The sequence below is a fragment of the Alosa pseudoharengus genome, unplaced genomic scaffold, assembly GCF_046254945.1.
Source record: "Alosa pseudoharengus isolate Yale_2024_CS ecotype anadromous, Long Island Sound unplaced genomic scaffold, YU_APseudo_1.1 YU_APseudo_1.1_scf_4, whole genome shotgun sequence".
Lineage (NCBI taxonomy): Eukaryota > Metazoa > Chordata > Actinopteri > Clupeiformes > Clupeidae > Alosa > Alosa pseudoharengus.
Window position 1 is genome coordinate 18,146,027 of NW_027468774.1, and position 142,936 is coordinate 18,288,962.

General features: G+C 43.4%; 9 protein-coding genes across 12 annotated transcripts; 3 read left to right on the plus strand and 6 right to left on the minus strand.

Annotated features, from left to right (window-relative positions):
- Positions 1-24,127: 24,127 nt before the first annotated feature.
- timm29 (translocase of inner mitochondrial membrane 29) lies at positions 24,128-26,130 on the minus strand. Its single transcript, XM_076266799.1, has 2 exons — positions 25,915-26,130; positions 24,128-25,543 (listed from the first exon to the last, which is right to left on the minus strand). The coding sequence occupies exons 1-2, from the start codon at positions 26,024-26,026 to the stop codon at positions 24,864-24,866; spliced, it is 792 nt and encodes a 263-aa protein (XP_076122914.1). The 5' UTR covers positions 26,027-26,130; the 3' UTR covers positions 24,128-24,863.
- Positions 26,131-26,442: 312 nt separating this feature from the next.
- Positions 26,443-29,547, plus strand: yipf2 (Yip1 domain family, member 2). Its single transcript, XM_076265101.1, has 9 exons — positions 26,443-26,720; positions 27,078-27,144; positions 27,254-27,399; positions 27,585-27,665; positions 27,755-27,842; positions 27,964-28,080; positions 28,267-28,433; positions 28,745-28,927; positions 29,101-29,547. The coding sequence occupies exons 2-9, from the start codon at positions 27,114-27,116 to the stop codon at positions 29,182-29,184; spliced, it is 897 nt and encodes a 298-aa protein (XP_076121216.1). The 5' UTR covers positions 26,443-26,720; positions 27,078-27,113; the 3' UTR covers positions 29,185-29,547.
- A 108-nt stretch (positions 29,548-29,655) lies between these two features.
- On the minus strand, positions 29,656-46,659 carry carm1 (coactivator-associated arginine methyltransferase 1). 3 transcript variants are annotated; one of them, XM_076265099.1, is made up of 16 exons: positions 46,455-46,659; positions 44,323-44,445; positions 43,784-43,890; positions 43,440-43,544; positions 43,003-43,113; positions 42,367-42,544; positions 40,329-40,419; positions 39,329-39,410; positions 38,118-38,203; positions 37,738-37,827; positions 36,279-36,416; positions 36,041-36,130; positions 35,165-35,277; positions 33,997-34,074; positions 33,685-33,753; positions 29,656-31,842 (listed from the first exon to the last, which is right to left on the minus strand). In XM_076265099.1, exons 1-16 carry the CDS (start codon positions 46,633-46,635, stop codon positions 31,703-31,705), a joined length of 1,782 nt encoding a protein of 593 aa, XP_076121214.1. In that variant the 5' UTR covers positions 46,636-46,659; the 3' UTR covers positions 29,656-31,702. The 3 variants fall into 3 exon arrangements, with proteins under 3 accessions (XP_076121214.1, XP_076121213.1, XP_076121215.1); XM_076265098.1 differs by having other exon boundaries at positions 44,323-44,448; positions 46,455-46,658; XM_076265100.1 differs by lacking the exon at positions 33,685-33,753 and having other exon boundaries at positions 44,323-44,448.
- Positions 46,660-48,086: 1,427 nt separating this feature from the next.
- LOC143101848 (guanine nucleotide-binding protein G(I)/G(S)/G(O) subunit gamma-5) lies at positions 48,087-50,786 on the minus strand. 2 transcript variants are annotated; one of them, XM_076265106.1, is made up of 3 exons: positions 50,419-50,786; positions 49,381-49,507; positions 48,087-48,718 (listed from the first exon to the last, which is right to left on the minus strand). In XM_076265106.1, the coding sequence occupies exons 1-2, from the start codon at positions 50,506-50,508 to the stop codon at positions 49,382-49,384; spliced, it is 216 nt and encodes a 71-aa protein (XP_076121221.1). In that variant the 5' UTR covers positions 50,509-50,786; the 3' UTR covers positions 48,087-48,718; position 49,381. The 2 variants fall into 2 exon arrangements, with proteins under 2 accessions (XP_076121221.1, XP_076121220.1); XM_076265105.1 differs by having other exon boundaries at positions 48,087-48,783.
- A 523-nt stretch (positions 50,787-51,309) lies between these two features.
- Positions 51,310-54,344, plus strand: clpp (caseinolytic mitochondrial matrix peptidase proteolytic subunit). The gene is made up of 7 exons (XM_076265104.1): positions 51,310-51,398; positions 51,845-51,946; positions 52,065-52,136; positions 52,253-52,349; positions 52,464-52,651; positions 52,753-52,858; positions 53,624-54,344. Exons 1-7 carry the CDS (start codon positions 51,387-51,389, stop codon positions 53,848-53,850), a joined length of 804 nt encoding a protein of 267 aa, XP_076121219.1. The 5' UTR covers positions 51,310-51,386; the 3' UTR covers positions 53,851-54,344.
- Positions 54,345-54,433: 89 nt separating this feature from the next.
- On the minus strand, positions 54,434-60,074 carry aldh3b1 (aldehyde dehydrogenase 3 family, member B1). Its single transcript, XM_076265102.1, has 10 exons — positions 59,946-60,074; positions 58,872-59,056; positions 58,657-58,767; positions 58,166-58,286; positions 56,912-56,997; positions 56,740-56,821; positions 56,176-56,568; positions 55,517-55,683; positions 55,236-55,335; positions 54,434-55,027 (listed from the first exon to the last, which is right to left on the minus strand). Exons 2-10 carry the CDS (start codon positions 59,031-59,033, stop codon positions 54,837-54,839), a joined length of 1,413 nt encoding a protein of 470 aa, XP_076121217.1. The 5' UTR covers positions 59,034-59,056; positions 59,946-60,074; the 3' UTR covers positions 54,434-54,836.
- Positions 60,075-60,659: 585 nt separating this feature from the next.
- mylk5 (myosin, light chain kinase 5) lies at positions 60,660-81,871 on the minus strand. The gene is made up of 15 exons (XM_076265107.1): positions 81,311-81,871; positions 68,729-68,947; positions 68,521-68,556; positions 67,099-67,226; positions 66,721-66,874; positions 65,972-66,280; positions 65,568-65,664; positions 65,190-65,393; positions 64,391-64,608; positions 64,012-64,135; positions 63,492-63,644; positions 62,049-62,169; positions 61,587-61,671; positions 61,344-61,466; positions 60,660-61,189 (listed from the first exon to the last, which is right to left on the minus strand). The coding sequence occupies exons 1-15, from the start codon at positions 81,432-81,434 to the stop codon at positions 60,969-60,971; spliced, it is 2,316 nt and encodes a 771-aa protein (XP_076121222.1). The 5' UTR covers positions 81,435-81,871; the 3' UTR covers positions 60,660-60,968.
- An 18,817-nt stretch (positions 81,872-100,688) lies between these two features.
- On the plus strand, positions 100,689-106,523 carry moto (minamoto). Its single transcript, XM_076266636.1, has 7 exons — positions 100,689-100,694; positions 101,196-101,315; positions 101,808-101,944; positions 102,800-104,486; positions 105,693-105,827; positions 105,988-106,183; positions 106,357-106,523. The coding sequence occupies exons 1-7, from the start codon at positions 100,689-100,691 to the stop codon at positions 106,521-106,523; spliced, it is 2,448 nt and encodes an 815-aa protein (XP_076122751.1).
- Positions 106,524-107,595: 1,072 nt separating this feature from the next.
- On the minus strand, positions 107,596-111,580 carry ccdc43 (coiled-coil domain containing 43). Its single transcript, XM_076265108.1, has 5 exons — positions 111,399-111,580; positions 110,559-110,652; positions 110,259-110,394; positions 109,661-109,710; positions 107,596-109,535 (listed from the first exon to the last, which is right to left on the minus strand). Exons 1-5 carry the CDS (start codon positions 111,570-111,572, stop codon positions 109,348-109,350), a joined length of 642 nt encoding a protein of 213 aa, XP_076121223.1. The 5' UTR covers positions 111,573-111,580; the 3' UTR covers positions 107,596-109,347.
- Between the last annotated feature and the right edge of the window lie 31,356 nt (positions 111,581-142,936).

Here is a 142,936-nt window from a genome sequence, read left to right on the forward strand (position 1 = left end):
TACATTTCTCACTGTGCATCATGAAACAACGTAGCAAAGGCTTCTGCAATATCTTAATAATAATAAAAAAGGAACTATCAAAATTGAATGAGAGCAAAACATTCCAATACATAGCACTCATGTAGGACTGTCCTATGACATCTGGGAAGTTGCATCAAAAACTGCCCATTGTAAAATTATGGACCGTATGGCATGCCCACTTGAATCAGGTTTTAGTGTCCACACTGGTAATGATGCTTGTGTATATCATGTATAATTTAATATCTAGGTTCAATAAAAGTCTTAAAATGTATACATCCCTAAGGTGATGGTCTGTGGTCTGTGATCAACCAGCAGGGGCTGCAATAATAACACCAGAGAGGGTTTTAGTTGGGTATGGGGTCATGACAAGCAACACGATGGGCGGATCGGTTGCTGGATTAGCTCTTATACCCTGGCGAGGGCTGATCAGGTGACTCACACAGGCCGGGGGAGAGCAGGGTAGAGCTGGGGAGGGCTCACTCGAGCTGACCTATACTCAGAGGAGGAGACACGTTGATGACCTGCTGGGTGAATAACAAGACCTCGTGAGGTGGAGTGCCATCTGCATTTGTTTTCCTGTTGAGAATAGGTGGTTTGTATTTGCTAACTAGAGAGCATTACTTCCTGAAGTCATTTTTTATTACTTGATGTCACTTCATTTAGATTTTTTAAACATATTTGGCTCTGAACAAAAGCTTTTTAGCCCAGCTGTAATGGCTTTTTTATTATTATTACTGTACATACTGGTGAGGATGAATTGTATTTTAATTGTTCTGTAAAATCTAATCTATCAAATTGAATTAGCTTTTTATTACGCTATGGTACAAAGACACAGTGTAGCTCAACTGTTAATTATGGTCTTGATAGTATTATCATGAAGCCATTTCATTTTTTGAACATTTATTTAATCTTCTCCTTTGTAATGCGAGTCTGTTGTACCATTATTTTACTTCAGTATTAAGTTATTATAGTCCTTGGAAATGACATTACCCAGTGACATGCATAGAATTATGTTTGCATTCAGTATTAAACATATTTTTTAAAAAGCTAAGTTGCTTAGGGGAAAAAAAATATCTTTCAGCAGAGACAACAGACAAGGTACTAAAGGCAGTGTACACAAGATAAAGTCCTTGATGTTACAACATGCCAAGTCTCACAAACAAACACAGGAAACAGCTACAGACCTGACACTGGATCTTCTCATGTCAGCCTCTTGGCCACTGGATTTCGGAGCTACAACCTGACAAGACAAAATCACAAGCCACATTTTGTGACACTGACACAAAATGATTTCTACATTTTATTTATTTATTTATTTATTTAAGGTTTATTTAGACATGGACAGTGCACATTAATAAACATTAAAAGAAAAATGTAAATGCGCCAGAATTAGCCAAAATGGCTATTTTGCATCTGTTGTCCATGGGCCGATGTTAACAGGCCAGATGTGCCTAAAAGAAACTCTACACACATCATTGCAGACCTAAAATGAAACTTTACACATAAGACGTATTATAAACATATTACAAACAAATGAAAATAAGCTTAACCTACCATAATAAAATGAAGGAAAGAAAAGAAAAGAAAAGACAGCATGGGGCAGTTTTATCAGGAACCTGATAAAACTGACAAGCAGAGTCATTAGCGGTGTGATATTGTGTTTGTTTTGTTCAATGTTGACAGGTCTGGTTGCTGATTAACCACTCCTTTAGATTGGATTTAAATATATAATATGTTTTCATGTCTCTAATAGGATGGTATTGTGTTCCACTCATGTGCAGCTTTAATAGAAAATGCAGATTGGCCAAAACTACTTTTTCTCTTACTGCACTACGTGTGGGTCTGTAAGTGGGTGGATTTGTTTTTACAAACTGATTTAAAACTGAAGGAGCCAATCCATTAATAATCTTGTACTGTGTGACACCTTTCTTCTTGAAGTCCAAGAGCATTTAAGCTGTGGCACTGCAGCGGTTACATTCTCCTCCAATTTTAAGGTTGTAAAATTGACAGACACATTCAACCCTCCAATGGACTCACCAAAGGAATGGGGAGGGAGTCCAGTACCAGCCAGTGTTCGGTCACTTTGTGGGGCTGCAGTCCCCCAAGAGGCTCTCGCACCCTCACCTGCAGGTCCAGGTATCCTCCTGTGGCCTTTCTCCTGTTCATCACCTGCCGACAACAGAAGTATACACAGCTACCAAATCCATTGAATAACATTTGGCCTAAAACTAGACAGAGACGGTGCCGTTTCTTTCAGGCGCTTCACAACATGGAACTCACATTACAAGTTTCAATCGGTTGCGATAACTGTGTTCACACTGTACTATGCTGTACTGTAGACAGCCGACAAAACAATCCAGCATGCTAGACATTCAATCAGATTAGACTGGAAATGGAACGTTGTTTTTTACGTCTTCTACTCAGGCATCATGAGTCTGCTCGAACTGCACAGCATATCGAATGGAAAATCTGCCCGATTCTAAAATGCAATTTTGGCCCGATTGGGGTTCAACTGGACAGTGCCGAATATGGCTAGCGATACTGAGAACACTGATGGTCAGTTCTACACTAAATGGCAACCAGGAACAACTCTACTGTGTTGCTGTCACCTCTATGATTTGTCGAATTTCACATTGGGTGTCTAAGGAGTCCAGCTTCAGCTGACCACTGCCCACCACTTTATCAGTCTTGAAAAGACCCCTGCAGAAATGGGAGTAGGATACTCACAAACATGCACACAAGCATGGACATAAGCATATACTCAAATACACACTTACACAAAGTAAGACAGGCACTCACTCCTTTTGAAGGATCTCAAATTTGATGCCTTTAGACTGTATCACTCTCTTGAAGGCACGATGATCTTTTTTCATAAAGAGCTTGAAATGTTCATTAAAGACTAAAGGGTCAATTAGAGTCACGTTAAAAGACTTAAATATGTTAAAGCAGGCAAATACCACAACAATGTTTTATATCAAGTTTATATACTCCCACTGATAGTAAATATACACCTGGATTAACTGAGTCTTTAACAGGCCGTGTTTGATTCTTTTGAGCTTCTTCCTAGAGAAAAGAATATACAGTACATTTTAAACAATTTCACTCTCATTACTGGTATATAATCCTGTTGTCTTTATCCTAAATATGTTCTTACCAAACTTGGGAACTGAAACTCAAAGTGTACACTTGTGTCTAAATGAGCTGAAACAAGGATGAGAAAACAATGATGAAACATTTTTGAAATTGTATGAACACTCGCACATATCTACAAATGACTCGTTTTATTCATACCTGTAACAGCTGGGAGGTTAATGCCCTTTACGATGATCAGCTCCAACTCATTGCCAGTAAGATCAGGGTTAATCCTGGACAAGGATTATAACATTAACACAGTAGTGTGCAAAATGGTGTTTTTGTTTCAAGGTCTCAGTAGCATACAGACAACACACACACATTCACTAACAACAGAAAAAGAAAAAATAATTAAAAGTATATAATATAAAAACACTAAGCAATAAGGACAGTAGAAGATAAATAATATACTAAATATACTAAAATAAAAATTATACTAACTAACACTCAATCTACTGTAAATCAATTGTAAAAACAGTATCCACATAGTGGTGATTAATCAATCAAGAGGCGCTTGCAATGACTGAGGCAGGGACTGAGTCTGTGATTCTCTGTGCATAGTAAGGTAAGGTAAGGTGCTCTGTGTGAGTGTCATGGTGATAGTGCAATGGTGATAGTGGTCATGGTGATAGTGCAAATGAGTAAGTCCAACAGTGCAAGAATAGAGTCTATATATCTATATATATAACTATTTTAAGAAAAGGTATAAGTGTGGCCACAGTTCGGCTATGGCATGGAGGGAGGGGTTATGCATATGTGCTAATGTGCTAATATAGCACGCAAACAGTGGGGCAGAAAGACAGTGGTAAAACGTGGCTAGTGGACAGACAGTATCCAAACATGGAGGAGGTGAAGAGGCAGACAGACTATGCAGAGAAGTCTTATCTCTTCTCTTCCCTTAAGTGAAGCATTGAACGGTTCAATGGCCCTGGGGACAAATTACTTCCTCCGTCTGTCTGTTGTGCAAGGCAGTGAGCGAAGTCTCCAGCTGATCAGGCTCTTCTGCTTAACAATAGTGCTGTGGAGTGGGTGACACTCATTGTCCAAGATGTTGATCAGTTTGTTCAGGGTCCTTTTATCAGATATTGAAGTGATGCACTCCAGTTCAGCTCCCACTACAGAGCCAGCTTTCCTTACCAGCCTGTCAATTCGCCCCGCATCCTTCTTCTTTGTGCTTCCTCCCCAGCATACCACTGCATAGAAGAGGACGCTGGCAACAACAGACTGGTAGAACATCCTGAGGAGCTTGCTGCACACATTGAAGGAAGGACCGCAGCCTCCTCAGGAAGTACAGCCTGCTCTGCCCTTTCTTGTAGAGTGCGTCAGTGTTGGCTGACCAGTCCAGTTTATTGTCCAGGTGGAGACCCAGATACTTGTAGGTGCTTACCACCTCCACATTGACCCCATCAATGGGGACTGGTAGCAGAGTGGGCTTAGACCTGCGGAAATCCACCACCATCTCCTTGGTCTTTGAAGTGTTGAGTTGAAGATGATTGAGTTTGCACCATTGCACAAAGTCCTCCACCAGGCTCCTGTACTCCTTCTCCTGCCCGTTCCTGATACACCCCACAATTGCAGTATCGTCAGAAAACTTCTGCATGTGGCATGACTCGGTGTTGTAGCAGAAGTCAGATGTGTACAGGGTGAACAGGACTGGAGAAAGCACAGTTACCTGTGGCTCTCCGGTGCTGCTGATCACAGTGTCAGAGAGACAGTTCTTCAGTCTGACGAACTGTGGTCGCTCGGTCAGGTAATCTGTAATCCAGGTTACCAGGTGAGCGTCCACACCCATGTGCAAGAGCTTGTCTCCCAGTCTGAGGGGTTGGATGGTGTTAAAAGCACTTGAGAAATCAAAGAACATGATTCACACAGCACTTTTCCCCTTGTCTAGGTGAGAATATGTCCTTTGTAGAAGATAAGTGATGGCATCGTCCACGCCCACTTTCTCCTGGTATGCAAACTATAACAGGTCTAGTGCATGGCGTACCTGGGGTCTGAGCATACCTAAAACCAGTCGCTCCATTGTTTTCATCACATGTGATGTAAGAGCGACAGGTCTGTAGTCATTAAGCTCACTAGGGTGTGGCTTCTTAGGGACAGGGGTGAGACATGATGTCTTCCACAGTGTTGGGACTTGTCCAAGGCGTAGGCTCAAATTGAAGATGTGCTTCAGTGGCTCCCTCAATTCAGTCCACTTCTATGCTTATATACTCTTCTGTAGAGAATATCTGTACCCAGCCCAGAGAAGCATCTCACTCATTTAATTATATTTGCTCATGTGAAGTGAATTAATGCAAACTTATGGAATTCAGGATGTTCTGAGTTGAAAAAGGTTTGATATCTTGACCCTAACTATTCCTCACCCCATACTAGTGAGGTACAGTGCTATACTCACTTAAATGTGCTGATGATGCACTCCTCTGTGTGGTATTTAGGTACAGCATATCCTCTTCTCTGGGATTCCCTGAGTATTTCAGCGTGCTGCGCACTCGTTTCTGCAAGTTCCTCAAACCTAGAATGGTTGGATACAACAAACAATGGATAAAACATACAAAGCATATGAAACATACATAATAATAAAATAACACAAAGGCCAACTGCACTGTTTGGTGATATGTATTGTATGTTAAGCTAGTCTGCAAATCACACTGTGAGTTAATCACCTGGTGGTTTCCTCAATGTTACTCATGTGACTGAACTGCTGGCAGTAGGAAAGACATCTCTGTGGAGATAAGCAGCACGTAGGAAATTTGTGGCAGAGAAGAGGACCATGAAATAGCAGAAAGTTATAAATGATTTAGTTATTGAAAACTTGATCATGATCATGATCAAGTGCTGAAAGTCAAGGCTAGTTAAGGTATTAGATCAGTTTGCCAGCTGAACTGAAGTTAGAAGAAAGAGCAAAAAAGAGGCTTGTTGAAAAAACTATAGACCCTGTCAACAAGAAAAACAAAAACAATGCTTGAACGTTCTATTTTGTTGCCAATCTACTTCCGCTAAGATAACATATGGAATGTTAAAACGAAAGCCTTGTGGGAACAACTATGATGCTGATAATGGAACTCTCTTGAAACGGTCTATTAGGCTTATTCGATCTACGTAATAATCAGGTAATAACGTTCGCAGCGGCCATTTTGTTGATATAGAAAATGCATAGGTGGGTCTATTTAATGCAGCTGTCAATTGACAAGCGCGACAGCACCGGTATGATCGCTGTAGGCTATTTATTTATTTGTACAAAATTTAACGTGATGGTAGGCCTATGTTGTGCAATTTAACGTGATGGTAGGCCTATGTTGTGCAATAGGCCTAGGCTACAGTGCAGGCCGTTCTAACAACAGCAATACAGGCCGTTCTAACAGCAAATAGCCCTAGATTCACCCACTGTCAGAAAGCCTACCTGTCAACTTTTTTCCAGGTGTCTTCCTGTTTTAATATTTTCCCGTAAAATATCCCATATTTTATTACTTTCATAACATTAGCCCCATCGGACTTGGTCTCTTTACTGTTGTCCTGTACCCCCTGCCCTTGCAGCGAAAATATGTTTTTAAAGCATCGTTTTGCTTGAGAGTGATCAGAACAGTGTGGGAGAGAGCACGATTTGATGACAATCTCATTAGACCTAGCTTAGCTTCACACCTCGTTTAATTAGTGCAGCAGTTTTGTAGTCCTACGACTTCTTGCTCTCAGCAGAGGGATAGCAACAGAAAGACGAATGTTGAAATTCCCCTGTATTTTGGGTGAGTAACCCGGAAAATCTCCCTTATTTTCGTTGCTCAATGTTGACATGGTCAGAAAACGAGAAGAGAATGAGACTGAGAAGTAGTCAGCGCAGGAGAGACTTGGCTACATATGATAAATAGCCTAGGCTAAACTTACAGCCAACTCTTCACATCGCCATTATTATATTTGTATTATTAATACTATATTATATTGTCCTCTGTGGGCTTAAGTTAAATACGTTTTAGACAGCGCAGACAGCTGCCCCTATGCAATGCGGAGACATCAGCAGTAGCCTGATGTAGTCGCCTACCATAGATTACCTTTGGACATAATTGCATTTCCATAGCATTGCTAGGTAGGCAATGTTAGCCAACGTTTACAGTAGCCTAAAGGCTAATATATTTATTCATGATGCGCCCTTTTCAGCTTGTCTTAGTGGCACGGCAAGTGGCAAATAGTAGGAACAAACTCAGCGGAGAAAGATATCAGTAGATACTTCTGATTTGTAATGTGTTTTGTTCACTTGGATTTTGGAAATGTTACAGAGAATATGTTAGCCCTTTCTGCCAGACATGTAGTTGCATCATAGATCCTCCTGTAGAAGTTATCAGACAAAAACGATCACTGGCTAACCCACTTTAAACTACTTTAGCAAAGTCCTTGGCTGCAGGTTGTGAGCAACAGGCAAACGCAAGATACAATTGCAGTCCAATGAGATGCAACTTTATTCTCTGCGATCATGGCAATGTTAGACGATGTCGTTGGTGGAACAAATATAAGTTCGCCGACCTTGACTCAGGCGACTTGAACGCTTGTCCCCTTCAGCTGCGACGTGTGCCGATGTATGAACAAGACAGTTAGGCTAAAAATGAATATCGGGGTAATTTACAGTTGACAATAATGACGGATCTTTACTTAATGCTATTAGATATGGGTCCATACGTTTATTTACTTATATTGACGAGATGAAGCCGTTAGGCTACTGTGCTCTGCTCAGCTCAAATCTACGCGCTACAGGCGATTGTCACATAGAATATAGCCTATAGAACTGGAATGTCATATCAACAATATGGCCGCGGCGGTGTTTGCGAATAAGCCCTATAGGCAATGTTATTTGTTAGAGAAGAAAGACCTGTTGTTGTTGCAAAAAGAGATCTATCAGGTGTGTGTAGCTGTCTTCAGTCTGAGGTAGCACAGGTAAGACAGTGGGCAGACACGACCTGATTTTCACCGGTCCACATGGAGGGTTTGGCTCCTGGCCTCAGAAAAGAACAGAGAGAGAGAGAGTGAGATTGAGGGTCTGACTAAACAGAAAGCAGATGTCCAAACACAGAATCTAGGCTTTTTGTAGGAACAAAATTTAAGTCCACTCTATTCATCCACTCAAACATATGTTATGATTGAATGTATATTACAGGTGTACAGGTGTTTCGTACCCAGCAGGCCTGAGGAGTGGCGTAGTTCTCCTCACCAGTAGTGTCATGACTCAGCAGTGGAGACTCATCCTCAGCACCAGACTGCTGACCGACTGAGAGAGACATGGAGAAGAAACAGGTCTGAAAAGGTCTCAACACAATATGATGAAGCCTTGCAGCAACATTTTTGACCCAACAGTCTGACTGAGGGAACTCACACACACACACACACATCAGTTTCTCTTCATTGGAGTCCTTAACAGGTCTCTCAGTTGGGGGTCTATGAGTCTGAACTGTAAGGAACAGCTTCCACCTTTCAACTATCCATGAGGGTCGACAGAAGAGAAAAAGGGAGAGAGAAAGATAAGAGCGAGAGAGAGACAAAGAGAGAGAGAGAGAGATAGAGAGAGAGGAAGAGAAGTAAAAAGGAGAGCATAAGGGCGCTCACATCACTGCGTTAATCTATTCCAGATTTGGCCAGAGAGGAAATTAGAAGCTGTTGATTAGCATGCTGCTGCCTCCGCTCATTAGCTCCTCTCGCCTTAGCCCTTCCACGCCACCCCCCCCCCCCCCCCCCCCCCAGCCCCTCCAGCCCTCAAAGTCCACTGGAGCAACCATGAAAGGCCCGCCAACAACTCTATCCCACTTCAAACGACCCCGCTCTCTCCCCCTCGGCTCCAAAGTCTCCTGACCCTTTGATAGCGCCATCCTTAATTTGGACTGCCGTGGGTGCTGCGGAGAAACGCTCTGATGAAGCCGTCTGCCCCAGGCTCACTGTGTGCCTAACGATACCCCTCTGAGGTAGCTGTCGCACGTCTCATTTGGAGGGAGATTATACTGACAGCAGCAATAATGTCACACTGAGGTGTAGGGAGGATGGGGGAGCTCAGGTGTCATGGCATACTTTGACCAGGAGGGGGCGGCAGGGATCTTATTTCTGGAAGTTCTCCTTCTTTTAAAGCCTCTACTATGGACTCCAGTTTCTGCAAAGGGGAATGGGGGGAAGGAGTGAAAGGGAAAGAGAGAAAGAGAGAGGCCAGACAAACCATTAACTTGACTTATGACCTTCATTATTGACTTTATTATTTTGCATGCTACTACAGTCATCCATCAGAGAGGCTAGTGTCTGGCTCGGCCGGGACGTGTTGGTGATGTAAGGAGGAGGACCACTCGCGTTGAAAGAGCCCTCTAAATTTACAGTGCTGACCTAGATCGCTCCTCAGTGCCCCCGGCATACATAGACGTGCAGAGCAGAGCACAGCACACTATCCAGCTGATGCTCTGAAGTGTGTTTGTGTGTGTGTTGGTTCTGTCGGTGGCAGTCTGTGTGTGTGAGTATGTGTTTGTATAGGTGTGTGTGTGTTTCCATTATTCACATTGACACACAGGTGCTACCTTGGCTGTCAGGTAGTAATGCTTGGCCAACTCCATGTCCCCTGTTTGTTTGGCTTGGAGGGCAGCCAATTTGTACTCCTTTAGTCTGCTCCACACCAGAGGGGTGGACTCTGTATGTTGATCAAAATAAAGGCACACACAAATATATGCCCACAGAGAGAGAGAGAGAGAGAGAGAGAGAGAAAGAGAGAGAATAAACACTTGGTCATTTTGTGGTGTAAATCAAAAATATGTCTCACAATTCTCTTACAAACTGAATTTATCCAAAACAGTAAAACAAGACCACCATTGCAAAAAAGCTTCAGGGAACATCATTAACTGAATCATGAATCCATTAACACTAATAAGAAACCATAATTCCATTATATTAACCAGAGTAGTCTTCACACCTCACAAATCACACTCGGCCTCTGTGACCCAAGCAAGCGGATGAGATCAATAGGTAATTCACTTGCTGCCTTTGTAAATGTGCAATCCATAGATAGCCATAAATCAACACTGACAGAAGGATATCACATTCACTGCTGGAAGCCCTGATAAGTTGCATTAGAAATGCCAGGGCACAGATGACATTGATCATTACTGTAAGGTTACTGTAAAGTAACCACTGATGCATATGTTCTACTGAAACCTCAGTTTTGCAATTATTATTCGTAATGGTGAAATCATTCTAATTCTAATAGTGTCAATACTCAATAGTGTGTTTGTAATACAGTTAAAAATAGCCACATACAGTACACAGGCTATTCTAAAGTCAGTGAATGTCTGTGGTAAATGGAAAGTCACACCTGTATCTGTAGTGTTTGATAAAGTCGGGTCATCAGTGGAGGAGAGCATCCCAGGAAAGCTTCCATATTTTTCCTCTATAACTGGTTGCACTTTCTGACAAGCAGATGGTTTGCTGGGTGTAACTACAACAGGAGGTGGGATTTCTGTCTCACTGACCGGATGTCCTCTTCTTGCAGACTCCAGCATGGCCTCTAAGGTCTAAAGAGGAAAATGACTGCATGTACTGAATGCCCTTGCAGGCCAGTGGTGGCATTACAGCAATTCTCATGCATTTTGAATGCAATGAATCAACATGAGGTAAAATCACGGCAGCATATATATATCACACTGACAGTTCCTTGGCCTGTCCACTCACTCATACCACATAACCATCTTCAGATGGTCTCTACACACTGCACAGCCAACTCTGAGGGATACCGCCATATCTCGCACCTTCAATCCCCTCCTGTATCTGCGTGTTCTGGCCACTGCTTTGGCTGAGCTTGCTTGCCGAATGGCGGCGCGGTACATGCCAATCCGTCCGACGAGGAGCACCTCTAGTCCCTGAGAGCTAGTGGAAGGTTCCTTGGTGGAGTGAGGTGGAGTGTTTGGCTCTGTCTGGTCGGTGAAGTTTTCTGCTCCATCCTCATTTAGGAGCTCATTTAATTCTGCCTGCGGACAGTGTGAGACGGAACATTTGGATTTCATGCAGAATTAAAAAAAAAAAAAACATACCCGAGATATATTCCATATAGAACATGTCTCTAGTAGGAATCTGGCCCTGATGTGGAGTGGATGTGCAAGTACCATACCGGATCAGGTCCAGAACATTGCCAAAGTATATATACTTTTCTGCTGCTGCAGCACATTTTAAAGGCAATCTCTGCCCACCACTGAAACTATGTTCCCCTTGCCGATTAATTAACAGATTAATCTTGGTCTACTATACTGACAAAACAAAGGCATGTTAAGTGTAAGTAGGTTGGTCAACACACAAGCTTTGGTCCTGATAACTAATGTGTTGGCAAGATTACCAGAAGATCTGTGTCAGACTCCAGACCCTCCTCGTCTTCACCATCTCCATGGTTGTCCTCTTCCGCTAGTATCACCTTCATACAGAGCAATGCTAATCTTTCTGGATCTAAAAGCAGATGGTAGGTAGGCTATATCTTCACATGAATTGCCAAAATCGAATGCCAATTACACTCAAATTATATTAAGTATCATAAAGCATAAGCAATAAACGTTGTGCTCATTATGGGCTAATATGCCTTTATCCCTAATTTAGACATCTTATTGAACATCATTTTGGCCTACGTGTTCTAGCATCATTTCCTCCTGTTGATTGACCCTCAGAGATATCAGGGGGCTGTTCCTCCATCTTCCATCTGTCTCTCAGCTTACAAAGGACAAAAATACTGTGAACAAACCGTAATGTATTAAGCTTTAGTTTGAATTATCTTGTTCATTTTCGTCAATTCCATTTTTGATATTCACAAAACTGAACCTGTTGTAGCCTATCGAGTAGTGCTAGCCTTCCAGACAAGACAAATAACCCTAGAGGCATTCAAGCTAACACTAGCTGTGCTACAAAGTAAAAGACAGCTAAAATACACTTGTCATGTTAAATCCGTGGAATACAGTGGTTTTGAAAAGTGCTATTATAATCGATAAAAGATCGCAGACATTACCTACCGTAGGAGGGAAGCATTCATCCAAATATGAAGGACCATAACATGTGATTGACTTCCTGTTGTATGTGTCTCCATTGGCAACCAGACACCTGTGTATGAGGTCATCAGGTGGCTAAAACCTGCTGTAAGCAATAGCAAAGATCCTTAATATTTATCAACCGTCTCTGGCAATAGTTTAGCCTGGTGCATATTATACATGAGAATTGGCTTTATTTTTCTGTATTAATACACATGTTAATGGGATACTGAGAGTAGACATCATATTTTAGTAATACACAAGAGTCTGAATATGTCAGCTTGCACTGAATAATGCTAAAACTAACTTTAAACCTCAGAAAAAAATACAGTGCTCAGTGTGTGCTTGCTCTCCTCTCCCCCCCCCCTCTCTCTTTTTCTCTCTCCTCTTGAGATTATATGCTTGATGCTGAAAGTCAAGATCTGTAATTTAGTGGACAATGTTGTGTTCCTTCCCTGCTGTGCACTCTCAGCCCATGCAGTATATCCTACATTGTTTTTGTTCTGGTGACCTTAGCTGGTGCTTGCAGCGAGATGACTTATGATTGTGTGTTGCTGACTGCTCCTCACACACTGTATTGGGCTGTGTTGCAAGGCTTGCGTACATGCAGACAGGGGGTGGCTGGAGGAAGACTGTTCATCACTAAGGTCACAGACTACTGCTGAGGTAACCGGCTTCCTACTCTTTCTCTCTCACTCTCTCTCTTTCTCTCTCTCTCTCTCTCTCACTCACTCACTACACACACACACACCGACCACACACACACACACACACACACAGTCAGACACACATTTGGGGCAATCAGTGACCTCTGTTGAAGTTAATTGTTTTTCTCTGGATTCATCCAGACTGTGTTTGTGGGCCTCAGCTTTATGAACGCAAGCCACATTGTAAATACCTCTCACTGTGCTTTCAAAACATTCTACTTTTTACAAATACTCTGATAAACCCTGCGCCTTTTTTTCCACTCCGTCCCCCGGACGCCTGTCTTTCATGTGGTTCCCAGTCACTCCCATTTCTGTCTGTTTTTTGGGCTCTTTAGTCGCCACGCAGAGTTCAAGGAATGGTTCTAATTTTAGGGGACCCCCCACCCGTTGAAACATGTTTCTATATGGGGTGGCATTCGGGATTAGCGGCGAGAATTCACAGGGGGCTCGAATTCCAATTGGGAAGCTACGGCGCTGCTGCTGCTGCCCTCCCTCAGTGGTTCACCATCCCAGCTGGCCCAGAGCCCAAGTCCGAGTGGCAAACAAGGGACAGGACCGCACACTCTTATTGTTTTTCCTGCAAGAGAAAAAGACATTGTTCTCCTGACATCAATACAGTGTGGTAATTTGTGTAGACTCTGGATTCTGACATCCTGGAGGTTTTGATTATTGGGAGGGAGGAGGGGAATCACTGAGAATACGATGATGGCGAGGGAAAAATGTATGAATTCAGAAAGAAAGAGAGAGAAAGAAAGAGACTGAAGAAAGAGTGAGTAAGACAGAGAAAGAGAAGAGATGTCTGTTCATTCCCATCCATATCTTTCAAACATCTATATGATCTGAAGCATCCCTCAGAGGGCCAGGGTCAGGTCGTGCACAGTACAGGGCTGGTGTCTTTGTTGAGACTTTTGTTGGTATTAATATGGATGAGCGTGATAGCAGCAGTAGAGTGGGACTCCACCGCGTTTTGATCCTCCCCTGCTCACTCATTACACCCCCCCCCCCCCCATGCAAAAAAAAAACACCCACCACAGCAGCCCCGGCTTCAACCCCAGGCACCCTCTCCTTCACCCAGTCTGACTCGCAGCCAAACCACATCACAGACAGAGGGAGATGTGGCAGGGAGACTCCCAGAAGAGATGGCGTTATAGAGAGAGGAGTGTGAGAGAGAGAGAGAGAGGGAGAGAGAGAGAGAGGTCGAAAGGGAAGGGGGTTGATACGAAGAGACAAGTCAAAGGGAAGGAAGTGTGCAGGGAACACAGGACTGAGGTAGAGAGGGAAAAGGATACGAGGACAGGGAATAGAAAAGAGAATAGATGATAAGAGATATTGTGTTGGTGGGGCAGGGCTGAGGGGAGGGGGGGCAGGTATGGACTTTCAGCTGCAGATGTGGAATCCCATAAAGTGTGTTCTGAGAGACATGCCTTGTGACAGAGATGAAGAGAGGGAAGGAAGACAGAGAGAGAGAGATCTGAGAGCTGCGCGGGTGAACAGGAGCTGTGGATTGCCTCACGTCTCCACTGTTTTATGAGTTGGCCGGTGCGGCAGAGACATGCTGATGTCAGAGTCTCAGTCCCGGACTCTCTCACTCCCCTATCTCTCTCTCTCTCTCTCTCTCCCTGCATCTCTTCCTGACTTTCTCTGTTGTGTCTCCCCGTCTCACCCTACCCTCCCTCCCAGCGTTAATTACAGAGTCGTCTTCAATCAAAAGGTCCTGCATCCTTAGCCCCTGTTGCACCATCCATCTCCCTCAGCTTATTTTTGCGGATCCAATCAGGTCAATGTGATTACTGGACGTGTCCTAATTGTCTTATGACCGCAGTGACCGCCTGGAATTGAGGGGGACGGAGGGTAATGAACTGGGTCAGAAAAGGCCTGATCTTAGGTCCCATGAGTGGACAGGACAACTTCTCATAGCCTCAGATTATCATCTTGCCCAGGGACCCTGACCATGTGTCATCAGGTCATAAGCAGGGCTGGAATTTCACGGCAGCCACGTCGTTGCCCCTTGCGTTGGCCGTGATGCCCCTTTGGAAATCGGAGGCTCACAGGCCACTGTGGCCTTGGTGTCCACTTCTTTCATCTGCATTCTGCTTTGTGTCCGACTAATAGCGATTTTAATTTGTAGCCTATGGCCTGTCAAAATAATCTTAGCATTCACAACGCAAATTAATTTAGCCTCTGATGCAGTGGAGATAGGGACAGAGCACAGCAAGTCCAACATTCAGCAGCCAGAAGTCAAGGCAAGAAATGTAGATTAGGTAGCTTTGGGAAGCAATAGTCAAATGTCAGCTGACTTTGATCCATTTCCTTGGGTTGCTGTAGTGAAGCTTTCTGTGACTTGATAATGTGTTGATAACAGATAGATAGATAGATAGATAGATAGATACTTTATTGATCCCCAGGGGAAATTCAAGGTCTCAGCAGCATACAGACAACACAAACACATTCTTTAACAGCAGAAAGAGTAATTAAAGTATATCATATAAAAACACAACTAAGCAATAAGGACAGTAGAAGATAAAGAATATGCTAAATATACTAAAATACAAATTATACTTACTAACACTTAATCTAAATCAATTCTAAAAACAGTATCCACATAGTGGTGATTAATCAATCAGAGGTGCTTGCAATGACTGAGGCAGGGACTGAGCCTGTGATTCTCTGTGCATAGTAAGGTATGGTAAGGTGCTCTAAGGTGCTCTGTGTGAATGAGTGTCATGGTGGTAGTGCAATGGTGATAGTGGTCATGGTGATAGTGCAAATGAGTAAGTCCAACAGTGCAACAATGCAGAAATAAAGTAAAGTAAAGTCTATATATCTATATATTTAACTATTTAAAGAAAATGTATAAGTGTGGCCACAGTTCGGCTGTGGCATGGAGGGGGGGGGGTTATGCATATGTGCTAATGTGCTAATATAGCACGCAAACAGTGAGGCATAAAGACAGTGGAATAAGTGGCTAGTGGACAGACAGTATCCAAACATGTAGGGGGTGAAGAGGCAGACAGACTATGCAGAGAAGTCTATCTCTCCTCTTCCCTTAAGTGAGGCATTGAACAGTTAAATGGCCCTGGGGAAAAATTACTTTCTCAGTCTGTCAGTTGTGCAAGGCAGTGAGCGAAGTCTCCAGCTGATCAGGCTCTTCTGCTTAACAACATATGTTCATTTATCCGCGATTCTCTCACATTAATCCAAGGAGGAATTCATTAAACACTACCTTGGCATAGTGTAATGTTATGACGAGATAGCCTTGCCTAACGCTAGAGTTAAAAACAAATTAGTTTGCCATAACAGGCCAAATAGAAAATAAATGTTAGATATAGCCTAGATATCTGTAAATATTAAAATCAGATGATTTACAGTTCTATGTAATATGTCATGTTTCATGTTTTAGTAATGTTTCATTGATGCAGGTCTACTGCTGTAAATAGGCTAAATACTACTTTGATCATTTTTATAGCCTACTGTATAGTTAACTTTGGCCTTGGTGCCCTGACGTGTGGCCTTTGGCCAAATATGCCCAACCGAAGGCCAAGTGGCCATAAGTATATATGAAGATTTATGAATTTTGTTCATGGTTTTATCCTCTCCCCCCTAACATGGCCCTTGCAGATTAGGAGCTTGTGACAGGATACAATGCCAGGTTATTTTTCTTGTGCTGTGGGAACAGCCTTGTCATTGCCCTAGAACACTGGTTCATTCACTGGAGCACCCTCTCAGTGTTCTCCAACACTCACTCCGGCTGGAGGGGGCTCCTCCGGCCACTCAGGGGCCTCCTTGAGCGCGTCTCCTAATTGGCGATGACATTCATGCCCACTGAGTTGCTCGCTTCGAGTGGGGTTGGGGGTGGGGGTGTCCATCAGGTTGTTTTGTTGGCGGGGAGAGCAGCCGTGCTCTTTCTTGTAGAATTGTCGTTCCTGTTCCTATTGCAACTTTAGTCTCTCTTGCTACAGATACACACACACATACACACACACACATACACACACACACACACACACACACACACACACACACACACACACACACAGAGTGATTGCCTAAAGCAGGACACACACTGTTGTGTAGTATTTAAAATCTTCCTCCCCTCTGTCTCTTCAGCTCAGACAGGGCAACAAGACAGAACTATTCTGGTGCTAACCCCCCAGTCCCCCTTGTGTTTACTGGTTACATCTTAAAGTGCCAGTGCCATGCCAAATACAAATTAAAAAACAGAATGAAAAACAAGAACACAGATGTCTGCTGAACATTCCAACATTTTAATTTCTTTACACTTGCAGTAGCACCACAATCACAGACAGGTAACTGCAGCCCTCAATCTCCCTCCAGTAAACACATCCATTATTTCACCATCAGCAGAGGTGTGTGTGTGGTGTGTGTGTGTGTGTGTATGTGCGTGCGTGCGTGAGGACCGAGCAGACAGCGTGATTACGGGTGGCCACGGTGTTCATTCATTGTTCGGCGAGTCAAGCCATTTCAGGGGGAAAAAAACCCACCGACAGCAATGAATGTGAATCGGGACCTTGTGCCGCGAGAGTGGACGGAGCGTGCCGTCTCTCGCTTCGCTGATCCCCTCTGATGAAATTAAGCACCCTCCGGTCGCCGTCTGCACCCCGGGTGGGGGTGGGGTATGGGCGGAAACAGCGGCAGCCGCGGAATGAGTTCATGCATGCAAACACGTGTCATGTGAGGCAACATCTCCATCCGCAAGACCCCCGAGATGTACTAAGGGCCCCTCTGATATGAAGACCTCTGTAATGCATTTGATGTTTTTGCATGTCTCTTTAATCAGGTGATGATTCCTTGGCCAGAGGTGGTGGTCAGGGCGAGTCAGCCAGACAGACAGACGAGTGTGCTCAAGAGGCAGGGTACACTCAACACTCGATGGTTTCTCTGAGTCATAAACTCACCGACAGCGTTGAATGTTCACTGAGACTCTGGCATGGGCTTGACATCACAATGTAAACAAACAAACACTCACATACAAATACACACTCTGATACACACAGACATATGCACGCCAAAGCACGACAATTCAAGGATGTTTACCCAATGTGTGTAATCAAAGGATTAACAATGTTAAATGATACATTATACACCTGACAGCACACAAGCACACAGACACAAACACACACACAAACACACAGACACACAAACACACACACACACACACACACACACACACACACGCATCAATTACACATCACTACACTCAAACAAACAAGCAAAAAAAATGGAAATCATGACTCATTTGTGGTCAGTGCTGAGCTGACCCAGTCATCGCTTAATGTCGTCCTCCGCGTGTGTCTTTGTGTGTGTGTGGACAGAGAGGAAGAGTTAGCGCAAGAGAGAGGGCGGGAGGGAGGGAGTGGCAGCCCAGAGAGTGGAGCAGCCTTGGCTAGCATGTTGAGTGGGGCCCTGGGCTTAGCGTGAGGTATAGCATAACCTCTATTATCTGATGGTGGGGGGAGGGGATGGAGAGAGAGGGTCTGAGCGGGAATGGTAAAGAAGAGTGGAAGGATAAGGAGATGGGGGGGGGGACAGAGAAAAATGGGGAAGAGAGGGGGAGGGATCAGGGGAGGAGTAGAGGTGGATTGCATGTCTGGGCAGCAGTGTGCATGAGTGTGCTTGCATGCATATGTGTGTGTTTGCGTGTGTGTGTGTGTGTGTTTGGGGGTGGGGTGGGGTTGTCGGTGATCGATTCCAGGCTCAGCATTTCCAGACAGCCTAAATGGCAAAGGTCAAAGGGGCTCATTTCCTATGAAAGAGTGGCTGTCTGTTCACACCGCTTGCCTGTCAGTGCGTCTGGCCGTTGGTGGGCCTGCCGATGTCTCTGAGTTCAGTGTAACCCCCAACAATCACACAAACATGTCCACACACATACACACACACACACGCAAACACATCCCTCAGAGGGCACGAAAACATGCATCATTCAACCAAGACACACATCAGAAAGGAAATGACCTGCAAAGACCCTACTTCAGCTTCTGCGAGCCGTACTGCTAACAAACACACATGGCTGTCGCACCTCTGGCCTGCTCTCTTACTTCAGATGAGACATGAGGCAGAGTTTGCTTCCTGCTCAGTGTGTAAGTCACTTCTGAGTCACCGAGAAACATCCCACACCTCATATTCAATTGTTATATTGAGATGCGTGCTGCAGATAGGTGCTTTCTTCGTAGCCATACAGCACCACATCTCTAAGACATTGGAATGACTCAACTAGACCAAAGTCTCTGCATGGAGGTCTATAGCGGCTCTGAGGTTTTTGGTGGAAGCGGACAAATGTAATATCCTGAGTAGACCATATTTGTCCAGCCGTTGCAGTGGTTGCAATGTCTGCTGAGGTGCGGAATAGAGGGGGAAGGGTCCTTTTTGAGGAAGAATGAGGCCACTATGACAGACCCCTCCCCCACCTGGGACTTGAACTCGTGACCCTCCGGTGAATGAGTTCAAGGGAGACACAGTCATTACTGGGTGCCTAGACTCTGTGTATGTGGGTGTTTATGTGTGATCTTGAAGTAACAAAGTAACTAAGTAATGAATACTAGTAATAAGTAATTCTGTGCAAGAGTACTACAATACTAGTGATAAGTCATTCTGTGTACCACCATACATCATCTTAGATATTTAAACAGTTCATCATTAAGATGTACTTCGTAAATGTGGTTAATTTTTGCAAGTGGATTCAGACTAGCTATAGCAAGCACCGAAGGATTTCATGATGCCTTGACCCATACTGGTGTCAATCCAATACAGATGTGTGTGTTGTTTAAGATGGAGGTATTGATGAAGCTGTTGGTGGTAATGTGAATGTTGATCGCCCATCCCCCCTGTCTGGGTTAGCTGGTCTATGTCTACCTGAACCAGACTAGATCAATACTTTAATCCAATTGCCATTCACATCCTTTGGGATTGATACCCCTATGGTCACTCACACATATGGAGCCCACAATGTATACACACACACACACACTGAATTGATTAACCACACATGCAAACATGCTTTAACCACATAAAACATAAAAAAGTACATTTACATGAATATCTATTCTGGCATCTGAAGATATTTTTTTTATTTATTATTTATTTTCCCCCATCAAAATGTTGCAGCCAAGGTGTTACTAGCCTGTAAACCGAGCCAAAATGCATGGGTCACATGTGCCTTACTGAGTTATATCACATTAGGATTTCATGCAGGCATGTCCAGCCATATTAACAGCACTTATCACAAATGTCAAAGCAAATCAGGGTCTGGTGATAAAAAAAAGAAATATTCTCTCAGTGCTGCCATCTGTTTGGCTACAAAGATGATGATGCTGCTTTCACACAACATGTCAACATGCACAAGCAAGGAATTTCACTTTGGGTGAAATGCACTTACCTCGAGTCCGCTGGCTCCGGTTGGGAAATCTAAGATGCCTACACCCAGTCTGGCTGTCTCCCAGCCTCCCGGCCCCTTCTATACATCGAGTTCTGTTCCTCCAGCCGCCTGCATTCCTCCACCCCTGTCTATCCCTCCCTCCCGCTTCCCTTCCTCTCTTCTACTCCACCATCCTTTCTTTCTTCTATTTTAAAACTGCCCCCCACTCTCTGTCGCCTCATCTTTCACTTCACTTGTATTTCAGAATCTCACCTCTTGTGCTCTCTCTCTCTCTCTCTCTCTGCTTGTCTCTCTGTGCAAGTCTTCTCTTTTTCGGCTCCTCGATCTCTTGATCTCTCTGTGTCTCCGAAGCCTTCCTCTCGCTGCTGTAAACTTAACTGCAGACAGTCTGGTGTTTCCGTGCGTGTGTGTGTGTGCGCGTTGTCTGTCTCTGTGTGTGTGTGTGTGCGTGCGTGCGTGAGGGAGAGAGGGAGTGGGGAGTGCAAACCAGGACACACAGGCTGTGTCAGTTTGAATGAAAATTGTGAACGCTCTGCTTCTCCCTCCTCCCCCTCTCTCTTTCTTCCGTTCTCTCTGCCTCTCTCTCCCTCGCTCTCTCGGCATCCTCCCCTACCCCCTCCTCCGGCAACCTCGCCTGTCCCTGCCCCTCCCTCTTTCTCCCTTGCTCTCTCTCTCTCTCTCTCTCTCTCGCTCTCTCTCTCTCTCTCTCTCTCGCGCTCGCTCTTTCTGTCCACCGCCCGGCTTCTCAGCTCCCCCACCTTCAAACATTTTCACACTCAGACAGACATTTATATTTATATACACGTCTCCCCCTTTTCATCAATCTCTTTCTATCTCTCTCTCTCTCATACACACATACACACACACACACACACACACACACACACACACACACACACACACACACAAACATGCCTAGATAAGTGTTTGCCAGACAGTTAACCCTTTGGTTCCTTTATGTCACTTCCATCTGCATATTTTACTCATCCCAGTCTGCTATTTTAAACCAATGAGATCCTTTCACCTCTAGTGCAATGTTAATGTAGGTGTGTTTTATGTTAGTTTTCCATTGTTGATTTTTCTACAAATGGATGATATTCCAGTTTTCTAAATAACAAGGGGAGCTGTTTATAGACAGAACCGCATACTTGGGCTTTCATTAACTTTAAAGAATGTGGACTTTGAAGATGTTGTTACTTGGTCTTTATTGTGTTAAGAGTAAAATCTAATTTAATTTCTCTTTATAGGTTTTTTTGTGTTGTTTTTGTGGTTTGTGTGTGCTCCCTTTCATCTCATGCCTATGATGGACACATTTTATTATTTACATTTGAAAAATGAGCCCTCTTACTTCTTTAGATCAAACAATAAACGTTGTTTTGATTCAACAGAACGGTGGCAGTCCATTAATCCAAGCTTTCCCTCCCCTCCTCCCAGTCCCCTCTCAGTCCCCCTCCACACTCCTCCTCCATCCCCTCCTTAGTTACATATTGATCAGAAAATATGTGCGGTGCTAGCCAAGCTGTGGTCACTGAGGTCAGACCGGTGGCCAGACATCCCCCCCTTCCCCCATTCCCTTTTTCTACTCCAACCCCCTCCACCTCTTCGCCATCTCCCTTCAGTCAACAAGCCAGACTGACCACCAAGAGTCCACACCAGCGAGCCTCTGCTTGCACAAGGGGCTGACATTGACCAGAGATCCATTTGACAGATAGAGTGACTGTCAATAGTCGATGGAGAGGAGGAGAGAGGACAGGGAAGAGCGAGACCAGCAGGGTCGATGGAGGCCACGCTGGAATTGATGTGAGGAAGCACGTAGTGGTAGGACAGGAGAGGAGAGTGGGTGGAGGGAGGTGAAGGGGTGCAAGAGATGGATAGTCATAAAATATGAGCATTTGAAGTGATTTTCTTTGTATTTTTCATTCGCTTTCGACAGGCATACCAATAAAGAAAGAAAGCATCACAAACTGCCTCTCTATGGCCTTAGTATATCTTTTCCAGCAGCTATAGGCTCACAGCCTCAACTGAAGAAAATACCATAACCATGTAAACCAGGCCAAGAGAACAACCACGACATTTTCAGGAAAGAATGCAAAATGCTAACCAATGCTATTACTCAAGGCAAACAAAAGCATTTAAAAGGCAAACATTTAGCATAAAGCCAGGAGGTAGAAAGGTGAGGTGCTTAAAGAGTCATAAACAGCAGCAGTTGGAAGGCCTAGCCCAGCATGGTTAAGTGGGCATTAAATGTGTGTGTGTGTGTGTGTGTGTGTGTTTGTTTGTTTGTGAGGAGAAGGGAAGCGTGTTGAGTCGGCCATGCGCCATGCCTCCCCACAGACAGACAGGCAGCCGCAGCAGTCCATCAGCGCATTATGGAAATGGAGTCTCATTAGACATCGCTGCCTGTGGAGGTGCTGACCACTTCGCCACGTCTTGCCTGAGTGAGCTAAAGTCCAGCAACGATGACTGACATCAGGATAGAGGAGAGACACAAACTCCATGAATTAGACAGTAATGCATTAAAATGCATCAAACTCAATGATCGCAATTGGCAAAAGCATTTTAGGGCATTTCCTTCTCTCTTAGGGCAGTTCTTCTTTAGCCTCGTGGTCAGAAAGTTCTGCTACCATGGTATGGGCCCAACCCATCACTTTAATAAGTGACACATGATATTTCAAACAAGTGGTTCGTAAAAGGACGTTAATGACATCACCGGCTCACCTTTGACCCCATTAGGGCAGGCCTCAGTCTCCTCTCTAGCTCGGACCGGAGTTGGATTACGAGCTCGAGGGGCAGCGCAGCCCTAGAGGTCTCGTGCACCCAGTGACCAGCTCTCTGGAGACCAACAGGGTGGACAAGGAGAGACACGGGGGCCATTTTTATCATGTGGGCTTAGTGCAGGCGCACGAGTACTGTGGCTGCTAAGAATAGGAGTTCAGCTCAATTGTCAGCTTTGGTGTCGATCATTTATTCATGCAGTTCATAAATAGCAAACTAATATCCCCTCTATAAATACATTGAACTGGCAAGGAGATATTCCTTTGATTCCTGGTTAGCGCATAGATATCAAGGAGGGAAGTTGTCACTTAAACTGAAGAATACACTGTCACTATCCCCGTGCATGATTCATGACTTTGTGAATGTAGTGTGGAGCAGTGTAGAACAGAACTCAACAGTAGTGCGTGTGTGAAAGGGTTTTAAGCTCCGAGGTTCAGAGTATGCGGGCAGGCTCAGTGACGGAATGGTCACAGTGCTCTTCCCCCCTCCCTACTGACCCGAGTCTTTCCCGGGATGGACGCTGCCTGATCAGGATGAATGATCCTCTCCCAGCAATGAGATACCCATCAGATACGAGAGCCCTGCATGGCTTTGCCTTTCTGAAAGCCTCTGGATCAATACCTGGCCTCTCTGAGCTGCCCAGCACAGAGAGAGAGAGAGGGGGGGGGGGGCAGAGAGGTAGACGTGCGAGAGATTAATCTGAGGCAGGAGGATTTCTCCTGAAAATGAATTAAAGCTCTGCAATGACACAGGAGGTCAGTCAAAGGCAGCCTGATTAGATGAGTAATTAACCTGAGCCTTAAAGAGAACGCACAGGCCGGCCATTCAACTTTTCAGGTGGAAATAAACCAGCTTTTATTCCCCAGCAAGATTTCACCAGCCAGGATGTCTGAACAAAATGTCTAAAAGACATCCAACTCATAATAAAGGGACTGGATGTAACCATAGATAAAAGATTGTGGACTTTGTGTGCAAAACGTGATGCATCCATTTCCCAAGAAATATTATGAGAAGTAGTTGAATTATGTTATTTTGGATAAATGTAATAAATTAACTGAAAAAAGAAACCAAGTAAGAGGCATATTAAATCTCGTTTAAGCCAGTATTTAATTCAGGCAGTTAAGATCCATTGATAAAAGTCACATGGAAGACTTGTAGTCATACTGTGAGGGGCACTGTGAGGTCAAAATCATATCAATTATCATACTTCATTTAAAGATGGTGAAACATTTGATAAACAACATGATCCTCAACAAACTGCCTGACATATGTCATAGAATTCTGGAATACAGAAACATTGTAAAATTCTGCTTTTTGTGAGATACTTTATTGGGTTCCTCCAATTGCAACTCTTACACCAGCATCTCCTCCTCTCCTCATTTTAGAGAAAGGGTACATTACAGCTACCATCTGCTTTCTTGACCCATAGAATTAATCTGACATCGACTGGTAGCTAGCAAAACTGTTGAAGCTGCACAGCAGAAGTTGACATTTTTGTAAATGACAGAAGAAACCGAAATCCCATTACAAGGACTGTTATGACACATCATAATATGGAAAATGTCAGGTAATGAAATATAGTCAGTATTTTGCTTTGCGCTCACATTTCCACATTTTCTGCTGACAGACTGCATGTTAAGAATATTCTTCCATATTGCCCTATAGGTTATTTGAAGTCTCTCTCTCTCTCTCAATATGAGGATGAGCACATTTTTGGCTTTGAGTAAACTCTTCACATTTGCCCTCATGTTAGTCTGTAAAATTAGTCAGCAGGTGAGTCAACAGATAGCATTTCCTCCTCGGTGCATCCTCTGGGGGACAGATTTATGTCTGAGCCTGTTCCTGAGTCAGTCCCACGGCCTCACTCTGGGTCCCCTCCACTCCCTCCTCGGCAGCCCTCAGCCTCTCCCGCTCCTCCTCGTCCTCCTGCATGGCGATGGGCTTCCAGGAGTCCTTGTGCATCTGCTCGTTGAGCTCCGTCACCTGTGGCGCCGGTGGCACCGTGGCAAAGAGCGCCGGCGGCAGGTGACGGAACTCCTCGTCGTTCACGTCATAGTCCTTCATCTTGTTGTCCAGCACCCACCAGCGGCCAGCGAAACCCACGTCCAGCATCCGGTCGGGCAGCTCACGCCAGGGCACTGATAACGCCGAGCAGCGCGCCTCGTACAAGCTGGAGTCTGGGTCGTAGTCAGCCCTGTAGGTCAGTGATGCCACTCCCAGGCTGACATGGCGCAGGCAGCCCTGGTTTTGGAGCTTGACCAGCTTCTGCATGTGGCCGTCTGACACACCATTGCGAATCCACGGCGAGAGGAGGCCCAGTTGGTTGGTCATCTCCTTCAGGCTGGTCTCAAAGGAGCCCTCCTCAGGGTTTGTGTAGAAGCAGGCCCAGGCTCCCCCCAGAAGGCTGAGGTAGACCCCAGATTTGATGGGACGCTCCCAGGCTCCCACCACTGACTCACGGATGGCTTCCTTGTAGTCGCCAAACAGGCTGCTGCACCACACACCTGACAAAAGGCAAAGGCCTGTTATCTTCTGAACACTTGTGATACATAGCTACAGCTCAGCAAATTAACGAGAATTTGCCACAGGTACTGAAAATATAGACACAGCTTAACAATGACCTACAGCTAGCTGTCTGTAGTTGATGGATCTTGATCGCCAAAACATATTGCCTAAATACTGAGGATAACATAAAAAACTCCTAAACAGAACATATAAATATTACATTAAGTGGTTTCCTTCACTTTTATACGTTACGTTATTTCACTTGAGTCTTAATGGCATGCGAGCTAAATGGCATCCAACAGAACTCAAAGACAGAACCATGATAGCATTACGAGGAGGAAATTAGCCATTTATGACCGTTCATTCTTACCTACACGGCTGTTCCGTAACCGTTGCCATCGTGTGCCTTTCGTTGGTGCTGCTGCTGCTGCTTCTGATACAGTTGATGAGCACCATCTCCTGAACACCAACGAGGCAGCCATACTCGAATCACACACGACCTTCGGGTTCCAAGTGGAGAAACCCGGAAGAAATATCTAATGTGTAGCGAGACGTCTTCTGCCGTGGTCACCTTCACTCTACCCTCACATTATTTCAATGCCCACAAATGTAACACGAGAGCCAAAATGGCGTATCTGTCTGCAACGTCGTATATTATTGTACCGATGCAGAAACACAACTGGTATTGAAAGTTCCGGTTAAAGGGTTAACTAAACAAATGTAAATAACAAGCCCTGAATATTGCACACATAAATAACATATTCATAAATATTAACCAATTTCGTGTATATGTAATGGTTAAAAGAAAGTCAACAAGTTAATCGCATCATTCTCAAAATAATTCTCAAACGTTCCGCATGTCGCATGACCACGTGACCACTTTATCAGCTAGCAGGAACTACTCCACACAGGGCTGACGTGGAGTGTATCCTGACAGCATCGCGTGAATAGTGAATAGTGAATACTCTCACAGCAATGATTGTCATTTCACGTACAGAAACGATTTAGTGAGTCGTGGTCTTTTCCTCAATATTCCTTGTCAAGTAACAACTCACTTCAGAGGATAACCGAGGCAGACAAGTTGTATTTCCTAGTAGCTGGCTGGTCAGGCTATCTATCATCAAGTCAGTAGAACTTAATTTTGCATCAAGTTCCCAGACACTGGCTACTGCTCAGGTGAGTATGGCAGGTTCACAGACACACGGAATCATGTAATCTTGATCCTGAATAAGCTGATTATGTTTGAATGAGCAAGGTTAATGTTAAACGAACACATTAATTTGATGTTAGCTTGTTAGCTAGCTGGTATGACGGGGTTGCGTCCAACGGCAACTATCTTAATGTAGGATTCCGAGTCGTTTGGTTGCAAATAAACAATCTGTTTTTAGTATTAATAATATTAATATCAGTCAGTACAAGATGGCATTACGAGCAGCCTTTTGAACAGCATAGGCAGCAGATTTGTGGCGAACAAACATTCTGTCACATTAGGTAAAAATAAATATCGACCTAATAGTATGTTCTTAATTTTAGGTCTCGCATGAGGATTGAAGATTTACCCTTGTAATCATGGCAAGTCCTGACGACTTAACGTTTCAAGGTAGGTTTTCACTGCAGCTGTGTCTGAACTTCATATCATACCTTCCTTCCACCACAAGTGTTCTGGTCATCTTAATCTTTGTGGTCCCTTCATTTCTTCCTGTCTGCAGAATTCGAGGAGGCTGCAGACCTACTGTCAGCAGACCCTGGGGCCTCTACCCTCAGCGTGTCCACCTCAAGTGGCACAACAGCTGGGGCCCAGGACATTAAAGTAGACCTGTCTGAGGATGAAGACAACCATCAGGAGAGCTCAGGGGTGAGCGAACCCACTGAATGGGTGATACTGGCTTTACTTGGGCCATTTGAAACGCTATACTGCTTCATCGCTTGACCGGGAAACAATGGATTGTTAGGGGTTCATGGACATAAGTGGCCACACCTAGTTTTGCAACATGGGTTGTCATGTGTCAATATGGTATTTGTCTTGGCTTCACTTTGCAGCTACTAGGTGAGGAGAAACAAACCAGTGGTTTTTGGACATTTGAATACTACCAGTCATTCTTCAATATAGACACAATGCAGGTATGAACTGCATCTCTCCATATATACATTTTATGATATTGGGCACCCCACTTCTGCACACTAATTCACTTTGTCTGCTTGATACACAGGTGGTGGATAGGATCAGAGGATCTGTGATGCCTTTGCCTGGACGAAATTTTATAAGGCATCACATCCGAAACAATCCAGATTTATATGGTAGGAAAAAATGATTGGCAATGTTAATATACTTCTTAACACATCCACCATTACAGTCTTGTTCATGTAGACAGGATTTAAAGAGGGTCTCTGCTAATTATACTGTGCCCATTATTTGTAGGACCCTTCTGGATCTGCGTGACACTGGTGTTCTCAGTGGCCATCAGTGGGAATCTTTCTACCTTTCTTGCCCAGCAGGGTGACCAGAAGTATCACTACAGGCCCCAGTTCCACAGAGGTGAGCGCCTCAGGATGTGTTGCGGGTTACCATCTGGGGTGGCCAAATCTACTCGGTGAAAAGAGACTGTGAACCTTGCTTTTCAAGTTAAAACATAGACAGGGTGGATTGTCTTACCGCTAAAGCCCATCATGTGCATAATTTCTAAAATTTCATTTTTAACATTTTCTTTTTGTGTGCTTTCAGTGACAATAGCAGCAGTTGTGGTGTTCCTCTATGCATGGCTTGTGCCTCTGGGTGTCTGGGGTTTCCTGACCTGGCGGAAGGGCAATGAGCGCCAGACCAGTGGGTATTCCTTCCTGGAGACAGTGTGTGTCTATGGATACTCCCTATTTATCTTCATCCCCACCTCGGTAAGTGGAGGCACTCAGAAGTTTGATATAGCAGTACCAACATCCACAAAGTACCCTATGTTTGTTAAGTCAATTGTCATATTCTAAGAAATTGTCATGTTCATATCATAGTTCTTAATATAGATGTAGCTATTTAGGTCTAGTGCAGAGAAATCTAAAATCTTATGGAATGATGACTTTATGGAGACTCCTTCCTTTTCCAAGACAAGACATCATGCCACAATGACCGTTTGAGATCATCCACGTGTTTCATACATTATTTGACTTTTGCAGGACAGATATGTTACAAATTTGCCTTTTCTTTATCAAAGATATTATGGAGTATACCTTTTGAGTGGGTACAGTGGACTCTCATTCTAATCGCCATGGTAATCTCTGGCTCAGTACTAGTCCTCACGTTTTGGCCTGTTGTCCGTGACGACACCAAGGCGGCTGCTTTTGCCACAGTGGCATGCATAGTAGTGCTCCATGCACTGCTGGCTATTGGTTGCAAGGTAAGTTTTGCCTACAACTTTTAGGTAGACAATTATCAAACATCTTAAATGTGAAGATTAAAACTACATGTGCCTAACAACTATGCCTTGATTTGAAAATATGAGAGTGCCAGTTGTACTTGTGTAGTTGGGATGTCTCCCCCTGAAACACACCTTATTCCTCTTTCCCTCAGCTCTATTTCTTTGAAACAGCTTTGGAAATGAAGCCCATTCCGACTCCAGGCCATGCTGTCACGAATACCAGCAAAATTAACTAAGACAGTAGTTGAGTGGTGTACGTCTTAGGCTGCTTTCTTGGAGATTGAGATGGGGCAGTGGTTTTGGGGGGGGGGGGGGGGGGTCTGAATTAATTTGTATCAAAACAAATCCTCTATTTTTGCACTTGTGCAGCAAATAAATCCAGATGTAATGGATGAATGTTTGATATGGATTAGGGTTGTGTTAGCTGTGTTATGGTTAATTCCCAATTTCCTCATCCCCTCAACCTCCCCCCTAGGTTTACTAATTATGGAATGAGAACACTTATTTATTTGTACTTTACTGTGTCGCTTTTTATTTTCCAGTTTTGACTTGGGAATGTCCCTGGTATGTAAATAAACAGTCATTCCACTAAAATTGATATCAATTGTTACATTTTTCGTCCACTGTTTTATGCATGTTTTGGAGTACTGAGCCAATCAATACTTCTGTTCAAACTAAAAAAAGTATGAGCCATGAGGATAATAGAATGTGGTGTATCCAGTAGAAATTGGTGACATTTTATTGACCTAATTCAGTTATTCTTGTACGATAGCAGTCAGACTTCACTTGCTGTTGAGATGGGAGGGGGAAAGTTCTGCAAGCCCTAGAGGCCCTCCTGGGCTTTTTCCAGGGAAATGCACATGGCATTAGAACAAGTGGACTTGTTGCCTGCAGCCTGTGATCACTACCATCCTTATCTCCCTGAGATAAGCTTGAATTATACAAACAAAAAATACTGGTCTAGTAAGACTGCACAGACTGTGTATGGGACTCCTCCCACAACATTTAATTTGCTCTTTTTTTCCTTTTCTTTTTATCGTTTGTTGCTTCTTGTGAAAGAAAAACAAAAATAAACAAAAAAGTAAACAAACAACAAAAAAGTAAACAAACAAAAAAAAAGTTAACTCTACAAACTAACAGACGTTACTGTTTTTTTCTGTTTACCTCCAAGAAGGTGCTAAATCAAAACAAACTGAAAATGTGACTGGAAGCAATGCATACACATTTCTGATCTCTGAGAGGGCCTTCACGTACCCATGGGGACGACGACAAGGTGTTGGGCTTCAGTTGTGAGAGCCAGATGCAGATCTGAGGGGACATGATGAAATGGGAGTAAGGGTAAGGGGCAGACTTCTCACCGTGTTGCCAGAAGTCTCCCAATACACAACATCATGGAGTCAGTGTGGGGTTGTAAACTCAGATTCTGCTGCTCAAGCGATGTATCTTTCAATTTGTCCTCTTCCCAGATACAATGTATGTACAGATCACCGTTTACCCACATGTCTGCTTTCCCGTTGTTCACTCCGGCATACCCCCCAATCTGTCCACCCCACTGGGTGCGTCTGACTGTTCATTCCCCTCAGTGCAATCCCAATAGGTTGTGACGGGTCCCACGACCAGGGCAAGGAAGTGAATCTTCTCTGCTGTGGCATCCAAAAAGCACAGTTGGCAAAAAGAGTTAATCATAAAGAAAATCCATGATGGTTTGGTTGAGATTGAGAGGGTGGGGGGGAGGTTGATAATAGCCATTTTATATAGCCTTGCAGTCTCTCCACTAGGAACACCAAGTCTACACGGGACAACCATAACTGCACTACTGTAAAACTAACAGACCTTGGAGTGGCAATGGAGTCTGGACTATCTGAAGGTTCTACCAACTAGTTAGTTTTTTTTCTCTGTCAAAGACGGGTTAAAAAATGCTTCGGAGGGCATCTGGCTACCTGATGAAGGTTATTACACTAGTGTACATGCGTCTATGGCCCGCGGTGAAGACAAAATCTTTCTGAGACTAGAGAAACGGAGAGTAGAGTTCATGCCAAGATGAGCAGGCTCTCGGTGAGACCGTGGTGCTTATTGTGGCCAAGCTCACACAGACACAGAGAGAGAGAGAGAGAGAGAGAGAGTGTGTGTGTGAAGGGAGGATGCAAAGCCAACTGCACAATGTGTAGTGACCGACGACTCCCAGTCAAACGGCAAACTCCATGCTCAGAGGTGAGGAGCTCTCCTTTGAGACTAGTTTCCACGTTCTCTTCTTTGCTACTACAGTCCGTTGACATGTGTGCATATGTGCGTGATTCTGTGTGTGTGTGTGTGTGTGTGTGTGTGTGTGTGTGTGTGTTTGTGTGTGCTGCATCTGAGAAGCATAAAAAAGGTGGGCTGGTCCAGTGGGACTGGCGTCCTCACCTGCCTGTGTGGTTCTCCAGTCTTTGAGTCTCTGTTCAGCTTTGTGCTCATCAGCGCTGCCACCCTGTGGCTGAACTGGGAATACATTTTATGTTTGTTTTAGCAGCTGCTGCGGGATGAGAGGATTGACGGCGGCAGTGGCCCACTGTCAGGCTCGCTGAAAATGGTGCTACTGTAGTAGAGGACGGATATGTAACGAGAAAGAGAGAGAGAGAGAGAGAAAGAAAGAAAGCAAGAAAGAGAGAGAGAGACTGATAGAAGAGATGATGGAGCACAAAGACGGCAGCACTGGTTTTGGTTTTCTGGATTTGGTTGTGGTCAGTTTTGGGAGGCTCGACATGCAGGGGGCCCTTAGCTCCCATAGTGCATGGTGTTGCTAGGGATCGCCATGGGAGACGCCATGGAGATGGCCGGCCCACCCATTGTGAACTGGTTGGTGATGGGATAGTAAGAGCTGCTGCTGCTGGGACCCTGCTGGCCAGTGGAGGCTCCTGAAAGAGAAAGGGTTAAATTGAGGTCAGCCTATGGGTGTGCCTTTTCTCCACCGACCATGATTCACATATACACATCTGACCGGGATAACCCCACAGTATTACAAACATGACTTGGAATTCCATGGCTACAACCCCAAATCAGAAGAAGTTGGGATGTTGTGTAAATGCAAATAAAAACAGAATGTGATAATCTGCCAATATAGTGAAACCATATTTACCTGCAAAGAGGACATAGACAACATATCAAATGTTGAAAATAACAAATTTGACTATTTCATGGGAAATAGGTTAATTTCGAATTTCATACCAGCAGCATGTTTCAAAAAAAGTTTGGACGGGGGCAACAAAATGCTGAGAAAGTTGTGTAATAAAGACAACAAACTAATGAATATTTACAACCAATTAGGATAACTGGCACCATGATTTGGTATAAAAAGAGCATCACAGAGATATTGGATTGCCGTGGTCTTTTGGACCTCAGATGACGCTGCATTAAAACCAGACATGTTTCTGTAAAGAAAATCATTGTCTGGACTCAGGAAAACATCCAGTAACTACTTTCTATGAGCACAGTTTGATACTCAATTCACAAATGCTAGTGTAAACTTTACCATGCAAAAGAATAAATTGTATTTAAACATGGTACAGAAATGCCATGTCTGGGCCTGAGCCCATTTAAACTGAAGTAAAATGTAAAAAGGTCCTGTGGTTAGACCAATCAAAATTTGAAATTATTTATGGAAATCATGGACTCCTCTGGGCTAAAAAGGAGAGGGACTATCCAACTATTCAACTTATCCAACTTGTTATATATAGTGTTCAGTTCAACACCCAGCATCAATGACTGTGTGGAGGTGAAGCATTAGTGCCTATGGCATGGGCATCTTGCACATCTGGCAAGGCACAATTAATTCTGAATCATGTACACAGGTTTTGAACAGCATATACGGCCATCCAGACCATGTATTTTCCACGCAAATATTTCAAAATTAAAAAAAAAAAAATTGCCAAAATCAATTCCGCACATATTTAAACAGTATTTCTCCAGGTGCTAAAATGGCCTGTCTGCCTTCCAGACCTGTCTAATTGGGTGTATCATGGAATGGAAAACATGATCAAGAAGACCCCAGACTGAGCAGCTGAAATCCTATATCAGGCTAGAATGGATTAACATTTAATTCTCAAAACTCAAAATGAATATACAGTATATTTTCCATGAAATAGTCAAATTGTCATTTTCAACATTTCAACATTTGTTGTCTATGTCCTTTTTGCGGCTATATGGGTTTACGAGATGTACAGACCACCACATTCTTTTTTTTTAATTTGCATTTTACACGTCACAACTTTTTCTGATTTGGGGCTGTACATCCACACTATTTCGTTTTTGTTTGAATCCAAAACACTTTTGATATGTCTCTGCCCCCCTCATCTACACTGACTGTCATTTTCGAGCTCCTGAAACGGAACAAATTGTAAACGCCGCTTGCCCTATTTTTGTGTGATAACTCTAGCTTTGCGTTTTATTGGGGACAGGAAAATCCGCAAATCTGCATGAATTGTGTGAATAGTCATGCGATCTGTGTTTCAGGTGTCCAGTGTAGCCAAGGTTTCCGGAATTGCGAATGTACGTCTTGACGAAGATTGTATTGGTTTTAAATGGTGTTTTTTAAAAACGAAAAGGGAGTAGTGTGGATGTAGCCTATGGATAACCCTAGTGTGTTGAAGTGAAGGAAAGGTAACTGGAATGTACAGTACTTGTGGGAGGTATAGTAGTTTTATTTGTTTGGTTTTAAGTGGACTATCATTAGTAAAGTCTCTAAAAATAGACAAACGTACCCTGAACTATTCCTGTGCTCATGATTGAGCCCATTCTGGAGTGTGTGTGGTTCACTATGCCGGTATTCACTAGATTAGAGAGGAAGGGAGACACACAGAACGCACAGATAGAGATACAAAGTAAATCGACAACAGAACAGGAAAACACATCACATTAGGGACATGCACAAGATTGGTGTAGTATAGCATTATGTTTTGATTACATCTGACTTTCAGATGAACACTTACTATTCCCTCTCCCACTTAATTTGTGTACAGTGCTTAACAAATCAGTTAGTGTGAGGGTGAATAAGTGTGTGTGTGTGTGTGTACCAAGGGGGATGAGGTTGTTGTGGGAGACCGTGGAACCACTGCCGATGACTGTGCTCAGGTCATAGGCTGCAGGCATCCCTGTGAGGAGGAGAGGAGAGGAGAGAAGAGGTGTGGGGGAGGGGGCAGGAGACCGTTAAAAAGAGCCCACTACACTCATCACAGCCCATTTGCAGGTGGCCATATAATATAACCTGGCATGGCCATAGATATTTCGCGCCTGCCTCCTACTCCGACCAAATAAAGACACGCTCTAATTAAGTTTTGGCACAGTTGCCACGGGTGATGTGCAGCTTACAAATGTCTAAGCCCAATTAACTTGAGCTCAATTAATTTATATAATTACTGTTACACTGCACGCTAAAAAACACATGGCAGATTTATCTCTAACCCCCCCCCCCATGAAACAAACCAGGGAATGAAAGACATTTACTTTCCACCACATATAATTAGGTATACTACTAATGGCTGCATTGTACCACAGGGGAATTCATATGCATGTCAGGGAGAGGAAAAAACATCCTGACTGCAAATCTTTTTTGTATGAGTAAGTCATGATTCGGAAAACTACTGGATGAAGAGACAAGTGTAAAGGCAAGCGGCATCTGACACAGAAGGACCACTGTCCGTCTGTCTGTCCAGGCCACATCAGAGGGTGGTCTTAAGATGATCTCTGGCCAGATGTTAGAGGTGTGCCAGCTGCATACATAATCCTCAATCCTCTCAAACAACTGCCAGTAATCCACGCATGTCCAACACACCACAGACATGACAAAATTCAGCTGGACAACATTGTTGTCAATTGATTCAGGGCAGAGCACATAGTATACCTCATTTAACCTGCAATATTGCACATGGGTAAGATTATAATTTGAGCAGATTCATATCAAGATGTTGGTGAACCTTGTTGTGAACCAATGTGTGCTGTTGTACATAGCCAATGATGGACATGAATGCATAACAATAGTTTTCCTGTAGCTGTCTAACAACCCATTATTAAAGATGGGAGGCAGCTGATAGCTTTTGGGAAAATGGAAGCTCATTTCTGCCAATTCTCCAAATGTGAATTGAATAGGGCGAAATCACATCTGGACATGATCTGATCTGAGGGCCGCCTGTCGGGTGGGGTGTGCACAGGGCCAGTGTGAGAATAAGCGATGCGAGTGTGTACCGGACACAGCCATGCCCTGGCTCACGCTGTAGGCTCCCCCTGTGTTCCACATGTTCTCAGAGGGGGAGGTGTAGTGGGAGCCCGGAGGGGGGGCTGGGGCGGTGCCTGTATACCTGCCAAAAGAAAAAAAAGAAAAAACACATAAGAGCAATTCCATGGAAAATTAAATTTTTTGTAACATCCATAACGCCAATAAAATGTGATGGTATGGTATGATGTGAATGATTACATGAAATTTGAGCATTTGCTATTTTTGGCTGAAGAATGTAAATGAGAAAAAAAATGCACAAAAAAATGAATCATTCACATCATACAAATGCCAAGGCATTTCACTGGCGTTATGGATGTGACAAAAAGTCAATTTTCTGTGGAATTGCCCATAAACATAAACCCTCAAAGATGGCCCCCTTTCAGAACCCCACACATATATACAGAGATCCCCTTTAAAAATACACACTCCAAAAAATATCTAACACACACACACACACACACACACACACTTTCTAGCCATCATCACCCTCCAACATCGGCTAAAGGCCCAATCACACCAAGAACGATAACGATAGCTATAAATAAATATCGTTCTTGTTAATATGAATGACGATGTTCACACATAAACTATAACGATAACGACATGAAGAACGATATCGTTGGGGATCACTTTCAGAGCGATTTTCAGAACGATAAAAAGCTAATAGCCAATCAGAACCCATTGAATTTTAACAGTCACATTCATTAACACAAGGAGAGACTTTGTTTATCGTTGTTCAGTGTGAACACTTTTATCGTTATGGTTATCGTTATCGTTCTTGGTGTGAATAGGCCTTAAGACAAAGAAAAAAAAAAGACTGGGCAAGGCATTGTGTACTCACTCACCGGAAGAAGGGGTTCTTCAGGTCCAGCAGGTTGCTGGACTTAGAGCCTGTCTGGTCCACTTGTGCCACAATGCTGATGTCATAGCTCTGTCTGTGGGCACACCGGAGAGGAACAAAGTTAGGTAAACATCAGCCAGCCTCTCCCAATCTCCCCCCCCTATACAAACACACTGAATGATGAGGAATGCTTAATCTGGGAGGCCTGTAATACCCCTCGTGGCTGCACCAGGTCACCTCACCTCTTGTTTGCCACGAGCATGGCAGTGCCCGACATGGTGTCTCCAGCCTTGGCAAAGAGCGGTGACTGCAGCAGGCAGCGCACCTGGTACCAGTGGGTGAGTGGCTCCGTCGGGGCGGTGGACAGCCATACGGTCATCCTGAGAAAGACGGCATGAGGGGAAAGGGGTCAGTGCGTTTAGATTTTAAGACATTGAACAGATGCTTTTATAGACAACAACTTACAAATGAGGCATAGCGCTAGCAAATGACCAGTCAAGAGAAAGAGCATTAGGGGCAAATCATTTGCACAAACTGAAATCTAAATAGTTGCCAAACAATGCAGAGATGCAGCAACTCTAACTTTCGTATAAATTCGTAACACAGTAATATAGAACGTAATGCGGTCAAGGTCAACTGTGCGTTTTAGTAGGCACATTTTAAATGAATTGAGGTACATAAGAAGGTCTGGACTTTTAAGCAACTGCTTGGATACTAAAAGTGTATAGCCTGGCTAACGCCAAACCTCATCTCATTGAGATGGGGTCTGGGAAATACATGTTCATTTTCTCGTCTTAGAAATGTGGTTTACAAATGCCCAAAGCCGTTTATTGGGCGCTACGAATGTCTATCAAATGCGTCTTTACGTAGCTCATAACCGCTTCGGTGTGTCATCATCTTGCTGTCCCCCCTCCGTCTTGTGATTGTTTTCACCTCAACGAAGGAACCAAAGTCCATGGAATCCAGGCTGCCTAGCAGCGTAAATAAAATTGTGCGCGTAAGGCAGCATGGGAAACCCCAGGCTAAGGAGTGTATGGGGATAAGCAGCTTATTCTGCCACTGCAGCATTATGGAGGCAAAAAGCTCCACTTGACTGGCAGAATGTAGTGAGCAAGATGGACCAAATCAAAGATAATGAACAGTACAAAGCAAAACAAATAACCATATCAATGTTCAGCAATGGAGAGTTCAACACGTTCAAAGCATCCAGTGCTCTGACCTCGGCCCCATCCAAACCAGTCACCGAAGTTACCTCCATCTATCTCAAATAAAAGCCCGTTAGCCCGATGTCTAACGGAGAACAGATGACCTCCATCTTTCCTCACCTCCCCCTCCTCTATTTCAATCCACTGCTCTGAGTCTCTCCTGAAGGACAGTTGGCTTTTATGAGTCCCTGAGTATGTTGCCTATGACACGCGCCGCTGCTCTTTATCGACCCAACTCTCAGCTGCAGCAGCAGGAGCAAGAGCAGCAGCCACTGTCTCAATGTCACCCAGGTAGAGAACACTGGTGGGCTCTCTCAGGTCCATAGAGGGGGAAAAAAGTGTGGGGAAAGTATTTTGACAAAAAAAGTGCCCAAATGTAAAGCTTCAAGGACAATCTGTTACTGTTAAAAATACTTCCAAAAAACAGGACTACACAGCCAGCTGTTAGTTCATGTCAGTGTGGGACACCTTGCGCAGATGGGAGAGAGTAACTTACACAGATCCCACGAACGCCACGTCGAACCAGAAGGCCAGCCCGTGGACCAAGCCAGAGTGGAGCATGTGGAATTTGAAGGGGATCTCGATCCTGACAAAGAGTGAAAACATTTAATTTCAAGATTCAGAACGCTATTCCAGGACACACAATTAAAAAGATCGTCGTCATAACATTCTTGGCAGAAAGACAGGATTCTGATCAGGATGTAGAGAATTTCTTTTATCAAAAATTACAATCTCTTCACAATGATACCATATGGTGTTTCTGATACATTCTAGAACTTTTGTTTCATGCAATATTTGAGTATTGTAGGAAAACAAAAGAAGTGTGCACAAAACTGTTAAATGTTAAATATATCTCAAGCAGATGTAGACACATACTTGTATAAATCTTCCTCTTTAGTCTCCAGGAAGTTGACCGTGTATTTCACAGACTTTGCCATGAGGATCCTGATGTCAAAGGTGTCCTTATATGTGTGTAGAGACAGAGAGAGAAAGAGAGAAGAATTAACCAACATCTTTATGTACGACAGTCAGTCAGTCACATCTTGATTTCTATTACTATACATGCAACACCTTTCTAGCTCACACATATAATCCTGTGGGCTCTGTTTCTGAACTGAATCTGAATGGTACCATGTTGGACCACCTGTCTGGAGCAGGCCCACCATCTCACAGGGGCTCAGCTCACGCTCAAAGAGGTCCAGAGGGGGTCTGGCCACTGCAGGCACTAAAACAGCACCCGTCAGAGAAAGACCACTGTTACAGCTTATTACTGTCCCAGCAGTGGAACACAGACACGGGCAAGAGACAGGCCCCTGCTTCTGACTACTGCTGGAGGAGAACACGCACGCACGCACGCACATACATGTCAAACTGTCACAGAATCCAACACCTCAGCTGGTGTGAATGAGCAGATCATGCATAAATCCTGAGACACACTAACACTCCCCGCAGGGCTTTCGGATGACAAATGTCCTTCTCAACAGACTGCTCCCTCCCTCACACACGGAGGGTGAGCAAATCTCACGGAGTGAGAAAGAAGAGAGTGCGGGGTGAAAATGAGGCACTGTGGATACAAGATGCGCTCCACTGTGGTGCGCGCTAAACGAGTGCAGACTGCACTGCTGGTGCTGACAGCAGCACACAAAAATTTAAACAGAGTACAAGTGGACACACCCACATCCACCTTACCTGACTTTCACAAAAATACGCAAACAACTTAGGCACTGTCGGGAAAAGCAAGTACATTTTGTGACTTTCTCAACACCAACTCACTCACGCCTACACAGACTAAATTTACTTTTTCTCAAACACCCACTTTCAACATGCTGACTGTTCTCCTCCCATCCCACACATCCACAAACACACCTACAGGAAGTGTCCTTATGTGAGCCCTCCCCCTCCCCCATACAAACCCCACACACAGTTCCCCTGAATCCCAATCCCCAGCGACCACCAAATGTACCCTGGCAATGGTTTTTTATTACAAACAAAAGGAGACAGAGCAAGAGAGAACAAAGAAAGACAGGCAGAGAAAGGAGGGGGGGGGGGTTAAGCTGTGATAGTGCTCCTCCATCTCTTGTTCTTACCACAATGGGCTGGCGGAAGTACTCATCCACAGCAGCTCCTCTAAGTGCTGAGAGATCCACGCCGTGGAAGGATGGCTGGTACCTGACAACAGGAAGCAAGGGATCATGGAAGGAATAAATGACTGGCAGAACAAACCCATAAGTAAGAGAGTCAGTGAGGACTCTTTTAATGACAGGAGAACCATCACTTAATAAACTTAATAAAATAACCTTGAGGCCAGCCTCTTATTTCTTCCTTTCCATCCTTCATGTCCCAACCACTAATCCTCCTTCCATTCATGTGTGTGTGTCACTGCACAGTAGTACTAAGGACAAGTGTGTGCTAAATTAGTAAATGTCAGTGTTCATGGAATCCTCTCTCTCTCTCTCTAAAAGTGGCTGAATCCCAAAGTGAGTCCTGAGAACTAAGGGGGAAGCTACACCAGGCGCGTAACTGAAGCGTTCCGTTCGCGATGCGTCTGCTGCAACAATTAGCTTCCACTATAATCAATGGAAGTAGCTACACCAGACGTGATAGCAGCGCGTACGTTCGGAAAAAAAAACGACCAATCTTCTGAAATAGATTTTACACGACTTTACGCACTCACATGTCGTTGTTTACCTTTGTAATTTCCGGTTTTCCCTATGGTTTCCACAGTAAACATCAAAACACTTTGAACTGTGGGTAATTCCGTTTGGTGAAGTCTGCACTGATGCAGATTCATGGAAAAGGCTTGGTAAGTGCCAGTAAGTGTGTACTCAAACCCTCACGCCCTTTGAAATGCGACATTGGGACAGCCCTAATAACCCCTTACGAATTTCGCGAGAACGCGCAGCAAAGTCTGTGTGTCCGGACTTGGGATTGGGCCAGTGTCTTGCTAAATTAGTACATGTACCTGTAAATGGACTCCCTGTGACTCTGCTTTCTCTCTGAGCCTCTCAGCTCTTCCCATCTCTCCCTTCAAAGCCCCTTTGTCACCACACACACACACACACACACACGCCCAGGCCTGGGCCTCACCAGAAATTGGCCTTGGTGAACTGCTCCATGTACAGCTGCTCATCTGTGAAGGGTGCCAAGTGCACATCACCAATGGTTGGGAACATTTTACCTGAGCATGTGTGAGAAAAAGATGGAAATACTGGTGAATTTTATGGACATAAAATAAGGACATGCTCCTAGCTCTCAGCTCTGACAGTGGTGAAGGCAGGGGCGGACTGGGATCAAAAATCGGCCCTGGCATATTTGGCCCAAGTGGCCCTCAAATCGGTCGGGCACACCTAATTAAATACAAAATCTTTGCATTACCCTTGAATATGCATATATTTTCAACTGTCATGGAGCACTGAAAGTGATGTAGGCCTCATTGGTTATTTCTCTGACTGATCAGAGGTAGGCATGGAGCATATGATATATTCAAATAGGCTAACAAGCAATTATTAAAGAAGAGTTTCTGCTTGAATTCAAAGTATCATTTTAAATTATTCAATGGGCTACAACTGACAGCAGCACCAAAAATTACTGAAGCCTATGTGTAAAGAGTTAAATTACCCAGATTGTCTTAGACATTAATGTAATTTATACCAGTTATCACTGTAGGACAACTGAAACAACACAAAATAAACAGGGCTGTTGCTGGTAATATTTTATTCCTGTAGGCTATACTACCTACCATTGCTGGTACATTTTGGAACAGTACAGCTACATGAACTAATTATCTTTAGTGTCTTCCAGTAGCCTATGTATAGGTTATATATACTGTAGCTTAGTTGGCTTGTGCATGACGTGACGTTTTGTAACCTACATTTCTGTCAGTCTACAGTCTTTTAGCCCATCTTTACCATGATAACCCTTCCAAGATAGAACCCTTCTCTACTTTGAGGTACCAACCACCACTCATGCCATCGATATCGAATTTTGGGCGTCTGACGGAAACTGATCAATCTGACCAACAATTAACGTCGATTTGACACTATTTTGCTGTCCGGGTTTGCAAATCATTCATTTAGAAAATTTAAGTTGCGCTATTTGTTATTATAATCACAGCACGGCCTTACTATGTTATAGGCTACCATATCATTACATTATCGCAATTTATAAGTCATCATAATCATCATAGTCAGCATGGCATGTCACAGCCTACCTGCTCCACCACAGAGTTCTTATCATGTAGCCTCAACTAGGCTCGCACTCTCCACCTGCTCACTGTCCCTTGCTCTGTATGCTTGTTTACATCCTCGTTCAAACTCAACGAACTTCAACATGTTGCTGACATATGTTAGCCTACTTGCAATATTGTATTTTTGAAGCTTCTACATTGGTGATAATTTTGCACAATTGTCACTTCCGGCACCCGCCGCAATTTCATGTAGGCAACTTCGATTAACTTTTGACGCGCTCACAGAATCCTGGCTCTGAGCCAAAATGGGAGGGGGCCTGACGTGAGCTGTTATTGGATCAGTCCAGTGTCAATATTGAAATGTAACCAATGGGCCGCTGATTGTCCTTCCTTTGGGCCGATTGTTGGCCAAAATAATTAAATTATATATATATACAGCCTATTCTATCGGCCCAAAAGGTGCGTCGGCCCACCGGGAAAATGCCCCGTATGCCAGATGGCCAGTCCGCCCATGGGTGAAGGGACAAAGGATCTTGACCATATCCCACACAACTGCCCACTCTCACGTTACTTAGCTAATGCAGACCCTGTAACTCTCAACCAAACAACAATGGTGTTGCTGGTTGTCTGAGGCGACAAGCTCAAAGATGATGAGCTCTAGCTGAAGTGCGTGATAGACATGGCAAGTGAGCTTGGCTGCAATGACTCTCCATTTGCTTTCCTTTCTTTCTCCAGTCAACAAAAAAAATCTCCTCATCGCTACTTTCTTTTTTTAGAATTCTTTTTATTGTGCTTTTGTTCTTCTCACTGCTGGGCTTTGAGCTATGTTGTGACAGCTTTGTTAGAAGGCATGCACAGCAGCTTGAGAGACCAACCCTCGGCCATCAAAAGTTTCAGCAATTATCTCCTCTCTCCTCCTCCACCTCTTTGGTGACTCACCGTTGCTTTTGAGGAACTTCTTGGCGTGCAGGTAGCTCTCCAGCATGCGTTCGTTAAAGAGCATGTAGCCCATGGGCTCCGAGATGATTATATCTACCTGCTCCGGCAGGCTCACCTCCTCCACCTTCCCAGGGATCACCACCACCCGGTCGTTCAGCCGGTTACTGTTCACTAGGACCTGCAACAGGAAATCACTCTTAGTAACTCAACTCGTACGCACCGAATGGCACTGCTAAAGTGACTACTAACAACATTTTAACTAAACTAAAAACGATGGCACTTGGCACGTGTCTACATGGATGGTTCCTATGTGTGAGGCCAAAGTTCACAAAGACATTCATTTCAAATTGTGTAGTATGAATTTAGGGTACAGTACATCACCAATTAAAAAAACAAAACAATAAAAAAAACAATGTGAATGTACACTTAAATGCAACCAGTAACCCACATTTTTCAATCACTTAGAATTATTTATTTTCTTGGTCATGGATGCAGAAGGTATTTGCTAGGGCCATTGCAAAGCGGTCATATTTGTCTTTCTTATTGCCCCTTTGATAACCCTGATATAAAATCAACAATGGACTCCAAACATGCAAGCGTGCTTTGCAACCTGCAGCAGGACAGTGCTGCCTTTACCTCTGCATGCTGGGCCATGGTGCTAGCCTCCACTGCGTACACCTTCCTCGCTCCTGCCTGGGCAGCAAAGAAGGAGAGGATCCCAGACCCGCAGCCCACATCCAACACCACCTGACAGAAACAGACATGGGTGGTGGTATGTGATAGTAAATAAACATTTTGTCAGTAAATAAACATTTTGCCAGTAAATAAACACTTTGCAAGAGTTTAGAAAGCTATTTTCCAGGGAAGATTATAAATGTGTAAGAAAACATTAAACAAATATAGTCACTGTCAGGGTTAATCTTGGCTAATAATATCATAGACGTATAATGAAGGCAATCAACAACAGCACATCCCTACTCCTAATAAGGCCATTAACAACATTTTCATGACAAAACAGTCATATGATGCTGAACACAAGCCTGAATTGAGAACAGCTAGAAAAGCTCTGGTACCTTGTCCTTGAAGTCTGTGTGATTCTGAAGAATTGCCCGCTGGTATGTTCCAGTTCTAACATAGTCCTGCATCATGTTCTGCTGCTGGGAGAGGTAGCCATAGAACTGGAGCACAAGGAAAATCAGAGTCAGTGCCACTGTTTACCGTCATTATACATCTATACAGACATCCATCATGTCGTTGAAGCGTCAGTGAGTGCGGTCAATTCTGTATTCTTAAAACTGTACGACAAATGCATTTACTAAAGCTTTAGAAATCCATTACCGAGGCCACTGAACAGTAAAATGCAGCACCTTAGTGTGTGTGTGTGTGTGTGTGTGTGTGTTTGCCATAGTATACCAACCTGGAAATACTGTACAGCAGAGGATTCCTCTGTCCTGTCGCTGAAGACTGACTGCTCGCCTCTGTGTCCACGGCAGTTCTTCAGGATGTTGTAGAAGGACGAGAACTCTGCAGGGAGGGAGAGGGAACAGGGACGCCATGGACAAACAAGCCATCAGAGAATAGAGTGAGCTCATGGACTATTTCAAAAGCCACAGAACAATCAAGAAATGCAGTTCAAAGCTGCCATCCTTCTCCAAATAGATTGGCAACTGGTTTAAAGTTCTTATGTCTTTGGACATACAAAAAGGCCATCCTCCCTCAATTTATTCACTAATCTAATCAGTTTAGTACAGGCCATAACAATGAATATAACACAGTTAAAATGTTCTACTCGGCATACAGTAGCTGACTTACATAGGGAGGAAAGAGCTGTGTGATCCAACCACACTGCATTCACCACAGAAAGCAGCATCAGTCAGTTACCAGTTATATCGGTCTGTCAATGTTTGTCATATAGTCCTCAATATAGTCAAAATGCTCCCTGGTGGCCTCACGTACCTGTTTGGGATGGGAACTGAAGCAGTACACTGTTGCACCCGAGGGTGACAATGAAGGACTGCTTGCCCACGCGGCTGCATTCTGTGTCCTGGGAGATGGAGCATTTGAACACGCAGGTCTCTTCTGCTGTGAAAAGTGGGGAGATAGGTGGACGTGTCAGACACATCGCTATAGAAGCTATGGTGAAACTCAGCCAACCCAACAATGACATAAGTAAGCTCTCTAAGGTTCTACATAGTCTTTACTGGACCCAGAGGAACACATGAACCAACTCCCAGCTTGATGTCATTCTCAAGGAGAAAAAAAAGCATGTTTATTAGAAAGATCCATGTGTAGTCCTGGTATCTTCACCTCCTTCACCTGCCCAGTCACCAGAGTTAGTATCTATGCACGGGCATGAAAGACAAATTCTGTCTTGCGTTGCGCAAAGATGAGACATATAAAGTGATAATTTACAACTGAATCAACCTAAGGTTATACTCAATAGGAGTCCACAAAGCAAACAAGCCTGGGTCAGAAATCCTTAATTTCAAACAGACTTGGTTTTGCACAGTGTAAGGTGGTTATCTATTCCTCCTTCGGCTCCAACATTGGGACACGCCTGCCTGTTCCAAATGCAACAGCTGCTTGTTTATGTAACAGAGTTTGTAAGAAAATGAGAAGATTAAATTAAATATTAATGTGCAAACTCCTCTCCGCAATTCTGGATGGATTCAGGATGAAGCACTTAATTTCTTATTCTGCACTGTGAGAAGTGTAAAGACTGCATGTTTTAAAATATTTAGTCATTGCTCTCTAGTGCTTGCTCTTAAAATTCCCCCCAGACCTTATCTACTAGAGGCGCTCCAGCCAAAAGTAGGATTCAGTTGAAAAGTCCACAGGGGACAAAAAGCAAATAGCCTACTCTTTTATAATCGGATTGCCTCATTGGTCACGTTGAAAGTACAGACAACGTACCATAAAACACAAACAATGAGACAGCGTTGGCGGTACAGTTGTGTACATGAATGAGGTTGTTTCCATCATAGATATCCATGACGGCAACACTGGCAGGCTAGGATAGCACGCAAGAGTAGTCATAAACAATGTTCTCACGCCACAATAAATCAAGTTTGGGTAGCATTATTTAGCCTAGTTAAAATTGCACTGGTCGGAGGAGCATCACTGCGCCGTGCCATCCGACACAAAAGCAGCCTACCACTGAAGGAGCTAAAGTGATGGGAGGCGGGCGCCCTGCCATTGTTAGTAGAAGAACAAAGATGAATACATAAGTAGCTAGTTATTAGCACAGTGGCAAGGTTTTCACAATATATATATTTTTAATTATACTCTTAATTCTAGTGGGCATACAGAAAGATGGCACGAGCGAGTTCTGCTTAGCGCCAGCGTAAATCAACTGTACGCAATACAAATAAAAACATTACCCTAACTAAGAAGCCAAAACAACTAGGCTAGCCCTAATCCAGGGGAAGAACAAAAGATAATCACTAAAATGACACATTTGTAGCAAAGCTTCCTTCAGTTCCATGTTAAACGTCACCAGCTGGAAAACGTCTGGAAAATGTTACACGCTAAGCAGAGGTACTGGCGAGCCTGTGATAACGTTATATTGAAGAAGCATGTATTGTATGGTTAGCTGATGTTGCCAACTGGGGTAGGTAGCAGAAAACCTATGACATAAAACAGTCCTCTGAAAAGGCCCGAGTGTTACATGTAACAAACCAAATAACGTGAACATTAGCTTACTTTGACCACTTTCTCCTGATCTGGAGGGAAACAAGTTAGCAAGATAGTTAGCACGCTAGCTGGCTATGTTACCTGAGGCCGCTCATAACCTGGTGTTACAATCAAAGACGGCATGGTGTATCGATGATTATGAATAACTATGTAGCCTTTGGTTTACTACAGATATGATCCTTTCAGCAACCCGCTGCTGAAGCATTTTGCAAATTACGTGAAGTCCAGACCAATTGTTTGATTTGCGGTGTCTGGTTTTGGAGAATACGAGCTCCTTCGCTAACTCACTCTATAGACATGCACACATGTAGTTACAATTACAGCGGAGTGATGAATAGCGTTAGTGTAAAGCCTCCAGGCCCGTGGGGGCTTTGTGTAAGGATTAAATTGCTTACTGTTGGAGAGGTTTATCAGGGCCGCATCCTGGGTGGTTTTCACCTCCAGCCGTAGAGGTTGCTGTTCTGAATGCCGCTGTATGTCGCCGTTTGCGTCTCCGACAGAGAGGAGCCGCACGCCGGGGAATACGGACACCGCCATCTTCGATCTAGAGGAGAGACAGCTCGCAGCAGCGCACATCCAATCGCTCGAACCGCACTTGGACGCATTCACTCAACAGAAAAAGGAGGCCCAACTCTCGAACTCCACTGTGCGGTGATTTTATGGAACTGCAATCGGTCTCACGACATCGCCCGTCTTAAGAATCGGAAATCTATTTTTTTGTAGATGGACAAGGGAATTTCGGTAGCCTTAGCCTATGCACTATTGAAGATATCGAGTTCGTGTTGTGATGTATGCCATGGAAGCTTAGGCCTATTATATACCTCACAAGCACAAGGCGTAGTGCAAGACGTATACAGGGCTGAATCTGACATTTAGGCTGATACACCAAGGTAGTCTAATGGAATGGTGTAACACTTTTCCACAATGCACGCGAATCTTATCAGTTGAGTTGAAAATACCAACAAACGTCCTGCTATTCTATTTTACTTCGGCTACTGTTTCATGAACTCATATGGTATGTCCTGCGGGTTTTAACAGCATACTATTAACCTACGCTGTAACAGGCTGAAGGAGTATAAGTATAAGTATACTCTTTTGATCCCGTGAGGGAAATTTGGTCTCTGCATTTATCCCAATCCGTGAATTAGCGAAACACACAGCACACAGTGTACACACAGTGAGGTGAAGCACACACTATTCCCGGGCGCAGTGAGCTGCCTGCATCAACAGCGGCGCTCGGGGTCGGGGAGCAGTGAGGGGTTAGGTGCCTTGCTCAGGGGCACTTCAGCCGCGCCTACTGGTCGGGGTTCGAACCGGCAACCCTCCGGTTACAGGTCCGAAGTGCCAGTAGCCCACGGCTGCCCTGAGTGTTGGCGCATGCATTTGTTCTCCCCTGTCACAAATGACCTAGCTTGTTAGGCCCTTCGACTTCATTTTGGTCAATCAATTCCCAGCAAAGCACATGGCTGTCATTGCTGGCTGTAGTGATCATCCCAAATTATTGATGTCAGATGATCATAATTTTCTCTGAAGACAAACAAGTAGGCTATAGGCCTACATGTTGAGCTGATTACAGAAAGTGACTACAAACAGAATAAAAAGAGATCAGTTTGGTTTCATTATGACAAATGATCAGATGGCATTGCATCTTCCAATGTATGACGTGTTACACATCAAAAAAAAAAATCTCTTCCTTCTTGAGCTTCAATTTGCATCAACATCTTTTCCTGATACTGTCCACGGAACCAACAAAGACTATGGGTTCATCACAAACCATTTCCTCTTTGCTTTGTAGCTGTAAACACCCTCCTCCTATATAGTCAGCTCTGTTGGATTATAGGCTGGCATTGCCAGATGACCTCACTGCCTGTCACTAACCATCTGTGGCACTGGAATCATATACTGGAATATTTTTTTTAACACAATCACTGCAACATAGTCAGAGCTGATTGGTTGCGCAAGGCCTGCATATAATTAGCCCTGTGACTCATAGACTGATAAATGTAATGGGACTAAGGGACACAGGACAAGAAGAATGATACTTTATTCTCAAGTGTCTGACAATCTGCCTCAACTCCTTTGCACAATTGGCACAATCTTCTCAGTACAAATAGTCAGTTTTTTGTGTGCAATTTCCCACTCCATATATTTGATGCTTGTGCAAAAGTTTAACAGAATTATGTGAAATGACAGATAAACACAATTAGCACAGAAGATATAAAAATCATACCTCTAGTATCAAGAGGGTGCTTGCATGGAAAAAGATAGGAATTCTCTGGGCAAGGCTGCCCTTCTACACTGCTCTTGATGAAAATACAAGAACCAAACCTTAACAATGCACATAAAGTATCATGACAGTGTGATGTGAAACATTTTACTGCAGCAAACTTAGTTTTAAAAAAACAACAACAACAAATGTAACATGACAAAAGCATAAAAGTGGAACTTAATCATGACAATAATAATATCGTCTTAACATAGATGGTACAGAGTGGAGTGACTATACAGTGGTGTCTCAAGAGTATAGATGGTCCCACATTATCACTTTCTTCATGTGGTGTCTCAAGAGTAGAGATGGCCCCACATTACCACTTTCTTCATGTGTTGTCTCAAGAGTAGAGATGCCCCCACATTCACTTTCTTTATGGATTTTCCAAATCTTCCAGCATTGGGTGAGAGTGGGGAGAGAGGCGTGGGGGAGCGGAAGGGTAATCAGAAACATTTCTATAAGAGATATTCATAAGAGTGCATATTATAGCATTTATAAAGTACGTCTAGGCTATATTTTCAGCATATTTATCAGAAAAAGCAAAGAAATAACCTTAGTCTGTATAAGAGTGCTTAAGGAGGTAGGTGAACTAATTGCTGCATTCTTCAAGCAAAACCATTGAAAAGCATGTAAATATGTACATAAACATATTCACATTATTTTCCTTAAGATAAATCAAACTGAGGAAAATCTTTAGTTTTCTGTCTTCTGTTTGATAACCATTCATTTTTATCATCCTGTATTTCTCGTAAATGCAATGTTTTGCTTTCCATCTGCAACAAAATCAGATCAAACAATTGTTTCAGGATTCTAGGGGGGGGGGGGGGGGGGTTGCTAAGCAACATGACGTCACTAACCAGTGCCCATCACACATTAGATCTCTCAGTGAGCATGAGGAGTTTGTTCAGGGTTATTACTTGTCTGTCCTGTGCATTGTAGTCAACAAGTCTTGAGGGGAGTCGGAGCTCTTTGGACACAATCAGTGGCTGCAGCTGTCTAGTTGATGGCTGATTATTCATTCATTAGGCCTACATGTCACATACAAAACTTACCTCAGAAAAGAGCGCAGGACTTTGGAGGGCGAAATGGGTTGTCGCTAGACGGAACTCCCATCAGTAGAGGGTCTTTATGTGCATTTTGCAGACAGAAAGTCTTCAAGTCGGCAGCAGCCTGTGATACCTACACAGTATACATAAGTGAGGATGGCGCTGACAAGCCTCATGATAAAAAAAATTAATCATATTAAATAGGCCTATTACTTGATACTATTGAAACAAAACACATGGTGGCCTACATAACATTCCATTTATAACAAATGTTTAATAATTATGGAGAGGAAAGAAATGTGAGAAAAATACAAGATGAGGCCTTGAAGCAAAAACATAAAAACAAGCAAAGCATTGATTGTAGCCTACAGAATTCCTGACAAAAAGTTCATCACGTCGGTTGGATTTAGGTCGTGCGACGGTCCACTAATCTGGACTATTTCAGAGAGGCTTCAGCCAACAATTGCCCCACTGTCATGAGGCTACAATCAACAAAGAGCACCACTGTGATGCCATGGGGGAACACCCAGATGTGCATCTTCATTTCTCAATCTAAGCGGATACACCGGGCAAGTATGCAAACATAATGTACGAATGTTGAACAAAAGTATTGCCCAAATTCAAAAAGCCGAGAGGGGGAAAAGGTGCACTTGAGCGTACAACCAGGCGAACACTATTTTTGCCAAGGCTGCGCTATTTCGCTCTTCAGTGTAGCCTATACATTTAATAGCCTAGGCTACTTATTCTGAATGTCTACATCGGTAAAGAAAATATAATTGCTTCGAGAGTGACATCCTTTTTCAATTAGCCTACCATAACTACATGCTTGGAAATAACTTTATCGACCCATGTCAATTCTAATGGGGAAAATAAATGTATCATTTACTTGGTGGACTAGCGTTCACATAGGCACGAGACGTTAGGTTTACCTCGTTACAGACCAAAGGACGATGCATCACTATCAAAGTTTCTTGACAAGTCACACCCTGATCAGAGAAAATCAACTTTCCAAGTCAAAGTATCTTTCTTTAAGCGTAGGCCTACCTTGATCCTGCGGACGCTGGCTTCCAGCCGTAGTTGTTTGACGGCTTTTTGCGCTGTAACCAAATTGCTGTTCGCGCTGTTGTTTGACATGACTGCGTCTGTTTAGGAGAGTGGTCTGCAGATAGGCAGTCCTCACTCATTAAAATGCATTGAACTCTGCGGCGCCCCCTCTTTTTCCCCACCGCATTTTGACCGATAGTCGTAGAACCTCCTCGACCTCCTTAGAAGCCCCACATAGCCATAAAAAAAAGGGAAGGGAAGGGAAGGGGAGGGGGGGGGCTAAATCAATCATAAGCTAAAATAAACGTGTAGCGTAGGCCTAAATTACGTAGCCAAAGTAAATCGAATGCTACACCCCAGTCCAGAAGCTACCCAAATGCACCGATGCGGGTTAAAATTATACTACAAGCACAAACAAGCAGTCCTGGAGTTTAGGTTATACAAACCCAAAAGGATACAATATCACTTTGCTTTATCACAGATTGACATGGCCTGCCTGCCCTAGGCTATGGCATCATCCGGTTGAACAATTCCCATCGAAATCTGATCTTCAAAAAGATCAAGCCTCTCATTCGAAATGTCACTAATTTTGGTCATGTGGATTGTATAACTGCTCACGAGTGACCTCGTTTGCCCTAATTAAATGGTGTGGCTCTTCCCAGAATTTGTGAGATCTTGCGAATGATTTGACAATATACTTTTCACGTCGATAGGCCTAGACTTTCATACAGAGTTGTCATGTTTTATCATATAAAAACTCGGCATAGCTCCTGAACAATTGTATCGGTCAAAGCGTAACTTTATTTGCAAGTCAAGCTTACCTGAATGGATGGCTTCAAGTTTATTATCCGTCACCGCCATCTAGTGGTAGATTCATGGGATAGAGGCTGGAAGGTCAAACTGGTATTACATCCGGTTCATTCGGGGTCGTCCAGAAGGATTCTCATTCCACACTACAGGAGTTTACGATGTTGATACGAGTAAGTTAGTTTTGATTAACTGTATGGCTGAAATAATTTAGATGACACCGAAAATAAGACGGTTTGAACTGTGCAGAGTAGAAGGAGTTCAAGCCAGTAATAACGTTGCAATGCTTGATGCTTGCAGTGATGGGGAGGCTTGTATAACTCCTGGCGTTAGCTAACCTATGTCAGGTAACGTTAACGTTACCTAACTTAGCAATGTTAAGGTTTTGTATCTGACCAACTAAACGGAAAACTGGAAAGTAAGCCAAATTAACGGCTAAAAACGAAACGGTGTTGAATACTTGCCAGCTTGAGATGCCTGCCATAATGACAATCTAGATTAGACAGACTATGAGACTCGGCATACTATTGAACATTATGCAGCCTAATTTGTCGACACGTGTACGTTGGATTGATTTCATTTGCTTATTGTCTGTAACGCCTTGTTATTGTTGTCATAGAGAGTATTGCAGTTGGGCTTGTCTGCTGCGAAAGGAAGTCGAATTATTCATCACAGTGCGCCATGGAGAAGTCCTCTTATACCAATTGTAGTTGAACAGACGGTAAGACTCGCCCGCGGACTAGTGGTCTGCCACAATGTCATGTCATTGTGCTGTAGTTAGTAATAATACATTTTGACGTTCACATTGTGATTATATTACTGTGCATATTCACGCATAGGGCCGAGGAGAACGCGCCTATGACATCTACTCTCGCTTGTTAAGAGAGAGAATTATCTGTGTTATGGGTCCAGTAAGTCTCTCCATCTTAATTGATTAAACAGTATCACTTTCTCAGACTTGCCATATGTGTAAGCGTACTCACAAATTGAAAGTATCTGTTTTGTGTCTCTCCCCCACCCCTATCAGATTGATGACTCTGTAGCCAGTCTTGTCATTGCCCAGTTGCTATTCCTTCAGTCAGAGAGCAACAACAAACCCATCCACATGTACATCAACAGCCCTGGTGAGTGAGGAAATCAGCTATTTTCTGTCATTGTCGTGTCTGGTTGAGAAACGTTGGTAGTTTCTATTAAGTTCTCCCTCTGACCTTATTGCATTGGTACTCTTTCACCCGTAGGTGGCGTGGTCACATCAGGCCTGGCAATATACGACACCATGCAGTATATCCTGAACCCCATCTCCACCTGGTGTGTGGGCCAGGCTGCCAGCATGGGCAGCTTACTTTTGGCAGCAGGCACAAATGGCATGAGGCATTCACTCCCAAATGCCCGCATTATGGTGCACCAGCCATCAGGAGGGGCAAGGGTGAGAGCTGGGGGCACATTGGGCAGTTGAGGAGGTGGTAGGGGTGGGTAGTTTATAACTGTACTATATGCTGTGTTTAATACTGTTAAAATGTGTTTTAGGGTCAGGCCACAGATATTGCCATTCAAGCAGAGGAGATTCTTAAACTGAAGAGACAGATCAACAACATTTACAGCAAACACACTGGACAGCTACTGGAAACAATAGGTAGGTTCAACCTCTGAAACATTTTTTGCAGTTAAAAGTTGTTGAGGGTTTACTATATTTTCTGTCAATAAATTAAATAAATTAGAAAGGAATAACACTGATGGAGCAGTTCTGTAAAAACAACCTTTGTCAGAAAATATTTGGATGATCCGTGTGATGGTGGTCTCTAACATTTACATTAAAAGCCTTTTTGAATTCACATTGTCTTATAGACCCGTTTGTGGCAATTGGTTTTGGTATGATGCCAGTGTTGATTTTGGCCCTTTCCGGAACTAATCCCTACCCACTCCCCCTCGATTACCAAGTGAACTCGAGTGGGAAGCACCCTCGCAGCTAAATTAAGTTCCCTTGATTAGCGCGTAGGGTTTATAATACCACACTCAGCTTTGGGACAAACTTCCCTCTTCCTAGTGGAAGCTGGTTGTCACGGAACCATGGAATTGTTTACAGGCATGGCCTACAGACGCGGAAGTAACATTTTGAAACATCCTCCATGACGTGCCACATTAATTGACACACACCCTCAATAAGTGACCACCGGTATTTACTCGGTGTTGGAGAGTTTATAACACACTACTGGTTTCAGATGGCCCTTAATATGGCGGACCCTCAGTGAACGCGCAAACGAAGTGTAAGTGGCAAGGGAGAGGGCAAAGTAACTAGTTTCGGAAAAGGCCGTTGTCTCATTGAGCTCAACTGTTTTTGTCTCTCGCCATTTAGTCTGTATTGCATTTTTACCCATGTAATATGCCTTTGCCTCCCCAGAGGGTGTGATGGAGAGGGACCGCTACATGAGCCCCATGGAGGCCCAGGATTTTGGCATCATCGACCGGGTCCTGGTGCATCCCCCTCAGGCTGGACAGGATGAGCCCGAGCTGGTACAGAAAGAGCAGACCACGGCGCCGAGTTCCCCCGCTGCCCCCGACTCTCCTGCCCCTGAGCAAGGGTCATCTGGGACCAACCCGCCCTCCTCATACAAACCGGAACCCTGAAGGGAACAGTCCAGACTCAGCCCTCCCTCAACAAGTCTGTCAGCCTCATCCTGCACAGATCACTAAGGGTATGCCTGGAATGAAGGCACCAGCAATACCTCGTTTGGCCTAATTTCAACACTGTGTTTTATTTCTGGTGTCTTGGGTCTCTAAATTTGGACAGAAGACATACCATATCTCCGAAATGCGTATGTGGTCTTTTGTGATGAGAGAAAATGTGTGTTGCACTCAACAGTGGCTTTGCATTTGTAACCTATAGGTTTCATTTTAATAAAAATATGTTTAGAATAATAAAAAATGTGTTTAAGTTTAGATTGGACAGAATTTTTTAATTTGGAAGAAAGGATATTATTATTAATATTTAATGTTATATTACAATTCTAATACATTCTAATGTTAAATGTTTGCCTCTACAAAGCAAACCATCTTACAACTTAGTCTGAAATTTGTTCAGTTATCATGGGGAAATAAAAACTCTTATTTTTTCAAATGTTTTATTTGTAGTTTCATAGGAGTGATTATTTAAAACTACTTTACAGTACATTGAGAACTTGTTTTTGTTTGCTTATATAATGTATGATAATGTTTTTGTTTACATTTACATTTTGAAAAGATAATGATTCAAGATTAGCCTAATACATATAATGCACCTTAAACAAACTAACTACAGAAAACTTTGTGTGGCAAACCGACTGATTCACATCAGATGGCAGTGATATAGATTATGATGCAAGGAACAGCATCATCAACAATTGTGACATTATTTAGGAAAAAAAGTCAACAAAATGGTCACATTTAAAATATGTACACTTTTGTCTTTACAAAACGTAAAAATAGAAGATCCTTTCATCTCTGGATATCAAACCAACTGTGAAATATTCTCTGTTTTAATGGTTACTTAACATAGCAGGCTACAGGCAAAAAGCGTTTCGCTTTGGTCAGTGCCCCATTTGTGCCGCAATCAACCCAAATCCTGGACCATGTCTTTACATAACGGAACAGCTGCTCTTCTTGGTGGTGGTTGCCCAGCGGAGCCAGCCCAGGTTGGTATCACTGTAGGGGGGGTACCTGAAGGCACCGACCCGCTCCAGTGCCCAACTCCTCAGCACGCAGGCACGCTTGTGACTGAAGGTCTCGTAGCTCCAACGTCCATGGTAGCAGCCCATCCCACTGGCACCTGGATGGGGGGGGGGCGGAGGTCAGGAGAATGAGTTGTTAACCTGAAGGCTAGAGGTATGTAACCTGCCTTCCATATACTGACCAACTTGTGTGCCATGTGCATGGGTTAAAAGGATCCATGACACCAGTACATGGGTTAAAAGGATCCATGACACCAGTACAGCGCTTGTAGTTATTACATGATGGCCTGCAACCGTCACACTTACCAATTCCCCCAAAAGGTAAGCTTGGTAGTGTCATGTGCACGATGCCATCATTTGAACAGAATCCTCCACTGCTGGTGTTTTCCAGAACTGTGGTCACAATCTAAGGACGACAGTGGGTCATGATAGAAATGTTTACATAGAAATTGAAATGAATTCTTTACATTAAACCATGTAACATGGAAACAGTACTTGTGGCCCCACTTTAATTGGGTGTAGTGCAAACCATTCAATAGACTCGAGTCATGCCACATTAGGCATCATCAGTTATCTCTCCTGCTTACCTTAGGGTCATCAGAGAAAGCATACAGGGCGAGGGCTTTCTCTCTGGCGTTCACAAAGTCGATGGCTTCCTCCAGGTTCTCCATGGTGAGGATAGGGAGGATGGGTCCAAAGATCTCCTCCTGCATAAGGGCGTCCGTTCCGTCAACGTCCACCACCACTGTGGGTGCTTCAGGGATAGGAAGTCGGGTGAGGCATCACTCATACTACTGATTTTACAAGGGCTCTCAAACCATTGTACATACATCAATGTTCATTTTGTGTACATGTTTTTCATGGCTTAGAGTACACATTGGGAAATTCAAGGTTGAAAATGGTGGTTCTATGAATATAAAGCAGATGTTTCTCTAGAGGCAACAGAATGCAAAAATCTAAGGTCAGCTTTGTAAATCACTGTTAAGAGTTTACATCAGTACTCCTGCTGAAACTAGATGTACCGCATTGAGTGGCTTTTGAGATATAGAAATGTATGCAATGTAAAGTTGCAGCGCCCCCTATGATGTGCAATCAGAGGTTGTCGTGGTGATCCCCTATGTCATATGTTGTGCAGTTTGGATTGGAACAGCTCATCACAACATTGAAGACATGACAAAACCTATATGATTGCGCTGCACTAGCACTGCGGCGTTATAATAACATTCTTCCAAACCACCCTGCTTACCGATGTACTTCTCCTCTCGTGTGCTCTCCCCCCCGATCACCACTTTCCCCTTGGACTTCCCCAGCATGTCCATCAAGTGGCTCCAGTGCTTCTCTGTCACAATGCGGCCAACATCTGGGCATTGCTGGAGGTCGGTGCCGTAGAAGGCCTCCAGGGCTTCGCGGATGGCAGGCAGCAGGGCGTCCCGCGTCTCGGCTGTGCAGAGGACATAGTCCGGAGCGACGCAGCTCTGGCCTAAGTTAAAGTACTTGGCCCAGACCAGCCTCTTGGCAGCGGTCTTCATGTCCAGCCGGCCATAGATAAAGCAGGGGGTCTTCCCCCCCAGCTCCAGGGTGACGGGGGTCAGGTAAACAGCAGCAGCTTGGAGGATGCTCCGAGCCACTGACTGAGAACCTAAAGTAGGAGATGTGTAAATCTTAAGTTAAGTAATGTAAGTCAATTCACACCACCACAAGTGAAACCTTACAAAGGATCACCACATCAACACAGACAAATAATATAGACGGAACTGAGCCAAAATAAAAAAGCTGAACACAAGGAGACCTGAATTGCAACTTATCTTACCTGTGTAAAAAATGTGGTCAAATCTGTTCTCCAATAACTTTCTGGTGTCTTCCGCCCCCCCACGTATGACTACATAACACTCCTGAAAGAAATTTGGGCAGACATGAATAGGAAAACATTTCACAAAAAACATGCATGAGGGAAGGTAACACGTGAATGAACATTGCATTACCTGGGACAGGTACTTGGGTATGAGTTCAGCAAGGAGCTTCTCGGTTGCTTGACTGATCTCAGACGGCTTGAGTATTGCACAGTTACCTAAGGCATGATGCCAGTATAAAGAATGAACACTTTATTTCTGGATGCTGAACATAGAATGATAGTCGGTACCAATCTGTAAAAACATAGAACTGCACTACTGGCCAGGAGTAACCAGAACTAAAAACCCAACACATTGTAGGGAACACACATCCATTGATGACAATCCGACTATGTTGATCATGCCACTGCTGGTTGAAAAAGTATGAGATGGGAAACATAAAATGTATGATTTATTAAATGTGTACAACATATTCATTTGAAGTTTCTAGCCAAATGTATTCTGATGGATATCTTAACTGACCCTCCCTAGGGGTGCTGTGTAAAGAGATGTTCATCCATGCATTTGAGGAGATACTATAGTGAACTGATGATAACCTTGGCAAATGGCAAATGGCATTTGGCAAATGGCATTTGTTCCCAAAACCATACAATTAGTGTCCTCGGTCAGAAAACTAGCGCTAATAGGCTCTCTAATAGACCTCTGACGTTCGCCTACAAAAAGGACCCCAAAACTGCCATCTTTGCCCATATAAGGAGATCTGGGTACCATATTTGCCTATGGAAGGAGATCCGGCAGCTTTTGGTCCTTTTTGTAGGCGAACTTTAGAGGTCTAATGGGTGGAAAAAGCCATGCTAGCTGACTTAGCCAGACTGTCCTCAGTATTCAGCCATAAATTATCCACCTCTACTGAAGTTGTAAAGGCAAACACAGACAAACCATACTTGGTTCACCTTTAACATGATGGTAAAGGCAAACACAAGACAAACCAGACTTGGTTCACCCTTAACATGATGGTTGACAGATGACAGATTTATGCTAATGAATGGAATAGTTTCTAGGTCAGAGTGACTTTCCTAAAGAAGAGGCCAAGGGAATTTAGAGAAATTGAAGTTGAAATTGAATTGAAGTCTGCCCATTTCAGAACAGCTGCCACACAGTAAAAAGACTGCATTATGACCTCCCACATGATCAAATATTATATTATTTATGTAGCAATATGGTGAAATATTAGTGTCACTACTAGAGTTGTAAACAAAACTAAAAATACTGGCAGGCACTATGTAAATATGCCCATCTCTTTGAATTAGGCACTACCATATGTAATGAGGGTAATGAACATAAGGCTGGCATGCTCAGAACACAGGCATGAATGAAAGCGTGTACCTGCAGCTATGGCACCAACCAGAGGTAGCAGAATGAGTTGGAGAGGGTAGTTCCATGCCCCTATGATCAGAACCACTCCAAACGGCTCTCTTCGTATGGTGCAATCATCAAACTTTGTTGCCTGAAACACAACAGCAAAACAATTTCAAGAAAGAATGTAGATATGAAGATAATAGAACAGATATGAAAATCTGGACAGCTCTGCACAACCACTAGATCATAAAGGTAGCACTCATTATTGTGGACAACACTGACTACTTGTTCAGTATATTGGTTCCAATGTATACATTATGGTTAGTTATGGTTAAAACTTCCAGCTTGGTCACGCAGGCCTTGACCAATATTGTACAAAGCAGATGTCACTGACACTTGACTCTTCTGTCTCAACGAAAGGTCACAAAACTGAGTTCAATTATCAGAGAATCGTAACCTCTAGATCCACAAAACAGATAGTTCCAGACAATGCATTAGGTCTTGTTAGAGACGATTACCAGATTCGTGGCCACATATTCAGGTTCCATCCAGGTCTTCAAGTTATTCATTGCATAGCAAACGTCATTCCTCACCATGTCAATCTCTGAAAGTACTGCTTCAAATTTTGGCTGTTTAACATAGCAAAAGAGACAGGTGCTGTAGTTCAACATCTATGGCAGTCCACTAAAATGGTGAGGACAGTAAATACTGTGGTACATGTTAATATGCATACCTTGGCAAGGTCCTTGTGCAATGCTTCCACAATTTGAGCTTCGTTTTCCTCCATCAAGGCGAGGAGGGCCTTTAGCTGAGTGAGACGGAACTGCAGTGGAATGGTCACTCTGGTGCAGAATGCTGCACGGAGTCTGGCAATCACTTCACTGTGACTTTCCATCTTCTTGCACGTGACATACACGTCTACAGAGATGTATTACCAGGTTTAACGTTGGTGAAAACACACGTCACGACAAATACATAGGCCATGTAAGATATTTGTAAATGCAGATATTTCTCAACACCAATAGTCCTAGGGACAAGCCTAGGGACAAGTTCAAGAATCACGTTTAAGTTTAGTGTTTAGTTAAGTGCCTTGGTGTCCTCACAACACAACAGATCTCATCACTATACATCACAACACAACACATGATACAAAAGACAAGAACAGATTGTAATTGGGCATCAGAGTACATGGGTGGACCTGAGTTAAAGTGCGTTGTAATGCTAAGAGGTTCAGTCCATATTTTTAAGTGTCTGATTACTTGGAGGTAGATACTATCTCACTATATGAAAAGGTCAGAAGGCTGATATGTCCATTTCCCCACAATATACACAAGGCTTTCAAATGATCAGGCCTATCTATATGTTCAATTCGTTCCTTTCACCTACATTAAAATGTAAGGCCATAGGCCTACCCCAAACCACTGACTTTCTGTCATCATCTGCTGGACAGATTATTTGTAATTTTACATGTTAATGGTATAGCCCAACATAAGGAAGGGAAATACATAAAATGGTGATAGCTAATCGGGAGTGAAACAGTTGAGATGCTTCCATAGCCAACAAACTGAAATTCCAACCGCTGGCCTCCGTAGTGGCGGCGGCGGCCGCAGCCCAAACAAAACATTTGTGCGTAATTTCTAACAGTACAAGCTACAAACGCCTTTTTACGCAAACCTAAAGCATGGCACAATTCGTCCACAAACATTTAACGTCCACTTCCATTCAAGCATGTCGGCTAATAGTCATATTAGCTGGAATGTGGATAACTAAATATAATTGGCTATAAAAAAAAGAACGGCGAGCTTACCTGACTCCAACCTTTAGGCTACTTGCAGTTGAACTCAATGGTTTCAATTCGGAGGCGTTGCCTACTCCTCAGATCGGTTAAGCGCGTTGAAACCATGGGTTGAAACGCATGCAGGTAGGTAGAGTGGGAAACCAACAAAAGCATTTCCGGGGTTCATATATTTTGGTTCATCAAGATCAAGTTTGTCTGGTTTGGTCACCGGAGCCAGATGTTGGCAACGGAACAAGAAAAACCCGCTGGAAGATGTGAGATTGGTCGTTAAACTAAATCTATGTACTGATGTCCACTGTGTTAAAGTACATCAGTTGCCAAATAAAATACAGATCAGTGGGTTTTTGTGTCATTTTAGTTAAACTTCTTCCTCCTGATCTTATGACCATCTGTCTACGAATCAGCAAATGCTGTCCTACGTTAGTCCATTAAGTGGAATTTTTGGTTGAGATTTTTGCAAGGCTCTCTGTTGAGTATCACTAACTGTGTATTTTTTAAGCACCAAATCAGTCAAATTTATTTTATTTTTTTTGTGGAGCAATGTTTGAATTAAAAGGCAACAACACACCTACATTTAATCTACAATAAAATGCAGTAGGCTCATTCAAAATATTGGCCACATGAAAAAAATCTACGTTTAAACTATTTAACTGATTGGGCATTGTGAATAACACACCAGAAGTGAGATATAGGGCCTACAGTAACTGATAGCAACACAACAACTTCAGGAAATTATGTTTATTGTTAGCTGTATGACAGATTTTACCACTGACTATTTTCTTTTTCTCCCTCGTCAGTACAGCATTTTTATTCACATAATTGGAGTATCAGACTCAATTTCCACCACCACCAAGTATGGTTGTAATTAGTTGTCATTATGTAACCATACACATGCAGTAAGAGCAGAGAAATTAGATTTATTTAAAGCAAATCAAAACCTAAATTCTCTCACCATCATAGTCATGAACACAAGGCACCGCAAATGTGTGTGTGTGTGTCCGTTTCTGTTTGAGACACACTAGTATGTGAACATCAACATTTAGCTCTGTTCTTCACAGTGAGTGTCACAGAGCACACTGCCTCCCCCTGGTCATTGACGGCTCTGCAGGTGTAAACTCCGGAGTCCTTTGCCTCCACCTTCTCCAGTTTGAGGCTGCAGCTGCCGTCCTCCTCGTAGTCCACGGTCACACGGGAGGGCTGCTCCTCCAGATCCTCCTCCCCCTTCAGCCACTGCACCTCTGGGTCAGGGTAGCCTGTGCAGGAGGAGGCACAGAAAACAGGTAGGGAGAGGGGATTACAACCAACCAAGGGGTCAAACTCATTGATGAGCTGTACATTTCGGAATGTGTGTTTGTGGGTTTGTGCATGTGTGTGTGCATAGATAAGAGTGTGTGGGTTCATTGATACCTGTGATTTTGCATGTAAACAGGGCTGTTGATCCTGCTGCTACTGAGACATCTGAGGGCTTCTGGCTGAACTGTGGTGTAGACTGAAGTTTCCTCTCCAAAGCCTCCAGCACCTCAGGGGAGTCTACAGCACAGAGGGCATAAACCATTACAGTCTTTAAAGGTGCGTGTGTGTGTGTGTGTGTGTGTGTGGGGGGGGGGGGGGGGGGGGTAAACTCTTTGTGTCCAAATGTGCATTCCTTACCCTCCACTGGGCTGCTTACAGACATCGAGCCTTCTTTGGGTTTCAGTGTCATTCTCTTCAAAGCCAAGAGAGCTTTTCCAGTTTTCTGTACACACACACACACACACACACGAACACACCAACAGGGAGTCTCATCAGTCTCTTGAGGTCTTTTACTTTCCTCATGGCACTTTTGATCTGAGTGCTCCATCTGCCATGCAGTCTGTCTTCGCTTCTTATTAGTTTGACACTCAGATGTTCCCTGTCTACTACCTGCCTATTTTTGCCTGAATATTTTATAAGTCTTCAGAACTGTTCCTTTTACTGCTTAGACCAAGATATCTTCACATTTTCAGGATCATTCAACCATTTTCCCTTACCATATATTTAGCTTATTAGTTAAAAAATGTTAATTAATGTCAACAGGACTAAATAATAGTTCTCATGATAATTCTCCTCCACTACACACATATACTCAAGTACCTTCCATTTCTGTCTGGCCAGAAATTTCTTCATCTTATCCTTGGAGAGGCACTTTGCAGCTCCTCCACCAGCTGAGAGCATCCAGGGATGGACTAGAGCCTCCTCACAGGACATCCGGCGTCTGCACACACAGGAGCACAATTCGAATATCAATTCTGCTTCCTGTTTGCTACTTCTATTGAAATGCAAGTGAAATTCAAGAATTGAATTGGAATTTAAGAGCCAGTTTCAATTAAATTCTGGAATTTTGCACAAGCCTGACACGTACGGCTTGGACATTTATTGGTGTAGGACTGTACAGCATATGTAATCTGTATATGTGCGATGGGTGGGTGGAAGTCTTAAGTGTGTCAGGTTTATATATATATATATATATATATATATATATATATATATATATATATATATATATATATATATATATATATATGTCCTTGATTGCCTAGCCTTTCTGCCCCCACCCCACCCCCCACTGTCATCACCTCACATACATACAGCACACTGCTTGCTACAGTAAGCCTCCTCTACATACTTGCTGCACACTGCCCCCCCCCCATACACAGCACATTGTCAACACACTCCAACACACATCCTCTCCAACACACATCCTCTACATACTTACAGCACACTGCCCCCACCTACCCACACACACACTACACACACACACACACAGTCACTGCTCCACTCCCCTCCCGCCCACACACACATCTTCACTGTCATCACTCACATACATCATACAGTACTCTGCTTGCAATAGTAAGTCCCTTCACCATACTTGCAGTACACTGCCCCCTCCCTCTCCCCCCCCCCCCCAATACACAGCACATTGTCTCATGAGGAAGCTTCTCCAACACACATCCCCAACATACTTACAGCACACTACCACGCCCCAATACACAGCACATTGTCTCATGAGGAAGCTTCTCCAACACACATATTGCACACTGCTTCTCTAACACACACACCAAGACCCCTGGCAGTTGGGTTAGCCCCTTGAGCCGTGGATCTGCCCAAGGTTTCTTCCTTGGTAAGGGAGTTTTTCCGTGCCCCTGTTGCTCTTGGGTGCTCCTTGTTGGTGCCCCCCCAATCGCAATCCTCCCCCACCTTTCTTATGCAGCCCTTGCCACTTAATCTACTAAACCCCTCTTCTACTGCACTTTTTACCCCCCCCCCCCCCATAAATGCACAAATAGGCTGACACCAGACATAATTTCACTGCATTTCTTACTTCCAGTAACTATATGCATGTGACAATAAACTTCCTTGTATCCTTGTATCCTTGTATATATATATATATATATATATAGAGAGAGAGAGAGAGAGAGAGAGAGAGAATGGGCCACTATGTAAATATGGGTAATGTGTTTCTTCAGGTGGGGAAGCTTTGCAGTGGGACGAAGTGTGCGTGGGGTTGAGGACATGGTTGTGTGTGTCACCTCTGACCTCATGTTCTTGTTGAGCAGAGAGCTGATGAAATTTCTGGCCTCTGAGCTGATGTCCTCGAAACTCTCATCATCAAACTCCCACTGTGCAGCCGTGACCAGGGCTAGAGTTTCAGCATCACTGCTGCCCTGGAATGGGGACTCTCCACTCAGCCTACACACATATGCACGCCCGCACGCACACACACACACACACACACATATGCACACACACACATACACACACATACACACATATGCACACATATGCACGCGCGCACGCACACACATATGCACACACACACACACACACACACATATGCACGCGCGCACGCACACACGCACACACACACACACACACACACACACACACACACTCACACACACACACACATACACGAGCACACACACACACACACACGAACACACACACACACACACACACACACACACACACACACACACACACACACACATTTCTATTTCACACTCTGTGACTTTACAATCAGAAAGAGATTACTCAGTGAAGATTCAGTACTCACAGGATGTAGCAGATTACCCCGATGCTCCACATGTCTGTGCCAAAGTTCACAGGCTCATAGTTGATCACCTCTGGAGCCACAAATTCAGGAGTTCCATGCATCACTGTCAGGGGTGTGGAGGGATCTGAAAGAGAGAAGATAAATAATGCTTCTCCTAAAGCACCATCTGGATGTTTGGAGATGCTGCAACATTTGTAAGCTGGAAAATGCCCAGTTTCTCTTAAAGTGGAAAATCTCTATATATGACAAAGTATGGGCTCTACACAAATACTTAAATGGAGTACTATCCAACAAAGTGTGATAATGGTTAATCCTAGGTAAAAGACAGAGCTGTACACACATGACATACACACACGCACATACGTGTAAACATGCTCACCCAGCTTGCTTGCAAGTCCAAAGTCAATGACCTTAATTGAGGTACCGCTCTTGTCCACACAGACTATGTTCTCGGGTTTGAGGTCCAGGTGGATGATATTCTGCTCGTGCATGAACCGGACCCCATCGAGGACCTGGTGCATGTAGCGGGCGCTGGTGGACTCTGTGTGTTCGTAGCTGTCATCCACGATGCGCTCAAACAGCTCGCCGCCTGCTATGCTGTTCGGCAGAACAGGAGAAATTCATGTCACCCCGCACCACATAAAAAAAGAATTATAACAGCGTCACACAATATCGTACTCAAACAATAAAGTTAGTATTGTTGAACCCAGGTGACCGCAGAGTCCAGCTACTCAGATGAGACCAACTGAATTGTTGATTGTGTGCTGGAGAGTGCTATCACTTGACTCCTGTGAGAACTATGTTGCCTAAGGCTCATGTGTGTCCTGTAAAACGTGTTTTCCACTGATTGTGAATCAGGAACTACGACGATCTACGGAAGCAACCTGAGGACCACTGCTGAACCCAAAACAAAGTGATTCCTACAGTGAAACTACGTTATTGAAGGCATGGTGAGGGACGACCTGCAATGCCTTCCAGGACTTCTTGTTAAAAAAAACTCCCTGCTGTAGAAGATCAGGCCTATTTCATACCGTTGCACACACAGACATCCGACATCTGCTAACAGACACCCACCCACACACACACACACACACACACACACACACACACACACACAGACATACTCACAACACACACACACACAGACATACTCACAACACACACACAGACATACTCACAACTCCATCACCATGACAACCTCAGGCTTGTTGTCGTAGGCTCCCAGGCACTGCACCAGTTTTGGGTGATGGAGATGGTTCATGAGCTCAATCTCCCTCCTTGCTGCCTCTCTCTCCTTCTCACGCCGGCCCTTGTAGAACTTCCCAGCATACACATGCCCCGTTTCCTTGTGTTTGAGGCGGAACACCTGTCCAAACTTACCCCTAAAGGAGAGAGAGACAAACACTGTAGCTTCTCATCTGTTCATGGCTACTTTCTTTTAATTCATTTATTTCTTTTAACATGTTCCTTTCTTTCAGTGTTCGTTTCTGAAAAGGCAGAGACTAATTGATTACATTTCCCCAAGTTTTTTTTATCTGATGACTGATTATACTCACGATCCCAGTTTTTCTAGAACATTGTAGTGGTCGGTGACCTTGTGGAGTGTGTCAATTGTGACATCCACATACTGCGGTGGCATCTCCTGTTGGTCTTCTGGGAATCATGAAACACGCACACAAACACAATAAAGCTTTTTTTTTTTATCTGGAAAGCATGTCTCCTCAAATCCAAAGGCATTGCCTGATGTTTGTTGTGTGACACTTTTTGCACTAATAATTACTACTTCTGAGGGGAATTGGTCAAAGGTAAATATTTAAAAGTGCTTATGTTTGGTTTCTAACTACTGACTATAATTAAAATGCTATCTGCAGATATACTGTAACTAGAAAAGCAATGGATGGCAATTGGCCACACAACATTCTCTATAAAGCTAAGGCCTTCATCCAGCGGAATCTCTCACCTGCAGTCTCCATCTGAAAGACCTGTGACTCCTCGCTTGGCTCACTCACACCCACTGTGTTACAGACGCGTACCCGAAAGCAGTACTCCCCTTGGGGCTGAAGCTCAGAGTGGAGCCTGAAGGATGTGCTCTTGCACTGGGCCGTGAGTTCACGCCAGACCCCTGGTTTTCCTGGGTGTATTTCCTTAACCTCTACCACATAGCCTGTGACAGCGCTGCCGCCGTCGTAGCTGGGACCTGACCAGGAGATCACAGGACCCTGCGGGTTGAAGGACACCACAGGACAGGAGGCCGGAGGATGGGGTCTGTCTGGAGCACAAACCCACACACACAAACCCACACACACACACACACACACACACACACACACACACACACACACACACACACACACACACACACACGTTAGAGTGGGAAGCTTGCAAGGATATGTGTTTAAAGGATGATGTTGGCACATGAAGAGTAATTTAGTACTTTCAATCAAATACCAAGCAACAGTGAGTAAACACAAGGACTGAAACTAGCAGACTGGCAGTAACTTTCAGGATGCTTGAAGAAACTCACAGGGAGAGTTCAGAGGGCCTGTGACGATGCTTTGTGCTGTGTATTGCTCTTTGATCCAGCTAAAGAGAGGCTAGTGCATCATGCAAAAGAGACCTCTGAACATTACCAGGTGAGTGTATGTGTGTGTGTGTGTGTGTGTGTCTGTGTGTGTGTGTGTGTGTGTGTGAGAGAGAGGCAATGCATACCAGCGACAGACAGGGTGAGTGTTTGCTGAGCGGAGGTCTTGCGGTCGCGTAGCAGGATGCAGTAGAGGCCGGCGTCCTCTGGCTGAGCTGCGGAGATTATAAGAGTGCTGCGCTCGTCACTGCTCTCTATAAGGTACCCAGGCCTGTCTCTCACCTACACACAGACAGAGAGAGAGTTTCAGTATTTATTGTGTGTGTGTCTTGTATATTACTGTATATATACATGTGTTTGGTTATGTCTGAGGACATATAGAGAGAGAGACTGTGGGTGTGTGCGCATGTGCACCTGGGCAGTGACAGAGTTTGTGTGTCCATGTGTGTGAGTGACTGTGTGTGAGTGACTGTGTGTATGTGGTGTGTGTGTGTGTGTATATATACCTCCTCTTTGTTGTGAATCCAGCAAGATGCTACAGGTGCACAGCCACTGAATTCAGCTGCCAGACGTGCCTCAGTCCCAACCTGAACCTCCAATACAGCTGGGGGAGTCAAGAACAGCAATGGAGGGGCTGGACACACAGAGAGATATACACACACACACACACACACACACACACACACAGTAAGAGAGAGGGAGAGCAGAGCAAAAATGCTTTACTATGAAAAATGTAGTCATCCAGGCACAGTGAGCCATAATATTTACATCCATCCAATTTGAGTTACTGCTGCTGGCCATCTAAGTGATTGAGTGAAATGCAACTGAGCTGCCATTGGTGATGGAGCTGTCTATGCTATGACGTCTGGCTTAATTTGTTTCAGTCTACATTCGGCTGATCACAGGAGCAGTAAAGATCACCTGATATGAATGGCCCTGCTTGATGGTTTACCAATGTCATATGAGCAATGTATATTTATTCAAATCTGTGGGTTCAGGACTATTTGCCTGCATGTCATAAAGCGATTACAGATGAGAAAACTGAGCTTTTTACTGTGTGTTTAATGACTTCATTTTGTCACTCTCACACACTCCACCCCCCTCTCACACACGCACACACACTCCTTCATACAAAACTGAAAATGTTAATCCAGCTCACACAATGATAAAATTCATTCACTTTCAAAACTAAAACAAAAAAAACGAAACACTGTGATCTGTGAGTACTTACGCTGAATCTCATTTCTCTGTTTTATCCCTTCCCCTTCCCCTATCCCATCATCTTACCCCTAGCCCTTGTCCCTCGAAACCGAGTGGAAAGACATAGGGGTAAATATTCCCCTTGGAAATGAGATACCACAAGCCAACCATAAGGGAGAGCTGGGATGATTGAAACATTTGTACAGTGTTGGCAGGTTAACAATCCTGCAGAGAGCTCAGTGTTTTTTGAGTCTTGCTGTGACTGTCTATTATTATTATCTTTATTGACAGACTCGAGGTCCAAATATAAAAGACACACATAGTATACTGACACACATAAAATAAATTACACATAGCACACGTGTGCTCACTGGATAAATACATACAAATGTTGGTTCCAATATTTCCAAAAGCTGAAGGAATATCTTGTCTCACTTAGGTTAGGGTCCGTCAAAGACCTTAAAATGGCATTCCTAGACTCAGTAAGCCTGCACATAAATTTGAACATAAAATTCCTAAGCAATGCTTGGAAAGTGAGAACATTACAGTTCACAAACATCTTGCCCGCACTTTCCCATTATATGCCACCTTTACTGTATCTTGTTCATCTTTCCTTTAGTGTGGCTACACCATAGATGTGCTGTGTAAAGTGGAGTGCAGTCTGTATGTATCTAACATTGGGTATGTCCATGTAAATGCAGCCAAAGAACAAAAAAGAGAGACCGTACCTGTGCCTGAACTTGTCCTCCTCTTCAGAACAGCTTCTGCGGGAAGTTAAGGGGAAATGCAGGTGATATTACAAAAAACTGTGGGCGGAGTCTATTTGTGTGTGAGCATGTACAGTACGCTTGAGCTGTGTATGTTCTTAGGCAAAGCGAGCCCTGTGCAGTAGTTTATGCTTGATTTCAGTGCTGTTGATGTTGTGTATTTATTTACCTTTCCGCCGTGTTGGGGTTTCTGTTTGGGGACTCTGCACAGGTGACAGTAGTCCTTCAGCAACACTGCCCTCACCCAAGGGTGTCAGTGGTGACCTGGGGCTCGAGCCATTCAGACTCTCTGAGGTTGGGGAAAACACATGGGAAGATGCAGGCGGCTTGATCTTCGTCTGGCACACTCTCTCAAAGTCCTGATTATTTCCATTTGTGTTTTTGTCTACTGTTGAGAGAGAAAGAGAAATAGAGTGAGTGTGTGTGTGTGTGTGCGTGTGCGTGTGCGTGTGCGTGTGCGTGTGTGTGTGTGTGTGTGTGTGTGTGTGTGTGTGTGTGTGCGCGCGTGTGTATGTAAGCATGTGCGTGCGTCTACCAACAAAACTTTATCAGCAAAATAGATAAACACAGAAAGATAGCTGGGTTGAAACAGGTTCTGCTGCGTAGACTTGTGTACCATTCAAACACAGCAACACACCACAGAGCGGAGCACATGAGAGACAGGCTGTGACTAATGACCGGATGTGAGGCCGGTGGACACAGAACAGAGAGAGTAGTGGACATCTAGGGCAACTGTGTGGAGCCATATAACATAAGTCTGAGCTATGGGGTGGTTAACAATAAGGAAATGATAAGGAAATGGGAAGACCTGAAAGAACTGAAGTCATTACATTTGGTAGAAAGTAGGAAAGACTTCAAGTCAAACTGTTTCAGGTAAGGTGATACAAAATGCACCAGCTAGGGTATTCACCAAAACTAAAAGAACTGAAAGAACACATCCCTCCAAACTCCGAAATGTCCCTGCATTGGGTTCCAGGAAGTCACAGAATTGACTTTAAAGCACAACTGCTTTTTTTTTATTTTATTTTTTTTATAAATCACTAAATGGAATGGAACTTAATTACCTATCTGACATGCTTCAGCAGTAGGCTACACCTTCCAGCCTTCTAGACCTCTCAATGTCTCATAGGGGAAATACTTGTTGCTAAAACCCGCTGTTAGAACTAAGCAACTAAACACAGTCCCTCCTTTTCTTTCTTCAAAGCTCACCTCAAGACCTTTCTGTTTCAGGAACACTTTTCACCTTCCGCCACCGCTTGACTCATCGCAAATGCCTTTTTTTGACTGTCTGTCTGTTTTTGTGTTGTCTTGCTTTGTTTGTGTTGACTTTGTAAAGGCGACCTTGATTCTGAGAAAGGCACTATATAAATAAAACTTATTATTATTATTATTATTATTATTATTCCAGATGCCCCAACTTAGTCACTTACAAATCTAGACTTAAGACCAAACTCTTCTCAGATGCTTTCTGCTAACTGATCTAATCAGGGGCCTGTACTACGAAGCGGGGTTACTGGTTTATCTGGGTAACTTCGAGAGTAACTTGATCACGTGTGGCGTAACTTCCCGATTAACCTGTACTACGAAAGGTGGATAGGTTTTAACCGAGGTATGCTGCCATGGCAATTTACGCTGCATCTCAAACCTGCTCCGAGCAGGTTATGTTCTTGGTTAACCCGAGGTTTCCGTTAACCACACCCTTTATAAGTACCACCCCTCCACTAACAATTTCTCCCGAGACATGTCAGCGTACCTGGATGATCCATACGACCAGGATGCGATTTGTGTAAAAACCAGAGGGGGGGATGATTTTGAATAAGTTTGTAACCCCCCCCCCCCCCCAAAAGTTGAAAAAATAAATGTGTTTATTGTAGCCTACAGAAAATAAATAGCCTATCATACTGTCAGTTAATTGCCTACAGTGCAGTGAAGAGTTTGGAGAGTAAAGTTATAGGGCAACTTGAAGTTTTATGAAAATAATTTACGAACCAGAACATAAAGACCATGAAGCTTCTATTTCTTGCAGCTGTTAAAACACCCACTAGATAGTTTAAATACCCACCAACATTCGTTTTTGCAGTACAGATTATTTCTAAAAGTTATTTGTCTACTACTGGCTGATTTATCAAACGAGTGCTTTCTCGTTCGTCCTCCGCAAACTACAGGTGTTTCGGTAGAGAGCCATTGAATAAGCGATGCCAAGTAATTTCTGTAACACTTTTTGTGACATTCAGCAAATATCTCCTCATTTAATGTAAGTTCCTTCGGACAATAGGCCTACGTTCTACTCTATGTGCAGTTGTCCTCCATCTCAGTTGCATCAGTTTTCTAATTTTGAAGGTTCTAAAACATTATTATGCTTCACTGAATCATTCTCGTTTTCTTTAATTTGTCCAGCTAACTTTTCCATTGAACCTAGCCATTTATGATGGATTACACACTCGACATTCTGAAATGTCCTGCACGATCAAGGCCAATTTTTTTTTTTTTTTTAAGTATATTTTTTGGGCTTTTTATGCCTTTACTCAGATAGGATAGTGGAGACTGACAGGAAGTGAGTGGGAGAGAGAGTCAGGGTGGGATCCGGAAAGGACCACGGGGCGGGAATCGAACCCGGGTCGCCGGTGTACGGTGCAGGTGCCCCAGCCAGTCGCGCCACTGCTGGGGCCGATCAAGGCCAAATTAAGTTATCACGCAGCCACTGTGTCAGCAGCATCAGTGCTGACGGTGACGGTGCATTTCTGATGTCAGATTATTATGTAGGCTAGCCTACTAGACTGTTCTCACGTTGCAGCGCTTTACTTATATGAAGTAGCATTAATCAATATGAGGGGCAGAGGGGGATAAATGTTGTCCCCCCCGACGATAAAAATAATTTAGCAGAGGTAGGGATAGGAAAACCAGAGGGGGGGAAATCCTCACCATCCCCCCCCCACAAAACGCACCCTGCATACTAGTGGTGGGCGATACTGCAAAATTTGGTATCGATCCGATACCAAATACGTATTGCCGATACCGATACCAATACGATACTTTTTTCACTACTTTTTTCACTAAATACTTTTGTGTAGGGGAGAGCAGGATGTCATTATTTCTGAGGTGAATGAATGATCAATTATTTAGGCAATATGTTTTTATTAATGTATGGAAGTGCACAGAATTATTAGTTATTAGGCACTGTAGAATAAATGCAAACCAAATTTTACAGCCTTTTTAAAAAATAAATAAATAACGAATAACAAAAATCTCTCCCTTTTTTCTGGTTTTAATTTAGCCTAAATAAAGCAGGTCACATGAGCAAAAAATACTATGTTTATAGATAACACGTTTCAATGGGCTGCATATATTATTTGAACGTCTGATCTATACTAGGCCTACAACAAAATGTGTGTGATTGCTCAACAACATTCATGTTTATTTTCTAGTTTATCAATATATGCGGTAATGATGGACATGCTTGACTAGATGGAAGCAATCAGGAGTGCATGATAGCCTATATGCAAGCATATGGACGAGCCAGTTGTTATCTTAGACAACAGCTCAAAGGTTTTTGCCATAGACAATGGACATTATATTAGCACACCGTTAGGCTGTAGGCCTAAATAACAAGTGCACAAGTTGCACAAATGTAATCTAATGTTAGAGGGGGCGCGCAGGATAAGTGAATACAGCTCAGGTCTAAATGTAAGAATTAAAGTTCGTCAGGTTGCTCTCAGCTTCGCGATGTCTTATTCTTGAGCAATCACACTAACTGAAGACAGGATATGACATGCTAACATAATATTAGCCTACTCTTACAAGCTACCTGGGTATTCTCTGCCTCTCTGAAATGACTCTCCCAACGAACTCTGTCTCTGTGCCGGGGGTCTGGAAGTGGATGGATTTCCCTCCTCATTTCTTCGTTTTTGTAGCTCAGCATTTTCCTTGACATGTGTTTTTAAGTGTTTGTATAGGTTGTAGTGTTGCCACAGTATCGAATGCTCTTTTTACACGTATCACAAGTTGTAGTACTATAAAATAGCTCCACACAACACTTCTTTTCCTCTCGGCCATCCTGATCTCTCATTCAATGTGCTATCAGCCTCGCTGCTCCTCTGCGCGTTGTGTCAGTGAGTCACGTGACTACACAACAACGAATCACAGCAGAGCAGCAGGAGCGGGAGAAGGAGCAAAGTGGGCAAGATGTGAAAGCAGCGTTCGCTCAGGATTGTAGAGGTGGAAGACACAAGCAACTAGTGAACTTAGAGGAGAGATATTTAAATTAAAATATCGATTCAATTACAGTTGTATCGATCAAATACCAATACCAGTGTTGGCATCGATACTATCGATATTTAGATCAATCCGCCCACCCCTACTGCATACGACATTGGAGCGCAAATCGTGAGGGACTCTCTTCGCAGGGCGAGGGGTTTTAGAGACCGTCAGAAAATATATATAGCCTACCCGGACGATATTCTCTATGAAGATATAGATTGTCAGCCGAGGGAATTCGTTATCTTTGTCAGATGATCTAGGAAGACGTCTCAATGCCCGTACGTGGACATTCATGTGGTGATGCTGAACATCTGACCAAGAATACTGTATGTCCGAAATTAAATTGGACATAGGCCTACAGTATGCTGAACATCTGAGCAAGAATAAATCGGACATAGCCTACAGTAGGCCTAGGCCTAATAAATTAAAATCACCATTTTAACAAACGTAGTGAATTGAATGTCATATTACTGTACCCTGCACATAAAGGCTACACATTTCCTCACCAGAATCCGACCGAATGCCTCCCTCAACCCCCTCCATAATCGGCCTTCCACTATTATTTGCGATGGCCAACTCCTCTGCTGTAAAACACTCTGGTGCCTTACAGTAGTGTTCAAAGACACCTTTTTCTTGTTAGCTGTAAAACAGAGGCCAAGTGAAGGCTATAAGCATACTAGGCCTACATGTTTTCATAATTAAGAAATATTAATGCAAGCTATGACTATATAAACCACTATTCTGAATAATGTGTTTGTGTTTCATTTTCACCTGCCATGTGCGTTTGGCAATGGTGTTGCATCTGAAATGTTCACAGGATTAGGCATACACTTAAACATTCAATTATCCTTATTACTGTAATCTATATGCCCACTTCTAAATTGTGTTGCATCTGTAGGCATTTCTATGAACTCAAAATAGGCAATTTAATTATTTCAACTCATTAAATAAATTCTATAAGCTATTAATCCTCCGTATTTGAAGAACATGTGGAAATAAAACTTTACTTTTAGGCATTTAGGCTACCCGATCTGCAATACGTTGCCAACAGCCTTGCCTTGCTTTGTTCACTGCCGACGTATTTGATTTTTGTCGTAAAGTGGGTTTTAATTCCTCATAACTTGTCATAATAATTTTGCATTCCTCATCCGTAAAATAAGGTGAACGCGTCATCACTGAAAGTGGTGATTTGCGCTGCAACCCGCCCCTTTTATGTGAACGCGCACAAACTCCAATGAGGTTAAAGGAGAATTCCGGTGTTATTTTGACCTAAAGTGTTTTGAAACATGATACCGAGTGTGAACGTATGTCTCATAGCCCATCTCGGCTTGTCCCCTGCACTCCGAAATCTGGCGCTAGTTAGCCGATGCTACCAACAAGGCGGTCAATGGTGGTGCCTCGGCATCGGCATAGCCATGCAAATAAATCACTGTTTTACACCATTTACGAGGCTCAATGTATCTCCACACTTCATTGGTAGACTTCCAAGGGCCCTGACATTTAAAACGAGACATTGAGAACTTTGAAAAAGCACTGGTAGTTTACTTACAAGACGATTTATACAGACAGTATCTTCTCGAAGTTTAGCGTTTGCAGCCATCTTGAATTTAGTCACGATAAGTCGAGCGACGAGTAAGAATGAACAGGTATGATAAGGGATCAGATTCCAAAAATAATTCCGTGGAAATGCATGGATTCCAGTTGCTGCTACTGGAAGAAACTGTAATCCATGCATTTCCACAGAATTATTTTCGCCTGAGTTTTGTAGAATTTCATCCATGGGGGGGGGGTCTAAAAAAATTAGGTTTTGTGTACATTTAGTGACGGTACACTCATTGGCCTGTAGATGGCGGTGCACACATATACACATGCACACACACACAGGCACCCACATACTATCGGTATTAGAACAGCCGATACATAATTACAAATTCAGTAGGATTAAAAGAAAGCCAAAATAAATATTCATCATCATCATCATGGCTGCATTTCCAGTATTGGCGATAAGTAGTCGTTTGTCCACTAGATGGCGCATCGTTGCAGTGAGACGTAATTTTGTTGGAAGTTAAAAGTGTTTTGGAAAAACAATGGACGCTTCCTACAAGGACTGTTTACCGCAGAGAACGTCTAATAAGGATAGGACAATGTTCACATGAAATGTAATTCCCATTTCTTCTTGAAGCCGAAATAAATCTGAGGATGTTTATCGGACATGCTTGGTTTTTACTGCAGGTACGTTAATCTTATAATATCAATAAGGACCTAGGTAATGTTACTGTTAGCGTTGGTTGAGTGATGGAGGCCAATTTGATTGATTGCATCTGTAGAAAACTATAAATGCGGTTATACCAAGCAAATTGATAGCAGCACTGTAATTGTATCTTTCGACTGTCGTATCTTTCGACTGTCGATTTGTTGCACGTGCTACAAAAATCATTCTGTGCAATGGAAGATTTACCAACGTTACACCGGTCTGATACAGTTTTGCCTATACATGCGTGAGACTGAGACGCCTGTTTATTTTGTTTTAAGTGCGTGCAGGGTGTGAGAGGGGAATCGATGTGCTTTGATTCCAGCTTGGTAGTTGTAGTCTGTGAAATTAAAAAGCACGTGTGTGTGAAGTATCCAAACAATGACACCTTCATTTTAGGGGTGGACGATTTTGGGAAAAAATCTAATTGCGATTTTTCTCACCAATATTGCGATTGCGATGCGATATGCGATTATTTTTAAGCTCTTTATCTTCTGTCTTATTCAACAAAGACAAGCAATATATTATTCTATAGTATGACCAACACAAAATTAGATACGTTAAACATAAACTGTTCTTTCCTGGAGCCCAGGCCTATGTTATGATGGCATTAGGTCATTGAATAAGATTGATGAATGAAATATTTTTTATTTAACTATTTTAATCACATTAGTAGACCTGTCCTATATTTGTTGAACTCCCAGCCTTGTAAACATTTAATGATTCTGATACGTTTCTATTTTGTTTCTATTTCATGTAGATATGATCTTCTTTCGTTAGTTAAAAAATAGGTCTACATGTAGTGGCACTGACACGGCTTCTCCTTGTCCTGTGCTCTCCATACACGCGCGCGCACGCACACACACACACACACACCCGCTCCTCTCCTCTGTAGGCTACTTGCACGTGAATCGGAACAAACTACTGTAGATTGTTGTAGCGCAAATAAATGCGGCCGAATGACCGTTCGGCTAGGTGTTAACTAAAGGTTAGCATCATCAACACCGCAGCGCAATACGCATGCATGCAAATTAACTAGTTTGTTCATATCACAACAAAGCCAATCGCGGAGACAAAACTCTTTAAACAGGCAAAGTTATCAGCAGTTAGCAGCATGTATGTAGCCTAGAGCCTTAGCTGGTAAGCTAATGTTAGAACAGCTGGGTTTTTGGTGGTTAGCTGTGTCAACTACTTGAGAATAACATTATGCATCAATTCATTACCTGTGATGAAATGTTTGTGCCGCAAATGCAAATGCCCCCACTGTCACTGTACTCCAGTAAAAAAAGTCCCCAGTGCACAGATGACTAAACAGTCGTGGAGTTTTAATCATCAGCTGGACAAGTGAACGAAGTTACCAGCCAGAGTAGCAGCACAGGGTATTTATGAACTAGAACCAGGGGCATGGCAGGTTCGAGCAAAAGGTAATGAAGAGGTTTATTTTTAACCAAAGTAGCTCTAGTGATCAGACCTTTCTTGACACTGTTAGCTGGTCCTCTTGTTTACATTTTTTGCTTCTTCAGTGGTCGGTGTTAAGAGTCGGTGGCGCTCGTCAAGCTCAAGTATAAATGCGTTTTGTTGACGTCACATATTACAAATCGCAGCCTTTGCGGTTTGAAAATCGCGTTTCATCATATCGCGATATTATCGCAAATGCAATAAATCGTTCAGCCCTACTTCATTTCATTATGGCTGCTTTAGCAACAACACACCTTAAGCTACTGTGTAGTGGGGTCCCATTTAGAAGTGGCTACTTCATTCGCGCTTTCCTTGACTCATGGAGCTGCGTGAATTTTATTACAACTTTTCGCCATGATATGGCAGTTTAAGTCCGCTTGATACTGTAAGGCGTAAGCCATTGGTTTCCAAAGGAGATTTTATTTGTGTCGCCAGCATAGCCTATTGACAATTTAGCCAATGTTGTAAATATGCCTACCTTATAAGCCTACCTGTAGCTTAGGGAAGCTAACAGCTTTCTATTAGGATCTAGTTTGTTAGTTACAGTTTTGTCATAACTCCCTGATGCATTTTTGCATTTAGAATAGCCAGAGCGTGGATATCTCAATCGGAAAATTAAACAATATCGGGTGCCTTTGGACTAGGCTGGGTGAACCCAGCCTGATCTGCCCGCTATTTATTTTTTGATTTTTTTAAATATTGAGCTTGGTCTGGTGAAAGCCAGACTAGCCATGGACCTCAGTTACACAATGCAAGGGAACATGAATCAGCCTATATTTGCACAAACAATATCGGACAACAGCTCTTCAACTTTGGCCCGTTAAAATGTATATGAACAGTCTAGCGACGCATTTCTTCAAGGCCCATTTGGACATGTCAGTTATTTGCACCACTGGTTAGATGTGAAACAGCATTTCGTTTCAGACTACTGTTACTTAATTTGTGCATTAACAATAACGTTTCAGACTATTGTTACTTAATTTGTGCATTGACAATATTACATGAACTAAAGATGACTAAAATCATGTAGAAGAAGAAACATTCACAAAAAATCCATCCATCCAAAAATGACCTTTGTTTTTGATAGCTGTTGAAAACGGCATGGAACTGACAGAGATGTTTTTTTTTTATTTATAAATAAATACATAAATAAATAAATAAATAAAATGATGCTGATACCTTTTGCTTTTCCCAAATACAATGTAGCCTACAGGTGTAAGTGACCTTTCATCAATCCAGTTGCAATGGATGAACTGTGATGAACTGCCCTACTTGTGATTGTTTAGAGATTTTAAAGGTTTTATAACAATGCTACATCTTCTTTGGCTATTCTACAATCTATTCACCTTTTCAGCACCAGTAGGCTACTTTCTTTGCAGCCGCACACACACTCAGGCATGCCAAACAAACATACACAAACGTTTCAATAGTGGGGGATGGAGTAAAATATGGAGACAAATTGAAGTGTGATTTATTTTCGCGGAACGGATGTACAGGACTGAGCGGCGGTCATATTATGTACCGCTATGCGGTACATCTAGTTCTATTTCATGTACTTTACTTTTTAAACTATTCTTAAATTATTGCCCGTTTATGCTTTTATTTTTCTATTATTCTTTTCTTTTATTTACTGTATGTAAAGCACATTGAATTTACATTGTGTATGCACTACTATATAAATAAACATCATGCTTTGCCTTGCCTAAATAGGAGAAATACAGATAGAGGATCTGGTTGGAATAAGAGGAATGAGGAAATAATAGGAGGGAGTGGCGATGACAGTGATCGAAAGATAAAAGAAAATGCAAACACATAGATAACATAATAATAACAAAAAAACTGGGCAGTGCTGATGTTACAGTGTTGATTTTGCCTTACAGTCCCCACTTGTAATTTTAAAATGACATTTTTTTAAACATGTTGTGACATGGAGACGCAGACACTTTTCCACTGAAGAATTCCACAGAAGTGGCTTCAAATTACTTTTGTTTTTAGCCCCTGGAATACAAGGATGATATTACATTACATGCTCATAAATAGTTGCATCAGTTTCAGAAACCCTTCTATTCCTGTTTTGGTGTCACCATCAACTAGGTCATTCCTGCTGTTGCTTTGTTTGTGAACAACATGCTTTTTCTATTAAGCAGTGATCAGGGTTCCTACACATTTTCCATTTCAAAATTCCATACTTTTTCCATACTCAAACTTTCGGTAAATTTTTTATTTTTTGTATATTTTTAAAGTATATTTTTTGGGGCTTTTATGCCTTTAATGCGACAGGATAGTGGAGAGTGACAGGAAGTGAGTGGGAGAGAGAGTCGGAGTGGGATCCAGAAGGGACCACGGGGCGGGAATCGAGCCCGGGTCGCCGGCGTACGGTGCAGGTCCCCCAGCCAGTTGCGCCACGGCTGGGGGCCACGGTACATTTTTCTGACCATATTCTAGACATTGTCAATGGAGTGTTCTACTAGCATTGTGAAGAGCTGTATAATAATGTTTATTATTAACTTGGTAGCCCTTGGATACTTTTCGTTGGGGGAAGTGCTGTGTTGGAAGGTGCACTCACATTTTTAGTTCTCTGTAGATACAGCATAGCCTACATATGTTGGAGACTAGTGCACTGCTGGCAGAGGCCTCAGAAATCACCATAAACAATATTATTTGTTTGCAATAACAGTTTATCAGATAATGCAGTATCCATGTCTTGGTATCTTTCACAAAATCAAAGTCTACCAGTGTTTTAGACGAAAATAGCAGAGCTACGCAAACATACCAGTGCACAATGGTGTAGGGCACTTGCATAGAACAGGGGTTCTCAATTTGGTTTTGGTACCAGGGTCCCCTTGTAGGAGAATTTTTTTTTCTGAGGACCCCCATTCAATTGTATCTTGATGATGTGGACTGACAGTTAAGCTAAACAACAGGGAATGGTTCATTATGACCTGAGTGAAGTGATTAGTACTGTAGATGCAATAGTCCGGAAACACAAATATTTCTCCATACCCTTGTTTCTTTTTTCCATACTTATCCAGACTTGGAAATTACTAAAATCAAATTCCATACTTTTCCAGGTTTTCCACTGCGTAGGAACCCTGAGTGATGTGTCAACCGCATTTCCTTAAAATTCCTATTTATCAGCTAATGGTCTTGCCTCTAGGTTTGTTTGAACATTAACCGTTTCCCTGTGTGTGTGTGTGTGTGTGTGTGTGTGTGTGTGTGTGTGTGTGTGTGTGTATGTGTGTTTGTGTGTTTGTGTGTGTGTGTGTGTGTGTGTGTGTGTGGGGGGGGGTCATTGGACCATTTAATTGCACATAAGGTATTTGTTCTCTGAAATCATGACCTGATTGCCAGGTTATTGCTTGGAACGCTTTGATATGTGCCATTGGACACACCCAAAAAAGCCCCTTACACGCAGGGTCCTTTTTTTTCTTCATCGAAGGAAAACTCTAGTATTGTTCCAGAGTGTTTGAATAAGGTGAACTTTGACCCCGTAGGCCTGGTTGCTCTGACCTCTCCACATACAGACAAGGAAGGATTGTCACACCTCTCCTCTAGTGGACCTGCTATCATTCTAGTACAATGGGGATCTGTTACATAAGGCAAAACCAGACCGTGCGCTTCTCCCCCTGGACAGTACTGTGAATGGTCAGATTGTTCAGCGTCTTCCCTCTCTCCAATCACACTGGTCTGATCATAAGAAAAGTCACTCAGCTGTGCTCTTCTCTGTTGATATACATAGTTGCTTAATTATTCTGTATATACCTTGAGTCAGTGGCTTCACTCAGACAAATACAAAAGCAGAAGTCCATTCTGATTTGGTGATCAGTTCAGTGTCTCAGTCCTTTTTTTGATCATGACCAAAAGGGGAAAGCTTTTGTTTGTCTAGCAAGTTATTTGCCCAGTCAGGAACTGAAATACCGTTGTTGCCTTTTCACCACTAATGTCACTAAGAGATGTATGAACTTGTTGTTGACGGTTGATGTGACAGAGTTATTTTTTCTAAGACAGTAAACTGACATAAACCTGTCTTCAAGATTCAACACTGAATGGTGCATAAAAGTACCCTTCTGCAGAATTAGGCTGAACACAAATAAACTGCTACGGTGAACACAAATGTGTCTCAGCTTGCTCTGTTGCTTCTGCTTTTTTGGAACGAAGTGCAGTTTATGAGTCCAGAAGTGGCTTTAGAGGGATTATTGGGCTAGCATGGGCCGCGCCGGCACAGAGGAGAAGTGAAAGCGGAGGAGGCCTTATCGCCGATGACTGCAGATTAAGACGACCCGCCGAGCTCTGTCCTGACATGCTATGAACGGGCAACACTCCATATCCAATTGAAAAAATATAATGTCCGCAACACTGCTTTTGACTCCCAATTATTTAATGCAACGTTTCGACCGTGCTGGGTCTTCTTCAGTCCATTTGCCTGAAGAAGACCCAGCAGGGTCGAAACGAGTCAAAAGCAGTGTTTTTGCGGACATTATATTTTTTCAATTGAGTAGGCCTATAGTTTTCTTTTGTCCTGCACCTGCCAGAAGGTGGGATGTGCACACTATAACTGTTTGCTCAACACTCCATATCAACAGCAGTGACCCGCAGGAGAAACGTTTACAGTAACAAACCTAACCTCACTCACACACGCACAACCGCCCACGCACACTCACACACTCACACACATACACACACACACACAGAGAGAGAGAGAGAGAGAGAGGAGAAAGAAATGTACATATAAATCTCTCATTGCACTCTGTCTCATTTATACAAAATCTGACAGCTAGCCCTTACCTGAGTCCAGTGCTTTGTTTGCGCTCATCATCCGTCTGTTGGTGGTCACTATGGTCCGAGTGCCAGGGGACAGCTGCACATGCAGGGTGGACACATAGCGCTTCTTCCCCTCTCCACGATCCATCCTCACTCTAGAATCCACACAGCCGCTGAAGCTGTCAGTCCCGCATGAAGAAGTCAACAGTCATTTCCCCCCGACCACTTATCAGACTTCCTCTCTCTCTCCAGGCTCTACTCTCTCTCTCTTCTTACTTTCTTTTTCACATCTGCCTAATCTTATTGTCTCCCACTGTCACTCCTATCCTCCCACACACACCATATACCTTCAGGTCTCTCTCTGCCCTTCTTCCCTTCTTTCTGTTTCGGCTGGGACCACTCCTTCTGTTTATTTACACTAGCACTCTGCTGTGAGAGAGTGAAAGAGTGAGAAAAGCAACACAAAAAAAGCAGTCAGAGCAGGAGAAAAATGCTACAGTCAAGGACCAATCGTGCGTTGAGATTTGTTTTCCAGTCTTTTTTTCACCCCAGCTTCGTTATCAGTAGAGTAGAAACTGACCTTTGGATGTGCAGCATGTCAGCACTATCGTGGACCAATGTGCCACTGTCTCAATGTGCAGCAGAACACTGACCTGCTTGTTAGGAAGGTGGAGTATGCGGAGCATGAGAATGGGACAGACAAACACGACCTCCAAACAAGATCTACTAGCCAAAGTGACTTTCAGTTCATTTTCTTATCACTTGAGAATTACAGGAAATAGAAATGTAGCCTACCTCATACATATCAGGAGGGATTTTCTCCATTTCTGTTTATGTTGACTGAATTACAGTGATTAATACAACATGATGAATGGTGCTAAATGGTTCGTATATCATTCGTTCATTTGATATTCAATTGAGAATCCAAAATGAAAAAACGAAAAAAGGACTTGTTTTTTCATTATTTGTTTATGAATGTGATACAAACCAACAAATAGGCCTAATGCTTTGTTTTTCAGACTTTTGGGCCTCAGGCCCAAAACTGATTTTGATATTTATTTTTTCCGATTGCTCTGACCCGGAAATTATTTATTGACTTCCATTGCCAGCTGCTGCTTCTTTGCAGTGTTAAATCAGACTAGGCCTACCAGTCCGATTATAACTTTACCACACACCATTTAATCTAAAGATCTATATTTAAATGACCACTCGGACAGAGCAACGGAATCTCTTTTTTCCCCCTCAGTCGGCAGTCTAAACGAATAGGTTTTTCTACTCCTATGCTCGATTCAGTAGTAGCCAGAAATGTTCAAATGGGTGGGCACAGAAAGAAAAGGGTGGGAAAAGCCAATTTGATTGAACATAGCCTAAGAGAAGCCTAGATGAGATACACCATACAAACATTAATCGGCATGTTAAATTTATGACATAGTGGAATTTATTGAACGCATTTGATCACAGCTGACAAATTAGGCAGAAACATTTTAAACTGGAGCAAAACAATGCATGAATGTAGGCCTAGCTTCAGCGTGTCACATGAAACACAATTGAGACAATAGATTGACCATATTGTACAACTGCAAAGCCTTATCACAGGCATGTTACATTCATGACATGAAAAGTAGAACTTATTCAACAAAAATGGCAAATTACGCAGTCGGCTAAACATTTTAAACTTACTGAAAACCGCATGAACCCAGCAACGGTGCTTCGCATAACTTAAAAAGTTTCTCCAAAACCTTTGACAAGAAAGGAATAAGGGAGACAGGTCTGTAGTTCTTCACCTCAGTTGGATTAAGTGTAGGCCTACTTTTCTTTAGCAGAGGTGTAACCCTAGCCTGTTTAAAAGAATAAGGAACTATTATATTGTCTTGATTTGGTCATGAGTCCTGGATCATATAGCACTGAATGAGATAGCAAACAATAAAATAAAACTAATCATAGACTGCAGAAATGCGCTACACAGCACTAAAAACCGAATAGTTTATTTATAGTTCTACTACGGATATTTCACGTCATGTTCGAATAAAAAGTGACAGCCCTACTCCCTGACAGCTGAAATGACTTCGGATTAAATGCATCTTTTAAAAATGAGCGTAGCTAGCACCTATTACTGAACAATGCTGAAATCAAATCGCGAAACCCAGAGCCAAAGGTCTCTATCTACAACGTTCAGGCGAAACCCTTAGGCTAACACTTGCTGATCGAGATGCATTCTCGCCTGTTCCGTATATAATGCGTTATCAATAGTGATTATAATAATAAAGGGAATGTAGCCTCTCCCAGGTGCTCAGCCTCCTGAACAATGCTGAACTCAAATCTCGAAACTCGCCTGTCAACACCGGATAATTATCATAATAATAATTGAAGGAATAACCACCAAGGTGAAGTTAGTTTGATATTTGATATTCGGATATTGGACAGATATTCTTTTTTTTTAATGCGGCTGCTTCACCCCGTGTTTGCAGACAATGTACAAACAGATGACCTTGCTCTCAGCCTACCTAGGGACCGTCTATAAAGTACCTTCTGAATTATCTTCATAGTCTTTTTTGTCAATAGCTTTGACATCATGTGAGTGACTCCAAACCAATGCAGAATAGTTATCCTATATCCTATATCCGGTACCGGGCCGCAGGACATTCCTAACCGGGCCGTAGCCTACGACATGAGTTAAAAAAAAAAATGCATGCAAACTAAACTAAATTTAATTCGCAATAATGTCACGTTTTTACATGGCATAGGCCTATATGCAGTTGTTTGATTGCACGCATGTTTGCATTTTGCAAGGTCTATTTTGTCTGTCTGTCCCGCCTTCAACACTTTTACATACAGTATTGCCTTCAGCGCTGCGCAGCCTCAGGTCAGCTCACTTCACTTGATCAGTTCTTGGCAAACGGTAGTGTCACACGAAGTTAGATAAACTGCTAGAATGAGCAACAAAAAAACAAGCATCTTTAGCAGGTCACTGGCCAGAGTGTTTGAGTTGCGAGAGCCGCTGCAGAGATTTCTTACAGAAAAAAAGTCACCATTAGCTGCACATTTTAGTTATGAGGACTGGATGTCAAAACTCGCTTACCTGTGTAACATATTCGGGTTGCTTAATGACCTCAACCTGTCACTCCAGGGGAGAATGACGACTGTCTTTAAACTGGCAGATAAAGTCGCTGCATTTAAAGCCAAGCTTGATTTGTGGGGACGACGAGTGGACCGGGGTGTATTTGATATGTTCCAAACAGTAGTGGGGGTTTTGGGAGAGACTGAGGCAGGGCCCTTTCTCTCGCAGCTGGTGCGCGATCACCTTTGCGCTTTCAAATGAGTTTGAGCGTTACTTCCCATCCTCCAAAGATCCACGGCAAACCAATGAGTGGGTCCGCAACCCATTTGTCAATATCCCGAATAGTCCTAACTTGTCAGCGCAGGAGGAAGAGCAGTTGATCGAAATTGCAAATGACGGTGGTCTTAAGAGTGTGGGCAGCGTTTCTCAAACTGTGGGTCGCGGAGACATGCCAGGTCTCATGCTCAGTATGACTGGATTATGGATCCATTTAATGCAGCATGTTGGTATTCCATTGAATATATTGTACAATGCTGTAAAATTGCCTATGCTTAATATGTTGCTGGAAAACAGAAATATGTGTGTTATTATGTATTTATTTATTTATTATTATATCTGCAGCACCAGCTGATTTTAACTCTGTTGAAGAGGATATATTTAGAACTTGTCATTATTTCAATACATTTGACAATTTTTAGCATAGTGACAATTTATGTTGTGTAGGGCCTAATACCCCTCGTATACCTTATATAGGAAAGCTAACAGCTTTCTATTAGGATCTAGTTTGTTAACTACCAGTCATGAGTTGGGTCGCGATAGTCTGTCATTTTTAAAAAGTTTTCGGCAATGAATGCAACTAAGACCAAATTGCGCAATCGACTGGACATTTCAAACACACTGAGGGTGTCAATGTCTTCCATCACCCCCAGATGGAAGCTTTTTGTTGCAGGGAAACAAGCAGGGCTCCCACTGATTATATTCGTAATGCACGTTTAGTTCCCATGTTTTGTTCCCATATTTTGTTAAGCATGTTCACACTTATAGATGTAGCTTCAAGTTGTTCAATATTCATAGTTCATATTGTTCAATTTTCACTTCTTAAAGTTCACGTTATTCACAAGAGATCGTTACCTTCACTGTTCATACATAACTGGAGCTAGTTCTTTTCAAGTAATGCATGCACAACATATGGAACATGGACCCCCCCGCCGGTCCGTGAAAAAAAAAATAGGAATCAAACCGGTCCATGGTACATAAAAGGTTGGGGACCCCTGACCTAGGGGACACAATGAAAATAAATTAACACTCCCCTCAATGTCAACACTTATTTCTTTGCATTGATGTGCGACTATAGAGTTGATGAATTTGCTGCAGACATTGCAGAGGACTTTATTTTCAACACTTTATTTTTTATCAACACCATCAGGCTGTTTTTTAAAAGTAAATGTTCCAATCAATGATCCAGGCAGCACGTTTTCTTCTCTCTCCTTCATTTTACAGTCTAATTTTTACTGACTAGAACAGCTTGGGGCCAAAGGTCATACGGAATCGATTAATCTGCACTAATTTTTTTAATCAGTTATTTTTTCTCAAATTAATTAATCGAAATTAATCAGTTATTTTGACAGCCCTAATTTATTTAGCATAACTTTGGTATCAAAGGCAGAATGCAGGTGGGGAACTGGAGATCATAGCTGGGTCTTCATGCGGGTGCGCACCAGACAGGGGCTGCTCCTCTGGCTCGCTTTGAGACGCGGTAACGACACGCGCGGCTCTCCGGATAGGGCAGGTGCTTGGGGACTCGTGTGGCCGTTTTTGGGAATGAAGTCGGGCTCTCTCAAAGCAGGCGTCTGCGCAGAGAAGTGCGGGGGTTCCCGGATCAGTTCTGTCGGCTCCACCACGTTGGCGGCGGCGCTCCAGGACCAGGAGTAGGTGCTGAAGACGTCGTTGAAGCTCAGGTGGCGCCGGTGCAGGAGCCGGTAGTAGGGCTGCAGGGAGCCCCAGGAGCTCCACGAGTCCCGGCGCTTGTACTGGGTTAAGTCGTACCGGAACCTCCGCACGCCACCGCGACACTGCAGACAGAAAAGAGTTACAAAAAGACACACACAAAGAGGAAAGCACAGTCAACAGAGAAACTATGATGCATTACTATGAGCAAAACTTCCAGAACTTTATCAAGACTTTTTCACACATGTCCAGACTTTCCACTTTCCACACCTGTGTAAGCACCCTGTGTTAGGTCGGTTGCTTTTTAATTACACATGGGGAGACATCAAAAGGCTTAAAAAGTGTAGAATATGACTGGACTATGATATACCTCCAAGTTTATGTGATCAATCTCCTCAAAGCTGAGATGTTTCCTCTCTTGCAGTGTGAGGTTGACTTCAATCTTGACAGGAGTGATCATTTCCATGGTTTCTGCCCCTGGGTGCTTGATTGACAGCTGTGGTAGAACAACACAACAGCGTAACACTAACCCTTCACACTTCAATGGCTTCAACAGTGAGAACTGAGTGAACAGTGTAAACCTAGAGCTGTCAGCTCAGAGTGAACATTATGTTTTGAGATGTGAGGTCATACATAATAGCACCACCTGTCTGATGCGGTCTTCAATCTCTATTGTCCTCCAGCTCTTGACAGGTTGGCCGTGGCCCAGCCGGGGGAGTGTGGATGGTTTGAGGAGCGCTTGTCGGTTTGTGCTACTCAGGCAGGGCTTCTGAAGGTATGGGTTCCTCTGATCTGTCTCAGCTGTGCACACACATGAAACACTTCACACTGCTGCAGTGACTACTTAGACTGGTCATCCCAGAGTGCAGGGATAGGATGGGATCATGGGAAGGATTGTGCTATAAGGAGGCATAGCTGTGGTCAACTCACCAGCAGGCTTGATGTAATTGAGAAGCTGGTGCCTGCTCAAGCCCAGGAGATGAGCCATTTTGGAGTAGTACGTGAGGACGTGACCCCCAGCGTCACGTGGACGTCCCACTCTGTGAATCAGACGCTGTGTTTTGTTATGGTAGTACCTATCAAAGAGGAGCAGAACAACGCACAGTCAGGTAAAGAGCAATAGAGGTGCCAAGGAAATGATGTGGGGGAAACCCAGTAGTAAGCCTATCAATTTATATCTCATAGTACAGGTACTGACTTCAATATCTCATCTCTTGTGCTGTCAGGTAGCATTCCAGAGTCCAGCATCTTGGTTATGGCTTTGTAGAACACTGTTACTGTGATATCCTCAGGCTCTGTCTCGTTTATAATGAAGATAAATAGACAGCCAGAGAGAAAAAGAGAGAGATATTTTACACTTTTGTTGATAATAAATGAATTGTTGAGGAAAACCCTTTTCAGTATCAAACGCCTACGCATACCATTGACACACTTTGATAAATGTTGGGTGTCTGTCAGCACAGAGACAAAGCCTTGGAACCCCACCAGTCCATCCTCTAGGGCAGAAATTAGCATTGGTCATCATTACCATCAACATCCTATAAGTATCACTGTGAGTTTGAGAGCACACTACCATTGCATCCAGCTTTCTTCAGGGCCAGATGAATGTCTGCAGGTTTGAGAGTGATGCCTATTGTGTTCAGGGTGGTGGTAAATCCAGTGGTACTGATAAATCCTGAATGATCTTTGGTGAACAGGTCAAATATGGCTCTGAACCCTAGGAAGAGAAATGGAAACAGTCTTGCATAGTGACCCAAGTTGATATCTGTTTTTGTTTTATCTACATGTGCACTGTCTTACCATTCATCTGTGCCTCTGTCAGAGGTTCACTTGGAGTAACTGTATCCAGGTCTTTAGCATGGTCAATGCCACTGTATAGGTCTCCAGTGTTGCTGATTATTACTGGTTCTCTCTCTTCCTTTTTGTCATCTAACGTGGTTATTCTTTCCATGGATGGCTTGACTTTTATTCTTCTTAGGTTCACTGGAACTGGCTTGGGCATCCCCTGCTGATTCTTCATGGTTTTAGACTCTTTCATACCGTTAGTGTCAGTTGGTTGCTCATCAGGTGACTCTGAGTGTACACACATGTTGGATCCATGTTGGAAAACTTCACTTTGTACCAGCTTACTTCTTTTGTTATCTTCAATGGGTTGATAAGATCTTTTTGGACGATCCTCAGTAATTGAAGTGCTTTTTTTGCTGCTGTTCCTTCTGCTGCTGTCCTTGGGTTGGGCTTTTTGTGACTGTTGTATTGGCTTTAATGTCTTACCCTGGACTGCTTTACTGAGTTCCATACCATTTCTCTTCTTACCTCTTTGCAGTTTCACGTGGACCTCTTGAAAGGACCTGAGGACTGTGGTGGTGTTGAATCCAGCAGAACTGTATGAAAACTCTTGTGCAGCTAGAGTTGGATCCACAGTATGGTCAATGCGATAACAGGCGATAACAGGTGACTGGTTCTGGTCAAGAAGTCCAGGATTCTTTTCTGTTGACATCCCATGAGGACCCTTGGCTCTGTTTGATGGCTGTATCAGCGCTAGTGACTTCACCTGGGCTGCAGAGCTGGTGGCACGAGAGCAAGTAACTGCTGGAAGCTTGCATGGAATGAAAGTGGTCTGGTTCTGCTTTTGGTCATGAAAGCTGGTGGGCCTTCTTTTTGATATGTCCTCCTGATCTTCGTGTAGATCTTTCATGGATTTAGTTCCTATTCTGATACTGTCTGTGAATTGCACTCTACGTGACTTAGTTGTTAATGGGCTCTGCATTCTATCCTGGGACACCTCATTCTGAATCACATTGTATTTCTCAAGTCCTAGCTGGTCTTCTGGTGTCACAAGGCTGTCCTCATTGAGACTGTCTTCAGCCTCTACTATTTCTGGTTCTGGTGCTGGTTTTGGCAGATCCGTCTGAGCATGTTCGCTGTTTATCATGCTGTATTTATCTTGGGTGCCTTGGGACCCCTCTGATGAAAACAAAAAACAAAAACAAACCAAAAACAAAATATCATTCAGCTCTGATTTTACGTGGCTGCAATCCCTATTAATGGTTTATTTTGACAGCAATGTTTCATTAGTCTGTGACTCTAAAATTTGTGTTGGTACATAAAGGATTTTTTACGCTCTCATGGGCTTTCAATACCTACAGTATGTGTGTAGACTGTGAATGTCTATTAAAAAATGTATCATCATCCAAGTTTATTTAACACTTGTAATTCTGCATTACTTATTTAGCCTTAATACGTATGTGTGTGTGTGTGTGTGTGTGTGTGTGTGTGTGACTATGCATGACTAACCATACCATGATCATCCACACTGTCCTGTACCCGTTGAATTTCTTCTGGCTTTGTGTTGATGTCATTTGTCTCAATAGAGGAGCTATGATCGGTCACAATGATGAAGCTGGCAGGGTCTGTAGTGAACTGCTCAGGTATGGATACTATCAATAAAAATGGCCGTCAAGAAACAGGTTCTTAGAAAGGTTCTTAGGTTTAGGCTCACAACGTCCTTGTATCTTGTAAACAAGGTTTTTGCAGTTAATATTACGGCACTATTTGTTATTGATTGACGTGTTACAACGTACCTCTGCAGCCTTGGATAATGTAGTGGCCTGGCTTTTAAAATGATCAAAACATTGAAAGCAGAAATACACACCTGTACTCTACTTCTTTTTCATAATTTCCCTATAATTTCCCAATTCACTTAACATATAATGATTTTAAATTCACTGACAATGATTATGAATTTGATGTTTCAAAGTCTGCGCATTTACATTTTGTACTATTTTTCAATTCTTAGACATGAGGGCTTTGTATATTCATGTATGTTTATGAGGAGGTCTATTTTACTTCTGAAAACCATAACATCAGCAGCAGTACTGTCCTGGAGTCTGTCTGTGGTTAAATGCTCAGCAATGGAAACTAGCAAGAGAAAATGTCAATTCCCGGGACATTGAAAGACTGGGCTGCATGAAACTTTCTGGCCATGTAGCCCCACACGGTTGACACGGAACCATTGATTTTCGTTTTGATCCATCACCCCCCCCCCCCCCCCCCCGCCGGACTGGACCCCCCGAAAAGAGGGTAGGGCGGACAGTTTTCTGTAAATATCTCGAAAACCGTAGGGCCTAGGAGGACCACACTGTTTTTTGTATGTTGGGCTCAAGGGGCCATCTCAACCCATCCCATAACCACTCATTTACGGTATAGCGCCACATAGTTACAAATGAAAAAGCAAAACTGAGGCTCTGTAATCGCAGGTATCTTTGGCTGACGTGTTCAGAACTGCTCGAAATTTGACCTGTAGGATAACTTTGACACCCTCTGAATGCATGCTAAGTTTCGTTAAATTCCATTCATAGGGGACCATACAATAAATTAATTTATGTGTACATTTAGTGGCACTCTTAATGTCAGTGTCAGTGTTAAAAAAAAACCCTAATGATAGTCTTGCACGCTGCACTGTTTGTAGCAGTGACGTTAGCATTGCCCGTGGCGGGTTAAATGATTGAAAAAGACATGTTGAGGTGAGTTTAACAACTGTCATTTCATGTGCATATTATGCAAGCCAATACTAGATGGCTAGCTGCCAAGGCTACATAAAAGAACCAAACCTCAACAGCTGAAGTGCCCTTGATCAAGGCACCTAACCCCTCACTGCTCCCCCAGCACCGCTGTAGCAAGGCAGTTCACAGCTCTGGTTTAGTTGGACCAAATTCTTGGGACTTGGGATGTCTGCATAAGTAGTATAAGCAGCTTAAATGAATAGTGTAATCTACATATTTTATTGTCTATCTATATACATTCCTTATTTGATGTACTGACTAGAGAAAATTAATTCATCTGTATTCCAGTATCTAAGAAGACCTTTCTTTTTTCTTTTTTTTTTTTTTTCGGGATACCTCCCTGAAATTACTTTTTGCAGGTTTTTGCTGGGAATGGCCACAGAACTTTCGCAAAGATATGCTGGGCTACTAGCCTGGGTGCCATTCCGAACATCGTCCCGCCCACAAAATGTAAGGTTGGGAAGTTCGGTCTGGCACTGCACCATTGTGGAGCAAGTATGCTCGCCCTAGATCGGGCGGACCAATCAAATCGGGCTTTACGATGATGGACAGGTGAGCAACAGCGCCTGGTCTATCACGTCATCTGAGCACGCTTACATTAGGCTTATGTTTGAAACAAAAACGCTGTGGCTAGAAGGATACATGGCTTTTAAGACCCCATATGGAAAATGCATATTATTTAATGAGGTTTTATCACTGAAAATGATTATTTCTGAAAACTTCGTGGTTTCACTTTCATCAAGGGAAAACAGCGCTGTTGCATTGCGACATGTTCCCTCATTCGTTTGAAATCTCTGATTGACCACCTGTTCAAGGGATTTGCGACAGCCTTTCCCAGCTGTTTAACATGTTTGTAGCATATCAGTGTTCAACAGAATTATTTTTAAAAAACGGAGGGGATAAAGGCAATCGTTTTTTTCCTAATAGCCTACCCTACTATGTATCTCTTAGATTTCGCTAATGAGTGTTGTAGGCTAGGAGTTATTGACGGCACTAACTTTTACAAAAGATCAGAAAAGAAGGATGGTTTGTGTGTTTTCTTCCTACACCTCACGGTAAGCTATTTTGTTGCTCTGATTGGTTAGGTCTATCCAATTGAGTGCAGAGGCATTCCCCTCCTGTATCGGTTGAAACACGCCCCATAATTACGTCCCAATGGAGCAGTATCAGACTCATATTCTGACTAGAATTGAGTATGACTGCGTCAGGCTACTTGGCTACACCAGACGAGCAAGCTTTTTTTCTTTTACTGTCTATGTGTCCAAGCAGCGGGTATGCGCGCCGCTTCCATTGTTGTTTAAAGATTGAATGGGAATAGGATTCGGAGCCAAAGGCTAAAATGTAACCCAGCTACAATTTGTAAGGTATCGCCAATAACCCAGCTACAATTTGTAAGGTATCGCCAATAATATAAGTTAATGTTACAGATGTATGGTTACATACATTCTTAAAATGGTTCTTGTCTACAATTAAATATCACTTCACAATAAACTTCACAATGGAGGGTGTTTTTAGAGCATGATCTGCAGACTTGGCTTTTTTTTGAAGGTGTGCTGCGGGTGCCTCATAGGCGTTCCACGGGCTACCTGATGCTCGCGGGCACTGTGTTGGAGACCCCTGTTATACCAAAGATCCTTGATTACTAGCTCCGCTTTAACCCTCTCTGGTTATACGATATTTCTCTAAATGTATTTGGTTGCTTAAGCACTTGTCCATAGAGGACATTCAGTACTTGAGTTCTACAGACTTGAGTGTTCTCTTCTCTCATTTATGTGTGGCATGGCACTGTGAATGTCAGTGTTACTTCATCATACCATCATCAGCAGCACTCTCCTCAATCAGTTGGATCTCTTCTTGGTTTGTGTTCATGTCTTCTGTGTCCAGGGTGGAGCTGCAGTTGGTCACAGTGATGAAGTCAGTAGAATCTGTGGTCAACTGCTGAGCAATGGACACTAGCCAGAAAAAAATGACCATTAAGACCTAGCTTTCAGCAAGCACACAGAATATGACTTCGTTGTTCGTTGTATGTGCTTAATGTCTATGCAGTGTTTCCCACAGAATTACATTCTATTTGTGGTGGTAGGTTTGCAGAATTAACCTGAATGCAACAGTTTTTAACAGATTAGTGCAGTGTGGTTATGATTCTAACCAGATTTAAGCACAATTTAGTACAACCAGGAAAATCATTGTGTGGTGGTCAATGTTGATATTGTGGTGGGCCGCCACAAATAAGTCAATGTATGGGAAACACTGCTATGTGTTACATAGTATTTATCTTTGTAGGATCTTTAATGTGTCTGGGTTTTACAGTATTGGATTCAACAATGGTAGTGGTCATTCCTCAGGACCTGAGGGCTCTTGTATGAATGAGACTATGAATGGCTCTGCTACTTTAAAAATCATCACCATCATCATCAACAGCATCTTGGATCAGCTGGATCTCTTCTGGTTTTATCTGGATGTCTTCTCTCCCCACAGTGGAGCTAAGGTCAGTCCCAATGACTGTAGGATCCGTGGTGAACTTCTCTAATAGGGACACTGGCAAGAAAAATGTCCAATGAAAACAGGGTTTCAATGAGCACCAAATCTGCAACTTTACGCTTTGTGGTACATGTAGTCTTTTGGGATATCTATTGTGTATGGGTTCTATAATACGTTTCCATTAGATGTCACTCCTCACTCAGTGCTGAGTGGACTACATGTATGTGTGTCTGAGACTGTGGCTCTGTTACTAAACAAAATCATACCATCATCATCGACACTGTCCCCGATCAGTTGGATCTCTGCTTGAATTGTGTTGATGTCTTCTGTGTCCTGAGGAGAGCTGAAGTTGGTCATAGTAATGAAGTCGGCAGAATCTGTGGTTAACTGCTCAGCAATGGACACTAGCAAGAAAATAATAGTTTTTCAGTGAGCACAGAATGTACAACTACTTGCACTTAATGTACTGTATTCAATATGCAATATTGCATTAAAAATGCATTAATGCAATAATTAAGACAAAAACATGTGTTACACAGTGCACATTGTTGTAGAATCTCCAATGTGTCTGGAACACATTGTGTTAACTGCTCCGCCATGGACAGTATCCAGAAAAAAAGGTGTTTTTTTTTTGGTTTTCAACAAGCACATCATCTACAACCTGCACTTAATGTATTCAAGATGCAATATTGAATTAAAAATGTATAAATGCAATAATTAGTACGAAAAGATGTGTTACATAGTATACATTTTTGTGTCTGGCTTCTACAGTGCTTATCTATTAGGTAATTTGTCATTTGTCAGTACTTAGACTTGAGTGTGCTGTGTATGTATTTGTATGGGAATATGAATTGCACCCTTATTTAAAAATCATCACCATCATCATCAACACTGTCTTGGACCAGCTGAATTTCTTCTGGTTTTGTCGGGATGTCTTCTGTGTCCACAGTGGAGAGATCAGACACAGTGATGAAGTCAGCAGGATCTGTGGATAACTGCTCAGGAATCGACACTAGCAAGAAAATTGGCCAATGACATCAAGTTTTCAACGAGCACTAAGTCTGCAACTTTCTTGTCGTTCATACAATTTATGAACATTTACACTTTATTTAATAAACTAAAAATATTCATGTGATGGGTGATTCTCTCTTCTCAAATGTGTCTAGTCTCTTCCAGTAGAGGTCATTCTTTAGTAATTACACTTGAGTCTTCGGCAACACTCATTTATGTGTGGAATGATACTGTGGATGCCTGTTACTTTTTAAAAAGCATACCATCATCGTCAGCCCTGTCGACCAGTTGGAACTCTGCTTGTTTTGTCTGGCTGTCTTCTGTGTCCCGAGAGGAGCTGAGGTCAGCAGGATCGGTTAACTGCTCAGGTATGGACACTAACAAGAAATATGTCAATGAGAATAGCAAAGAATAGAAAAGCAAAACAAGAAGTCTTTAACTTCCTTGTCATCCATATGCATGACATTTCTCTAATAAATACTGCATAACTGGCTTCTTAAACACTTGACCCTTAGTGGTATTTCAGTATTCAGATCTGAGTGCTCTCTAAATCCATGTGTATGAGAATGGATCCATTATGTTAAAAACTCATACCATCATCATCAGTGTTGTCGTAGACCAGTTGGATCTCTTCTGGATTTTTGGTGATGCTGTCTGTGTCCCAAGTGAAGCTGAGGTTGGTCACAGTGATGAGGTCTGCGGGGTCTGTAGTTAACTTCTCAGGTATGGACACTAGCAATATAAAATATCATTAATATCATCAAGAGGTTTTCATCATATATAAAAGTAAGGTAAGTTTATTTATATAGCACGTTTTTATATGCAGAGTGCAACCCAAAGCGCTCCACACTGACACCAAGACATAAACAGATAAATTAACAAATAATTGACAATAAACAGAAACAAAATGCCGGACGGAGCGCTGACTCACCAGCTTTATCTGTAAAGTACAGACATCAAGACATAAGCAAACAAATTTGCTTAGTACCGTAGGTTAAAGTTAGGTTTAGAAAAGTAATATAAATTTCACCTTTAGTCTGAGTCTCAATCAGTGGTTCCTCTGGGCCATCTACTAATGGAATCTCAGCTGGGTGCTCTACATGGTCAGTATCACTGTCCAAAACCTGATGACTTTGGTCAGAGGAGCAGGTCAGAGAAGGTGACTTAGGTGATTCCATCTGAGCCTTGGATTCTGACTGTGCTTGCCCCGGCCTCAGATTCTCCAGTTGCTCCTCTGGGGTATCTATTTTTCTGTTATTGAAACATATAGACTTTTGGTGTTCATATGGCTCTAAACTTATTGGTTTGTGATACCCGCCTTGGGCAACATCATCTTGCATATAGGTGTTTTTCTTGTTCCTCTCCTCGACTCTGTTTGAATCTTCTGGCGGGTGGAGCTCTTTTGAGTGGCCCTCAGAACATTCCTGAACTTTGGTTCTTTGTAATTCTGATGGTTCAACCTGGGCAATTTTGTTTAATATCACACTGGTTCTCTCATCGGGTTGCTGGAATCTCTTTTGGTCATGTTCTGGTAAAACAAAACAGCTTTACAACAATCAACAGACTTGAATACATTGAGATAACAATCAGTTATTGTAGGCCTATAGCCTGGGTGTTCCCATGCTGCCTTGCGCGCAATTTGATTCACGCTGCTAAGGCAGCCTGGAGACCATGGAGCAAATTTTCGCCTGAGATAGGGGACCAATCACAGAACAAGGGGGGAAGCAAGACGATGATGAGCTATGCACAGACGCATTTGATAGACATCCGTGGCACCCAATAAACGGATCTGGGCATTTTTTTCAAATACGAGAAAATGAACGTTTGGTTTCCAGACCACGTCTCATTGAGAAGTGGTGGCGCTAGCCAGGCTAGTAGGCCTACAACTAATCTGAACAATCTAAATAAACTAAGAGAGGTATTGATCATGATGTCTATTTGATGGCTTTACTGGAGTATAAAGTAGGCTATTGTTGTATTTGTTGAAAAAATTTATTCTCCATCACATTGTTCAGTTCATAGTACATAAGGTTCTGTGTGCATAAAATAACCTACCCTTAATCTGTGCCACTTTTGGTGATTCATCTGACACAAAAACTCCTCCATCCTTTGCTTGCTCAACATCCCTCTCGAGATCATTTGTGTTGATGACAATCACTGATTCTTGATTTCCCATGCAGCAGGTCAACCTTGTCACGGTGGTCATCTTCGGAGCCACCAAATTCAGAATCTCCTGCTGTTCCTCCATGGCTTCACTCTCTATCGTTTTGTTATTGATCATGTTTTGGTGTTGACATGACTCAGTGGTCTTAGTATCTGTGGTCTTACTGCATAACATAGTGTTCCTTTCTTTGCTCCCTCTCAATCCCACTTGCCTGTTGACTTCAGGAGACAAAATCAGTGACATATTTTCAGCAAAACATCTTGACAACTTTAGGTAACTATGTTCATTGTTTGTGTGTTGGTGTGTGTGTGTGTCTTGATAAGTGTGTGCGCTTCTCTGGCAAAAGCACTATGAAATCAGTTCTCTTAAGGGTTGCATTGAGCCCTTCTGGTTTTATACTGCTACTGCCTGGTTTGAGGAATACTACCACAAAATGTGTGGCAAACTACATTCATATGGACCCTATCAGAAAAAAGAGCATCTAATCTTTTGTATCAGGTCGTAATCTTTATTCACTTTTTGGTCTTGGTGGGAGGTTTACCTGGAACAACTGTTGCCAGGTCCTCAGCGTGCTGGTTTTGGTTTTTAGCAGAAGCACTGGCCGGCTTTTTCTTTGATGACGGGCCTTGAGCTTTGGCTTCTGCTGTGTATTGATCTGCTGGTGCTGGCTTGGTTTTCCCTGCTGTGTCTTGATCGGCTGGTGCTGGCTTGGTTTTCCCTGCTGTTTCTTGATCGGCTGGTGCTGGCTTGGTTTTCCCTGCTGTGTCTTGATCGGCTGGTGCTGGCTTGGTTTTCCCTGCTGTGTCTTGATCGGCTGGTGCTGGCTTGGTTTTCCCTGCGCTGCTACGCCTCCTTCCATTGTCCTTGACTCTGCCTGAATCTTCCTGCCGCAGCTTTTGTCCCTTGTCCTGTACAGCTGGACTTTGCACCATGCTGTCTGTTGCTGACCTCTGAGTACTGCTGTGTCCCTCCTCAGCGGTACTGGTCTTTCGTCTGCTGCTGCTGTGGTTGGTCTGGCCTTTGCTTGGTTTTTTTACTGGCTTGTGAGCTTGAGCCACATTGAATGTAGTGTTTCGTCGCTTAGTTGATTCCATGGACTGGGCCCTGTCTGAGATGGATGGTTTTCTCAGTGGGATTTCAGTGGATCCAGCGTTTCTTTCTTTGCGTGATTCTGACCTAGACGGCTGAGATGGATTTGTTGTAGTGTCACTGGACACAGACTTTTGTCTTCTGTTCGTGACGGTACCTGACGCTGTTGGAGGATATGTTCTCTCTGTTTTTTCAATAGTTGTGCTTTTCCTGGTCGTGGCCCTGCTTGATTCTTGTGTCTCTCTGTCTTGCTGAGTTTCTTTATTTATGTCCTTTGCTTGGGCTCTGTTAGAAGCCACTGAAGGATGAGGTTTCCCTGGTGGTTCAGTGCGACTCTCAAAGGCATGTTTCGAGGTATCTCTGGTGGTATGGATGCCAGCACTTGATTCTTGGGCTGGGTGCCTTGTGTTTCGTCTGGTAGACTGCGACTGTGTAACACTATGCCTTTTGTTTCGGTGCTCCGCTGGTCCTACAGGTGGCACTGATGCACTTCGGTCTCTGTGTGAGTCCCCCACATTCACAGACTGCAGCTTCGAGGTCAGTTCTCTAGTTTTGGTGTTACCGGGCTGTTGCGTAGGATGGTGAGGTTTCTTTCGCACGGCCTCCTTGGATACATGCCTCCTGACTTGGGTCCTGTCTGAGCCTGCCTTCAATGCCTGGGTCTTACTCAGCTCATCCTCTGTGTTTCCTCCCTTGTCGTCCACTAAAGCTGGTGATGGATGTGTCTCAGTCTGTGATGTCTTTGCAGAGGTACGTGTGGTTTTTTGAGGCTCCTTTTTGCCTAATGTGGACCGCACAAAGTTTTTTATCTTGCCTTGTATCTCCTGCTCTGGCCCTGGGCCTGTTTTAGAGGAGCCACACAAGATGGATGGCAAAATGTTCCTCTTGATTGTAGCACAAACATTCATCTTTATTTCCAGTGGCTCTCGGCTTATTTCGTCCGATGTGTTCTCTCGATCTGGAGCCCCAGGTCCATTTTGGAGTATATCCTCAGATCCCGTTGAGATGTAGGGAAGCTTTAGGAATCCCTTACTCTTGCTGGATGCCTCTTCTGTCTTTTGCTGCTCCATTGTGTCTGTAGAGACACCCATGGCTTCTCTGCTAGCCTCCGCATAGTCTGCATAAATTTCAGGTGTCATTTCTTCATGGCAGTTCGATTTTATACGACTGTCGGACTGTTCTTGAGTATATGTTACTTGAGAAATTTCTCCATCAGGCTGGACGACTTTCTCTGAGCTCTGGTCAACAGGGTCTTCGACAAAGCACTGAGCATCAGACTCAGAACTGACTCCTGAACGTGGACACAGTTTTGAGAAAAGGCCCTGGAGTGCCTTGATGGGTTGAGGGCTCGGAGTGTTCTTTCGGATGGTTGTGGATTTTGGAGCGGATTCAGAAAGTGACTCTGGGTCTGGTTTCAAAGGTGAAACTAACGCTATGCTAAACTCAGGATCAGGGGCAGAATCAGTGGCAGTGGCAATCATCTGTTCAGCAGCAGGAGAGTTGTTTTGAAAGTGTAAGGTCATATCAGTTTTAGGATTAGAAGTGTTGATGTCTGAGCCCTCTGGGTCAGAACCACTGTCTACATCCGACTCAGGATTGTCTTTACGGAATATTTTCTTGACCGCTTTCATGTTTCAAGATGCTTTTTTTTTTTTTACAAATAAAAGGTCTGTGCTATTGTAGCTCTCCACTGTGACTGGTAGATGCAGCCGCCTGGTGGTGTCAGAAATGTTTTGAATTCCCTAAGAACTAATAGGCCTAGGCTATTTTACCTGAACACAGAGACCAGAGGGTGAAGATAGAACTCCGCTTGCCGGAGGCTTTGCCCCCAAATCACCAGAGCCCCACACCTTCTTTGTCAGATGTGTTTTGCACACTGCCAGAATGACTACCACAAAGCCCTACGAAATCTCCTTTTTGAGAACGTTGTTTACGTTTATGACGTAGTACATTCGTGTTTGTGAAGCATTGTGTGTAGCAGGGCAGGCATTGAACAACTCGCTACAAACGCGTATTTCCTTGACACAGTTAGTATGGCATTCATGGTTATTTTTGTTTACTTTTCGCAAATTAACTTTTGACAATATTATAGCACCACATAAGCTAACCCATACACCAACATCAGACGCCCAGGCTAAAACTTGCAACTTACTGAGTAGCTTTATCCCCGCAATATCAGCCACACAAAACAAACTGCACAGATTAGTTAGTTTTGTACTAAACTAATTGCAAGGCCCATCATTTAGGCTACGTGGCCTACCTTCTCATTTCCCGTTTCCTTACTGTAACAAACATGCATTGAGATCATAGATTGACATGATTGTATTGAGAGACCATTACTAACCACAAGAGGGAGCTGTTGACATTCAAAAGCATAAAGTCAGAGCCCTATCCGAAATAAAGCAGGTTACTGAATTGAAACTTCTCAACCCACCAAGACCCCCACCCACATTAACCTTTGTTGTGAGGGTGCCTAGCCTACTGTACATAGAAAATGTCATACTAGACTACGTTACTTCTTTTATGAACTGATTATTGGGCGCACAACCTGCACAACAAATATATATTGCCTACACCCCATTGAAAGGGCACCTCAACTCATAAATCAGTAAACTTCAGCTCAGCCCACCGTCACTGTAACAGTCTGGAGAATATGGCATTGTATTATAATTATGGTTGTACATGTGCTTACTGCAATGGTGTATGTTACATTGCTTAGATGTATTTTCTGGGCTTTCAGCTAGGTCACTGGAGTGAGAGACATAATCCCGCTCTTAAAATTTCCTTCCAATGTTGCTATGCTATTTATTATGTTGCCCATGCAGTCATTGGAAGTTAGAAACTGTTTCCGACCAATCAGAGCAGAAAACAGACTGCGACAGAACACTTCTATTTCTCGAGGGCTCAACAATCAAAACCAGAAAAATTGAAGTTGAAGAGCTCGAGCGTCTCTGTTGTGTTTTTGTTTGTTATATTCTGTGAAATTATTTATTTTTCTGTCAAATGAAGTGTTGATATTAAATAATCGTGGGAATTCAATTTGGCGGATTAACTTGTGGAGAACATATAATTTCGTTTTACAACATTTTAATGGAGGTGAGCAATGATGAAGACATTTCAATAGCCTGACCAACCGTTAGCTAAATTAACGAGAAAATATCAACTCTGCTGGAATAGCTAACGTTAGCTTCCTACCTAGCTAGTCCCATAACTCAATAGATAATCAATGTATTTTAACCGAGCTGCTTATGAAACTTATTAAGGAATTATGTGATTGCAAATTTATATTGCCATATTATGTATTTTGCATAACTAGCGTTATACCTTGATATTTCATGTTACAAGAGGTGTGTTGCTAATATGCTAGTAAATTAGAAGCTAAGCAACGTTGTGACTTCATGCACTCACAAGGTTAACTTAGCTAGCTAACATCATAGACAGTAAAGGCTAAAATTGGGCATTTGGTAGGCTACCATTTTGTTTTTTGGAGATATTTACGTCCATCTTGAATAACTTCATGAAGTGCATATGGTTTCATGTGGTTTTGGCTAGTTAGCAAAATTTACTTTTAGTAACGACTGCTTCAATTTCTCTAAGGGCAATAATGCATTGAAAAGTCAGTTAAGAGGGAATTTATGTGGTCCAAGAATGGCATTTGATCGGTTCCAGAATGCAGTATCAGGGTCAGACTCGTACTTCTCTCAGCAGAAGAACCAGGTGAGATATGCTAGTTACGAAGTTGTTAGGTAATGTTAAAAAACGTTTAAAGACATCATCTTGAATCCATGGTGACTTACAATGTTCACATGTTCATATTCCACTTGAAAATATGGCATAGAGTTATTCCATCTAAGATAAAAATGTATTATTTCTCCAAATCAGTGTTGACTGGTTTGCTGAAATTTGTGTTCCTCTTTGCTGTATGAGTGTTAGAAAAGTGATCCTGTTATACAAGATATTATGTACTACATAATCTAACTTCATTACCAAATGTCTCTAGGCCAGTCTTATAGATATTGGGAGGCTGCCTCACCCCTATCCATTACCCGAGTTCCCTCTGTCTGAGGATCCCAACCTCTACACCCCATGGGGAGCTCCAGATGACTTTCACAATTTTATGGATTGTGCTCAAAGCAATCACAAAAATATATTTGAAAGGTAAACCTGCCTGGACTTTTTTCTTTATGAGAGTATTTTTGATATTGACAGATCAGCAAAAAGTATATGTTTTTGTCCTCAAGGAGTCAGATGGATGCAAACCAGTGTGGAAGTGAGGCTGATCTCTATGGCTTAGTGTCCAATATCTTGGAAGATGCTGATCAGTTGGACACTACTTTTGCAGAAGAGTAAGCAGCATATCATTTATCAGTGCATCATACAAAGCCTCAAACCAATGGCAAACCTATAATGAGGCAATTCAAATTAGTATGGAGTGGTGAGTGAATAAGTGATAGAGTAAATTAATGACTGAATGAGGGATAAAATGGAACAGTTATAGTATATACAGGGTTCCTACGCAGTATGGAAAACCTGGAAAAGTATGGAATTTGATTTTAGTAATTTCCAGGTCTGGATAAGCATGGAAAAAAGAAACAAGGGTATGGAGAAATATTTGTGTTTCCAGACTATTGCATTTGCAGTACTAATCACTTCACTCAGGTCATAATGAACCATTCCTACTGTGTAGCTTAACTGTCAGTCCCCATCGTCAAGATACAACTAAAAATGACTCAGCTAAATGGACGAATATTAAGTGTCATTTTTTAATTCACTTCAGTTGTCCATACCTTTGTTTTCACCGAGTTATCCCAAACCAGAAGTGGCCGCAATGTCGAGAATATGGTCAGAAAAATCTACCGAGAAGTTTGGAAATTTGAGTATGGAAAAAGTATGGAATTTTGGAATGCAAAATGGGTAGGAACCCTGTATATAGGCCTAGCATACACCCAATAAAGCAGCAAAATGACATATGTTCATGAATTGACACACACACACATCTATATCTACATCTACATATGCTACTGAAAAATCTGTGGTTTGTTAAATTAAATATTATTTTGACTTATACAAAAAAAGTTTTTCAATTTTAAATCCAAAGAGGCGGATTCATAGTCATTCTTTTCCACCATTCATAGTGGAAAACAAATGTGATGGGAAATAAAATACTGACATTTACAATAGTGTTTCATTTTACATGGCAGAAACCAAGGCAATCTGAAGTGTGCTTGGTCTCCTAAAACCATGAGACAGAACAGCTTGCAGCAGTACTTTACCCCAGAACTGAAGATGCAGCTTAACTCCGGCTTCCAGCCAGGCCTGGGCTACTCTGACCCCCAGCTCAAGGCTCTGCTGCAGCTCACGGGCAAGGACGTTCAGCTCCGGGCCGACTGCCTCCAACATCTCAGTGACTTTGAAAGTGACCCTCTCTGGCTCCCACCCCTCTACAATGGAGACCCTCAGGCCTACCCCACGCTGGAGACAGAGCTGCCTAAACCCCCAGGTCTAGAGCTGCCCCCAGGGGCCGGCTCATACATGTCCAAGGCCCGCGTGGGAAAGGCTCAAGAATTCGTGAAAGACGAGGGCCTCTGCGGGATTGCTGGGGCCCTTGAGCCTGGAAGGCCGGGTGAGTCGTACTACAGTGACTACGGGGATGATTTTGGCATGGGCCACACCAAGCCCAAGATGCAGAAGCCCCTCTCCATGCAGGAGATGAGCAAGCTGGCGGCCAACATGCAGGCAATGCTGATGGGGGACCAGGAGAGCATCTACTCCCGTGAGCTCCCCCAGAACAGAGCACTGAACCACAGGCACTACGAGGACAGCGCGGCCGAACAGAAAAGCCTCCTGTACCCCCGCATCTCTCCGGCTATGCAGTTCAAGAGAGATGTGCAAAGGGACTTCGAGGAGCAGCGTGGGAGCGACCTGGGGAAGAGGCAGTCCCCGCCATGTGACTTCTACGCAGGACCCGGGCAGCAGCAGTGCGACTACTTCCAGACCTTACCCTCACCCCAGCCAATCAAGAACAGCATCAGCAGCAGTGGTGTCAATGAGCCCAACCTCAATCAGTATGTCTCGATGTACACTCAGGCAAACCAGTACCATGGCCAAGGCAAGCAGATGTCCAGAGCTGACATGATGGGTGGAGGTAATCTTGGGATGCCCAGGTTCTCTACTCCCTCTGCTTCTGACCTTCGCTCACTGCTGAGCACCCAGCAGCCACAGAGGGGCCCTGGCCAGAGCTTCATGTCCGACTACAGCCAGGGGGACGTTGGAGCGAGCTTGCAGGGCCGGCAAGGGCCAGGATGTGGCAGCCTGGAGGGCCTGAGGAGAGGCCAGGGAAACGGTGGTGCTGGAGATGGGTCCGACATGGATGTCCACGCCGAGAAGCCTCGGATGCACAGCTCCGACAACTGCGCCCCCCAGTGCTTCATGGAAGGAAAGTCCAAGCCCCCATGTGGAGACAGGAAGCAGGGCCTGCTGCAGAATCCTTACTTGGAGCTCTTGGGCAGCCTGTATGGACCTCAAGCCCAACACAGCGCCCAAGGGAAGCCTCAGCAGTCCTCTTCCTTCCTGCCCCTGCTCTACCCACCCATGGGTGGCCAGAGACACGGTGGCTGCAACTCCCTCCCTTCACGCTCCTCTCATCCCTACAACTCCCTGATGGACTTCGGTGACATCGTGCCCGAGGGAGAGGCAGCAGGCTTTAACCCCTACTTGCAGGAGGCAATGGGATTGGGTGTGGGAGGAGATCAGCTGCTCCCAGGATTCCTCTCTGCCCTCAGGGGTTCCAGGCTGGGCAGGAGCCGCGGGGGACCCCCCAACCAGCTTCACCAGCACCTGGAGGAGTGCTACGAACAGTGGAGGCTCCTGGAGAAGGAGAGGAAGAAGGTGAGCATGGAGATGGCATGGCAACAGGGCTTATTATGGGCTACTGAGTCAGGGCTCGAAATTAACAATGTCCCGACGTCCCGGGGACCATAAAAAATGCTTCCGGGACACAATAGAATGATGTCTGGGACAACTCTGGGACAGTAGAAAAAAGCAAATTTCAAAATATGTACTTTTTTCCTAAACTAAAGATACAAGATACAAGGAAGTTTATTGTCACATGCATATAGTTACTGGAAGTAAGAAATGCAGTGAAATTATGTCTGGTGTCAGCCTATTTGTGCATTTATGGGGGGGGGGTAAAAAGTGCAGTAGAAGAGGGGTTTAGTAGATTAAGTGGCAAGGGCTGCATAAGAAAGGTGGGGGAGGATTGTGATTGGGAGGGGCCACCAACAAGGAGCACCCAAGAGCAATCGTATCTTTCTCGTCTGAATCAAATTATACAACATTTTACCTGGCGTAACGGGCAGCTGGCAAAAGCAGCGTTAGCCAGCTGATCTGTAAAGAAGTGGTTTTCTAGGCTACAAGCAGCCTTACAACACTGTTTACTGCTCTTCGAATCACTGTAGGCTACAATGTCATTTTTGGTACAAATACAGTATAAGATACCCAAATGAGATGGGTGCTTGCGTTTCTTTAGGAATCCGCCGTTTTGGTTTTGTATAAAAATGAATATTAAGTGACACATAGGCCGACACAAAAAAAGAGTAAAAAGCGCAACCTCTGAAAATGAGTGTTGTGTGAAACAGCAGATGATTAATGTTAATAAAATGGTGTTCAATAAATTAAGTGTTCAGAACTTACATGGTGGACCAGAATGAGTTAATTAAGTGATGCAAGTTACTAATTATTATGCTGTTTATTATGTAGAATGGGAAAAAACAAGAACTTGAATTTTGGACACTGGTGGTTAAATCCGGACAGTGGCAAGTAGAATTCGGGACAGCTGCGGGCACTCAGACACTGAGAAAAAAAGTTAATTTCGAGCCCTGACTTACTTTACTTTTATTAGCTCTAGATAACAAGCACCTGAAGCTATCATTTCTTCATGTTATCTGTTGAATGTGTGTGGATTTAGGAAGATAATACAGTTAAGACAGATTGTTGTGGAATGTGAGAACTGATTGTGTGTTGCATGGCCATGAGCCATAGCTGACCAGCTGCAGCAAGTCAATATGTTGATAATGTATCTGTTTTGTCCTGCAGTCTGAGGGTATCCTGACCAAAACTTACCCAGGGAAGCGCATATCAGTGGGAAGCAGCAACCCTCTGCCCAAGGTCCCTCACAACCCCTCCCGAGTGGATCGCCTCATTGTTGACCAGCTGCGAGAGCAAGCTAAGGTTTGTATGGGTACCACAGCATGGCCATTGGTTTCTCATTTCTGTTCACCCCTAGATGCATCGTGTAACTTTGTTGTTTTTGTTTTGTTATTATGGGTCATTGTTTTGGTATGTATCCAAATATAAGTGTCTGGCCAGTAACGTGTCTGCTGTGGGTCAGGTAATGAGTCTGCTGGGGAGGATGGAGCGGCTGCGGAGCGTTCCCCTGCACGCCAACATCTGCACAGCGCTGGACCGCCACCTGGAGGCCATCTACAACACTCAGGCCCGCCGCAGAGAGGAGCTTCTCAGCTGTAGCAACGGTAATAGTGGCTCACACCAGAGACCCGGGACAGCTTTTCTCAACGAGGACAGAGGTGAGAGTTGAATCCACAGGACCTACTACTCACATACACACACACACACACACACGGTGCTTAGGGGCATGTGTTGAGGTGTTAAACTGATGAAGGGTTCAGCACCACTCACTTAGTGTCAGTGTCCTCACGCATGTTTATTCATTTATGTTTGTATTTTTTTGTAATTTCAGACATTCTCCTGCTGGCCATGGCCCTTAGGGACCTGACCAGCAGCACCAGGAAGTCACGCACAGCCCTGTGGTGCGCCCTGCAGATGACCTTGCCCAAAAGCAGCCCAGAGGCAGACATCTACCCTGCTGCAGAGATCCACTTGGAGAGGATCAGCGCTGTATTTTAGCCCCCTAGTGCAGTGACTAGGCCTCTGTCTCAGGGAAGAGAGTGAGGTAGCCTTAACTCAGTTTCATCCAAGACAGGATTTATTAGTTTTTTGACAATGTATATACAATGATATTGAATCTTATGTTTTAGTCAACAGATAGTGTTCAGTGACATTTATTTAAGGACAGACTTTATTATGCTGGTTGTGATATCCCATATCCCAGTGAAATCTGCCAAACCCACATTAAAGACTACCAGAGTGGCAGTAACAAGGTGTGTATGCGTGTGTGAACAGTGGAAAGAATTGAGGGACAAATGAGAACTTTGAGTGGTAGTGCTGAAGATCACAGAAAGTGTATTGACAAGGGAAGGATAACACCACCATTAAGGCTCTGGAATAAACATGTAATGAAGGGTATGCCGTGAAAAACTGGTTGTTAATAGGAAAGGGTAAAAGTTTAAAAATGCTAACAAAAAAAGTTTCTGTTTTATTAATTAATCTTGAAATAACTTTAAGCCTGGTATTAATGTTCTACCAGCATTTGGTATCTTATATATACACATATATAAACAACAAACACCAATCTTGAGTATTAATTATTTAAAGCAGTATTTATGAATAATTCCTGTTGTGATTTCTGTAACGTTAATTTCCTTTCTTTGATGTATTTATTGGAATGTTTCTTAACATCCAGCTTTCAGGTTTTTTTGTGTGTTTCTGTACCAGTAATAATTGTGAGAATCTTGAAAAAAGAATCAGATGATGAAAGTTTAAATTTTCTTGGAGGAATCCATGCTTTATTTATTTCAGGCTCATCAAAACATAAACCTGAGCATCCAAGATTTATTCATGACATCCACAACATCTCGTTGAAATGTTTGTATTCCTTGCTGTGTTAAAATCACCTCTTTTCTCCTTGTGGTCAGCAACCAACAATAGGGAGTGTAATTTCTAGATTGTGATCAATTAAGTGAACCAACCACACATTTATTTCTGTTCACCAGTGTATTTTAACCATTTCTCTGTTGAGTATTCATGTAAATCAGAACCTTCTGTAATTAGTTACTTAAATAAACAGCCCAAAAACACCACCGTTCTCTGCTCACTTTATTTAAGTATAAAACAACTCTGAGAATATAAATGTTCAACAGGATTAAGATCTTTTTTAGGAAGGGGTGGAAGAAATGCCTGCAGCTCTACTCCAGGAAATGTGTGCATGGTGGAAAAGAGCACTTAGAGTGGCCTGCCATACCATCCTTGGTTTCAGCCTCACTTCTCCTTTAACAAGATGCCTATAAATGTTACATACATGTCTGATGTGCAAAACATCACAAACAAGGTCTAGGACAGGGGTGCCTAATTTGTAGGACATTGATGACACACACTCCTTCAGTGTGTTGTAATCTTGTAACCAGTACAAATGACGTATGATCACACAAGTGGAGAACACATGATGCAATCTTATTTCATACAGCTTAACTGGACCAGATGCCACTACATTATTCTGACATACAGATGACATTCCAACTACCGGTACTTGAAAACTGATCTGTTTATACTTAAAAAATATAGCAGAAACATCATGGTTAACCCAATAACCCAATTGATCTCATTCTTCAACTAAATGTTAATAAGCCCAGAGCAAGATTACTCTAAACCTTGTCATTTTAGAGCAGTCTTTTAGAGTAGTCTTGCTCTAGCATTACTCACACTGTAGATACACAGCTGTTCTATTTAATGTTTTAATTTACTTCAACTTAAAACATATGTGCTTGTTTAACACTTAATTATGATGATTAATAATGATTCATGATCAAAATTCATCAATATTCTAAATGTCTTACTTCAGCTGGAAACAAAATAAGAGATGAATCATGACTATGAATGCAGTCCACTTTCTTAATGTCTGAAACTGTTTAAACTGTCCGTAACTGTCACCTTGATGTCATGTATACCTACTCCTACTACTGCACAGCTGATACACATTGTGTTACTATACAACTGAAAAGATTCCAAGTTAGCGCTTCCAAATTCCAAGTGGCACAGATCGGCTCTGGAGTGGCAGAATGTCCAGCGCTCCCTACTGTCACCATCACGACGCCATCAGTTGCACTGAGTTTCTTGGTGTTTTATGCCCCCAACATTGTCTTCAAGGCAGCGCTGCCTGGAAGGCGCTATGTTTAGGCATGGGTTAAGGTTAGGGTTGGGGTTAGATTTAGGATTAGGTGCCTTTAAGTCGACATTGGGGGCATAAAACACCATTGAGCGTTATACTGACAGAAAAGGGCAGGATTTGGGCTCTCTATTTGTTGCAGGGAGCCAATGGGAAAAGGTTGTAAAAAATCTGTAAAAATTCTCCTTTCTTCCTGTTCCTCTGAGGCTGAAACAACTGATCTGACATGAAGCCCTTCTACTGACACATAATCTCTACACAGATGACCGTTACTTAGGTTACAGCAAACATATATGCATTTAAGGCAAAGCTGTTTTGGAAAGATGATACATGCATATTGTCACCCTGAATTAATTCAATATCAAAAATCTATGTGAGTGTTATGGCAGAAAAAAAAAACTTTCTGCATGTTGGCTTTACGTTGACAGCAGATCTCTTCAGGAGAGTAAAGCAAAGTACACTTAAACATAACATGGAAGGCCTGGAAGAAAATATCTCATTTCCTTCCAGTTACATCCTCCAAAGCACAAGCAAACTTCTGAAAAATCTTTATTTCTGTATTAGAAAATGGCAATTGAGGTGCGAAAATGTGATATCTGAGTAGTCCATTACTTTTGATTTGAGATACTCCGTCCTGCGTCCCGTCCCGTCCCGTCCCGTCTGGTTGCTTTATCTTTTGCGTTCTCCTTTCTGTGTGCGTTTCTTCTCTTTGTCCTTCCGCTCTTGCTTGGCCAGCTTGTCCTTCTCCCGCTGCAACTTGTCCTGCTCCTTCTTCTTCTGGGAGTCCTCTTTGGCCTGGTCGCGCTGCTGCTTCTTACGACCTAGCACGTCCTCCACGTTAGTGTTTTTAAAGAGGGCTGCGATTCCCGTTGTCAAGGAGCCTCCAGATCTCACGGTAAATAAGGTAAATTCAAACCACATCCCATGAGTCACAAATGCATGATCAAAGATGAACATACTAGTATGTCATTAGAAAGGATACATTTATCGCTGGGGATGGCCATAGCTCCGGCTGATTCCTCTTCATCTTCAGTGCAGGTGTTAAGAAAACAGACAGCATGACATTCAATATGTTTGTTGCCAGGGCCATACCACTTACTATGAGATATTACACCTACATTCAAACATACAGTATATCTAGTCAGGTAGATTAGTTCACATCTTCCCAAACCATATAAGCCTAGCTGATGCTTAAAAGTCTCTTTTTGAAGGTTGAAATTAAACATTTTCTGGTAAACTATTGATGTGCAAGTGATGTTGCCAATGTTTCTTGTTTTTAGGGTCAAACCTAATTCAGGAAAAAAAACAGAGGCCTTCTAATATGTTTCTCTTATCTCCAGATATACAAGATAGACCACTCATGTAAATCTAAATGACTCCGGAAGAAATCCGACACACATTATGTGTGCACTTAAAGTTAAGATGGGATCTTTATAAAGTCAAACATCAATGAATATTATAAAATTAGAAATTACATGTACTTAAAAAATAGGAAAATTAATAATAACAAATTCTGAATCCGGTTACAGAAACACAACAGGTCTTCAGACAGTCAGACAGACAGACACACAAAAGGATATTCTTCATCATCAGTGATCTGGGCATACTGCTCTAGTAGGGCTTGTTTCCGTCTCTTCTCCTCCTCAGAGACTTCTTTCTGCTTCACAACGATCTGAGCCTGCTTCTCAATCAGGCTAGCAATGGCTTGCACCTCCGCTGAAAAGCACCAATAAAAAGAGTGAGAAAGCACACCACAGAGCTCATGACCATTCATACCAGTTGTGAGTGATTGCATGTAGGCACAAGCTCCGGAACTACTCTACTCTATATGGAAGAGATCAGACATGACAAGTACAAAAAAACATGATACTGGGCCATACCATCTGTCTTGTTCCGAGTGACTGCAGTCTTGGCACAATAGTCGGTCCATTGCTTTATGATCTCCTGACAGACAGTTTCTAATGCATCTTCTTCCTGTACAAGAAAATAATATTTGTGTCACATAGAGCTTTATTTTTGAGTGCAGTGTTATAATTAGTAGGGGCTCACGAGGGGCAGATCCGACAGTCTGCACATATACTTATGGTTTAACAAATTCACTGAAGGACAGCCCACCATTTTGTCAGTGCTTTCAGAACACATTTTTCTTTCATAATCTACTTCTTCATTCATTTTCATTTAATTGACCATTTACCCCGCTTAGCTAATAGTTTTTGCCATGAATAACATCTCATTGTTTAACGGCTTATCTTAAATAGACTGTGGCAAAGATATTATTTAAAAATATCATTAATTGTATAGATTTCATGTAATTGTTAGTATATTGAGACCGATAAAAATGAATAAGCAAACTTACAGTAATCAACGATGGCAAAAAAAGAAAACCGCGCGTAAAGCCCCTTTAAGGAAGGCTATCCCGCATGCTAAGAATAGTGACATTAACAATGATCTTCCAAATACGGTAGCTACTCTGAAGTATGCCTTGCCTTCAGAGTGAATCTGAACTTCATTAAGCTAACATTGCTAGTTGGGCTTTTTTGACGTCAGTGTTCCTATTTTCTTAACTGGAAATAAGAGTTACCTCCTAAAAACCAAAATGGTAATAACAATCAGAGGGGACCTGTAAACAACCTAAAGAAAGAGGCACAGTCTAGTCTATTCTGCTGTTCATTTAGCTAGGCTGCTAGTCAACAAGACATGCCCAGCCGGCATGCACTGACCAGAAAAGCAGACAGAATGCCTCGTAATGCGTCACTCTTTTCTTCATCATTTTCCTCTTCCTGAAGAACACCGTGAATGTAAACGCCATATATATCCCTGTCTACTTCAAGGGAATCTAATCGTTCGTTTAACCAGTTTTCAAACTCCCCGTTGATTTCTCCGGGCGCAGCCATCTTGGCTGTTCGGGGTCCTTCAATGACACAGAGGTATCTGTACACAGCCTGAATAGAATATGAAGCTCAATAAAGAGAAGGCCTATTTGGCTCAATGATTCGGAAGGAAGTTGTGAATCCGAGTACAGGTTAGAACCTCGAATTCTGTTTATTTATTTGTTTGTCTGTCAAACACATTAGATACTTTGTAAATACTGTTTTCTTCTTCTTCTTCTTCTTCTTCGTCTTATTATTATTATTATTATTTTAAAAGCAGGCTCGTTTAGCTACACGACCATCACAAACTTGAGTTAACATCACACGTTAAAGTTGTTTAAGACCGAGATCGTAGACCAGCAGCAACCACCAGAGCACCAAATTCTCTGTTGGCCAACTTTAGACAGCCCTGACGTGACTGAATGCTGGATGTAAGACTAAAAGTTAACCGCTAGATGGAGACATGGGTCTCTGTATGACAGGTGCCCTAACCTGTGACTGTGCTTGAGTGCTAAACGATATAGGCCTTAGCACTATTTTAAAGGGAGACCAGGCAAGTCTGATGCTTTTTCTCCACGAAACTCCCCCTCGCTCGGTCTGAAGCTCTTTTCCTTTTCTTTGCGTCTTCCGTCAAGGGTTTTCGCTGCTTCTTCGCCGGCTCTGCCATTATACACACGTTTGCAACAATCTCTAGCGTTTCGTTAGCCTGCCTCTGTGCTGTAAACTGATCCTGCTTTGGTCGGCGGGTAGGATACACCGAACTTGCAAGTGGGATATTCTTCCTACAGGCAGTAGGGGCGGGCGAGAGAGCCTTCATTCGCCCCGTAATGAGTCATTTAACCATATACCGACTTACGAAGATAATTAATTAACACGAAAACGTTGCCTGGTGTCCCTTTAATGCATAATTATGTAAACCAGATCGAATCACACGAATACATCACATTAAACACAATATGGTTGTGTTTTAAATTTCACAGATTTAACATCATTCCCATTTTTTTTTTAAAGAGGCCTGTTTACCTTGGGAGATTTGTGAGAAACTTGTGCATGATATGATTTTTTGCATAATAGAGGACATACACGGATAAGTGAATATGCAGCAGAGTGTGAGAGCAAATGACAAATAGTTTGAGATGAGAGTGACGGAGGACCAGAGGCGGAGAGAGAGGGAGGGTGGCGTGCCAACAGGCTAATGCTGTCCGAGTTTCTTCCAGGCATCTGGGCTTCTGGGTGGCTGGCCCAAACTGCTGCTGCTGTTTGTGGCTTGAGGGACGGCCATCCTATTTATATCGAGGGGTGGCAGACTGATGCAAAGTGACGGGGGCTGCAAGGCACGGACTGGGTGAGTGTGTGGAGGTTAGGGGTGGTGGCGGTGGCGGTGGGGTATCCACGTCTCCAGCTCTACAGGCAACCCTACACACCCCCATATTCGATTTCCATCTCTCTCTAGCCAGCAGGGCTGGGTATTCGGTGGCCTCTCTGTCAAACATCTAGCTGCGCTACGAGCACGGATGTGACAGCACAGTCCAGCAGACCTTGCAAAGGACCACTGGCCACGTCTCATCTGCAAGAACCACCATCCACATCTCATTGGCCACACATTCAGGGACTAACAGAATCACCCAGAGTGACTAAGGGGCGTTTTTTCAACCACATGATCAAATGAGGACAGGCCTAACTGAAACTAGCAGGCTCAAAGTTCTCCTTCAGTTTCCACCAACTTGAGAGACAACTGGGAAAGTCATGGTGACAATAGGCAATTGCTGCTTCTGATACAGCCTAATGTAGAAAAGAAGAAAATATTTCCAAAATTCTCCAATCTGGTTGTGAAGTGGCATGTATTTATTTTTAAGCTGGTTAGTTAGGCTACTTCACCCGAGAAGGAGGCTCCAGATATTCAGATCATGTCATCTAAAGATAGGCTTTACCACCTGAATCTCAAGCATATGCTTACACAGATCCATCAAATCGTTAAATCAAATCAGCTTTAGACATATAAAGCTATTACATAATGTATACTATGCATATTATGTAGATATGGATAGATTGGTAGTTTTAAGATAATTGTTAAGGACTAGTTTTGGCATATGAACCAGAGAGGATATGGAATGTCACTTTTGCGGAGGACTTAGATCTGTTTGTTGTCTAATTGCTGCAGCTGAGTTTGCTGCTGTTGTTGTTTCCCTTATGAATTTGAGGTTGTGCTTGTTAGCTACTATTGACCAACAGTATAATCTTACAGTAACTCCAACTTCTTACAAGTAAAACCTTTAAAAAGAAATGGCCTGTTAGAGTGGCCAGTGAGATAGAAAGGGAGAGAAATAGAGAGAGAGTGAGAGAGAGAGGAAGGGAGGGAGGGAGAGAGAGAGACTAATTAGATGAGCGAGTGGGGATGACAGATGAGTCTAAGGTGAGCCAGGGCATTCAAACACAAACACACACACACACACACACACACACACACACACACACACACACACACACACACACACACACAGGGGCCAAAGGCACCGCAGTTGAGTCAGTGTGCAGCTCTATGTTTATGTTGAGACACTGGATGTGGGAAAGACAAAGAAAGAGCGAGAAAGAAACACGAAGAGAGAATGACAGCCTGGTCTCAGCTGGCAAGAAGGGCTATAGGGTGGAGGTGGGGGCTGGTGGAGGGGGAGGCAGGAGGAGTGTTCTCAGATAGCCTTTACATCTCAATGTTTGTCATCAAGAAAGTTTGTGGCTCTACATTTGTGTGTGTGTGTGTGTGTGTGTGTGTGTGTGTGTGTGTGTGTGTGTGTGTGTGTGGACATATGAATATAGACCCCTTATATGTATATATAGGAATTATTAACTTTGTGATTGTAATTGAGTGATTGTGAATGTGTATGAATTATGTACCACAATCTTCCCAGATAAGATTTATTTTTTTTGTCCTAAAGGGTCTTCGGGGCATTTAATTCCCGCATTTTGCATTTGTGTCGTGATCATTGCTGCAGGGGCTCCTGCGGGAGACCCATCCCTCTGCAGGTCGTGACCTTTGCCAACCTGCCACAGTGCGACGGGAAAAAAAAACTTTCCCCAGCATCCTTTTGGCTGGGCGCCCTGGTCACCGTGCCAACTCCCGCGGTTGCCATGGAGAGTGGGATTTTGGCATTGATGGAAGGCACTGGCGGGGAGGGGACGGGGGTGTGACGGAGAGGGAGCGGACATCTCCTGACAGCCAAGAGCAGAGGGCAAATATTTAGTCCAGCCACTTCAGGAAAGGAGCCAAACGAGGCCGGCCAGTCAAGCCCAGGGACGTGACTTTGGCCTGGGATGAACGGCCCGGCCCTCACAGCCTCCCCTCCCTGGATCTCTCCCCTTGGTATTCAGTGTCACGGATCTCATCTCAGGGCTAATATCTCAAGCGTGCCACAGATGGTGAATCAAATTGGGGACCTGGTTTGATATCAGGCCATTGATGGATAGTTCTGGGGTTGCAAAAGTGAAGGGGGAAAGAGGAGGAGGGGGAGGAGATGGAGGAGGAGGAATGTAGGTGAAACGTTGAGAATGGGTAATGCATAGCATGAGAACAGAGGAGAGAGAGGGTGTGTTTGTTTTCATTTCACATTACCGCCATGATTTTAAAGCACTGTCTCTACTGTCTGCTTGACCTTTTCCATGGCAAGCCATGTGTTACACGGTCTGTCTTTTTGATTGCCTCTGCATTAGTTCCTCTGAACTGCAACTTGCAACAGCAGAGCTCCCTCCATCCCTCCATCCCTGAACCACAAGAACTGTGTGCAGTATTAGCAGGATCAACGGGAGGAACTAACTGCTGCGCGCCAGAGTGGGGGTAGATAAAGGCCACCTTTTGGGCTCAGCCACAGGCAGAACTATCGCCACAGCAAGTGCCTTTAAAGGACGTGTGCCGGGCTGTGTAGCCACACAGTGGGCGCCTTTAAAGGTTTTGTGTTATGGGGCGTCGTTGAGTGTGTTGTGTTGTTGTTGTGGTGGCATACCATGGTGGATGAAAATACCAGGGATCGCATGTCTCTGGCTGTATTGTTTGTGTTGTGTTGTTGTTGTGGTGGCATGGCATGGTGGATGAAAATACCAGGGATCACATGTCTCTGGCTGGCTGTTTGCTCTTTACTGCCCAAATATTTACAGACAGCAGAGAAGCTCCAGGACAGCTGTGTCAGCAGCGTGATCTGGATGCCACCTCTCCGAAATACATCGAGGCCTCCATCTTCGTGGAGAAAGAAATTGACAGGAATCGCAAGAGAAAAATTGCTCCCCCATTCCTTTCCATCACTGCTAGAACAATGAAACTGACTAGTGCTCTCACAAGTACAACAGTGAATGCCACAATGTTCGTTAAGGTTCTTGTCAATCAGAATTAATCAGTGAATTAATAGTGACAATTTAATAACACTTAATAGCACTTAATAACAGTGATACATTTAACCTTTAATAAAGTTCTGCATTTTCTGTGAGTGGACTTTGTTGGTCCAACCACTGGAAAAATAACGAAACGCAGAGAAAAGGAAAAACAAACTGGGAGAACAAGAACAGTGGTTATGGAACCAAAAAAAGGGGGAGACCGAGATTGTCACGTTGTGTGATCTGTGTGATTATATGCTGCCCATGTGAAGACTATGGCAGACAGTACACAGAACACTTGCTGAATTGACAGCACAAATCTGAACGCATGAAGCACACCATCAAAACAAACCATTTGTGTGATATGGGCACGTCATGCCAACCTAATTCATTTAAAGGCACAGTTTTCAATTTGTTCAATCTTTTATCTGCACTCCGGTTTATTTACCTGCTATTTCACTTGCACTGGGAGCAGCATAAGCCTATGAGGGGAAATGTGTCTGTCTTTAATTAGCAGCAGTTTGATCATCAAAGAGAGCACCACAATGGTGCGATGAGTGCCCTATATAAAAGTAATTGCTTTGCAACAAAGGAAAATAGTTTCCCTGAGTAATTTAAAGGAACAATAGTGATTTTAGACAACATTAATTAACATTAATTTAGTATTTTCTATTTTTTATTTATATTTGGACCCATATTAACTTTTTTCATGTGACATTAATGGATATTACCTGTATACAGTATCTCAGATTCTCACATCACATTGAAAAACAACTCATTGTTATATTAATATATTATAGCAAAGTATCATTAATATCAAAATAAAGATAATACAGCCAGGAATCACAGCATCATGCATGAATAAGTTGATTTGGGATGGTGGATGAAAATGCCAGTGATCACATGTTTCTGGCTGTCTGTTTGCTATGCGCTGCCCAAATATTTACAGACTGCAGAGGCTCCAGGACAGCTGTGTCAGCAGCAGGATCGGGGCTCATCTGGACCCCAGCTCTCCTAAATGGCATCACTCATATCCTGACCAGTCATCTGCCAAATGCAAATAACTTCATGCAGTGAGTTAAAGTTGAATACTGCCAATGATGTTATTGTGCCTGCACTGTTCATTGAGAAGCTTTTTGGGGGCCTAAATGACATTTGATATTTACATTTACCTTTATTGATTATACTGAGGTGGTTTTATTTTAGTATTATTGATATAGTATTTGCATTTTTGTCAGTACAAAGACCATATTTGTTTGAGGCAATGAGTGAAATTCTTGCTTATGAGTCACTACCTACTTTTCTAATACTCAAACTTTCTCAATAATCCCACATTGTTTGTTTTAACAGTCACACCAGAGCTGATGTGGAAGGAGAGTACACAGAAAGCAGAATTTCATTATCTGCTGTCCAGATCTCTACTGATATAAGCAAACTTTACCCAAGAAACCACAAACCACTTAAAACTCTAGCTGGCCCCAATAACTACAGTGTTGTTTGTCCCTCTATCGCTCCTTTGACACCCCAGACCTCAGACACGCTATCCTAAGTGGGAGAGGTGGACAGCCCAGAGGTGGGGCCCAGACAGACAGCAGGGCTGACAGAGACGACTAAATTGCAGCCGCTTAGCACCAATGCTAACAGGGACTGCGCTAACAATGGAAACTAACAATAGCAAAACAGCAGTTGCTCCAGCCTCACCTCCGGTGTCTTAATTGAATGTCTCAAGGGGGGGGCCCTGCCAAGCTGTTGGTGGTTTGTGTGTCTGTGTGTGTCTGTGTGTGTGTGTGTGTGTGTGTGTGTATGTGTGTGTGTGTGTGTGTGTGTGTGTGTGTGTGTGTGTGTGTGTGTGTGTGTGTGTGTGTGTGTGTCTGTAGGGAGGGGAGGGGAGGGTATTGATATACCAGCAGTCATTAGGCCCTCACACCCCGACAGCGGCCCATCACGCTTGGGGAGCATGTCTGCTCTGATTGGTTAATCAGAGCTGAGATGCGCGACCTGTCATGTCGAGTCAACAATGTATTTATAACATCTGTGACACACCAGCCATGCGTGTAAGCAGCAGAACCAGAGGGGCTGACAGGGGAGAGTCGAGGTGGGGAGGGGAGGAGAGGAGAGAGGGATGGGATGAGAGGAGAGCAGGTGAGGGTGAAAAAGGGAAGAGAAAGGGAAGATCGGGGGCGGGTGAGGAGAAGGGGGAAGAGAAGGCCGATTTGTGGAAAGAATGATACAAGATGAGAGGAGTGATGGAGAAAAAGAAAAGAGTGCAAGGCAAAAGGGTAGAAGAGAGGTGAAGGATGAGCAGAAAGCATGTGGAAATAGAGAGGGGGTGAGGAGAGCAGGAGAGAGAGGGGTAGAGTGCAGCCTAAGGGAGTGATGGAGGTAAGAGAGTAGCGGGAGAAGCAGAAAGGTCACATGCAGGGGTGCGTTGGCTTTATTACCCCTCTGAGTCAGGAACACATTAGACGCCGACCCACAGGTCTCCATGGTGAGTGTATAACAGAGTGTGTCTGTGAGTGAGATAGAGAGAGAAAGACAGAGAGAGACTGAGTTGAGTGTGTGTGTGTGTGTGTTTGTGTGTGTGTGTGTGAGACAGGGAGAGAGAGAGAGAGAGAGTGAGAGTGCTTACGAACTGTGTGACGTTTTGTTCTTCTCAACAATGGCCTATGGCCTTCTGTCAGACCTGTGAGTGTGTCTGTCTAAGAGAGTGAGTGAGCGTGTGTGTGCTTTATTCCTGAGTAATGGAAGAATCTTCACCTCACATGTAAAGAAACGAAAGAACCCTAATCCCTCCTCACCTGCAAAAACACACATGCAAATCAATAACATCACGTATTTGTGGTTAATCAAATCTCCCGCAATCTTTAAACTTCCCCTTAATCTCATTCCAGTTAATAAGGCTCTATAGCCTCTCCTCTCCTCTCCTGTCCTGTCCTCTCCTCTACCCTTCTGCCCTCAGCTCTTTTTTCCTTCCTTCTTTTCTTTTCTCTCCTACCCATTCCTCTTCTCTAACTTCCTTTCCTCCTCTCCTCTCCTCATTTCTCCTCCCTTCTCTGGATTGTTGGTGGAGGACTAATGCCCAGAGGGATGCGGCAGCACACACGCTCACTTGTCACAGTTGAAGCAAGTCTGGCTTTGTGGTTTGGGTTATGGTCATTTTCATTTGGCCCAGCACCACCAAATGAGGCCAGTGAAGTGCTTGTTTGGGCATTGTGTGCGTGAAGCTGTGTGTATATATGCACTCTGAAATGTGCTTTGCGCTAGCAGTTTTTTTTTTTTTTCCTACACACTGATTTTCTGTAATCCTGGAGCTTGTTCCGCTCGTTGTGCACGGGAGGTTGTTTTGTCGCCCCGCAAGGCTGCACCAGTGTTTGACATCTCACCTATTACACTCTCCACACCCACCCACGCACACACACATAACAGATGCACGCCCTCCACACACACACACACACACACACACACCAAATCTACACATTCCACATACACAAACAGATAGACACGCACACAGACACACACACAGACACACACACACACACACACACACACACACACACACACAAACAGAAAGATGCACACACACATACACGCGCACTGCCCATTCCCCTCGTCCCATTCGCCTGCTCAGCCGAGCCCTAATTAGCCAGAATTAAGACGAATGTTTGTCCCTCCCACGATCGATTGTTATCGAGCTGAGTGCCAAGTCCCTGGCCCATCTCTCACCCAGCCCACGAGGCCTCCTGCAGCAGCGCATCATTTATATCAATCTGCTCTGTGCTCCCCGCGCTCCCTCTCTCCTCTCCTCTCCTCTCCTCTCCACTCCTCTCCTCTCCTCTCCTCTCCTCTCCTCTCCTCTCCTCTTGTCTCCTCTCCTCTCCTCTCCTCTCCACTCCACTCCTCTCCTCTCCTCTCCTCTCCTCTCCTCTCCACTCCTCTCCTCTCCTCTCCTCTCTCTGCCTTCCACAGCTCTCCTATGCTCCTCTCTCTTCTGTTCTCTCTCCCTGCTCTCTGGTCGGCTTGCTACTGTTTTGTTCTTGTTTCTGTTCACTTGTTCCATCTGTTCTCTCTTCCTCCATCCTACTTTTCTCTCCTCTTCCTCCTTCTCCTCCTTCCCTGTTGTCTTCTACACCTTCCTCTCCTCTCCTTTCCTCTCCTCATTTCTCTCCTTTCCTCTCCTCACCATCTCTCCTTCTGCTCAGTCTTCCACCATCTTCTATCCACCCTTCTCTCCTCTCCTCTCTTCCTCTCATCTCTCTCACTCCTGCTCTCCTTCCACCATCCTCAGCTGGCCCATGGATGTGGGTCACTCTGGGGGGCCAGAGGGCCGTCCCAGTGCCCGGGGCTGCCCATGTTAACATTTAACAACACGCAGCATGATTCCTGCCCTGTGACCTGTGGCCTGGTCACTGAGCGGCGTTGCTGAATATGCAGGTCCCTGCGTGGGACCTCCTGCCAAGGGCTGTGGCCACCGCACTGTTGTCCCTCGATGTTTGTCTCCAGAAGCACGTGGCCTGATTTATTGGTCCTTCCAGCATCCTTGCTGCTGTCCTCTGTGTTCACACATATACATACATAAATGCACGCACGCGTATGCACACACACGCCCACACACGCATGCGCGCACACACACATACACACACACACTTGGTTGAAAAGATGAATGGTTCTTTTTAAAGTTGCAGGCTTTGAAAAGATCGACATAATTGTTGTGATAACTTTCAGTGCAATCCACCCAAATATGTGTGTCAGATGACTGCTGAAGTGACATCTGGGCCTGTGAGTCTAAGGATAAGCAGCCATTTCGGTGTGTTCACGGTCACCCCAGGGCTAAACCAATAACTTCATATAGATGCAAACACACCAGCAAACAATGGCATTCCTTAGAACAAAGCCGACCCAACATGGCGATGCGTTCCCCATATCTTCCACCAACCTCTCTCCCCCCCAGGACTGAACTGGGACTGATGCAACTGGCATAGCTCTTTGGCTCTCACACACAAACACACACTCTCTCAGACATACACACACACATACCGCACACACACACACACACACACACACACAAGGTAGGCCAGAGGGTGACACAGGCATTGTGCCGTGCCATGCTTGGCTTTGTATATTAGTTCTGCCACAGATTCTGATCCAGCCACGCTATCATGTCAGCGCAATGCTGTGTGGATTCGCCATGTGGGCCGTGGTGGAGCCTTTTATGATCAGTCATGCAGTAAAGGCGCTTATGCTAGGTGTGTGTTTCTAATTACATCTCTTTATGGTTAACGGGAGCCTCCACTCTGCTGCATTAGTCATGCGAGGGTAGGCCTGGCGGACGCTCACTAAAGATGACTTGCGCTTGCTCCGGGTCCCCCTGCAGCTACGGGCAGACCTGGGCGCTGACAGAAGTTTCTTGGGCCTGTGTGTGTGTGTGTGTGTGTTTGTGTGTGTGTGTTTGTGTGTGTGTATGCGTGTGTGTGTGTGTGTGTGTGTGTGTGTGAGTGAGTGTGTGTGTGTGTGTGTGTGTGTGTGTGTTTATGTCCTTAGGAGTGCCTCTCTTCTGTGCCACCTGCTCTCCTCCCCGCAGGCTTTGGATCTAAGCTGCGCTGTCCTGATCAAACCTCCAGAGGAAACAGACATACAGGGAGAGAGAGAGAGAGAGATAGAAAGAGAGAGAGTATGAGAGACAGAAAGACTGGGAGCGGGAGAGAGAGACAGGGAGGAAGAGAGAGAGTGAGAGAGAGAGAGGGAGAGAGAGAGCCCCAAGAGAGGGATAGAGAGGGTGAGAGGTACATGACAAACATGAGAAAAGAGAGCAGAGAGAGGAAGAGAGACTGACTGAAAGGGATTATGGGAAAATAGTGTAGGTAACAGAAACGCTGAGACAGTAGGAAGGATGGTGAGAATATAAATCAAAGAAGAACAAGTTTAGGGGAGACAAAGACCTCAAAAAATGTGAAAGAGGGAAAGCTGACTAAAACAGACAGGATAATAAAAAAGACAACCCAACTGCAAACTAATCGCCCTAAACTGGGAGAACTGTTAATACAAGGAAGACATAAGGTATTTAGTACTGACTGATTCTTCCCTTCCTCCCTCCCTCCCTCCATCCCTTCCTCTCTCGTCTTCCCTCCTTTCTATGGTTTTATCGGCTGGGCTGCAGAATGACTCCAGATGCCATGCAAATATTACCCCACTGTCGCACTCCTCCTTTCTGCTCATTCGCCAATATTTTTCCTGCTGATGCTCGCTTTTGTTAATGGGTCTCGGGAGACGTCGCTACCGTGCCGGAATGAAGCCCGTCGCCCAAGAGGAGGATGGCCGGAGGGCACGAACTAACATGGCCGCTTTCAAACAATTTAAAATCATTGGTGATGTATTACATGTTGGTGAGCTAGGAGCCTCGACGTTGCTTTTTGGGAGGGCCAACGTTTTCCTGCTCGTGGTCATCTGTGAAGTGGGCAGCCAGGGACATTGAGTTGTGTTGTGGAGGGACAGACAGACAGAGAGGGACATTTGTTTGTGGTCACAAATGGCTGGTTCTGAGAAAACAATGAGCTCTCTATCCATGCATCGATCAGAAGCTAACACATCTATATCGTACACCGCTAAGCAGAACGGGTCTCGTTCACAAATAGAGTATGTGTCACAGTAGCATTGTTATATAAACCACCGGTATAGCTCTGCTGGAAGAACCACAAGGAATACAGAATATATCCACACCATATCTAAACCTGGGGCAGAAGGTCAGCCCTTGCCCAAAACACTGCAGAAAACTCTTCTGGGTAATGAGTTGGTAAAACGTTCTATTATTAATGAATTTGAAAGAAGGGCACTAAGAGGATAAAGAAAGACAGAAAAGAGGTAGAGAAGGAGATATGAAAAACATCATGGCTGATTCTAACTCTGTGCATCAAGCTGTGAGTGTCATGCAACTGATTAGGACAAGCTGCGGGGTTGCATTTGACTTTTAGAGCCAATTAGGCTGAAAAGATGCTCTGCTTAATGTTGATTAAAAATAAGTTATAATATAAATTGGAATTGTATTTTAAAAGCGTATTTTGTCAGATGTATACTTGGGAGGAGGTAAAAGTATATTATTTTGTCACTTGTGAGATAGTGGGGTTCAAACCAGGGTGGTGCTGATTTATAAGCCAATCTCTTTGATTGTCATTACTGGGTTGTTAGTTTCTGTAACAGTGTGTTGTGTTCTGGCATAATCACTGACATTTTTCTTGTCTCCTGTCTCACCCTCCCTCACACCCCTCTCTGATCTGTCACTCAAAAGGGTTGTTATTGAACCCTTTTGTGTAATCTAGAGAGGCTACTGTAACCGTCCACACTATCCACAGAGCTGTGCAATTATGGATGAAGTCTGTTAAATGTCATCCTGTCCTGACCACTAGCTCATTCTTAGGTCCTTTTGGTTCCTCCTCACATTTGGTGTGATTTGTTCAGAGTTGGGGTGTGAACAAGACATGACATGCGTGATAATAAACTCACTGGAGATTTAATAGATTCATTTTTCATCATTCTTCTTTCTCAGATGGGGTTAAGATTATCCTTGTGTCTGCTAAAGGCTGGTCTGAAGTAACACTAGAGATAGTCATTTTTGTCTTTTTTTTTAACTTGTCTTCATTCATGCCCAACACCGCATATTTTCTGCACTATATGTACAAATGTGTTTTCCTACATCCCATGCCTCGGCTAGTGACCTGTTGGAGTTTTGTAGGGAAGTTCACTGGTTTACTCTGGACTCTCCATGTTGGCCTCCTCTCCTCAGTTTTCTCTGCTCCTCTTCTCTCCCTGTTCCCTTCTGCCCTCTCCTCTCAACATCTGCCCTTCTCTCATCTAAACTCAACTCATCTTTCCTCTCCTCTCTCACTCGTTCATCTCCCAAAGCTTCCAGTCCTTTCATCTTCTCCCTCTCCTCCTTTCCTCTGTCCCTCAGCCGTCGCTCCCCGCTCTTCTCTTTTTATTTTTTCCTTTGCTCTCCTCTTCTCTTCTCCTCTCGTTTCTCTCCCCTCCACTACTCTCATCTCCTCTCTGTCTCACTCCTCTCATCTCCTCTCCGTCTCACTCCTCTCCTGCCTGGATCACTTGACAGCTGCATCGTTATTTAGAGGGGCCCTTAACAGACAGGGTGCTTGTGATCCATCTCTATGGATCCCCCCCTCCTTCGCTCTCGTGTGAGGCAGGCGGATGCCAAGCGAGTGTCTACCTGTGGCCACCACCCCGCCCCATCCAGCTAACACGCAAGAGCTTCTCCACCATCAGATGCTGTCTTATGCGCTTATGAACGGGAAGGGTTGTAGATGTGTAGATGTGGTGTGTTTGGCAGGGACTGGTGTGTGTGTGTGTGTGTGTGTGTGTGTGTGTGTGTGTGTGTGTGTGTGTGTGTGTGTGTGTGTGTGTGTGTGTGTGTGTGTGTGTGTGTGTGTGTGTGTGTGTGTGTGCGCGCGCGCGTATGTGTGTGTGTGTGTGTGTGTGTGTGTGTGTGTGTGTGTGTGTGTGTGTGTGTGTGTGTGTGTGTGTGTGTGTGTGTGTGAGTGCAAGTTCATGTGTGTGCAAGTTTATGTGTGCATCTGAATAAGTACTCTTAGGCCAGCGGTGTGTGTGTGTGTGTTGGGATTGCTGCCGTGTCCTTGGCAATGATGGGATGGAGATGACAGTCGTGTCTCCTGTGTCACCCCGGTGGAGGACAGGTCTCTGGGTGTGAGCGGGAGAATGATTAAACAAGGCTCTTTATTATTACTCTTAAGTCGGCCACTGTAATTTATGCATGATTGCCTGGTGAGCTCCAGCTATCCATCTTACTCATTACCCTCACAGCAATCACTTTAGGTTTAGGATTAATCTGGTGTGCATGTGTATGTGTGTGTGTGTGTGTGTGTGTGTGTGTGTGTTAGTGAGTGTATTTGTGTGTGCATGTACCGTTTTGACATTGATATGATCCCACTTAACCCTAGATTAAGGTGAATTTGGAAGAAAGATTTCAATGTTTGAATTTGCAGTGGGCTATGTTCATTTTGTGGATATGGTGTGGCTTTACAATGAATTCATAGTGTTGAAGAGTGTGTGTGTGTGTGAGAGTTTGTGTGTGTGCGAGCACGCGCATGTGTGTGTGTGTTGTGTGTGTGCATTGTCAGTGTGCATTATTCATGCAAGTGTCTGTGTGGACAGTAGTAGACATTCACAATGGAGTGTGTAGTGTGGTATCATGCTTGTGTGCTGGATATGTTTACGTGTTCGGGGGCGGTTTATGTTTGGTGTTAGTTTATGGGTTAGTTGTGTGTGAGGGGGAGAGTGTGTGTAGTGTTGGTTGATTTATGTGTGTGTGTTTGAGAAGACCGAGCTGTGTGTGTGCATATGTGAATGTGGTGAGCGCATGCTCTAGGAAATCTGTTTATGGGCCCTATTGTGCACCCGGCGCAACGTGGTGCAAATCGTGCATCTGGTGCAAAACGCAACGCAATACTTATTCATATTGTATACCCAGTCAGTGATTAATTTTTCGCCATGTGCTCCACTTTTATTAAATCTTGCGCCCTGGGGTGTGGTAATTAACAACATAAGTTGTCGTCTGGCGCATGATCCAGAAATCGCTATCTTACACCCTCTAAAAATGAAATCACCATTAACCAAGAAAAACCTGGTCTATAGCGAAAGGCGCATATAAAGCACAGCTGAAGACGCACTGTCACGAGATGTGAGCAGCCCTTAGCAACAAATCCCAAACAACACCTCTGCAGGATAAATATCCTTAGGGTTTTTATTCAGTCATTCGAACATTATTGGGGTAAGTGTTGCTTTTTTCAGGCTACGTTTTTTATTGTAACCCCTTGTCATCAATAGGGAAGGTAAATAACTGTGTAGAACTGTTTTGCCTTTGACTATGAGACCACGGTGAAGTTAGTTTCACTTTGCCTATGAGTTTAAATAATAGGCGAGTGTAGGCTATACTCTGCTAGTCATTGATGGTATATTTTTTACTACCATATTTCTCTTGAGACTTAATCAGGACGATGCAGGTCAGAATCCAGGCTTTATTCTTTTCAATGAGGGGCCTAGTGCCCCTCAAGGGAGAAAAGTACATGTTTGTGTCACCCCATCATGGGTTTCACCAGATTCTCAATATTCTCTTCTAACTTTTCTGACTAACAGAGACCATATTTAAAGTTACACACAAAGAAGGAGTGACCTCTAGGTCCAACCCAGTTTGAATATGCAATAGAAAGGGAGGATGAGGATTAGGCCTTCATCAGGTCTGGTCAGCTTCTATTATCTTTTAATTAAAACTACCCCCTTTCCTGGGAAGTCCTTCAGAGGCTTGGACACATGCTGTTCTACAAACATTCACACCTTGGCGATGGGCAAAAGGCATAAACAATGGATACACTGCATACAGACCAAAGACACACACACAGGGTACACATGGGTACACAATCACAAATGACCATAAGAACTATACAGTCTTCAAGTCATAAAGACTTGAATCATTAAACCATTCACATAAAATATGAATACAAAATATTCCCTTCAATTCCCCCTTTTCAAGTCCTTAAAGACTTGAACATCTAAACTTGCTTACATAAATTATGAATCAGCTTATTAACAACAGAGGACTTTTAGGGTGTGGAAGGAGGTTACAGATAAAAATAACAACAGTAGAAAGACTGACATCGTCTATCATAGAAACAGCTAAGAAAATGCAACCAAAGCCAGTTTCCATTCTTCGTGTGGTGCACAATGTTTAGTATGTGTATGTGTGTGCAAAATGTGCTTAGGGCGGTGCTTGGCTCTATTAATAGGGGGCGTTCCCCCACACCCTGTGTTCCTCTTCTTTTTCTTCAATGTTTCCTTCTCCAGTTAAAGTATACCAACAAAATAAAAATTCTCTAGTCTGAAGGTCAGGGTCGACTACCTGGAACCTTCGGATCCTTGCTGTTTTTGGGGGTTATTCTGCCCACAGCAGGTCCACTATTCTACCAATCTTTCTCGTGATGTTCTGACTAAGGTCCTTTTGTGGGATGTTACACAGGACTTCCAAATGCTGCTCTCCCAGGAACACTGAAGTCTGCTGGGGTCTCCAGGGGAGGTGTTGGTTGCTTTCCCCCTTTCGATAAGTTGTGTCTCGTCACACTTCTGAAGCCAGCGGGGGAAGTGAGATATGCGTCGTTAGGATGTTTCTGGGTCTGCGACTGTCTGAGTCTGTAAACAGATCTTGCAAATACATGTAGCTTTGGAGCAAAAGGTTTAAGCTGTCATTCCAGTACTAATAAGGAAATGATTATTCAGTGGAGTTCAACATTTTTCGAAGATGACGTCAGCTGCAGTCAGGTCTGTCTTGACCTCTCAGTTATACCTCCAAACACGCAAACAATACAGTACATGAACTTTGAGGCTTGTGATGCCTCAGAACAGAATTCCTAGTAATAATGTAAACATTTCTTATGACGGGTAACAAAACATCTCGTCCAAATCTAATAAACAGTGTTCTTGAGAAGTACAAGGTTCAAGTCCTCAACCTGTAATGTAACAGGCTATTTACACACATCACCATTGTTAAAAACCATCAACATGGTAAGGGTCTGTTTGTAGACATCAACTATCATCCGGTGATGGGTGGCTAGGAGCAAAGCTTGTAAATGTATGAATTAAATCATTACACAACAACAAACAAACAACATAAAAATGAAACTTCAACCCATATGTTTTCTAATGAAATTAAAATATATCAGCCGTTAAGGCAAGCAAACAGACCATCAGAAATTAAACCAATGAGAACAAGGAAAAAATAAAATTAAAATAAAATAGCAACACAGCCAGAAAAGGCTCAAATGAGGATTATATAAAATTATCCTCCTGTTATCTTAGCACCTATAATGGAATTGGGAAATCTGTAACCATATCATCTGAGCAACAAGTATTCCTAGTCAGGACAAACTGAAAAGGAAATCAAATGAAATAAACCGTAGCATAAAGAAATAAAAGGTGCAACAGAATAACAAAAATAAAATTCAAAGTCAAAGAGAATCAAATCAAGGAAAGTATAGAAATGATATTAGTTACTACCAGCATCTGTACAGCCTAGGTGCTTTAAAGCAACAGAATCTTACAGAGTCAAGCAGTGCCTTGCAGTTTCACACGTCAACAAAAGTATGCAAATGTTTTCAGTTTCTCAATTGGAGACAGTCACACCTACAGTATGGGTCTTGAGGGTCAGTAAAACAAAACATTAGGCATTCAAAACAAAATGACAATTTGAGCAATAAAACCAGTAAACTTAGAAAGTATTTCAAGTCAATACCATCTATCTCCCCCTTTTTATAGTTTCTTAACTATAACCAAATAAAAGTCATTTCAAACATAAAGAAACTCAAGTTGTGGGTATGAATCCATTCAATTGAACATTTGCCCAAACAAGGCGTAAACATGTAGCAAACATTTCCCATTGGCATACAAGCAAAAATAAAAATCTGTCTTAACATGTTAAACCCCAAAAGACAAAATAAAGAAAGACAAATGGTTGAAATCAACAATGGTTTATATCTCCCCAGTGAAGTTCCTTTGTGTCCATGGGGAAGAAGCTGGGGGGGTGGTTATAGAATACAGTGGTGCTAAAACAAAGGCAGTGAGATAAGATAGCAAAAGGTGTGAAAACTTTTGACCCAAGAAAACAGACAAAAGAAAGAACATAATTTCAACAGTTCAAGACTTAAAATAAAGTAGGCCTAAAACATCATAAACAGCAATCAATTTCAGCTGGGAAATAAAAGTTACAGGAAAAGAAAAGGTACTTGATACTAAGTCCTTGATCCTGCTAAGATTATAAACTTGCAACAATTCCTCACCCATACATTTCAAAACAGAAGGACTTGAAACAAAAATGGAAACAGACACATACAAAGAAATAAAAAATTTTCACACACACAGGGCCGGCCCACACGCGCCTTCATTCATACTGGACACACACAGACACACACAGCTCCATGGAGCTGGAGGACAACTTTAAACGGGCTGCAAGAATATTTTCCTGCTTAAAAAACGGAACAAAAGAAGGCATTTTCGTTATGTGCTCTCATGTTAGCTCTGACAAAGACATCGAGGCGCCTCTAGCGGCAGCTAGTTAGCTCAGGCGTACTTAAAAGAGGCCTAACCATGCTCTCTTGAGGTTATGCTATGTTTGCACACTTGAAAAAGGTTATTAGCCTACGACATGAATCCTGGTTTCATCATCCATAATAAGTCTCCATAATTTAAAAAGTTATTATTATCAATCCAATTTCAAATTAGTTGTATTTTATCAATTTGAAGAACACAGTATCATATCCACTCTAATGTTTTTACTTTAAACGGTGGAAAGCGTCATTCGACGGCCCAACTATTAACTTACGCTTTCAGTGCAACATCTTTATAGGCTACTTCAAACTGTGATCTTAGTTACACAATCTAGAGATGGTTTCATACATCTGTTATGACCAGCAACACTCTTATGCAATTTCATTTTCAGGTGAGAGATCCTCAGGCGAGCAGTCCCCCCAGATTGGTCATTTCTCCTAACTACCCCAGAATTTTGACCCCAAAATTCTCAATAGTGTCCATAGGACCGACTGCATTTTAGTCTTAAATGCATAGGCTATTTCCAGAAACACAACTGTTTCTAACGCCGAAAGCTTAGATTCATAGAACCGATATGGTAATTATTTCAATACCTAGAGCCATTTCCAGAAACAAAGACTGTTTCTAACGCCCGACCAGTCTGACTAGAACTGTTTAGGAGCTCCCTAGATCTCACCACCAGAAAATATAAATTACCTTACCTTAAGAGTGTGCCTTCAAACACGATGATGAAGATCTCTTTCAGCAAAACGTTGAATCCAATTTAAATCCAAAGTTTTTATCTCACGGTTGGAACCTCCATAACTGATGGTATATTTTTTACTACCATATTTCTCTTGAGACTTAATCAGGACGATGCAGGTCAGAATCCAGGCTTTATTCTTTTCAATGAGGGGCCTAGTGCCCCTCAAGGGAGAAAAGTACATGTTTGTGTCACCCCATCATGGGTTTCACCAGATTCTCAATATTCTCTTCTAACTTTTCTGACTAACAGAGACCATATTTAAAGTTACACACAAAGAAGGAGTGACCTCTAGGTCCAACCCAGTTTGAATATGCAATAGAAAGGGAGGATGAGGATTAGGCCTTCATCAGGTCTGGTCAGCTTCTATTATCTTTTAATTAAAACTACCCCCTTTCCTGGGAAGTCCTTCAGAGGCTTGGACACATGCTGTTCTACAAACATTCACACCTTGGCGATGGGCAAAAGGCATAAACAATGGATACACTGCATACAGACCAAAGACACACACACAGGGTACACATGGGTACACAATCACAAATGACCATAAGAACTATACAGTCTTCAAGTCATAAAGACTTGAATCATTAAACCATTCACATAAAATATGAATACAAAATATTCCCTTCATCATACAGAGGTTTTAGTAATGACAGATGTCATTCTCATTGGTTTAAAGGATGTTACGCCCAAAACACACCCATGACTGATTAAGGAACATAGAACAACCCTTTTGCATCCAGCTTTTGATCACAAAATCAAGCCATTAAATTAGTGAATGTGGACTGGACACGCCTTAAATGTCTTTAAACTTTTTGCCTCGTTTTCGTTTCAGATCGCCAAGATAGGGCCCTAAGTGTCTGCATGGTGAGGTGTGTGTGCTGGGGGGTCTGATTGTGAGTGTGTGTGTGTGTGTGTGTGTGTGTGTGTGTGTGTGTGTGTGTGTGTGTGTGTGTATGAATGTGTGTGTTCACTAGTATATCTCCATCAACTCTCTAGCTATCTAATGCAGCTGTTGGTGGCAGGCAGGGCAGCATGGAGCCTATCTGGCTCCCCTCACCCTGCATCAGCTGGTAAATGCATCTTAATTTACCTGGCCGTCCGCGAGCTTGTCTCCTACATTACACCTGACCTGCTCCTGCTCCAGTTCTGCTGCAAGGCCCGTAAAAGCCCCCCCCGCCCCTCCCCCTTATCCCATCTGCTGACGATAAGCCTGACCGAGGGACCCACTTAACGGAGAAAACGAACCTCGCTTCTCCGTGTCATTCCAGAAGCATTGTTCCTTAGGAACGTCAGTGGACAGAATGAGCCGGAGTTTGAGTGGGGGCGGGTCGGAAGGCTTAATGCTGCTACCATGTGCGCTAGACGTGTCGGCCTCCACAGTCGGCCCTAGGGGGAGTGCTAGCATGTGACTGGTGGCCTGGTCCTGAGGCTGGGAAGCTCTCTCCCTCAGCCCGATGCGAGAGAGAAGAGTGGCACCATCAAAGCAGCCCAGATTGCCTCTCTCCTCACATTTATTGGGCTTGTTTGGCTTGTTTCTCCTTCCCCGCTGGCTTCCTTCAAGATTGGCGGTTCTTTTCCTTTTTACTGAAATTGTCGGGAGGGGGTGGGGGAGGACAGGCGCGCTCCGACAATGAAGCAATTTGCATTAAATTTGTTTGGGTTTGTTGTTGCCAGAGTGGATTCAGTCACTTAACGGCGCGTTTCTGAGTGCAGCGGAAGGAGTCTGTATTGTTGGGGAATTGAAGCGGCATGTTTGCTGTATGTGCTTTTGTTAGATAACGTTGGACCTGTCTGTGTGTTTGAAAATGTAGGGTTATTACCGACAGTCAGGGGCGGTAGGTGGGGTCATTTTACCATTTGTGAATGATGCCAAAGTGATGGCTTGCATTTATGCACAAATGAAAAAGCAGACCATCCAAAAGCAAGTGCAAAGAGCAAGTGAGTTAGTCACAATTTACCTTTGACTTCTCCCCTACATAGAAATGGTGGTCTCAGTATAACAGCTGCAAAAAACACACAGTTTTTCTCAGTCGCTTTGGTGCTTTTCTCAGATCAGAATGAAAATTCTCATAACTATTAGATCAACCTCTGCAACATTTAGTCATTTGTGCACATCATAGCAGCAATTTCTCCTTCCTCTGAATAAATTGAAAATGCTTTTGGACATGTATCAGTTGCTTTCATACAATTCTCTGCTGTTTTATAACATTTTCATTTGCTTATGTCATGTCAGTCTGAACTATACTTAATTATCGTTCCCAATAAAACTAATTCTTCATTTCATTGCTTGAGTCATTACATACAACATTGTTGAAGTAGTTATCAAATTCTGTCACAATGCTGTAGAAATGCAAAGAGCATATACAGTAAAATGTACGTAATCAGTGTCTTGTACTCACTTACTCCCCTAACTACAGCAATGTGTAACTTTACTGTAGTTGTCAAATGGCTGTACAAGTAGTGTGCAGTATATAGTGCTGTCTTGAGCATGTTCAGGTAGTCACTGAGTTCTGACATTTTTTTGCATTGACAACTGTCATAATGAAAACATGACAAAGCTATTGACTATCTTGTTCATAAACAATGGTGTCAAGACTTCTTATTTTGATGACACTGGCAGTTTCATTGACATTACTTGCTTTTGAGGAATGGACTATCCATTTTGAGCAAGTGACGTGCTTTTGCAGGTTATCCACTAGGTTTTGCAGTTTGCACTAATTGTTTTGAGAAATCCACTAACTGCTGTGCAAATGTTAATAGGGATGTGAGAAAAGCACCAAAGTGACTGAGAAAAACTGTAATAATGATGTCAGTTTTGACCATAGGATGTTGCTGTATGTTGGTACTGACCTGTAGACACATATTGTAAAATGGTTAGTGGGAGAATCTGCAGAGGACTGGACTACGAAGAGGACATTAGTAATATAATGTAAAGTCTGACAGAAGGATATAATTTTTTATTTAATGATTTATTATTTCAATGATTAATATTTTCTGTTAGTCTTTTGGAAGATCTTGCTCCAGCACCCCATCACAACTGCGTGCGTGTTTGTGTGTGTGTGTCTGTCCATGTTTTACTTTAAAATAAATTAAAAAAAAAACACACAAGCTTGCAGCAGCCCACAGCCGGGCATTGATTTCCCATTGGTCGATGTCTAAGCAGGTTAAATCACAGCAGAGGAGAGCTTGGAGGTGAACTGTCTCTCCTTCTTCCTTTCCTTTCTTTCCCTCTCTCTTTCTTTCTGTGTCTCCCTCACTCTCTTTCTTTCTATCCCTCTTTCTTTTTTCTCTCTTTCTTTCTGTCTCCCTCACTCTCTCTTATATTGTGCTACATACAGAATTCTGAATTCTCGATCATCATAACCACACGACTTAAAGCCTATAGGAACACAGAGAAGGCTGAAGGCCAACTATCCTTAACCAATCAACCAACCAACCAATCAGCAAGCCCAGCAGCATGTACCCATGCAGTTGCCTCTGCACAACGAAAGGCTTTTTGTGTTTCAAAGTCCCGAGGTGGTGGAGAGCTGCAGTGGCTTGTGGGAAAGCTGAACCGATCTCTTGGAGGTCATTTTTGTTCTCTGTCACTTTCTGTGATGTGACACCCTCCTTGCGGCCACTGCGCCTCAACGCTCATCACATGACGGTTCAGTCCACTTGCTCTCTCCTTCTCCTCCTTGCCAGCACAGGGGCAGTTAGAGGGTGTGGGGGGGGGGGGCAGAGTGATGGAGATGTGGAGAGAGGGCAAGAATAAAGTATTTTGTGTCTATTTGCGTAGGTCCAAGCCTTCAGCTCAGACACACAAACACACAATATTGTACTTTTATTTGCTGAGCACATTGTCCGCATTTATTCATCACTGTATACTTCAGATAAATCCTTGTGCCAGATGTGACCCACACATATCCTATGTCAGCGTCAGACAGCAGACCAGACGTTACAGACAGCCAATGAAACCACTTTGCACAGTACAGCTGGGAGGGTGGAGAATACCAAGAGGGAGATATAGAGGAAACATTGATGATAAATAGACAAACATGTACAAACTGACAGACAGTCAGACATATAGATAGATATAAGTATAAGTATATATACTCTTTTGATCCTGTGAGGGAAATTTGGTCTGCATTTATCCCAATCCGTGAATTAGTGAAACACACTCAGCACAGTGAACACACGGTGAGGTGAAGCACACACTAATCCCGACGCAGTGAGCTGCCTGCTACAGCGGCGCTCGGGAGCAGTGAGGGGTTGGGTGCCTTGCTCAAGGTCACTTCAGCCGTTCCTACTGGTCGGGGTTCGAACCGGCAATCCTCCGGTTACAAGTCCGAAGCCCTAACCAGTAGACCACGGCTGCCCCCAAGATAGACACATATTAGATAGATAGATAGATAGATAGATAGATAGATAGATAGATAGATAGATAGATAGATAGATAGATAGATAGATAGATAGATAGATAGATAGATAGATAGATAGATAGATAGGTGGGTGGGTGGGTGGGTGGATGGATGGATGGATAGATAGATAGATAGATATAAGTAGATAGATAGACAGACATATAGATAGATAGATAGATAGATAGACAGATAGATGGATGGATAGATGATGGATGGATAGATGGATGGATACTCACAAATAGCTGTCAGGCTGCTGCTGTGTCAGCTGTCAGAGTTGGGAGAGGAATGGTGTTAGGAGAGGCATAATTTCTAGTATAAAAATATGAGTGATGATCAGTGTATACATTGCCCTGTTCATCGATATGTTTTTTATGATAATGTGGGTGAGTGTATGAGGAAGCAGGAGGGAAGAAAGAGATAGAAGAAGAGAAACAATAAAAAGGAGAGAAACACAGAGAGTGAAAGCTTTGTGAAGGATTGCTGTAAGAATATTAGAGTGCCTGACAATCCTCCATTCAGCTACACCCAGACAGATCCATCTTAGCTGAGCGTGTACCTTGTCAATGTGTTCTTTGACCCTCTCTCTCACACACACACACCCTGCAAAAACTTTCTCATTTCTCATGCCATGTCAACGTGGCCCCTGCTGCAGTTAACCTCCACCCCTAAACCCTCTGTAATCAATAATCCTATCACACAGAGAGCAGGGACCTGACATTATGTCTCAACAGCTTTTTCCTCAGTGCTGTAATAACTCGCATTTTTCTTTATTCATCGACTGTTTTTTCACCAAGCTGTACAGGAGGAAGAAATGATCATTTGCGCACAAGAATATTCTGGAACATTTTACCAGAACTCCAGATTCCACCCTGCAGATAACTTGCGCACTGCACAGTTGCGAGCGAGAACGGCGCGTCCTTCTACCCGAGCAAACAGCCGACAGAAAGTCAAGCGCCCGACAGGCCGATTTTTAGACAGGCGTTTACGTCGACGGGTCCACGAAGGGGGCCTCTCCTGGCAGGAGTGTATCAAGGCCTCATCTGAGTGAAGGAGGAGAGTGCAGAGAGATCAGTCCTCTCACATCACACAGCCCTGGTGGATGGGCTGTCAACAGAGGCGCCCTGCTGAGAGGCTTCAAGACCTGGCATGCTTATTTATTCATCCATGTCGTATCGTCTCCTATCTACATGAATCATGTACTGTCTGCGTCTGTAACACAGACACCTCATAGGTGTACCTGGTTGTTGATGATGATGGATCCTGATAGTTCCCGCATACTACCATTATGGTCTAATTGTACTGCATGTGGATAACTAACTGGTGATGAAGTGACAAGAGCCATAGTGATGGCAGTGGGTGGAAAAAGAGATGGTTGCCTGACGGTCTAAGTTCTCTGTTGTTAACTATCTTGTGACTCACCAAGGAATGTGATCTTAGCAAGAGTGATATATGTGTTACTGCTACGATATATTTGTCAACTGTGATTAAACATTTTGAAGCATTTAAAATAACTTTAAGGATGGGCTTAGATAAGTCGAGAGAGAGAGAGAGAGAAAGAGAAAGAGATTGATTGAAAATTTTGATTTTGATACAGTTCACCTAAAACTCAAACTCCCTAAGTTAAAAGACCAATGTTCTACACAAACCTTCCACCATAAACAGAGTACCATAAGTAAGTGTCAGCTGATGATCGCTGCATCTGCGCATTTTGTGTTTGTGACTCATTTCCTCTCGAAATGCGCAGCCCCAGTTATCAACAAATCACAAGGAGTATTCATCACTATGATGCAGCGCATGATGATGACCTCCTCCACTCACACGCATAAAACACAACTTAGTCAGAGGTGAAAAACACTCACTGGGGCTTGGTGTGGGGGGCAGAGATGGAGACGGAGCACAGATAGATTTTGCACATCCATCATACCACTGATCTGAGGCCAGTGGCAGCTGGGTTGATATACTGTGAGGAATGTCTTCATTCATCTTCTAATGGATGTAGGTGCCTGTCTAAAATTGATTGCACATTCCAGCGTTTTGAGGAAGTGACACATTTAATTGCGCGATAGGTGTTTGATGTGGATGTTCTTTAGAAAAAAATACAGTACGAGCCTACGCTGCACACATGCACTGTTACATGATCTCATGTTTAACTTTCCAGAGGCGTTTTGTCTGTCCTTATGCAGTCCCTGCAAGTTTAACCTTTTCTCCATCCGTTCTCGCTGTCCTTTCTAGAACTTTCTTGCTCGTCCCTCCTCCCTCCCTTCTCCCGCTTGTGTCGCTCGTGCCTTGAAGAACTTGATGTTTTTGACAGGGATGGTCTCTGAAATGGTGGCGTCTTCCCTTCAGACCCTCTCTTGCTGTCTCAGCTCACCCGCCCAACTGTTATCTGCCCCATTTCAGGGCTTTTCCATGGCAACCGTCGCCAAGTGAGCCTGTCTCCGGCGGAAAGGGGAGCCTGCCTCAGATTCATGTCAGAGAGAAGCAGAGATGTGAGGAGGGAAAGTTCAGTTCCTGGCTCTCTCTTAATCTGCACATCCTTATGGCAGTGGCCTGGATTGGATGACTGCTTTTCCTGCATTGATAGAGTTGTAACAGTGAAATTCTGGCTGATCACAAAATGGAGTCAACTTGAGTTGATTCCATAAAAGCTGGCCTCAGTCATAAGTCTGTAAAACCAATATAGCAGTTTAAGGCCGTAGTCATGATGTCAACATTGGGGGGGACCAAATCTGTGGTGGGGTCTGAGGGACCTACGTACAATGTACCACGATACATTTCCTACCATGCAAAACTATTATTAAAAATCACAAACAAGTCGTTAGTTAGGTCAGTCAATTAGGTTATTCCAAACTTTTGACGGACATAGGCATGGCATGGATGGATTATGAACCCCTGGACACAGATGCCCCCCCCCCCCCCCCCCTGGTGAGTTTTGTGAAAAGAGAAGGGTGGAGAAGAAGCAGCTTCACTGGTCCATCCCTGGACCCGTGACTCCATTTGTGTTCAAAATGGATACTTTAAAAGAAATTACAAACTAGAGTATCTTATGATAACCTCTATATTACACAGAATGTGGTTCTTTAACTTATTACTTACACCTGAAGATTTTTTTAAACTAAGGCTTAGACTCATAGGTTTGGAGCCTAATAAGATTTTGTCTTTTAATTTAGATTTTAACGTAGTTTGAAAGGGACAGGATTCAGGAATAGGCTACTAAGACAGGCCCCTCTTCTGTCTGACTCACCTCATGTTACCCCTGTATGCATTAAAGACTGCCTTCTGACAGAAATTACGTTTTGTGCCAACATGTAGAAACACTAGGCCTACTACAGCCTTTAATTGGTGAATGGAGGTGCAAATTCGTTTCTTTGGTTATTGTCCGCGATTCACATTAACTGTAGGCTATCACGTATTGTAAACGTCGCCACATTTGATCACGTTTTGCCTGCATGGATGCGCGATTGAGTGCGCATCTAAATAATATGCAAGATGCAACAATCATTTCTAAGAGGCCTATACACGGTAATTTCTGGCATTACTACTAGCATATGAATGCATTATTTATGTTGAAAGACGTGAAAGAAATGACACAGGCTTGCACAAATTCATCATTTAAAATAAAACGTTTCACTTTCGCTATCATTGCGAGAATAGGCTACAATATGGAAAATGTTCCCTTTCAGTCTGATCGGGTCCAAACATGTATGGGATTTCCTTAGCCTGTGCTACACCTTTCCAAGAAGTTTTGTGAAAATTGTACCGGTAGCTTTTGCGATATTGTTGACAGCCCTACCACAGTAGGGTGCAGTAAATGGAAGCTTTTGATAGCGCATGCCACTAACGAAAAACGGAAAATCACCAGGACAAACCACTCAGGGGTGTAGGCTACTCTGGAACCATAGGTCACTAATTTGTGCGTTATTTACGTTTGATTACATTTCAGATATGTGTTGGTTTCCTAGTATAGCGCTTTATTCTTTCTTTATTTTTCTATGTCCAAATATTGGGGGGGACATTTTGGTCATATTTGAATATTGGGGGGGACACGTCCCCCTCAATGTCTATGGTGACTACGGCCCTGTAGCAGTTAGACTTCTGTACAGCCCATATAGGGAGTTCACTACATAGGCTATGATGTGTGTTAGATCACTCAGAGCTCAGTGTGATCAAAGTTTTTGAAGTGTTTTTAGTGTCTTTGGTGTCTGCTAAACCAGTCTATTAACCTCACCTGTTACAACGTACAGCTCATGTTTGTGAATGTCCTTGAAATTAGTTTGGGCTTCACAAGTCTATAAAAACCAGTGTACCCTATGGTGTGTGTTCATAAAACCACACTACAGCTGGTCAGGGGGCTTTAGGGTTTGTAAAGGACAGTTTATTGGTCGCGGTTTTCAGTGAGTTCAAAAGGTGGCAAACCCCTCCAAATGTCTTGTTGTATGTCTTTTTTTCAGTATACAGGCTACACTTGGACGAAAGGCAAAGGGACGACAGACTTTCATTCTGCAACAAAACCATCTCAAATGAGACTTCAAAGCACCGCCACCATTATAAAACATTGGCTTGTTAGACAGACCATCATGGCTATATATACACACTGGGATGCCAGAAATACTGAGAACAAGCGGAGGGAAAGAGTCATCATTGCTGAACAGAAAAGGCATCTCCTGGTTGCCTGGGAGATGTGGTGTGAAAGCGGCTGCCGTTGCGACCTGTCTCCACTTCCCTGCATTGCTCAGCCTCCCCTGAGGGCACCATAAGCACCCACGCCTACCCAACTGGTGTCGGCGAATGTCGCCGTCCGTGGTTTCTCTCCCGGGGTCATCAGCAGTGCGGCCGTGCCGTCGCGGTGAAGGTGAAGCACAAATCCATTAAAGCTCCACTTTGGCACAGCTATCTGGTTATCTTTTAGTTACTCTTGAAAAGTTTGTAATGTGCATTTTAGGCCCTGAGCTAAAGAGACTGAGAAGAATATTGAGAGTAGCCTTGATCCTGACCCACATAACTGGCCAATGTAGGAATGGTATGTGGTTACATTACGTTATATAACTCTTCAGGAGTCAAAAGTGTAATGACTGTTATAGGTGAGTTCAGTTCATATCCTTTATTATTGCCCAAAGCCTCACATCTAATGCTCTGTTTTTTTTCAGGTCTGGGATGCTTTTAGAAGTGCCCTCAAGACTCTCTTTGTTGTCATGGAGCCGAGATCTGATCTGTATCCGTGTCCCCGCTGGGCTCATTCTCGCCTTTTACAGAGACACGGGCGGATGGGGGAGAGTGACAGCTGATCTCCTGTCCATCCTGCGCTTACATCTGTAAGCACCCCTCCACGGAGGTAACCCATATTTCCTGTCGATCTGCCTGTTTTCAGAGAAACACCTCTCAAAGGACGAGGTATCTTAAAGCTGCACAAATGCACACGCTCACATCCAAACACACACATGTAACTACACACACACACACACACACACACACACACACTCACACACACACACACACACACACACACACACACTCACACTCACACACACACACTCACACACACACACACACACTCACACTCACACACACACACTCACACACACACTCACACACACACACACACACACACACACACACACACACACACACACACACAAATCCACTCACAACTTGTGTGTGTGCACAAGAGAAACTCTTTTCTTGTCTTTTTCTTTCTCTTCTTTTTCCTCATCTGCTCAACTCCTTCATGCTCGCTTAGTCCCTCTTCCACAGGTTTTTTTTTGTTCTCCAGCTGGCTGCAGACAAAAAAGTGACTTTTTCTTGTTTCTCTCTCTGTCTCTCTCTTTCTTCTTTCTTTCTCTCTCTCTCTCTCTCTCTCTCTCTCTCTCTCTCCTTCAAACTCAGGATTACACACGAGTCCCTCGACGGCATGCAGCCGCACAGTCACACTCAGGGAGACGGAGCATGACGTTTCCTCCATTTTCTGGCATTTATTAAAGCAGCTCAGAGACTGTGGAGGCAGCTCAAGCAGTTTTGTGAAGATTGAAGGATAGAAAGAGAGAGTGACAGAGAGAGAGAGAGAGAGAGCGAGAGAGAGAAAGGAAGAGAGAAAAAGAGATGTGGTGAGGGAGGCATGTCAGAGTGGAGCCAAGTGTCTCCATGTGTCATTTTAAAAGTTCCCATCTCTCAACTTCTGTCCTTGTTTGAGAGAAAAATACAGATTGACAAATAGATAGGATGACAAAAAAGTAAGACAGAGAGGGAGAGAAAGAGCAAGAAAGAGAGAGAGAGAGAAAGAGAGAGAGGACATTAGAGACAAACAAAAAGAATGGTCTTCTTGAGGGAGAGGATGTCTTTTATTTGGCCGTGGTCTCATTTAGTGACTTGGCTTCCACCTAAAAGGGCAAACGACTCATCTGCTAAAAAACAGAAACACTCAGTCTGTTAAAGAGTCATATCCTCCCATCAGTGGCCAAGCCACCCCCCCCCCCCCCCACAGCCCACCACATCTCTCTTCACACATGGCGTAGTCTGCCGAGGCTTTGGTGGCCTAGCTACAGCAGAACAATCTTTTGAAGGCTTCTCCACACTGCCTGCTTTCTTCTCGCTCCCAGCTTTCCTAGTGCCTCCACCACCACCACCGCCACCACCACCACCGCCACCACCACCACCACCACCACCACTGCAGCTATTCTGGTTTGGTGTGTGTGAGTGTGTGTGTGCGTGCGTGCATGTTTGATGAACATGCCAGTTGGAATGGAGCCCTGAGGGGTTGGGGAGGGTTAAGGGGAGATTTGGAGAAGGGCGGGAGAGGTGACAGTGGAGTTGGAGCTAACTCTGAGAGGAGTTGATTTCTGGAGCGGCCCAAAACTGAGGACCCGAGCCCTGAGTCACTTTGCAGCAGTGAGTGGTGGTGGATGGTGCTGGATGCTGAAGGAGAAGGACACCGTTAGATTGTAGCAGCCAGAGCCATAGTGTAGTGTTGATTGTGTGAGTGCTGTTTACTCATCTCAATCACCTTAAAGAGCATTGCAGGGGACATTACACAGTGCATTACACAGTGCAAGTTAAGTTCAGTTTGTCAGACACACCAGCTGCTTCACAGACGTTCATTTTTTAAACTTGCTTTTAAACCTTCAGTTGTTCACATCAGTTTTGCTATCTGTTGAAGCAGAGTGAGTAACATGTTGCTCGTAATTGTAAATAAGTAAAGGAAAATAACTAGCAAGGATTTAAGATGCTGTTGTTGGACAGAAATACTGTTACTGATGAAGCCTTGTGTGTGCTGTGAATTCAGAGAAGCCATTAGCTTTCCTAAATAAGCTTTCTAGTTCAGTTTTTAGGGTTTAAAATATTATCAAGTGAAACTGCAAATAAGTTTTTTCTTTTGCAAGAAATTGCTCTTGACCAGCTGTAACCCTGATAAACTTGTTTGGACTTTCTTGGTTCCAGCCCTGACTCTCAGTCCATCCTCCCCTGGTTCCTCTCTGTCTCCCTTACTCTCTCTCTCTCTCTCTTGAGACAGAGCACTTGCATGTCATGTCATCAGGGGAGATTGTGTGGGATGTGTTGTGACATCGCTGAAACTCGAGGAAAATACTTCTTCCCTCACTCTTTCTCTCTCCTCCTCCTCCTCTCTTTCTTGCCGTGTGGCACAGACAGATGTCTGTGTGAGGAGGTGCCACGTCCGGGGCTAGAGCGCAGTGTGTTTGACAGGAGTGGCAGGCACTTGACCCCGGTCTCATGCTGTTCGGCTGGCCCTCTCTCCTCTCTCTCTCTTTGCTCTCCACCTCTTCTTACCACTGCCCCTTCCTCTCGCCCTGACTGTCTGTTCCAGTCCATCCTTCGCCTCTGACCATTCACTCCCCTCCTCTCATCCTCTCACTCTTTCTCTGACCAGATGGTGTCATTTTTTTTTTTACCTCATCCTCTTGTTTTTCTCCCTCTTGCTGTGCAGGTAAGCCACAAGGCCCACAAGCTGATCTGATCGGCGTGTCTCTGCTCTGCGCTCCACTTGAGTGGTTATTGGTTGTGATGGCTGGGTACTATTTTAAAGATGACACGTCTTCTTCATCCACTCTTCCTCTTCCTCCTGCTTGGGTCGAATGCCGCACTCCTGCCCTGACCAAACCTTCACACGCCAGTGAACCCTAAATGGTCAGTTAAAGAAACCCAGTCTTTGATTGTGGCCGTCTATATCACTCAAAGCATGGCTTTAGATGGAAATCAAGTGCTGCCAAACTGACTGATCTTGTGCTGATACAGTCTTCAACAAATCTGTTGAAATGTCTTGTGAAGAGTACATGCTTTTTACTCCTGCAGCTGTACTTTGATAATAACAGTTTGATAATAAAAACAACAAAGAATAGCAACATGAATTGCTTTCAAAATAAGCAGCTTAAAATGAATTGAAAATGTCTTTGGGCAAGTATTTGAACCATTTCCACAAAGGTATACCTTGACTACACATTCCATCTTGAAGGCCACACTTAAACCACACGAGAGCTGGACGTGACTACGAACGAATGCGGTTGCTTACCTGCTGTTTGATTTGTATTTGAAGCCCTCGTATTAACACCAGGATTATCTCTAACTGGGGCGCTGTACTTCTTCAGACAGACAGAAGAGGAGGTCCAAGATTAAATCCCTACTGATGTTTGGCATATTTGTTTTTCTCTATTCATAAGATCATTTATTATTTCATTAAATTCACAAAGATCTTCATCGCCCCTCTGGATATTAGATTTAGAAAGACATGCAGGAGATTTTATTGAGTCCCACCAGTCCCTAGA

Excerpts from the sequence above, each read along its gene's own strand:
- timm29 (XM_076266799.1), bottom strand. The coding sequence starts at position 26,026 with ATGGCTGCCTCGTTGGTGTTCAGGAGATGGTGCTCATCAACTGTATCA. Across the intron at positions 25,544-25,914 it reads GTTACGGAACAGCCGTGTAG|GTGTGTGGTGCAGCAGCCTG; the intron begins GTAAGAATGAAC and ends GCCTTTTGTCAG.
- yipf2 (XM_076265101.1), top strand. The coding sequence starts at position 27,114 with ATGGCAAGTCCTGACGACTTAACGTTTCAAG. Across the intron at positions 27,145-27,253 it reads TGACGACTTAACGTTTCAAG|AATTCGAGGAGGCTGCAGAC; the intron begins GTAGGTTTTCAC and ends TCCTGTCTGCAG. Across the intron at positions 27,666-27,754 it reads TCAATATAGACACAATGCAG|GTGGTGGATAGGATCAGAGG; the intron begins GTATGAACTGCA and ends CTTGATACACAG.
- carm1 (XM_076265098.1), bottom strand. The coding sequence starts at position 46,635 with ATGTGCGCTGCTGCGAGCTGTCTCTCCTCTAGATCGAAGATGGCGGTG. Across the intron at positions 43,891-44,322 it reads TCAGTTCCCATCCCAAACAG|AGTTCTCGTCCTTCTACAAC; the intron begins GTACGTGAGGCC and ends CCCTCCCTGCAG. Across the intron at positions 35,278-36,040 it reads CTGAAGAACCCCTTCTTCCG|GTATACAGGCACCGCCCCAG; the intron begins GTGAGTGAGTAC and ends TTCTTTTGGCAG.
- LOC143101848 (XM_076265106.1), bottom strand. The coding sequence starts at position 50,508 with ATGTCAAACAACAGCGCGAACAGCAATTTGGTTACAGCGCAAAAAGCC. Across the intron at positions 49,508-50,418 it reads CCAGCGTCCGCAGGATCAAG|GTATCACAGGCTGCTGCCGA; the intron begins GTAGGCCTACGC and ends TATACTGTGTAG.
- clpp (XM_076265104.1), top strand. Across the intron at positions 52,350-52,463 it reads CATGTACATCAACAGCCCTG|GTGGCGTGGTCACATCAGGC; the intron begins GTGAGTGAGGAA and ends TTTCACCCGTAG. Across the intron at positions 52,652-52,752 it reads AGCCATCAGGAGGGGCAAGG|GGTCAGGCCACAGATATTGC; the intron begins GTGAGAGCTGGG and ends AATGTGTTTTAG.
- aldh3b1 (XM_076265102.1), bottom strand. The coding sequence starts at position 59,033 with ATGGAAAGTCACAGTGAAGTGATTGCCAGACTCCGTGCAGCATTCTGC. Across the intron at positions 58,768-58,871 it reads TGCACAAGGACCTTGCCAAG|CCAAAATTTGAAGCAGTACT; the intron begins GTATGCATATTA and ends TATGTTAAACAG. Across the intron at positions 55,336-55,516 it reads CTTTCTCTGATGACCCTAAG|ATTGTGACCACAGTTCTGGA; the intron begins GTAAGCAGGAGA and ends TGTCGTCCTTAG.
- mylk5 (XM_076265107.1), bottom strand. The coding sequence starts at position 81,434 with ATGGATCGTGGAGAGGGGAAGAAGCGCTATGTGTCCACCCTGCATGTG. Across the intron at positions 64,136-64,390 it reads TGGACTTGCAAGCAAGCTGG|ATCCCTCCACACCCCTGACA; the intron begins GTGAGCATGTTT and ends TCTCTCTTTCAG. Across the intron at positions 61,467-61,586 it reads TGTAAGCAGCCCAGTGGAGG|ACTCCCCTGAGGTGCTGGAG; the intron begins GTAAGGAATGCA and ends TCTGTGCTGTAG.
- moto (XM_076266636.1), top strand. Across the intron at positions 101,945-102,799 it reads GACACTACTTTTGCAGAAGA|AAACCAAGGCAATCTGAAGT; the intron begins GTAAGCAGCATA and ends TTTACATGGCAG. Across the intron at positions 106,184-106,356 it reads TTTTCTCAACGAGGACAGAG|ACATTCTCCTGCTGGCCATG; the intron begins GTGAGAGTTGAA and ends TTGTAATTTCAG.
- ccdc43 (XM_076265108.1), bottom strand. The coding sequence starts at position 111,572 with ATGGCTGCGCCCGGAGAAATCAACGGGGAGTTTGAAAACTGGTTAAAC. Across the intron at positions 109,711-110,258 it reads CAGATCACTGATGATGAAGA|TGAAGATGAAGAGGAATCAG; the intron begins ATATCCTTTTGT and ends TAACACCTGCAC. Across the intron at positions 109,536-109,660 it reads GGCCATCCCCAGCGATAAAT|CCCTCTTTAAAAACACTAAC; the intron begins GTATCCTTTCTA and ends CGGGAATCGCAG.